Consider the following 117,098-nt stretch of genomic DNA (forward strand, 5'->3'; position numbering starts at 1 on the left):
GTTAGCTAGTTTCAGTTTATTGCTAGACTTCAGTTACAGTTAAAAATCAATGCAGCTGCTTCCCAACATGCATGGTGATTGAATCATGTAGTGGTTCAATTTTGTCAACATTTCAAAATAATTCTGAAAACACACTTTTGATTCACTGTCAGTAATAAAACATTTCTTACATGTGACTTACTTTAATAAAGAAGAGCAAATTCCAGATTAAGAAGTCCTTTGATTGATGAATCTGACTAATACACAGCATGGTGCTGTTGCAAAAGGTGGCCCATCACTACAACCTAATAAAAAGGACTAAAAACCCTCAGCAAAAACACAACAAACACGCAAACAACAGTACATCAACTGTTTTCAGTTCGGTTTTCTCTTCCATCACTGTGTTTAACATGAGAATATCAACATGTAAGAAAATTGCTGCACTGAATGGTAAGGTATTCTCCTTAACAGGAGTTTGGTCTGATGGAATGAGCTCAGTGCAATAAATTTCACTGAACACATTCTTCACCAAAAGCCAGATGCAGAAGACAGGGTAAAGGGAAAGCAACAGAGCGAGGCATTTAATGCACAGCAGAACCAAAGCCATAAGGCTTAGTAGATGCTGCCCACTTAAATCTTTACATTCTTCCTTCACTTTAGCTCACCAAACACGACAGTCCCCATAGGCGAGTAATGAATAATCATTAGCAAAAGGTCCACAAATTATTGATGTAAAATAAGCAATGATTCTTTTTTTTGTTTCGCAATTTATTGCCATTAACAAGTAACTTGCAATCCAATAAATGTCAGCATGGCTTTCAGTTAATTAAAGGGAAAGATATTATACAGTAATGCAGGGTGGCGTTTATATCTCGATTTCCACAGACTGCAATTTACTGCTGAGCCTTTATTTGAAGGGACCCACAAATAATGGCTATTAAGCCGTCAGGGGATGGACAGGGGATCACATTAATGAAATTAGATAAGGTGGAATGGTGATCTACACAGCCTGGACTCTGGAGACACACACAGGCACACAAAACCACTCAGACATGTGTGCACACTGCACACAGGCATGACATATTAGGAGTGCATGCTGTTTAGTTTCCTATTTCCACCTCTTTTTACTTCCCCCGACCTGTTTGGCTTGTGTTTTCATTTTATTCTTTCTTGCCTTCACCTCCTCTGCACTTTGTCCAAGCACCAGCCGGAGCCCAGTTAGGTGTTCAACATGAGGACCTGTCAGCTCATCAGGGAAAGTTTCCCTGTTTGTCCTGAGCACTGTAGGCAGCCAGTCAGTCCATCAACCCCGCCATCAACACTGCCAACACACACACGCACAGACATTGACACACGTGTCCACATCTCCCCCACTAACAGGGAGGTGTCACTCGGGGAGGCAGCTGCAGTCGCTGGTATGACGGTTCTCCTCAAATCAGAGACCCTCGTCCCTGTCAACAGCAACCTGGCCCTGAGGCTACCCCTGTCACACAGCGTACACCCCCCTGAACACACACACACACACACACACACACACACACACACACACACACACACACACACACACACACACACACACACACACACACACACACACACACACACACACACACACACACACACACACACCAACATGAGGGAGGAAGGAGAGGAGATGGAGGAGGAGGTAGCTGTGTTCTATCTGGAGAGCTGAATTCCACTGGATTAGGGGAGCAGGGTGATGGAGAAGGGAGGAAGAGAGAGAGAGAGGAAAAAGGGGAGGAGGGAAGGATAAAGGGAGGGGTGAGGGATGAGTGTTTTAGTTAGAACAGCAGTCCTGATTTCCTTCTTGACAGAGAGGCCCAATTATTAGCTGTGACAGTTTAGGGAAATTGGGCGTGAGTGTGATGGGACAGATAGGAGCTCAACAGATAGGGGAACTGATAATTGTTCGACAGATGCCCAAGTCAGGTAGAAATCCAACTGCTGGATTCAACTCACACAACTTTCATATGTAAAAATACAAAAAAAGAATATTTCTAGAATCACCAGTAAGACATTATGTGAAACACTCACCATAGATAACTAACTCCACCCCCCAAAAATCTTAACATTTCCTTTTTTTCTGGCTTTGTCCTCATCCTCTCATTCTTTCGCTCTCTCTCTTTGTGTGTGCATGTGTGTATATGAATGACTTGGTCTGTATTTGTGCTGACAGCAAACATAAGAGGCCCTCTGTGCAATCGGACAAGGTGCCGATATCTCAGTCATGTGACAGTGACTTCCTGTCTGTATGTCAGACAGCAACTGAAGGCTTGTCAATACAAGCTCGTGCTCACATCCTTTCCCATCTCCTCAAACACAAACTCACACGGCCTGTGGAGAACTGTGAAAACCTCTTTCTTCTTTTGTCTCTTCCCACACTACAGGTCAAGTTTAACCAGTGGGGAGGAAAAGTTGGTGAAAACTTTAGACTATGACAATTACTATTTCTATACACATAAACTATAATCATTTGTTGATAATACTATGAACATCTGAGGAGCTGAGGTCAGAAGTTGAATTCGTTTTTGCATGAGATTGGTTTAATTTCAGTGTGAGAGATTATCATCCTTGTAAATACTGTAGCATTATCTATTTGCTTTAATAAAAATAAATTAATTTTTATGGAGGTTTAATAGGACACAACAGTCTTACATGTATCCCATCTAGAATCCCTCCAGTTCCTCATCCAGTTTTGCCTTTTGGCTCTGTAGTTTGCTAAACTCAGAGAGAAAGAGTCTACAGCTATTTCAAAGGACAACACTGCCCTCCTATGGCTGAATGATGCAATTAAAATATCACATCCATGCTGGCTGTCCTGTAAGCACCTAAATGGCTTGAGGATCACGGATGTCATCCAAAAAAGTGCTAAATGCAACTCATGATCTGCTATAAATGTGCAAATATTCTGTACAAGTTTCTATTAATCAATGTAGAAAGAGAAATTATCAGTTGCCCATTTAATGCCACACACACTCTTGCACACAAGCATAGATGTTGAGCAGTAATCCAGCTAAATCTCTGTCTTTCCCTGCAGCATCAAATATGCTTGTTTGGACTGATAGATGCCCGTTGCTGTGACTGCAACCCATTCAGTTTCTGCTTAACGTTTGTCATTGATCGCAGCCAAGCCCCCATTGGCAGGTCTAATTCATTTACGAACTTGTCATTCCACATCATTGATTAAGTTGTCCTTCATCCCAGCTTTAATTATATACAAAGATAAAAGATTTTCTCATTAATGTGTTTAATCTAATGAAAGGCCTTGTGCTACAGCAGGGGCTGGTTCAGAGGTCCAGACTATTGACCTTGGAGGGCACAGCCAGCGGATGAATGTTTTTAATTAGACAGAGCAAAAGGCTTTGGGAGGGAGAGCCTTAACTTGTTTGTTAGGCTACAGGGCAGGGACAGGTTGGCACAGAGCAGTTTAATAGATCCCAGCAGGTCACTGTCTCTCACCTCTATTGACTACAGCTCGAGACCTATCACCGTTTACTGCACTGCAAAAAATATCTGTCCGAAAAAGATATTTCATTTAGTCAGTTTTTTGCATGATAATCATCCATTGATATTTTTTTCATTCTGTTCTTACTCATGGTGTTTAGAGTGTAACACCTTCACTGGAAAATAAAGCTGTATTACAAATTTGTGGAATAGTTTCATTCGATTTGGATTTAATGATTTTTCCTTACAAAACTTTGAATATCTTGTTAAGATTAAATTTTAATTCACACTGGAGCAATATTGAGAATTTAAGGCTGGTTCAGTTTTACTACTCAGATTAATGGATATTTTATGTTTGTATTCACTGCCCTTCAAGCTGGTTTACATTTCCATGGTGGACAGTTAATTGTGGGAGGAAAAACAATATGTTGTTGATGTTGAGAGAGAGACAAACGTTAAATGCTCTTAAAACAGTTCACTTCACAGCACAATATATTTGTAGTTGTTACTACTGGAGACATTAAAACAAATGGTTGTTTCATGAAGGATTTAGTGTGAGTCAAGAAAAGCAAACGAGCTTTTTTACTTTCCCTAAGCCAACGTAACTCTGTTTAATTTGATCTATTCAGCAACAGTCAACTTCTGGGGCACATTCAGTATATTGCCAGTTACAGTATGTTGTAGAGACTGATATCAAGTTATCATATTGTTATATATTTATCATTTTATAAAGCATTTTATCATCTAAAAGATGTAGCAGACTGTGTATATCAGATGAACAGGCACTATGGCTTCACACACACAAGTAGCTGGAGTCATACTAGCAGAATATTAGTGATATTAGAGGTAGGGATATACTGTGTGAAATAAATTAAAAAGAAAACATTTTACAATTAAACCTGTTAATGCAGAATAGTTCTATCAATAAAACCGCAAAATACTTATATCATAGAGGGAGATATTGCATCCCTGCCAGTTCCAATGCCGACCTGTGAGCTTTAGTAATCACTTTAAAGATCTAATCTTTGAAGGACCATCGGCTTTTATACATGAAACACTGAGTGCAACTTCTAAAAACAGGACTGAGAGGTGTCATGAGTTTGAGGCTGAGCAGATGCAGATTACAGCCTACACCACTAGAGGACAGTACTGCTTCAGATCAGCCATTGTGGAAATAGTGTGTTAACAGTTCTGTACTGTCTGCATTTGGTGCAGTTCGCAGATACAAATCAAAATTTTCACACAGCAACTTGTAAAAGAGCAATTAGAAACTGACAGAACAGAACAAGTCAGCCTTTTTTGCGACTGGTGTTATTTTATCTTGATATACAAAATTTGATAAACTGACAAATTTGGCTCAATCATAAAATTGTACTATAAATGCAGCTTTGAAACACATCAACTAGATTGCCTTGATAAAATTATTTTTCTTTTCTGTTAGAGACCTGACCAGCATCTTAATTTATGTTGCTTTCACTTTATTAAATTTAATCTCTGATTAAACAAATGAAAGGATTTCATATAAAGACCATCCATTTCACTCTTACCAAATCAATGTATGACTGTCTTTATTGGCACTTCGGCAGGAGCAGGACATTAGTATCAGCATACTCTCCTTCATCTGAAATGATGTACTTTTATGGATGACACTTGAGTCCTTTCAGATCATCTGGAGCAAAATATTAAAAGGAAAGTGAAAATGTGATGCAAGCAAAATAAATTTATAATAAAATAGTTTACCCATAAAATGGTTGCAACGATATATGCGCAAAATCTTAATTTACAAGGCAGCACACAAAAATTGGCCACTCTGGCAAATACTTCACAACGTCATCGCCACAATTATCACCACATTGTCAAACCAACACAAAGACAAAAGGCTTAATAATAACACTTTGGAGCAGCTGCCTCCTCACTTCATCTGATTCTACACTTGTGTTCCCTAGCTAAATCAAAGACAGTAACAGATCCATACATTTTTCTGTTCTAGCGTATGATGCTGTCTCATATCAGTCTCATTTCTCCTTGATGTGCTGTCCACAGAGCACAATGAGCTCGATTTTAAAAATCAAGTCAATTCTTTCCTTAATAAAAGGAGAAGATGGCAGTGATAAAAATGGTAAAACTACTAGTTTCCTCTCTGAGCTACATTTCACTAGATTAAACTCTCACACTTTACAGAGGAATCGAGATCCAATCTGCAGTGCATTAATAGAGTATATTGTTTCACTGCAACTGTAAGAGATTGTGTCTCTTTCTGCCACAGTTCTCTGCATAATCAAGCTTTGAACCATGAAAATCAAACTGTTCCAAATATACAAGACGAAATGTGGCCATTGTTATTCTCGCTCCATCGATTACGAGTGGAGCTACTCACTGTATGTCACAAAGACTCATGGTCACATGTTTACATCCATTATCCATCTGTTCACAGTTCGCGCTCATTCGGCTGAACTCAGTATGTAACCATTAGTAGTCCATTTTAGCATCAGACATATGATTCACTGTAAACATCCATTCTGATCCACCACCACTTTCCACTAGGTGGCATTATGCATTCACCAGGAAGTCCTTCTGTTTCATTCATACATTGATTCAGCCAGGCCTGTCTGCTTGAAGGTCTCTGCCACATGTCTGGAGTGCTGCATCTTAGCCGACAGCGCCTCGAGAATATCATTCTGGTCCACAGCAGTGGCTGTTCGGTAAATAAACGTCCCCATTGACTCCAGACCACGCATACCTAGATTTACCCCACAACCTGGAGGATGAGGAGGAAAGGAAAGGAAACATATGCATCATAGAGATATGAGACAGATGTCTGTCCCGGTAATGCACAACACATTTTTATGATAAGAAGTACTGCTCCTCATTGTGCAGACAAATACTAAACTGTAACCTTGAAGTCATAGTTATGGCGTAAATGAAAACAGCACAGCGCTGCATAAATAAACACTGAGCAACATGGAGACAAAAGCAGATAAGCGTCGGCTGAAAGGCCATTGAGTGCAGTAATGAGTCACACACCCATCAACACACACACACAGTGCAAGCATAAAAAAACGATTTATACTCTCCTTGAATCTCTTTTCTTTGCATCTTGCTCTTTCACTGGGTTTCATCCATTCAAAGGGCTCTCTTCTCCTGCAACTGTCTCACCTTCAGCTACTTATTGTACTATAGCAATATGTGCTGCTTATAGCACATATTGGAATATTCTACTGTGTTTTTCGGCAGATATCCCCTTCTATTTTCAGCAATGCAGTAACTGGTATTTTACTGACGTGTACCTGTGTCAAAGTTGAGGACACGCGCTGCCTCGCCCTCCACAGTGACCGCCACATTGTCCCCTTCAATGTAAGCAGCACTGATGCGTCTGTGTGACAACTGAATCTCAAAGAGACGACGGCTGCACTGCATGTGGTGGAGCGTCACATCATTGAGACGAGGCTCTATGTCCGTCTTATAGGCATTAAAGGACTGGTGGAAAATGTTCTTCATGATCTGGGAGACAAAACAGAGACAGTTACAAGATATTTGTCTTAGTTTACAGCATCATTTAAAGGTCACTTGACCATAACATCATTTTGCCATTCATTGACAAAATGATGCACATAACTACAAACCAATCAACTGTCATTAGTCTGCAACTACTGTGATTAATTATTTTCAAGCAAATTACAAATAATAATATACAAATATTACAAATGTCTCTGGTTCCAGCTTCTCATGTGACAATTTTCTGCTTTCCTTTGTCATATATGATATTAAATTGCACCAAGGCATCTTCCAACCACGTAATTTGAAGATGTCATTCTGGGCTCTGGGAAGCTGTGGTTGTTGTTTTCTTGTTTTTTGTTCTATTTTTTGACTTTTCTTACATGAAAAAGTTATCAAATACTCAAGTAAATAATCAGTGGATTAATCAACAATGAAAAATAATCGTGAACTACGGTGCTAATTTGACCTTTGTCTAGCAATAGTGTACTAAAGTAACATGCGTTGTTGCATGCATTCTTCTTCCATACCAAAGGAATTATATATAATATATTTTACGATCTTGGATGACTCATGAAAGAACATCATTTTATGTTGATGCATGAACACTGAAGATGAAAATGTGCCCACTGATTGCAGCATGCCTCCTCATTGTTCCTACAATAATTGTGGGTATTGAGTGACAAGCCTCTCTCTGGCTCTATCGCTCGGTCTCTCTGCTCTGCTCTTCTTCGACCTATACTTGCACAGTCATCTGTTACCAAGTAACAGTGCATCTGAATGGCCACCCACATAGCAACAAGCGTTCCAAGGATGGTCTTGCTATGTACCTGTGTGTACTACACTACGCGCTGTGGCTACAGGCTATGCATGATCAGAGCAGTACTTGACATGAAAACCTAGAGAGTTTAAATAAGACACCAACTGCCCAATGGCTGTAAGTGCACCCACAGCCTGTTGTTGAGCACAGGAAGAAAAAATGCTGCCCTCCATTTGTTCACTGATGTGTAACAGCAGGGTACAGATGGCCTCTACACACACACACACACACACACTCACTGGTAAGGTCTACTTCTTCCTCCCTCCCCTTCCCCCATTTCTTCAGCTCCCTTTGGCTCAAACACACTTATACTGTAGTAGGTCCACAGACTTGAACACTCACACATGTACACACAACCACATACAGACACTAATGGACTCCCACAATATTGCAGTCAAAGGCCATTTGCTGAATGAAAGGTGAGGAATAAGTAGGTTGGCAAGGCAATGCTGCACTGTGGCAGCTTGCATTAACATGGAAATACAGCTACATATCGTTCACACCTTAAGGCCTTATCCACAATAGCAAGCAACGAAAAGAAGTTCTAAAAAAAGATTTTATTAAAATGGGACAAGAGTCTCACAGAGGAGTTGGCTGTGTGCCTGAGGAAGCGAACCATCTTGGTGTCAGAGGTGGGGCAGACGAGGGCCATGTAGCGGTTTCTGAAGGTGCCATAGATCTTCAAGTGGAAGCCAGGTTTGGTGGTTGGGTTTCTGTGCTCTCGGAGGGCCTCAACTCCGTAAGCAGACAGGTCAAAATAGAGGCTGTGGGCACGGATCTCAGGAGTGGGTACCTGCAGTTAAGGGAGACAGGGAAGGATAGGGGAGAGAGACATAAGAGACACAAGATCAAATCATTTCAGAGCTGATAAAATATGACCAGCAATGAGATTAGTGTCATTTTTGATATAATCCTTTAGACGTTAGCAATACATCTTCTTATTATATCTAATTCATAACATACATGCATCCTATGCTCTGTGTGTGGTGAAAAACCATAGAACATTACCTAAACACCATATCTGCCTGTGGGGATGTTGTCACTTGAGTGGAGATTAAGAATGGCTTGATTTTTATACAGTGGTTCAATCTGGCACTAACTCCCCATTTTCCCTCAAGCCAGAATTGATCAATTTTCTTTTCAGTGACATAAACCAGCCAAGTGGGATGAAACAGCATTTAGTGCAGCCGAGGGAGATAGCGAGGAAACAGAGCAGCTACTGGGAGAGGATGGAAGGGACGGTAGGGCTGACCAGGTCATATGCTGGGAGGTAAATTCAATCACTACAGGAAACAGCCAGGGAGAAAAGGGGGCAATAAAAAAAGGCAGCCACACAGCCACTAAAGAGAATGTGATATGAATGGTTATGGTGACATAAAATAGCAAGGGAGAGCTTGTGTTCAGTATTAGTCAGATATTAGCCTGGAAGCTTTTCACCTTGACCTGTTTATTTGTTTCTCCAAAATAATCGTCCCTGTAGTACAGATTGTCACCACATATAATCCTAAGAGCAACCTTTAATCTACACAAGTCATTCTATGTGAATCATACAATTATCAGTGACGACCAATGTCTGGTGTTCTGCTTCCGTTCAGGATGGGGAGCAGACTACTGCTGTAAGTATCATTTGTCTGCACGTTGAATGTCTCCACCTCAGTGGACCAGCAGGGATGTGATGTGATGTTTGTTTGTTAGTCTGTCTGAGCAATGCTTCTGCCTCAATAAGTGCCCAAAGGCGGTTGGCTGTCTGTGCTGCACCACATTCCAACTATTACACATTCCTTGGCTCATTTTATGCTTTTGTCTTAATCTGAAGCTTATATAATATTACACAGTCAAAGAAAGAATGAATCAAATTATTTTCAGGGGCATTTTTAGAAGTCATTACTCTGTAGAAGTATTCCATTTATCTAGCATGTCTTAAATGGGTCTCTCGTTAACATCACTCAGTCATCATCCAAGTAACCATCTGCCTATATAATGGCAAGTGACCTTTGCCACACTATGTGAAAAACATTGCATCTGATGTTATGATATCTTGGTTCATATTCACTTGGCAGGGAAGAGATTATGAGTCTGTCCAGGGGGACGTAATGAATCGAAAGCTTTATCATGGCCATCACCTGCCTCCAACAGAAGAGCAGCTGCTCTTATCTGATTCGATGAGTAAGTCAAAATATTGCCAGTGTTGATGCCAACAAGATCCAACAGTCTGCTGAAATCTGGCTGTTTATATGAGAGTCAGATATTGTGTTCAGCTGCTGTTGGCAGGTCCATATTACTGTTTGCTCAAATCAGCTTTATGGGGTCAAATAAAGTCACCTTCACTGCAATATCCTGGTTCTACTCTCTTCACTCTTTATACAAACAGCAAGCAGTCGGTTATTACCTCAGTGTGCACATGAGTGAATGTATTTATTAGTGTTCATATAGGTTCATACGTGTGTCTACAGATCTTGTGTGTGTATGCACTGACCTGTCTCTGGTCTAGTCTCTCTATGGTGGCATTTGCTCCATAGGCATGGCAGGACTCCACAGTGTAATCAGAACTGATGCCCAGCACTGAACAGGAGTCGCCACACGACCCATCAGCCACGACAATCACACTTGGCCAGTCATTGTGTGGGATGCGGCGCAAGTACTCCTCTGTGAACTAAAGCAAGAAAGAGAAAAACAAAAAACAAGGGTTTTTTTCTAGGATATCATAGTTTTGTGTAGAGCTAATTTGCATAGTGTCACAATGAAAAGAGGTCACCCTATTAACAGAGGGAGAAAGTAACAACACATTAACTGTGCTGAAGCAGAACTCAGTAAACACTGATTTTCCATCTCACTGGAGTTGTGGGTGTAGTTTGAAGTATTTTGTAAAATCAGGGTTTACTTGAAAAACACTTAAGAAGCTCACACAATCTGCATGATTATGCTACATTCAGTGTTTTTATGCAAACATATGCAGGCCAGTTAGACCACCTCTACTTAAAGGATTATTTGATTGTCAAAATAATTTTCAATTCATTTTCTATCAACTAACTGATTAATTGTTTCACTTTAGATCCTCAATATTTAAATGATATATGAGTTCAATATAAGCAGTTTTAGTTTTTATTTTATTTTAAATAAACCTTACTGCTAATACTTCTAGAGTTTGTTAGTTTTGCGTTTTTACAACTTTCACATAATCAAAGGATTTGATTTATTTTTCTACCTCTGCCTATTAATCTGAGAGACAGGTGGGTTGTATTGTAATATAACCATACAAGCCATTAAAATGGACTCCAGAGGCTGTACTTGTCTTGGCAACAGTGCATCTCTCAGAGTGATTTATTATTGTGCCAGTGTATGCATCGCTGCCCCTCAGTAAAACACCAGGTACTTGCCTGCACGGAGGACGAGCAAGAGCTTGACAAAGTGAGTTGGGGAAAGACTGACAGGCCAAAAGGAAGACTACAGGGACCTTACATTGTCCATAATGTCTCAGTGCCTGAGTTTGACCCATTTAGACTGCAGAGAACAGGTGATTTCAAAGACCCCCTTTGCATTCTCTGACCTTTGAAGCACTGACAAGCTAGGATAGTAAAAAAAGAAAAAAGAAAAGAAACAAGTCATAAAACACAGTGTCCTGTCTAATCAAGAGGAAATGGACAACTTGGCACTGACTCTAAAATGAAAATGAAAGTTCGACGTGACCAAAGACCCTCTTGACCTTGTCTTCCATCTTACAAAGTTTGGTGAGTCACTGAATAGCAGAGAGGGCAGCTGCAGTGAACAGGAATGACACTGGAGCTGAGGAGGAAAGAAAAGCTGCTGGCCGAAGAGTAGCAACACACAAGAGTACAACTAAGACAGTCTGTGTTTAGTCACAATATCCACAGTGACACTCTGAGTCAACCTTAATGGAGCAGTAATCAAAAACATCTAGGTTTGGTTTCTGGCCATGACACAACTAAACATTTAGTCATTGTTTTTATGTTAGTAGAGGAGTGGGGTGTTCTGATGTTATTGTTCTCATGGTGTGGGTGTCCACAGTGAGGGATATACAAATAAACTTTACTGTTTTAATAAAACAGGGATAACCTTTGTTATTCTATCATTATTCTTAGATCAAAATTAGTCCTATATCTGATGTTGCAATCTAAAACCAAGTGCCAGAACACAGTGTAACATTTCATTTAATATGCATTTGGCTCGGCGATACCCTTAAGAAATCTCTTGCTGGAAGTCGTAATTCAATTCTTTTGAATCCAAATAGAATTACATTTTGAAATCCATATTATTTTGACACTATAATTCTGTCTTTTTCTTTCCACGTGGCCTAAAAACTGTAGCGACAATTTTCCTCAGGCTTGAGGTGAGCTTACATAACAGGTTATTTTAACTGATGAGCCCACTTTCACTCTGTTATTATACAGTGTTGTCTGAGGAGAAGCTTTGGGAGAATTGTAGAATAGTACATCTGCAGTATGTATGTTGTAAATGAGAACATAGATCTATAGACAGTCAAATGTTAAATGGATTACTCCTGAAGTATAAATTGAAAAATAACACTTACAATATGACAAAAATATGTTGTCTGTGTTTCAGGGTGCTTTAAAGGCAAAGTGTTGTGCGCCACACATACACATACACACACACACACACACACACACACACACACACACACACACACACACACACACACACACACACACACACACACACACACAATCAAAAGGCTCTTTTTAAATGTCAGAAAAGGAAGGCGTGGTTTACAGTCTCAGTCAGCAGCCTTGTTCAGGTTCACTCAAGACCCTGAGGAGACTGGGGCTTCTGACTGGACACAGGAACAGATGTCTCTGTCACCATCACTGCTGATATCTATCAGGCCCCTGTTGGAGTGGAGAGGCACACCAGCCTTTTTTCTTTGACTGCTGTAACTTAGGATCAGGTTTTGACAGATTATGGCACAGTCATTACAAGATGAGGTAGTGTGAGTCTCTTCTCTCTACAAAGTCAGCACACATTATTTCCACATCAGTTGCATCATCTATGTATTATTGATACCATTGCATAAGAGAAATTTTAATTTAAAGAGGAAATTTAAGTTGTATAACATTGTATTTTTAGCCTGGTTGTGACAATAGAGCAGGAGTGTTACTTTTTTTAATATGAAGCCCTACCTATCCATTACTGTAGACTGTTTAAAAAAATTGAGGTGCTAGTATAACATGTTACATGCAGACCATTTGATAATTCAAAATGCTTTGCCAAACTGTGAGTTGAAATCAGAGGTTGTACCTTGGTTCCCAGCTGCACCTTGACATCCACCTTCTGTTTCTTCTGCTCCAGGATGCTCAGCAGGTACTCCTGAAACACACCTATCCTGGTGAAGAAATGCTCGTTGTGCCAGCAGCCCTCCATGTTATCAAAGTCCACCCCGAGTCCCAGCAGAAACTTCACACTGCGGGGATCCAGGGCGATCTGCTGGGGCCGGCAGAGCAGGGCAGTCCGGTACCTCTCATCCAGCACGGTCAGTTTCAGCACCTTCCCGGAGCGGACAGCGACCAGAGCCGCCGTCAGCCCCACGGGTCCCGAACCCACGATGAGCACTGAGATTTTGGCCCGCCACTGCCTGATCCCGTCCAGGCTCACTTTCACCACCACATACACGGCCACCGCCACCAAAGTGCTCAGAGCAGTGTCATAGGCAAGTGCGCGGTACTTTTCCTCCGCGTTGTCCCCGATGCCGCCAACTCCAGCATTTTCTGCCTGCAGCCCGTCCATACCTCGATCTGAAATTATACTGTAATCTGAGCCAAACGATGTTTGCCAGCAGCTGTATTCTCCCTTATCAATCAGCCGAACGTCCCCTCATCGTCTGTGCGGGCACTACAAGAGAGCAGCAGGATTTACATCCACGAAAACATACACAGACACAAACACAGCGAGACCAGCTGCGACTTGCCACATGCGTCCTCTCTGCTCCCTCCGCTGCAAGTTGAGTTGTTGCAGCACCCTGGACACACACTCTCTCTCTCTCTCTCTCTCTCTCTCTCTCTCTCTCTCTCTCTCTCTCTCTCTCATTCTCTCTCTCTCTCTCTCTCTCTCTAGCCTGAAGTGGGCTAAGGTGTGCCCAAAGAGAGCGTCTGCGCAAAATGAGCAGTTTAACACGTTATCAGCAGTCTATGCTTAGAGGTTATACGACTATACGATTTAAGTCGTGTTTCTGGAAGTGCCAGGACTTCAGAAAACTATAGGCGTAGGCATGCGACTCTAAATCCAATAGATGCTTAACAGCGAACTGCAGGGGCTGGACAGTGTGCTTTGGTTTTACTCTGAGAAACTATCGATTTACTGTTGCTAAAACAAGAGAGGTCGATCCTTTCTCTCCCTCCCCCTCTCTCTGCCTCTCTTTCTCGCTGACTTTCTCTCCCATACTATGCCAGAAGCACAGCAAACTACTGTATAAATCCCACAGGACTGATTCTTTCCCAGCAACAATGTCCCGTTCGGGATGGGAAGCAGAAGCTGACAAATCTGACTGAATAATGGAAGTTAACAGAGTCACTCTAAAGTTGCTGTCAAAAGATTAAGAATAAAGCCAGAGGACAGGAGAAGCTGGTTAATGTTTCCGCAAATCACATCTGCTTGTAGGAAGCTTCCCATTAATCTCTCCTTCATCCCTCTGTGCCACGCACTTCAGCTTCAGTTGAGTGTATCTATTATAGGACGATTTCCTTTTCCTTTTCCTTCCCGCTCATCTGCTCTCTGAAAAAAAAGGAAGCAATGGCCATGAAGACACTTCACCATGGTGATGGCTCCTCAGCGGACAAGGCCAATTTAAATGAAAAGATGACACACACACACACACACACACACGTTTATAACTTATTTCTGCTCTGTGCTGGACATGTGACCTCTCCTACCCACAACTCCCCTTCACATAAACCTCACAAAGCAATAACGAATAGAGGAGCTGAATAAATGAATGAATATTGTGTTACCTATGAACAGAATTTGGTGTCACACTCTCTCATCGCAATTCCCCGTCATTTGCCTCCTCTCTGCTGCCACTCCTGAACGACCCCAATGCATCACATTCATTTATGCCATTCAGCATTTTAACTAGTGCTCCGACCTTTAAGGCCCAATTGAGACCTGCTACTAAAATGAAGGTGGCGATGACATCAGTTTACCTGGGTGACTCCTGATACATGCCAGAGCCTTCACAGGAGACCTTGACAGGAAGGTTCATGTGGCGTATTTGTCTCTGCGTCTATGACTATGAAAGAGAAGTGAATCAATCTACAAAATCCATTTAAATAGCCAAGGATCCAGAGGGAAAGTGAGGAGAGAAAGACAAACACACACACACAGAGAAAGAGAAAGAGAAGGGGGCGGGGGGCATATTGGTGTGATACACTGCCTCCACCGGTAATTGGTTTCCACCTCTGCTCAGGTGCCTGGCAACGATCAGACTGTCCAGCGAGTCCAGGTGAAAAGAGAAATGAAGCTCTAATTACAGTTAAGACCGGCGAGCTGGCAAGCAACCGCAGACAAGGCATTTTCATGGAAATGAATGGAGAGCGGTCACCTGGAAACGAAAATGATGAGCTGAAATATTCCATAATGGTGCACCCTGATCACTTTATGGAACTAAACTGTTGCCTTTATCTCAATGCAGAATGAGAATGAAAAGCACGGCTTCTCCTGCACGCATCTATAGCCTGCTTAAATAATGTTTCTATATGTTAATGGGTAAAATCTTACCTTGAGATTATTTGAAGAATATCTCACCTACCTCGAGTGCTTCCTGACAGGATGTACAGTGAAACAATACACTAGAAAACAATTAAGCATCTAAGCAACACTTCTGCTTTGATTTCCACATTAGCGTGCTAATATATGCAGTTACACCGGGGCTACAGAGATAATCCTTCCACGAAGCCTCGGGATTTGAATGCGTTAATGACACTGAGTGGATCCCTCACACGTCCCGCTCTGACACAATCCTACACCCGAACAAAAGGAGCATAGAAAGCAGGTTTTCATCAGCTTGCCCACATCTTACAGCGAGTAATGGGGCTGCGCATAGATCTCAGGTCATTAGAGAGAGAGAAAAAAAAGTTAGGCCCCCACATAATGAATACAAACCCTCATTGTCGGGGAGTTCAGGCGGTGTTAAACCAGCATATCCACACACCGGGTCACTGCCAAGAGACTGGGATGAGGCCACATATTTGTTTGCAGTCTTTACAACATCATTTGAATGGTTTGGACAAGCTGAAGTGAAATGAAGAGGACAATCAAGAGATGGAGATAGTGGCTTAACATGAATCAGAGTATTGTATTCTGAAATTGAACAGAAGAACTCACAGAGGGTAGAGAGTGTCCCAGAAGCACATCAGTTACTCTGACACAAAATATATCAACATTAGGAACAAGAAGTCCAACATGTGGCATTCCAGCAGACGGTACATTCTGAAAACAGGGGAGATGTACAGTAATATTTGTAACCACAAAAAACTGCAGCGTATCCAAAATGCAATGCGTTCATAGCCCCGTTTTCTTCCCAGCAAGCCATTTCTCCATTTACTCACCCTAAATACCCTTCCTGCACAATTTCTCCACCACTTGTTCAGAGCCAGACATGTCGTCCCAGCTGCCCACTGTGTCAGCATGTGTTTTGGAGTGATCAGTCTGACATCTGCCTCCCACAATGCGTTTCTCCTGCCCTGTTCCAGCAAACACTGAGGTACTGATGGTTTCATTCATTCATTCATACAATTCCTCTTCCAAAACAAGCACCTGAGAAACTGTAATGATCTCAAAGTGAATCTTGTAGTTTCATTGTATTTAGAAATATAATTTAGCTTCTTCTAAATGTCTGAAATGTCTACTTAAAAAATAAACTTCCTTTCAGTTGGACATACCACATACAAACTGATCAGGGAGGTAGCAGAACTCACATAAACGCCCACATATTTTAACTCACAAGGAAGTCTCTTATTTTAGAATGAACTGCAAATACCTCAGACCATGATTTCAAGGCCTTGGCTAAGCAAACATCACTGCTGTCAGTGACATAACAGATTAAACTGGACAAAAGCCAAAATATTTAGCTCACTACAACTCAGGGACAGACAGAGAAACACTTCCACGGGTGGACAAATGTAATGACTTCTGATCAGGATCGGTTCAAACGTTTCTGAACTATGAGACTGGCTAAAGAGAACCACCCTCTGTACTGTGGGCTACATGTGGGCGGTGAAAGTACTGGAAAATCCAGTACGAGTTCACGGTATTTGCTCTGCCAACTGTCAACCTGTCCAGCTGAGCCCCAAGTAGTGACGTCTTCAAAGCTGAGAGACTGAAACTGTGGTGACGTGAGTTCAGGCAGCCGAGAACACACTATGACCACAGGGAACAGATCAGATCACCATGGTTACTCAGAGTAGTAAGGTCAGTGTATGACGCTGGATGTTACCAGTCTTAGCAAACTACTGGAGGGTTTCCATCAGCAATCAGTTAAAAATCTAGTTGTTTTTTGAATTGCCATCCAGTAGATTGCATAATAGCACAGTGACTCCTTAACTGGCTATTTTCATCTGACTAGTGTGTTCTTAATGAATTCTTAAGCCACACAGTGGGCAGTCACTGCTGAATGGCTAATAGTGCCGTCTAGCTGCAAGGGACAAGAGAGCAAATCTTTTCAATAACTATGGAACAAAGTTTATCTTGAAAGCAAACATTAACTTCTTGTGCAGCATACAAAATTAACAACTGTCAGGATTGTTGCTGGTATAATAAAACAACACTTTATTTTCTCAATGAGATTGTACAGAGATATTGATTGGTTTCATGGTCTGCTGAAAACTCAAATATGCACACAAAACTGACTCTGCATTGTATATAGCATGCCTAAGAAGTGTTACTAACTGAATCTCAAGTGTAATAAAACTTACACTACTGTATCTTCCTTTGGCAAATGGCACATTGCTTGCCACATAAAATAAATCTTTGAAAAACTGGTCAAAAGGAATATCATTTTACAGTCCAGAGTATGAGCAGTAAATAAAATTAAACCCTTTTTTTTTTAATATTCCTGCAGTGATGGTTTTGACTCCATCCATAAGCACACATATTCTCAGGAGGACTGACGACTTGCAACAATTAATGGCATGATAGGTGCATCAGCTTTCCCAGTAGTTCACAAGCCTAGTAAGACTGAAGGGATGTTGAGTGTCATTCAGCTAAATCTGAGATAGTTTCCTTACATTTACAAGTTAGAATAACTCCGACTGTATACAACAGGTCTTACCCCAATGCTGTTTAAATTGGAAATGAATGTGTACTTAAAGGCCTCTGGTACACAAGATTTTGAGAAATTTATGCCACAACCACAATTCAGTCAGATCAGAACCCATGACTGAGCTGCTGTGAAAAATTCCCATTGTGGATAGTAATACAATGGACCTGACAGCCTTGGCATAGGCTAAAGCAAAATTATAAGTTAAAGAGCATTGTACTCCACACACTTTGATGGATCAGTCGGGAAGTGTTTCTGACAAATAGTCATTAGCCTCTTCAGTCCCTGTAGTAAGAAAAATAAAAACAAGGTAAAGTAAATGCAGCTGTCATTGAAAAGTCTAAAAATGGTCAACTATATCCTACTATTAGGAGAATTCATCTTACAGACCGGGATGGGATGATGTAATTATTATGCCAATTCATCAAATGTTGCTTAACTGTTGCTGGCAGAAATGGAAGCAGTCACAAACATGAATTCATTTCCTAAATTGCCTAGCAACACATCTAACTACTTTTAGACCTTAGGCCTTTTTCTGAACATATTAACATATGTTAATCCTTGTGTTTGTCATGATTACAGTGTTTCAGGAGATATATTTATGTGCAAAAGGATATTTAAAGAATCTGTTGGCTACTGTATATGACCACCCACTAACCTTCATCCTGGTTCAATAACCTCAGTAGTTTGTTTAAAATACATTCATTAACATACTAGAAATGCTAATATATGCAGGTATGGTTATGGTGACCCTTGTACAATGAAAAGAATGCAGCAGAATTTCCATTCCTCACAAAATTTACTGTAATTAGGGTACGCCATAGGGATTGTCCTTCATGAATCCCCCTCATACAATTATGTTACAGTATGTGCATCTGTGAGGAGCCAATGAGCATCTGACTTCTGATTTAATTAACAGAACCCTTCCATGGAAAGCAAAGCACATGTTTAAGGTACTGCATTTCACTTAGGTAAGGAGTTATTATTATCTGTAATGCATAATTCACAGTACCCTCAACACAGCCTTTAATAAGCTTAAACTATGACGCTTTGGAACTGAGCAAGGTGCACTCATTACATTTTGTAAGTCTAATACTTCTCCTTGCACAACGTAAACACATAAATGTGGAACAATGTTCACTGATCATTACACATCAGTGTGAGGATCCTGCAGTGGTTATTAGACTGTACTTGACCTTAGAAGGGTTGATGAGAGTTAGAGTACTGAAAACAAATCCCAAGCTAATAAGGATTTAGATGCCATTTGTAGTGAATAATGTAAGTGTCTCACCTGAATGTATTTTCTCTGCGTCTCATCGTTGAGAACGTGCGCCACGTGTTTGGAGAAAATCTTTTCTCGCCCAGTACGGGCATGGATACCCACCATGGTCACACCGATAGGCCAGGGAGCATTTCCAATGGCCATCTGCAGATAGGCATCATTTGCCTAGAAAAAAAAAAGAAGCAAATTTGTTAAAACATGTAGAAGTAGATTTGTAACAATAAAGGGGCTCCGGTGATCAAAAACACTGGATCTTGACGAACCTTGACATATTCTCTCTCCAACATGAACTTAATGATGTCAGTGATAGACTCTTTGATGTCAGCTGGCAAGCTCTGAAACAGAAAACAGAGAAATTAAAACTATTAGAAAAGAAACATTCCCACCACAAAAAACATCTCACAGCTTATTTTACTCTCCACAAATGTTACCTTCTTTCTGAGCTTTCTGAAGAGGGGTCTGAGGTAAGACTCAGTCTGCGAGTGTGTTGCACTGGCCAGCTTGCCCTGAACACTGCGCTTCACGTGGTCCTCTCGGCTGTTCAGATCCTTGGCCCAAACACCAAGAAGAAACTAGAACATAACGGGAAACGTGGATATTAAGAAAATGTTCCAACAGTGACAGACATTACACAGATTTTGATTATTTGTTCTGGTAGTGCTAAAATACATCAAAAAAGGTCCCATCATCAAAATAACTGACTAATGTAATACTTCTTCATCAATTTAACAACAATTGATTTATTTAACAACAATACAAATCTATACTACAAACGAATGGAGAACAACAACAGAAAGAGCAGCCATAGTAGTGATGCAAATATTTTTAACCCAACAGCTCCCTCTAGACCAAAGGTAGAGCATGAATTTCTCTTCTTACCCTCAAACATTTGTGAATAACATCCTGGTCTCCATCATCATCTCCTGTTCCCAGAGTTTTACCGAGAGCCTGGAGGAGAGTTTCAGTATTAGAGGCAAAATTGACCATAACCTGACAACCCCTGTAAAGGGACACATAACATGACCAACTAATAAAAAACAGTTATGGGCCTTAGTCTGTGATACAGAGCACAAAACACAAATTGCTCATAGCTCAATTGACTGAAACAATTAAACTATTATATAAACTATTAAACGACTGGGGACATATTCATCTCCCCTGGCACAGTACACTGTGAAACGTACCTCTAGTTCTTCTATAGTTGTGTTTTCTTCATGTACTTTTAGGTCGTGCTGTGTGTCCACTTCTCCTGACTCTGTTCCTCCAACAATTTCATTCAGGTACTGCTGATCAATCTTGTCCATGGCTGCTTTCAGGTCATTCCTCAAGCCCTAGACGCAAAGGCAACAGCAAATATTATTACCAAAAATTTACAAGAGTGAATCAGTGTTCTGCTGATTTTGATGATTCTGTATGGTGACAGCTTATAGAAAAGCTTAAGATGAGTGTGTCGAAGACCTGCTATTGAAAAGATGTTAATGGTAGTAATATGGAAATTCCAAAAGTAGAGGCTTCAGTGTGAATTTCTCTCCAGTTCGGGAAACTGGTTCCACTTACAGACAGGCACAGTCCTACCTTGTTTACTTCTGGGGTCTGAATCTCAATTTTCCTGAGTCTCTGGAAGGCTTCATAGTCGGACTCTCCAAACAATCGGATTGGTTCCCCCCGTTCTCTAAGCCGTCGAATTACCTACATAAACACAGCAAAAGACATATGTAACACATACTGTGGGAACAGAAAATTCTCAGAGAGAAGTGTTAATATTACATATTGACTCACCTCCTGTCGTGACAGTGTCATTGGCAGCTTTTCCTCTGTTAGTTCCAGTTCTAACACTGGATTAGCTGAGGTGGAAGGCTCATCTTCCTCTTTCTTATTGATCTTCAGGGCAATGTGGAGGAAACAGAGATACTGAAGTTACTGGAGGGATGCAGAGGTAATATGAAGGTCCAGAATTTTATAGTATGAAAAGATTTTTCTGAGCCCATGCAAATGAAGCTAATACCCCTGGGATATGTATGAAAAGCACCTGCAATGTCTTCATGAGATGATACCTCAGGACTGAAAAGGATGTGTATCACTGTGATAAACTGAACATACATTTACACCCATATCTTGCCTGTAGTTCTGCCATAAAGAAATGTCACACAATAACTTACCAGTAAAAGCAGGAATACTGAATATTACATTAATCTAACCTTCATTTAGGGGAATCTGAGTGCTGGATGCAGCACCTAAAGCCTAAACACAAGCAAAACATATTCAGTCTTTTTTTTTTTTTGCAACAAAGAAACCAAAGTATGCCACCAGATCATGCTTTCATAGACACATGCATTCTGGCGCTCTTAGATTGTGGTTAAAGCAGCACAATCTAAAAGAACAAACAGAAACTGATGACAAAAAGCCTTCCAAACAAACAATGGCCCTGGCTCAAATAAACACAGTACACTGCATGTGTGCAAAGAGCATAGCTTAATAAGTCTGACATTTATGTCTTGCACAAAGTAGAACAGAAATACAATTTTCCATAGAGCAGCTGTTACAAGGCAGTGCAAACTAGTGACACAAAACCAGGGAAAACTCATAGTTTATCTAAATATTAAAGCTGCTGTCACAGATTATGTAAAAAATAAGACACGCAGTTTGACAACAGAATATATATATTTTTTTAAATTCAGTTCAGTATTCCATGCTGAAATCCACACCATGGCTGTGTCCCACTCTGGCTTTGTGGCTTCCTTTCCTTGTTCCCTTGCTTTCTGTCAAGTGACTGTTGCTTAGTTTGTAAACAGTTTATAACACATACTCAGTGCAGCATATAGACTAGTTGTCATAGTGGTTAAAGCATAAATATCAACAATGGTGGAGCATTGGAAGCATGAGGTGGCTCAGCAAATTTATATAAAGCAAATGAATCTGAATAAATTCATACTTTCAAATGCTTTTGTGTAACCCTGAAAACAATTATTTTATGATGAAATAAAAAATAACAATTTCGATGAATAACATTTATTTTCAAAACTACCCAGAGTACACCAAATTTATCAAGCACAGTAAGCAGAGACCTAGTCAAAATTTCCATTATCTGTAGACCTGATATCAAATTAGTGTTTACACATTGAGTGAGTTGTAAAAGTGAGTTCTCAGCAACTTGCACCAAAAAACCCAGCCCTCATGGGGTTATTTCTAACAACCCGTACTGGAAAATAAAGTTGTCTCCACCATGTTATTTCTGCTTTCATCATCACTGGCTTTACTGAGTGAACTTTCAAAAAGGATGCCAAGGAAGCAGAAGCTTTTGGGACACAGTGTGTTTTATCCTTTTATCATGCATCCTGTCAGCTACTTTCACTGTGCAATCCCATACCTGGCTCTCAGGAGTCTCTCTCTGAACCTACAGATGCAGGCAGCAGAGGCAGGTTGGGGAAAAACAGCACAGTAAACACAGATACAAACACTAATGTATACCTGAGCATCAATGCCTGACCTTACTTTGTTTCCAGGCAAAAGGTTTAATAGCAGCATCAGCCTGTCATACTAAATATGGAATAAAACTGGTCTGAAGAAAGGACTTAGATCTGTCTGTGTGAGATAGTGAGAGACACAGAGTGGTCTTGACATCAACCTTATATCCACATCTTCTGAAGTAGTCTTCTTGTTCCTTGCGTGCAAGATCAGCCCTTTTGAAGAATTTTTTTGAGTCCTGGGAACAGAAAGATAATTAGTTTGAATTATACCTCAAATTAATCTTCAGTGCAGTGAAAATATCATAGTAGTGGTAAAGTCTGGAGTAGCATGATGCAGTAATTGTTTCCTTCCTTTTCTATGACTTTGTAGATACATCTTTAACACAAAATGGCAATTAATTTTTTAGTAAACTAACTGAACTAAACAAAGCAGTATCTCACAATTTAACAATTTTAAACTTTTTTGAATGTGGGCATAATTTTAGAGGTGTTAATTAAAGAGAGAGCTACTAAGGAAATCTACAAGATACCATTATATGTTTCACAGTGAAATTCAATGAAGACGATGACTAAAAGAGTGGCATGGTATATTTGAAACAGGAGTAAGTCTGATGTTTTCTGTGACACTGGATCAGAAGAACAACGAAACAGACATCATCTATCCACAAGCCTAACTCAATATATCCACCACACTGATTATATTATTAATAACGTTAGCGTTCTAATTGGATGTGTGGCATATATGGTTTTGGGGGGGGGTTAATCCAAGTGTTCCTGTAGCAGATAGCTGAAACAGCTAAGTTAACGTTACCAGTAAATATTATCAGCCTACATGGCGATAATGTGCTAAGTGCTACGTTACGTGTTTGCTAACTCGCTTTTGTTTAACATAAATACAAACATACTTCTATGTTTGACACATTAATGTTAGTTATATCTTTTATTGTCCGTGAGTTCATTACCGTCCCCACGCATTTGTAGAAACATGTTAATAAAATCGTTCATTCTGGTAAGGCAGCGTTTTCTGAACTAAGTTAACGCTAGTCAACATTAGCAACAGGGCTACCAAGCTAACAAAACAAGCAACTTAATCGGCAACTCACGTCAACAAGATCTTTTTCTTCGAGGAGTTTCCTCTTCCTTGCGATTTCGGCTTTAAGTATATCCATTTCAGAACTGTAATGTTCGTCGTAATTCGTTTATTTCAACAATTAATCACTCGTGTAGACGGTTGCAGCTACTCCACCGCGTCAGCTAACAAACCGGAAGTTAATCTAAAACAGTTCGCGTACTAGATTTCAGTATAAGAGTCCTTCTTGAGCTTTATTGTTTCATAATAAAAATAAATAACCGAATAATTAAAAGAGGTAACAGGACCTTGTTGTTTTCTTGGAGACTTCAAAAAAGTCCACATCAAAGCTCATAATTTCAGGACCAAGCACTCTGATATAGTCAAACCACAAAAGTCAAAGTCAATGTCTGCTTTATTGTCAATTCTGCCATATGTACAACACATACAGAGGATTGAAATTGCGTTACTCTCAAAGCCATGGTGCAACAAAAATATACACTTCTGACATTAACAGCAAGTGCAGAAAACTAACAGCGATATTGTTTGTGTTATTCTATGGATAGTCTAAGTGTCTTTACTGCTGTAATACACCAAAAAATAAAAATATTATTTAGGCCTTCAAACAGGATTTTAATCAGCAGTGAACTTATGACAGCTAGGGTACTGAACAACACAATGAGCAGTTATAAACTCCTATCAATATTATGTCTGGCTATGTGGAAAAAACGAAAAATGTTTTACCAAAGTTAGACATTCTTGTGATGGGTTTTCCGTGGAAGAAAATGTGATGGTGCCCTGTAAAGTACCCCCACAAGCAAGAAAGCATGATAAAGTGGGTTGCCATTGTAATGGAGTGAGCTGGATGTTCTGTATGGGTGCCCTTCAAGTGAAAAAAATGGACCACGTGTCATTTAGGGTGCCCATAAGTCTGAGATACTGAAGTGCAGAACAGAGTGTCCTTTTTAATGAAAAAACACAATTAAGTGCCCCACACACACGAGAAGGTATTAAGCCATGACGAGTCACCTTTCAATGAACAAATAAACGTGACAAAAAGCCCTATGGGATGCACTGTATCTGAGAAAATCATTGTGAAGTGCCCTTCCAATGAAGAACATGAGATTCTGTACCCTCTAAGACTCCATTATGATGGAGTTAACTGGCCATTGTGGTAGAAATGAATGTATCCTTTTTGTGGGTTGACTGTAAAGAAAATAAAGCACCTTTAAAAACGTTTTCTATTTGTTTTATCTGAAATAATTCCATTCACTTTTTTTTTGGTACAATTCTACTTAATAGTTTGCTCAGCCATACTCCCTTGAGACTGGTCTGTTCTGCGTCAGTCCGGCAACTCACGTCAACAAGATCTTTTTTCATGTTAATAGATTTTCAGGCAGGTCAATGTTCCACTTCTTTTCATGCCATACCATTTATTTAATATCCCAGATTTCTCATGTTTCACTTACTGCATATATGTAACTCTAGTGTGGGCTTATTATCATAATCTACTGAACAATTTGCCTTTTCCAATTCACAGCTCCATCTGCAAGCTGGCAGTTTTTATATTTAACAGATGATCTTGATGGTAGAAAATATGTAATGAGCATTTTATTATTCCATGAACAGGGCTATTACTGATTTGAACTTTTGAAAATTGTTGGTTTAAGAATAAAGGAAATGATGAGAAAAGGTGACAAACGTAACTGACTAGCACTTAAGACTCAGTACTACCTACTATTTTCTGCCACTGACTCCTCAGTGACTTTATGGTTCAGTGACTTTAGGTCATGATTGGAGGGAGGACAAATCCACCCTGTGATGTGCTACATACCAGATAGATATGGATACCCACTACATATCTTAAGAAAGTGGATTTATTCCATCTCAACCTTATCTGCTATCACAGACAGTATTTTGTTCTAACAAATGAAACATGAACAGAACAACAGGGCAGCCAACTTATCAAGGAGTTTCAGTCATCTGCTTCTCCCCTCAGTCAAACATTAGATGTGTAAACGTGTGGTCAGTGATTTTTTTTTTTTAAGTTATAAAATAAGTGGCTCTGACATCAATAAAGACACTAATTAAAGTTTCTTTGTTTGCAGGCTGGTCTCATTACTGCTGTTGTTCAAATGCCAGTCCATTGTCTGGACACCACAGTGGCAAATGTCTGACTCGACCTTTTAGATGAGAACGTACCATCAGGTGGCGCAAAGGGATATGTGACGATTTTTAATATTAAAGTCATTAATTTATTTACATGGCGCAAGGGAAGAACCAGCATCATTCTGGGAGCGGGAACACATCATACAAAATCTGCCGATGACAGGATCTGTATAGCGCAGCCTGAGGAGAAATTTAACTGATTAATAAGGCAGACGGACAGTGATTCCGCTGAGTGTATCCTAGTCACTGATTTCGTCTTTCTGAAGAGCGATTTTCGACTGCACGACTTACTGAATAATCCTCCTGAAAGATGGAGTTTGGGGAAAGGAAGAGGAGAAGGAAGTCACAGAGCTTTAAACTGGTCACGGATGAAGGTAGGCTGCTGAATGAATGCAAGACCTTGCAAGACGCGCGTCTGTGTCTGGGTGTTTGTCTGGCGCTGTGTGCCAGCAGAGACGACTCTGTAAACAAAAGCGATGGCCACGACTATGCCCATAGTCTGTGCTTCGATTTTAACCAACAGCTAACACTAATTATTCAAGACTTAGACGTAAAAAAAAAAAGCCTTCCTGGAAACCGGACTCAACAGAGCTCACTCTCATAATTTTTTTAAGAATGAATTAAGTCAGCAAATAGTTCAAAAATCTGAAAATATGTTGCGCATTCTGGACATACAGCATGCAGCTTAAATAGCTCACTTTTGCTGAAGCTGTGAGCTCCAGGCCACCTCTCTTGACTACACTACTTCATACCACCTACAGGTGGTGGTTTCTGCATGGGATGGGGACAGTCCCTCTCAGCTGGCACAAGCTTGATCATAAAAAATGCAAAAGGCCGAAACACCATTGTTGCAACCATCTATCAAACAGGCTTTACTGTGAGATAAAGCCTTTTAAAAATTATTCTTAAACTACAATTTTATGACAAAATCTTGCTGTTTTACATGCAGATTATGACCCTGCATATATGATGAATTCCAGCTGTAAAGATGTCAATGGAGAGCCTAAGGATGCTGCTGTGCCTGATGGTATGTGCCACTGTGAGGATTCATTTCTGATATAACATAGTCGATCTCTCTAATTCCACTAACAGCCTTCTCTCTCAAAGTAGTTTGGCTGGGGGACGAGGGCATGGAGATCAAGAGACAAATCACAGGAATGATGAGGCTTCTGAGTGATAAGACCAGCAGGGTATATCAGCGTGTGGGGACAGAGCAGGACAGCTTAACAAAGGAGCCCCAGGATAGACGTCTGGCTTGGGTACATCAGCCTGTACCTTTGTCTCTTGCCTCAGAGGACCACCAGAGCAACAGCTGGAACTCTGCAGGGGACCCAGGGCCTTCACCTTCATCCATATCCACCCCCATCCCCAACGGTCCAGGCTGTGGCCAATACAGCACCCGCTCCAAAGCCATGAGGATCCTCAACAACACGAAGGATTTAGTCAAAGTGAAAGAGGCTAACGGTAGAGCACTCAAGCATGTGTGAAGAGGAGATGAAAAAACATTTTCATAGAGAGAAGGTTATGTCTAGTGATGAACACCAAACAAGTATCTTATTATTGAGGTATTTGTGTGTAAGGCAGACACTTCGCTGTGTTCTTGGCAAGTTTATCTATAAAAGACAAACACATATACACACATATACAGTGCACACTTTATTGTCAGAGATATGGCACGAAAGCGCATTGTGCCCGTATGAGTACGCACGTTTTAAAGAGCAGTTGCTAACCAAAGTACCACTGTCTTTCCAGCAGATGTAGTGCCTCCTGCTGTGCCAGAAAATCCGTGCTGTATGTGTAACTGTAAGGGGACCTTGCAGGCTATTTTGCAGGAACTGCGTGCCATGAGGAGGCTAATGCAGACTCAAAAAGGTCAGTGGATGAACACAAATACTCACACACTGTGAGAGTGAGACAGAAAGAGAAAGAGAGAGAGAGACCGAGAGAAACTATAACGTGTTACTGTCTTTTTTTCTAGCGTCCTTGGAAAGGCAGGAACAGACTGCATCACCATGCCAACCTCGTCTTGGTCCAGGACCTGCTCCTCATCGCAGGCCCCGCAAGAGGAGGCCAATTTATAAAGTGGCACCACTGACTGTGTCTAGTTCTAGAAGAGCTGGTCTTACCCCTCTGGAGGCATCTCCACTTATAGTTGCACCTGCTGAATCTGGAAAGAGGGAGGAATCTGAGAAAGAGCAAGACTCATCCACAGCCAACAGTCATTCCGTCTCCTCTGAGGTTTCTGTGCTGCCATCTCAGAACAATCCAGTAACTGTCAGCAACACTCACAGCCCTCTCCTGAACCAATTAAGGGAACCTCAGTCATTAGAGGTAATCTGCATGTTAGTGCACATGAATGTATATAATGGTTATGTTTGTGATTATAAGATTTGAGTGCGTTACACTCCCTCCCACAGAAACAGTACTGAATTTGAACTCGATCTTTCTTTTGAATTGATTCTCAAAACCGTTTTAAATGTATTTAAATGTATGTATTTACTATATTCACCCTGAGAAGAAATCAGTTTTTTTTTCTATTTGATCTCAGCCTAACATGCATCTTAAAAATCATAGAAATTACAAGTGGATTTACCCGTGGTTAATGCTTTTCCAAAGTTTTATGAATAAACAGAAATAAAATATTTTCTATTTCTATAATAAAACATTTTTTTTTTTATCTCTTTAACATGTAACTCAATTTAAGCAATTTAAAATCCATTGGCATCATTGTATATGTCAAGAACCATTGTCAAGTTGCATGGCTTTTTGCTAAGCAGAACCTTCGTGTCCCTAGACTTCTTGGACTCTCAAGTCATAGTTTCGGAAAAGTATGAGGAAATAAAAGCTTTGCATTATCATCCTCATGCTTTATCTTGCAATGACAGCTGCAACAATATTAGAATTTAGCATGATACGTTAAAATTCATACCATGTGTTATTTGGTTCCTTTTCAGTCTGAGGTGCGTCTTGCAGAGGATTATGACGTATTTATCTCAAAGGCTCAGCTAGACTCCATTCTTGTCAACTATACGCGCTCTGGGAGCCTGCTGTTCCGGAAGCTGGTGCGCATCCACAATTTCTAAGAGCCAGTTCTTTGGCCCTTTGATTATGGTTAACATTACTGTCATGTTGCATCACTATACACTTGCATTTTATCTAAAACAATCATTTCTAACAGTTCTCTTTAATCATAAGTTCACTAAAGGCTCAGAAATGCTTTACCACGGCGCTATTGTATGTCTAGGTCTGTGCCTTCTTTGACGATGCTACCCTGGCTAACTCCTTGCCAAATGGTAAAAGAAAGAGAGGACTGAATGATAACCGTAAGGGCTTGGACCAGAACATTGTGGGTGCCATTAAAGGTAAGAGATACAAATGATTTAATCAGTTTTTTTGTTGCAGGGCACAAAAATCATGAAAAAAGTAATTTGAGCAAACATTAATAAAGTTGTGTGAACTGTATCCAGTGTTTACAGAGAAATACTGCATTGAGCACAGAATAGAGAAGCTGCCTGGACCACGAGACTGGGTTCAGATCCTTCAAGATCAGATCAAACTTGCAAGGAGGAGGCTGAAAAGAGGTACTGTAGTGCTATACTGTATATTTATATTTCACCTGGTATTCTTTTTGTAGTGTTTTAATCTTGTTTTATTGTGCAAAGGGTTTTGTGAGCATGAGCAAATTAAGTTACTGTGTTATTGTTATCAAGTATTAAGTTTACTAATTTAAGTCAGTTGCAAAGTTTACCAGTCAAAAAGGTCTTCTGTGAATGTGTCAGGTAAATCGTCTTGTTCCTTTGGCTCTACAGATGCTGCAGAAGCAGAAGAAGTCTTAAATGGACCTTCAACAAGTAGGAAACACATCCAGGAGCACACACACACACACACTATCCTACCCATTTATTTAGTCGTCTACTTTTATCTTTCTGTGTCTGCACCTTTCTCCTCACATCAGTGCTCAGTCTTACACCAGCCCCCCTCTGAGCCCACAGTGCCTTTACCTCTCTCCACTTTGCTGTCACAACACACACACACTAACTGGTGCTGCTGGCTTGCTTATTGGCTCATATGTCTTTGTCACGCTGTCGCTGTGACATTTGACATTCTCATGCAGCTTCCCAAAATGTCAGCTAATTATCTTCACACCATGCACCATATCCCCTCTTTCACCTCTCTATTTCACCTTCGATGTCAGAAGAGCATTTCTTTCTGCTGTCTCAGTTTTTCTTTCAAGGAAGACCTGCACAAAATCCCTCAAATGTGTGAATACAGTTGTCTTTACATTCACATACAAATGCATTAAAGCTTTATTGGTAGTGTTATTGTTAATATTTTCTTCCTTCCTTTATAGGCTGCGACTATAACAAGCCTGCTAGCGTGGAAGGGACAATGGTGAACATGACTGGTTGATTCAAGGGCTCCCACCATGGCCTTACAGCAGATTTGTTGATTGTTTTCATTACTTCTCTGACTTGATGCCTTTAGCCACTTTAGAGATTTCCTTTGCAGCTGTTAACTGCTATGTGTTATGGATGTGAAAGGAAAAAACAACAAGACCAAATGAGAAAGAAGCCCTCTTAATGATATCCTCTCTCACTGTCTCTCTCTCACATACACACGCACACAGGTATACACTCTCCACTTTTTGTGGTCCTTAAGACTTTTCATTTGACACATTAAACCACGTGGATCTGGGATTTTGTGCCAGCAGACAATGAACTATACAGTGGTCAAGAAACATTGGATCATTTTCATGTTCAAAAGTGTTTACATTACAGGCGACAGCTTTAAAAGCACACTTGCCTAGTTCTCATATGTCATTACTAGGAGTCACAAGCCTAAAACAAGACAAAGTACTGTAACAGTATAGCATTCATATATTTTGCACAAATTACATTTTACGGGAAGTTGCCCATTGTGGATTGTGCCTTTTAAGTGACCAGTACTTCAACGGGTGTAATGTGCAGTGCAGCATCAGCCTCAATTCCAGACATCGAAAAGTAAATATTTGATGTATTTTTTGGCCAATTTTGTCAATTACAAATAGGCTGAGAGGCTACATCCAGCTGAAAAAAATATATATATATATATATATAAATAAATATATACAGTACTCCATGAATAATGTTTCTTTTCATAATTAGATTCTTTAGGTTATGCATATCAGTGTTATTGTTGTTAATATTGTGATGGAATTGATGGAAATACAGTACTTTTTGTTTCATTTCTGTTAACAGTGTACATGAAATGAATAGTTGTTTCCATCATTAAATATGGTTTCTCGATATCTGTATTTTTGTTGTTTTTGCACAATCGACAGAATAAGCAACGACATGAGAAATGAGACAAATAGAAGCGACATATTGCTGAATTCCTGCCTGAAGAGGCCTAAGTAATAATAAATGATATTATTCTAATGTAACACAGCGGATGTAACAGAATATTTGCTGCAATAGTAACACAATTATTATCAGAAGATAAGCTCACAAATGCAAGTTTATAAACGTAAGCGTTTGTTGAACAGATACAGTTTGAACCAGGCAGTGTTGTGTTGGTTGTTGTAGGTGCAATTGGAGGGAAAACAGTAAATTAAAGGTACACTCCATTGTAGAGATTTTGTTGCCAGACTTCACAGCTCGTTAAAGGGGATGTCGAAGCCGCCACTGTGCAGGCAGAGGACCCTTTGAGATCCGATGAAGTTCCTTTTTGTATTGTGAACCAAATATTTTTTTAATTAAGTTAAAGTATGGCTGGATATGTATTCTCACTTAAATATTGTTAATTATATGTGATAAGTCAAAGATTTCGGTCGTCCAGTCCCGAGTTAGAAGCGAAACATGTCTTCATTTTCGTCAGGCGTTGTCAGACGACGCCCGATTCTTGCCCCAGTGCATTGTGGTGCGGTCCCCGCTCTTCTGTCGGGATCCACCGCTAACGTGAAGCTGGTAAGGATAAACTGGTCAGAGCAATTAAAGGGGAAATGTTACAAGAATATAACTCCGCTTTGGTCCTAAAATCGCATCTAGGGCAATTGTAAACACTTCTATTGCACCATATCAGTACAAACTTTGCACAAGTTGCACGTTCAGTGTTGTTTTATTGGTACTAACTCTGATGTTGCACACATCGCATGGCGAGGGACAGGAAAGGGTTAATTTTTTCCGCCGCCGACATTTTTGTTCGGCGCTCTACGGCAACTTTTTAACTTACATGTGCAACGAACTGGCGCTGTGTTTCACAACTACCCATCACATTTAGGCGGTAGCCTGCACAGTGTGGGTTTTTACATGAATTACAGCCTCGCCGGCTCGGACGCCCTCCGCTCTTTGTTGCACAGAGCTGCTTATGCTCATCACCTCATGCATGGATCAGCGTTTGCTAGCGAGAGCTAGCGCCGAGACGAGAACTGCATTTTCAGCAAAACAGACGAACGTGAAAGATGTAGCTGTCACTGTCAGCATATATGTCTCAAAGCATAGCGCCCAGTAGTTTACAGCGTAGTGTCCGTTACACCGAACGGACACGTTTGCTTCTGGGCAGCTCTAATATTGTCAGCCAGTGCCTAAGGGTTGAATGAACTTGGCAGCATTTTGTCTCTTGAACACTCCCACAGTGTACTAACCGAGGCCCCCTTAGCAACCCACAGTAGTTCAAACAACAAACCGGGGTTATAAGTAACCAATAACTTTACTGGCTTCTCTGTCAGGTGGCCAAGTGTTTCCCACTGGCATGTTAGCGCGGGTCATTCATTTGTTATTTCTGTTGATCTTACACATATGAGATTAAATCACCACGCGTTAACCTATTGTGAGGTTTATGTTGTCAGTGGTGAGTGTGTGTGCCACAGAGAGATGTTTAATTTTAAAAAAGTCTTGGATGAGGTGCTATACAGTTTATAATAATTTGTAACTTTACAGTCTAGTAACACCAACCTTTTGTTGTCTCGCTAAAGCGACATAATTTAATAAACCTTGTGCCTGGAAAAGAAAACGGACTTGGCCAGATACAGTTCCAGTCTTAATTTCTTCAGTCTAATTTTTTTTCACCTGAAGCACATGTACATGTTTATAATCTAACTCCAATACAGAAGCTCTGCAGCTTTTGGCATAATTTCTTGGGTTGTGTTGCTCTGGCAAGGAATAACTAATATTTTGTCTACAAAATATTGTTTGTTACTATTATTTAGCGTTGACTCAGCTCTGTGGTCATTTCTGTCACTTGGGGAAAAAAAACAATGACAAGACCTAAACATTAGTCAGTTAATGGATCAGAAAATGAATTTGCTACTATTTTGTTAATTGACTAAATGTTTAAAAAAATTCTTCTTTTCCGTTACTCTGTTGTGAGGATTTGCTGCTGCTTTTCTCTGTTTTATATTATTGTAAACTTGAATATTTTTAAATATTGGCCAGAAAAAACAAGAAACATTCAAAGGTGCTACCAAGGCCTGTTGTAAACTTATGAACTGACATAATTCATTCTGTTTTGACATTTTAGAGTAAGCAGTTCATTGAAAATAATTGTTGGTGTCAGTCCTAAAGATGAGAACAGAGTTAAATCAACAGGTCTGACATAGTCTTAAAATATTGATATTATAAACTACACAAACTCCGGACTCATTGCAGTGCCGTTGCGTCAGATCGTACTGATGTTCGAGCTAATTTGCCCTTTGAGTCATGATTCATTTGAGGTGATGCAGAAAAGAGCACAACTAGTGAATAACCTCAGATGGCATTGCAGTACGGGGAATTAATTTATTTTTTGATTATTGTAATTTAAAGTTTGTGCACTTAATACGATTTTCTTTCAGCCCTCTGTGACGTCCAGACTGTGTTTCTAATCACCAGTTTAATTTTTTCCTGTCCTGGTTTATTAATGTGATCCTAGTGGTGAGGGCCCAGTGTTTCTTCAGACATGTCCGTGAGGGAGTCCTTTAACCCCGAAAGCTATGAGCTGGACAAGAACTTCAGGCTCACACGCTTTGCTGAGCTCAAGGGCACAGGCTGCAAGGTTGGCTCTCTTATTGAAATTTGCCTTGGATACGTTCTGGTCTTTGTACAAATTAATTAAGCGTTTTGCTTGAGAAGGAATATGGTGAACAAAAAAAAGATGTCCGAAAATGGTGGTTATTTTCTCTGGTCACAGGTGCCCCAAGATGTGTTACAGAAGCTGCTAGAAACCCTACAGGAGAACCACTATCAAGAGGATGAACAGTTCCTGGGGGCAGTTATGCCTCGGTTAGGTAATTATGATCTTCATATAGCACTATAATAACAAATACCTTAAATGGTTAATAGTAATGATGCTTAATCAAACAACAGTATCTGTTCTAAGCACAACTGGAAAAAAATGATAAAATGCAAAATATACTGTATAGTATAGTAAATTATTGAAAACGAGTGAAATATGGTGATAAAGAAAGATCCTAATGTGACACTCCTCAGGGTGTGACAAGAATTCTTCTTTGTGGTTGAAACCAGTTTTGTGGTAGCATTGAAAACATAGTTGCCTGATGTCGAACTCTGAAAGCATGCGACCCCTCCCACGCCTGTGAGGTCATGCTGTATTATACACAAGCTCCAGATAACCTCGGTGCTGACTCCAATTTAGGCAAGGGTGAATGGTGAAAAGAAGTACATCAGGATAGAAAACATTTCATTGCTTTAAATGTATTGAATAGAAGTTGACCCTCAGTTCAGAAATCGACAGGCCAGCAGATTACACCAGATGAAAGTGATGTGATGCCATCGTTTCATTCTACATTAAAGCCAAGCAAAGTCTGCACAACTTACATCCGTCTGACTGTTTATTTTATTGGATTATCTTATAATATATTTATTAAATTAATATTATTACAAATTACTCATTATTTTAGCTTTCTATTTATTTTATTGTTAAGACTTACTTTACATACTAGGCACAGTATCACAATATACATCAGTAACCTTTACAAAATATCAAAAGAGTGCTCTTTTACTTTTAAAGGCATTGGTATGGATACCTGTGTGATACCCCTCAGACATGGAGGCCTTTCTTTGGTCCAGACTACAGATTACATCTACCCCATTGTGGATGACCCCTACATGATGGTATGAATTTCATCTTCTATGGGCTTTACTCTGTGCACTAATGTGGTCCTGTTAATTACACATCCATAGACAAATGAAAGGATGTTACTGTTGTAATTCTTTGCTGATGCATTATTGGGTTTGATGTAGACCTGCTTTACACACCAAACCCTTCATGTGCATGTGCTTTTTTGTTTTGTTTTTGTTGTAGGGACGAATTGCTTGTGCCAATGTCCTAAGTGACCTGTACGCCATGGGTGTGACAGAGTGTGACAACATGTTGATGCTTTTGGGAGTCAGCAACAAAATGTCAGAGAAGGTAAGAGACATGTGAGACTGTTGGATTGTGTGTCTGACAAAAAATCTGCAAAGAAAACAAACCAAATAAAACTCATAATGATTTCTGAGAATCAGAGTACTATATAGTAATATTATTAATATATTTCATTGTGCTCTTTGTTTCTGTTCTGACTTTCCTGTGTCTTTACAGGAGAGAGACAAAGTCATGCCACTGATCATCCAGGGATTCAAGGATGCATCAGAGGAGGCAGGCACGTCTGTAACAGGAGGACAGACGGTTCTCAACCCCTGGGTGGTGATGGGAGGGGTTGCTACAACCGTCTGCCAGCCCAACGAATTTATCATGTAGGAAAGAGTTTCTACTACACAGTTCCTTAATTATGCTGCTTGAGCCACGAACAACTGCTTAAGAATAGTGTATAATTTTGTTGCAAAGCAACTAATCATGATGATGGACATTTCTTAGGCCAGACAATGCAGTGCCAGGAGACGTGTTGGTGTTGACCAAACCACTTGGAACGCAAGTGGCCGTTGCAGTACACCAGTGGTTAGATATTGTAAGTCTGCCTGTTCACTCATGAATAATTATGTCTGGATGCTTGTTTTTAAGGAGAACTGCTAATCCCACAGGCTGTATCTATTTTCCTTTTTTTTCCAGCCTGAGAAGTGGAACAAGATCAAACTGGTGGTAACCCAGGAAGATGTAGAGCTGGCCTACCATGAAGCCATGATGAACATGGCTCGGCTCAACAGGACAGGTAAAGCGGCTGTGAATGTGTCCACATAATGATTTGCTGTCATAACTGTCTGGCACAGTGTTTTTGAACTTTTGGTTATTGTCATTATTTTGAAGTTGATTGTAACCATATCAGCTGCTAAGCAGAGAAGCTTATCTTCTGCTAATAATGTCACACCTAATGCAAAACAACAGCACATGTAACTTTTAAATGCTAAGGTTTATGTATGACAGAAGTTGCATACTAGAGCTTCATGTTAACAACACACTTTTGTCACCTCAAACAAAAAACTTGGACCTGATTTTTTCAGGGTTGCAGGTTTTAGTTCACTGCATACACATTTGGTTTCTAGTAAGTGTTTTATATTGCTTTTTTTGCATTAGATTGTTCTTTTTGTTAATTTGTAAAAAGAACTTAATTACAATGAATACTTGAATTACAATGTCTGTCATCATAATGGTTCTTTGTTTGTTTTCAAGATTGTACATTTGGCCCATAATGAGTTACAGTCTTTGTGAGCGTCAACACAAACAGAATAATCTGTATTTGTTCATAGCACTGACTAATCTTCAGTCATGAAAAGAGAGTTGTGTGTATCCCTAATCAAAACAATGAATCCTCCAGATTCCTTTCCAAGTCTCTCTTTCTGTCTTCCCTTGTAGCGGCTGGTCTCATGCACACCTTCAATGCCCACGCAGCCACAGACATCACAGGGTTTGGCATCCTTGGACACGCTCAGACGTTGGCACGACAACAGCGAAGTGAAGTGTCATTTGTCATCCACAACCTCCCGGTGCTCGCCAAGATGGCTGCCGTGTCCAAAGCCTGTGGGAACATGTTTGGTCTCATGCACGGCACCTGCCCTGAAACATCAGGTGTGTGTATTCATGGTTGTTTTCTTTTGATTTAATGTACCTCACTGTTCTGTCTATTCTAAGTTATGGATAACTTACAGTACATATCAACATTTTAGAGTGAGCCTCACTAAATTTTTTTTATAAGATGAGAAAATACACAGCACAGGAAAACAAAAGTAAAATGCTGTTTCACTGGCCGGGGCCCATAACTACAAAGATACCTTTTGATCTATGTTCTCATCGCTGATTATGAGAACGTTTCAGAATTTCTGCAAATTCTGCTCCTTAAAAATAATGTTGTATGATAGCTAACCTGTATAAGTGATTTGGTTTGACAGAAAGGTACCAGTGAGTATCGTCTGTGTAACAATGCAAAGAAAAAAACACTAAAACTACTAATGATATGTCCCAGTGGAAACATGCAAGCAAAATAACAAAAGAGCCCTGAGGGACGCTAAAGGAAAAAGGAGCCCAAAAAGACATAAATCCCTACAGAGACTGAATAAAGATGCCATCAAACACCTGAGCCTATCAACAACAACACTGTGACCAGCATCAGTATCAAAGGCAACATGAGGCAGCATCGCTACACATTAATAATCACCATGTAAGGCCCTTTTAACTGACCACATCTCCTCTCATTTATAGGAGGCCTGCTTATCTGTCTGCCCCGGGAGCAGGCTGCCCGCTTCTGTGCCGAGATCAAATCCCCAAAATACGGAGAGGGCCACCAAGCATGGATCATTGGGATTGTAGAGAAAGGAAACCGCACTGCTCGCATCATTGACAAACCTCGGATCATAGAGGTGGCGCCACAAGCTGCCACGCAGAATGTCAACCCAACTCCTGGTGCGACTTCTTAATCCTCCTTTGCTGAAACATAGACCGGAACCCAAAAGCTCTGCTGAGTGATTTTAGACACATAAACTACAAAACCATCCTAGAGTGTTGAAATATATACACAAAATAGTATGTATACAGAAAAGACTGGGTTGGCGTGTATCTACATGAAAAACAGCCCCACACAGTGGCCCGGGGAGCATGTCACCACCCAGTGGACTCAACCTGCAGTATCCCCATGATAAAAATCTTAAAATCCATATGCCTTTTGTGTCTGTTGTATTCTGTTATGTTAAATGTGCTTGACTGGCAGGCAGCTTCTGGTAAGAGAGTGATGAAGACAATAATCTGATACTGTTGATTCATTTTGAATCTTAGGAGGTCTGGAGTCTGTTGCCTCTTTTAAAATTGCTCTCATCAAGGACCGTGTGATGGTGTTTTTGTTTGTCCGTTCACTTTGTACAGTTATAAAAGCCTAGTTTTAGTTCATTGCTGTAACTGATGCCTTGAAAGAAACCGAGTGTGACCAGAATGGTTTGTTTTTTATTACTTTGTTTTTTTGTATTGTCCCCACGTAAACTAATAAATATTCAAATAGTAGATGGTTTGTTCTCGCTGTTTGGGAGCTTTGGCCATGTGAATGAACTGAATCAAATGTGACATTATAGAACTTACTGCAGATTGACTTTTTTTTAAAACATAAACAGCCGATGCTGCTCTGTTGTGCATTCTGAAGTCAGAGATGAATCATGGTTTAAAGTCTTAGATGAAATGAAATCTGCACAACCCTCAGATGAGTCTTCTGCTGTCTGCTTTCCTAATATCAGAATCAGAATTGAGCAACTGTATAAAAGGAAAAAAAAAGTTTGTCAGTCAACAAGTGCTCTAAACCGTGAGCTTGTTTCTTGATGCCTTTCTTCAGGATCTGGTGCATTTCATTTTGCTCCCTCAATGTTGCCAGAAGCTGTGCTTAGAGAAATCTGACTTGCGGTAATGAAGATCTTTGTTTATCCTAATAGCTGGGATGAATCTGGAAGGCCTCTGTAAATGCTCATACCGATATCAGGAACCGGACATAACCTTCACCTCACCTCTTCTAATAAACTTGTCTTATAATAGTTTGTTTTAGTGTCTGTTTTTACAATTGTTGAAATGTGCAAAGAATGGAATAAATACTTACCAGGAAATTTACCAGTACAATGAATGATTGTCTAATGACTCGTACATCTACTGTTTATTAATTGCACAGAAGCCAGGGCTGGTAGTTGTATGTAATGTGTTTGTACTGTATTTTATTTTTAATCAAAACTGACAAACACCCTAAAATGAACAGAAGACTCATAATTGCTGGCATATAACAAAGGATTTAGAACTAAAACAGTGCTGAAGTCTTTACGTAGTTATATTTACAAGTTTTACAAGCACAAATCACAGACCACACATAAGATCTATTACATGACATTAAATTAATGTAGTCTGTGGCATAGACATGAACAAAAACATTTCAAAGACCCCAAGATTACAGCTTTCCCTCAGCACCAAACAGCTTTGAAAGTAATAACATAAATATAAATAAATTAGAGGAGTAACGACTATTCCTTTTGTCTGACTGAGTGAAATGAATGTCTCCTATAATGTGACCCACGAGGAAAGAAAAAAGATTGAAAGTGCAACCTGTCACCAGAACTTTGTTTGTTGATATGAATGAAGCATGTTAAAGACTCACAAGTTGTATGTCAGCCAAATCCATCAAAGGATCCCACAGAGTCCCTTATATGTGCTTTTTCCCATTTTCCAGCCGCACATGATTTTCATGCCCCACCATCTTCTTATCATTATCAGGCTTGAAAAGTCCTTGGATATCAAGCATGGCCTTCTGAATGTGCTGACCAAACCGGTATGAGTCCTGCAGATCACGCAGAGTGCATAATGAGTGAGAGTGAAAGAGTATTGACTTCCGAAAGGTTACCTAAACAGTATACAGATGGATCAATTATGTGTAGTGCTCTCATTTTGTGCTCTTACTGTGTCGGGGCTGGAGAACTTGCTGGAGATGTGGAATGTGATGAGATTTTCCCCAACAATGATATAAGAAACGCCATAACCATCATCAGCCACCTGGGGGTACACAAGAGATGCTATTATTTTACTTCCAGATCAGGACGGCAAGGCATAACATTATCAGTGTGTTAACAAACAACTTTAAAATAATACAGTTCAACTCACTGGACCAAATCCACCACCAGCACCCACATATTTGGGGAACTTGTTGATGTCAACTAAATTGAGCTGCTGCTGTGGAGTCTGGCTGGTAGACAACTTCCAGGGCTCTGAAAGCACCTAGATGCAAAGATATTGAATGTTGTGTGGAAAATTGCTTCTTAGAGAGGAGAAAGGTTGTGATGGGTAGGTTAATAGAGAGACTATGAATCAGAAATCGAGTTAAATGAATCTCTAACCTTCTTAAGAAACGGAGAGTCAACACCAAGGTATTTGGACACTATGTAGAGACAGAAGAGGTGACGGTCAATCCCAGAGCCAGTCATGGCCAAACGATACATGTTCTGATGCTTATCTGCTGCCTTCCGAAATAGGGCAAGTCTCTGGGCATTCTGATCACAAAAACAACAAGCAAACACACAATCAAATCAAAATGTACTTATTTCTGTTAACATGAGTGTCAGTTTAACCTAGAACATCAGGGAGTTCAAAGTACTGGGCACTGACACACTGAAATACAATGTCTCTAGGTCTTGGTGACCAAGTCCTAAGCAGCATAATGTGACCTCTTACAGTGTGACCTCTCACAATGTGACCCGTCCTAGTTACACCACAGTATGCCACTGATTTTGAATTTGTGAGCCTCATAGAACACAGTTGACACCTGATATGTCCAAAGTCTAATTATTTTTGCAAAGACCTGGAGTTATATGCCCCAGTAAATGGTTTTATTGTCCACAGCTCTGTTGGACTCACTACTACAAATGAATTTTGAGCAACTAAACATTGTCCAAACCCACAAAACTTTATGTAATGAAGCTTTTCTGTTGCATTATTCTGATTTATTTTTAGTGCTTCTGTGTGCTTCAGTGTTCTGCTTACTGTTACACCTGCGTCTTCCATGGCTCTGACAAATGCAACAGCCTCAGAAGTGCAGGAGCGTACCGTCTCCGTCCGACCGTCCCTGAACATACGAGTCATTGACGACTCATATGTCAGACAAAACTCTCCTTGGTCCTAAAAAGCAGATGGATTAACATGCTTTGATGATGACACACTTAAATGTTTGTGTTTTTTTAAATAGTGAGCAATAATGTCAGTAATGTGATTCCAGTCACAGGGCAGAGGATGATTGGAGTCCTACCCTGAACTGTGCCAACTGCAGGGCCAGCTGAATGAAGGCATCAGGGCTGGTCCTGCACTTCTTGATCAAGCCTTTCCCAAACTCAGCAAACAGACAACCATGAAAGTCCACATCATCAGCTATTTGCTTGGCTGACAGGTAGGAGGCCGCAATGACTTCTTGACACTACAGAGGGGAACATCAGTTTGTGATGTAAACATATCTATGTGCGTCAATGGCAATAAATGAGGCAAGGCTCTACTGTACCTCCTTTGGAATCTGCCACTGTAGTCGAGTCGGATGAGGCAGGCCCTTGTTCACATCCCCTTTACAGTGTCCCTCCTCTGTGTAGCCAAGATGGAAGCAATCTGTTGCAAGGACATACTACACAGACAGAATAGGACAGCTAAAAAAATCACTGCAAACTTTGATCTATTGCTTTAGCATACAATGTACACCTGTGCACTTTTCATACCTCCCACATGTGTCCTATAATTGGTGCATCAGCCCAAGAATGTTCAGTATTTAAACCCATTTTTCCATTTGGATAAGAGATCAAGGTGAAAGACTTGTCAAACCACCTGTGAGACAAGAAAGAACATTTTTAGGGAAACAAACCACTTAAAGTCAAGCCTGTACTGAGGCTGAGAATGGAGGCCTTCACTTCACTTCTCTCCTACCTGTCATAACATTTTCCATGCAGCAGGGACTTGGCATAACTATCGAGTGAATTGGTCCCGGCAGGGTCATAACCCTGTGGCTCATCATCCAGTGTCAGGAAGAAGGCAGCAGACTCAACGGCATCCAGTGATGCCTTGTTTACTCCCTGGCTGAAATATTTAACCCGAGCCCGAGCCCATGGAACTCTGGAAATGAGAGTGAGATAATTTAATCTAAGTATATCAAAGTGAGTGAGTATTTGTCCTGTGCATGTGTGTGTGCTTGTATATACCTGTTCCCTGCAGTCAAGGCAGCTAATTTGAGTTCTCCTGGCTGGGGTTCAGATGTATCATTGAGGATCCGTTGAAACTGTGTCTCAAGTTCACTGGGTAAGAGGTGGCGCCCTCCAGTGTACAGCCACACTTGGAAGTACCGGCCTTTGTGGTAGACCACCAGGTGCTTTCGGTCAGTCAGGTGCTGCACAATATCTGCGGGGATAGTCCAGCAAGCAAAGAAGGTCAGATGGATAACAACAGAGATTAAAGGTAGAATATAATTAGACGTACAATCACTAAGGAACCAGCACACACCTTTTGCTTTAACACATGAATCCTTTCTTTCAAGCTAGTTCCACTTCTGGCCACCTCTTAGTTACTGCTGTCAACGCAGGTATTTAGCTTTTAATGGCAAATGGAAAACGTGTGCTGTGACACCATTAATAGAGGTGCGGCCAAAACTTCAGCAGTTAAATTTCAACCCAGCACAGAAGAAACTGCCAGTCCTATGTGACTGAGCTTTGATTCATCCCTTAAACTGTGCAGACTGGAACAGTTGCTCACCTGTTTCAATGCCAGGGATGCGGGTAGTGTTAAACATCCTCTCCATCTGAGTGGAACACATAGGAACTGTCCCCAAAGCCCTCAGCTGAGAGGAAGAAAGACATAAAAACAGGCCTAAGTTTAAACCAATGGAGAAGGAAATGAAAAAGATTTAGAGGCCCACATGAAAAGGAGCACACTATTCTCCACCAAAGTTGGAAAAGCTGTAATTTTGCATGAGAGGCTTTTGCATGGTTGAGTGTTCATGCCAAGGCCAGAGAGAAAATAAGGGGAGAAAATGTAGTACGTCATAGTGTCATTACATGGTAGCAATGTCATGGCAAGCATTACCGGTGCATGTTCACCACGTTCCAGTTTGCGTCTGTACTGCAGCATGGCATGGACCACATTCCCCGCGCGTGCAGCCTGACGGTGTGTTGGCGTCACATACAAGAGGTCCTTCACATAAATAAATGCACCACATGGACAAACCAGACACACATGGGGTCAACAAAAATAAAGACACAAAGCAGAGTACAAAGCAGAAAGTTGAAGTTTTGAAAATTCTAAGAATTTTTGTTTGTTCAGTAGGTTTACTTTTAAAAAACAGAAACTCACCTTTACAGGATAATTCCTGTCTTGTTATAATTTAAAAAGAAACAATACTAACACACTCCACTGGTATAACTGATCTAATGACAGTCTGTCTTACCATTGTATAGAAGTTGCTGTTCACCATGATAGGACTCCTGCCCCTGAGGTAGATGTACTCTTCCCACCAGTCACTTACCTAGAGCAGATATGGATTATTATTGTATAACATTATCATTCAACTGAATTTGAATTCTAATGTTGTATCACCTCTTTAAAGTCTACTCACATAATTTGTTGCCCACCAGGATTTTAGGATTAAGTATCTCTGCAGCTGTGCTGCTTTCGAATCTTTAAAGTCATTGGCCAAAATCTCCATTTGGTTGTACTGGTCTCTGTCCAGCAGAGGACGAACTGACTCAAGGTACTGTGGGGTAAACATGGTGTGTGTTGTCAGGGCGAGGGAGCAGTGTTATGTAGAAACACAGCTGATATAACAAAGCAGCCAGGATAAAAAAAATTTCCCAGTATGTTCAGTCAAAGCAGGAAATGTTTGAAGAATTTCAGTAAATTAGCTGGTTAAAGTGTACAAGACCAGATGTTTTTTTTTTAATATATGAAAACCAGGCATATAGTTAAAATAATATAGTCTTTAGTGTACTTCCATGCCATGCACTTGGGCCACATTCACCTGTGTGTTTGTTTGTGTGCCTGTTTCTGTGTTTTTGTGTCATGGAAAGTTAATTATGTGTTATTACACACCCTGCGAATTGTATCATCCACACTAGGCACAGGGAGCCTGGGTAAAGAGGCTTGGAAACTGTACAGCAGCGGTCTGCGTCCAGAGAACATCTTCACCAAGCTCTGGTAACAAATGAACAACACCAAACATCATACACATACTGTATAACAGATGACCCTTTGTAACAGATTCTAGATTCTAAAGACTCAGAGTGTGTGACTGACAGAGGAACAAACGTACCAACCACACTTTGGTAGATGTGCTCATTTTTCCATGGGATTCAAAAATCCAGCCATGGTAGGAGAGCAGAGCTTTGAGAGTGTATCTCAAAAGGTAGATGAGGAACAGCCACAGTCCAGTGGCAAAGAGGATTGCACTCAGCACCGCTCGGGTCTGCACTGACATGTAGTCTCTGTTCAGAAAAGGCACCACACCAACCTTGTTATGTTATCAAACAGAAAAGATTATAAATGTAGATTTTAAACAGATGATAAACTGCATAGCTCAAAGAAGACGATGCTCCAGCAGAATACTTAAAAACTGAAACACAACAATGAATGACATGATTGAACTGGACTGGGGGGAAATTTCTGACCTTTGTGGAAGGTTATCTTTGATTGCGTCAATCATTCCTAGAGAGGGGTCAACGCGAATATACAGGGAACTCATCATGGCGATCACAACTATCAACCAGCTGGATGGACTCGCTGGATAGACTCCAGCCAATATGCCATTCTGTGAATGAAAAACAAGATTAAGTGTTGACACAGGATGGATCTTTGTGTCCAGTGGGTTAGGGTTATAGATTGTAAATACTACAATACAATCATTAGTGACTCCACATGTTTGAACACTGATACCCAGAGCTACATCTGGCTATACCTTGAATTGAATGGCCTTCTTCTTCCATGCTGTCACTCCAGACAGGTAAATGTTTTTGATGACCTCTTCACTCAATTTAAGGTCCACACCATCAGGGCGCACGGTGAACTGGAAGCCCACCGCCTGATGCGCCTCAGCCATCTCCGTGTATTACTAACATGGAAAGCAAAGGGAAACTATCAGGTTTCTGACTGGAATAATGTCTTGAATAATAGTATTTTTAAAAAAGAATAAAAAAATTAACCTTAAAGACTTTGTATTAACACATCTTTTGCTTGTATATAAGGTAACCAATATCACATTAATATTCCTGAATTTTAAAATCTTGATCACATAATAAGGTCCATTAAGTCATTTTAATGCCATCTATGCTTTAAAGATCATTGTATAATGTATTTTGTTTTGTTTCAACTCTGGATGTAAGTCCTTCCAAGATGTCAATGTCCACAATCCATGTCCTGTACTGTCTGAATATATTACAGGAAAGATAAAACACACCCAAATTTCAGAGGATTTAATCTCAGCATTGAGCTCACGTTTGATTGTCAGAATCCTTGGGTATTTCATTCACCATTATTATTCCATTTTTTGCCACTCAGCCTCCATAAAAACCTAATTGAGATTTTTTACATAAAGAGTAACAAAAAATTGGCCAACTTTGACAGATCTGGCTCACAGTTGTAAAATTATTTGAGGGAAAGTTGCACTGTTTGTCTGTAGTGTTTGCTCATGATGTGATAAGAAAGGCTAATGATATGGGTTTCAAAGATGTCAGCACGAAATATACAGTGCTTAACAAATTTATTAGACCACCTGTCATAAAAACGAGAAAACATAAATATTTTAGAAATCTTTCAAGAACTTGTTTAAAACTAAAAAAAAATGTTATTGTTATTTATTTGGAAAATAAGTAGAAACAACTAAATAGTCCTTTTTCACATATAATAACGGGGGAAAAAACGAAAAATCAAGCATGATATTCAACCACTAAAACTAATTTTTCTGATCAGGAATGCAAGTAAATCACGATAATTTGACACTTAATCAAGAAATGATTTACTAATTTTTCAGTTTTCTGGTAAAACAGTATATTTGAAAATTCATGGATAAAAATAATTATATTTTAGCATTAAAAATAGCTTATAGATACTGGTTTAGGGTTATAGATTGTAAATACTACAATACAATCATTAGTGACTCAACATGTTTGAACATGTGTATTAACCATTACAGAAATATATAAAAATGATTTTGGTAATTAATTTAGGGCAGCTGTGGCATAAACCTTACATTGGGTCGTGGTCTAATAAATTTGTTAAGCACTGTACATATATGTAAATACACTGCAAAGCTAGAGTGGTTCAGTCATTGTCTTTTAAATGCAGCGGCCTTGTGAAATTCTAAACAAACATATTTGGAGTTCACAAACCACTCCGTGTAATGGCCAGGGTGACATGTCTAGGATTTCTTTTTCCATGTCATATGACTGAACAGTCACCAAGTGGGACAAAGTTCAATGGCCAGATATAGCAGTGCACCGGCTGAGCATGTGCGCAGACCTCAGATGGGCATGAAAATATAAACACAGAGTACAGTCAACAGAAGAATGCTAAACCCTTTAGTATTACAGAATACTGAGAGAATCTATTAGACACGTTAAAGGCCAGAATGAATGTTACCATACAATATACTTTTTTAGGAATCCACTGAAAAGCTAAAATACATTTTTCAGCACTGTGTAATTGAACCTCCCCATCATGATTTTACATAAATGGCTCATGAAGTACAACACACTGAAACATGCCAATAATTTTCGCATTTTCACCCTGGCCTGTCATACACATACACATACACATATGCAATCAAAACATGGGGTTTACACCTATCAGTCAGATAACCCTTTGCAGCTAATATGACAACATGCATATGTCAATAAGAACAACAAATAAGAAGCAGGCACATATATTACCGTTGTCAGACCAGAGTCAGTATGATCCACTCAGGCAAAGAAAAGCTGTGACTTTGGTTTGTGCCAGTGAGGCAGTGAAATTCCTTTGTACACAGGCTTGGGAGCTCTGTGTGTGACTCCAGTGCCCTTGAAGTGGCTTTTCCTCAGGTAGTGAGATCAGAGCTTTCGTCTCCTGTGCTCTCCAGCCCTCCCTCCCTCCCTCTCTCCCCCTTCCCCCTTCCCCCTTCCCCAACGCCACACTCTCTCTCCCTCTCTCTCTTTCTCTCTCTCTCATCCGTGACATGCTTCTTTTTGTAATAAGACACCAAACACAGACAAGAGCCTAACCTCATGTGCCACGAGGTCTCTGCTGTGTAACTGAATCTGTTACAGTGCTGTTAGGATGTAACTGAGAGCAATGTGACATTTCCTTTTCACCTAGAGAGAATACAAGCACAACAAAATGATTATAAAATTATAATTATTTGATAAGAATGGCAGCACATTACTCTTTGTCTGGGGGGGTTAAATTATCAGCAGATTTATGCGTCATGACTTTGCTTTGATTAGAAGGTTAGAAAATGGGACCTAATGGTGTTTATCAAGAGAAGACGGAAAACAAAATATGCAGTCTCAATTGTGTGATGTTGTGTGACCAGTTGTGTGAGTTTATGCCAAACCATGCCAGACCACAACTTTTAAATCCAACAATACTGCAAGAAAGAAAGGAAGAAATGTATTTACTGTACAAAACAAACAAAAAAATAAACAAAGGTAAAGGGGGACGCCACACTCCAGGCTTGGCCTGGGTGTCATAATGCAGGATGAGCTCTATAGATCCTGTGTCATTGAGATTTTGAATCGCACAAATAAGCAAAAGCAGCAAAAACTTTATGCAAATAGAATGTACCTGTACACAAACACAAGTCAATTTTCTTGAAAAAAGGAAAAAAAAAGAACAGTCCAGAAAGCACAATTCCCACAAGAATAATCAATTAAAGCAATCATGATTTACAATGAAGTCAGGTTCTGAAGTTCTTTATACTCTTCAGTTATTTTTTCTCCCAGAGTTACTACAGCGCTCATGCTAACTGTGGACTGCCCTTAGAATCATATTTAAAACTAAAGGACAGAAATTTTAAACACAAGAGATAATCCCCCACCGATAATCCACCTAGGGAGTTTACCACCTTATGTTTGGAAAAGACTTAAGTACTATTACATTCTGCCACAAAAACAATCACAAAATACAGCACAGAAGCTAACTGTTGTCATGACTAGCCCCTAAAGGGGCTTTTTTTCTGAACCCTTTTTGTTATGTTTGGAACTCTTTTGTGGACCTTCTCAGAGTCTTGTTTAGTTTGTTAAGTTTTGTTTATAGTTCCTGTTTTATTTTGAAATCATGGCCCTTGTGTATCTTGTCTTGTTCTACTTCCTGTCTTTGTCTTTTTTCCCTCCATTTGTGATTGTCTGCCCCGCCCTAATTGGTTTTACCTGTTGCCCATTGCCCTGTGTATTTAAGTCTCATTGTTTTCCTGTTCTTGTTGGTTTGACTGTTTCCATGCCTGTGTCCATGCTTGAGTCTGCGCCATGTCAAGTCCCTGTGTTTGTTCATGTTCCTGTGTCTTGCGTTTTCCCCCTCATGGACTTACCTTGGTTTCTTTTGTTTCAAGCAAGGATTTTTGTATTTTTGTTGTTTAGTTTTGTTCCTTAGTGTTTTTCTCCCATGTGGATGATTTTTGGTTGTTTGAGTTTTGTTCCCTTGCCCTGGACTTTGGTTTATTAAAAGACTTTGAGTTCACTAATTCTGCCTGTCTTTGGGGGTTTTGCGTTTGGGTCCAAGTCCTTGCCTCCCTCCATGACAACTGTAACTATTAGAAGTGAAGATAAAAGATAGCTTCATAGCATGTGGAGACTGGTAGAGGAGGAAGGGCTCTGAGGGAAAGAGTTTGGAGATCTATCTTTGCAACAGTGTTGTGCTCTATACTTGGCATTAGGACCTCATCACCTGTAACTGTCCCCTGTCCTGCAAATGCCACTTTTTCAGTCCTGTGCACCTGGACAAAAAAAGGATAATGGACATTAATTAAAAATATTAGGCATTATGCCTTTAATAAATGATCTCAGTCTCTTGTTAGAGTCATACCTGTCCCCATTTCTGTGTCTGTACACAAAATGATGTCATAACATTCTCTGAGTTGTTTCCACCAATCACAAGCAGCCTGTCTGTGACACCCAGGAAGTAAAGAGTCGGGATGTCTGCATCTGCTCTGGTGAGGGTGGGAAGCAGTTCAGACCAGGAGTCTAAAGCACAGAGAAAATGCAGAATCACAGTATTTACAATCTATAACAGCACACACATTCTGGTCAAACCGAGCTGTGCTGCTCTGCCTTACTGTACCTTGCCTCGTGTTGTACTGCAGCAGCAGTTTCTCTCCAGTCCTCTGGATGCTTCCCAACACATAAAGACAGTGTCCAAGGCTAGTAGCAAGGGGCACGTCATGGGACAAGGACACAGTGAACTGGAAGTCTGTGAGTGGCAGTGAGGACACAAACCTAAGGCAGAGATTACATTCGGGCATCAGTACACTATGAAGGGTGCTTTTTCTGAAAGAGATACATTTCAATTAGAAAAGCATCCACGTAGCATGACATAAACCTGCCAGCTGGTTTACACTGACAAAGAAGACACAAACCTCCATGTGTCCTCCCATGGATCATAGCATTCTACAGCTGTATAGAGAGCTGTACTGGAGTCCGGAGTCACTAGGGAGTCCAAATACCAGCCTCCCACAGCGTAAATACAGCCTTCACAGGCCACTGCGCTGAAGTGTCTTCTGTGCTGTGGACGCAACATATGGTAACAGTTTTCATTAGTATTATGTAAATGACTGAGAAAGACAAAGCAAGAAATTCTCTGGAATAAGACAGATCAGCTTGATATAGAAGATTGTCTCACCTTAATCAGAGGAGCTGTGGAGACCCACGTATGAGAAAAGGGATTGTACCTAAAGGAAGCCATCTTGAACTCCCAGCCTCTCTTCACATGCTGCCGGTAGCCTCCTATGATGTACAGGTAGTTATACAGAACCACTGTAGTAAAACACCACTTATCGGCCCTGAAAGGTAGCTCTGTAACCGGATGCCAGTCTTCACTGTCGTCCGACCCTTTCAGGATGAAGATATGTCGGGCACGTTCTGTTTCTGGATCGTTCCAAGACGTTAGGTTCTCTTTCCTGAGGCTGCAGAGATGTCTGTGTCCTTGTATCCTCAGGTTGACAACTTCATCCTTCTCCTCATCCTCCAGACACCTGAGGTATGAATCAGTCTTAATGGCAAGAAAGAAACGTGGCAAAGCTGGTCCTCACAATAAGCCTTGATAACAGTCCAAAATTAGAACTGAACCAACTTGACCTATAAAATCATGTAATTATAGCATCAAGTGTTGCATACCTGGTGAGGTGTGACAGCTCCATCATATTTCTACTCAGGTAGGTGAACACTGTCATCTTCAGCTCTGTACAACAGATCTCCTGAGCCAGATTCAGGTAGGATAAACAATTATCTGGTCTGAGTTCATCTGCCAGGACTGACAGGCACTTTGAGAGGAAGGCCTCAGTCAGGAGATAGCTGCTGACCTCCAGAGTCAGAGAGAGAGGAAGCAAGAGGTGGTAGGTTGGATTGGGCGTGAATCGCAGCACTGTAGGGACAAGGATAAATAGCTGTGGAGATCTGAATCTCCATTTGCATACCTGGATGTGAGTGCCCAACTCCTCCCGAGGGACTTTAAACTTATTGTGGAAGGAGAACTCGAGCAGATTGTAGAAGACAGAGGAGGACACATGGTCCAGGTGGATGAGGCTCTCTGAGGTCTCTCTCATTTTGGACTGAGACAAGGCCCGGAAGTACTCACTGCACTCTGAAAGTCTTCCAAGGTCCACCTTAAAAATGAATCATTAAAGTCAGTTTTTTATGGCATGTGATTGGTTTTTGATTTACCTGTATGAATGGAAGAATTGCTCTTTGTTTTTTACTTACATGGAAAGCATGTGTACTGGTTTGAACTGTAACCATGGTTTCACCTCCATCCCCAAGGTGATATGTGCAGAGTGCCTCATTGGTTTTCCACTCTGCTGTGTCTTCTTGGCATGATTGCCGATCTGTGATATCTGGGGATGCTATCCAAGTATTGGCTAATGGAAAATCTCTCCAAAGTCTTTTAAGACCATATTTCAGCCACGTGCATATCCACTCAAACAGAATCATAAAACATTGCCTGAAAGGATTCATCTCACTGACAGAATGTTGTTTGGATCTAAGTTTAACCCATTCCAAACACTTTTAAAACTGTCTGTGCCAGATACCAGATTTGATTTATAAAACTCAAAAGGTCTAAAGATACTATGCAGTTCTCACACTAACACTGCTCTAATTACACATTCAGAATGGCAATGTCTATCCTCCATATAAGGTAAGGCAAACCCCCCGAAGAATTCAAAACAGCCACTGCACGATGGAAAAACAGAGGACAGAACAGTCAGTTTAGTCCATGTCCCACCAGCTCGTCTCCTTTTCCCTGTCTCAGCTCTCACAGTCATGTGCCCTTCAACAGCACAAACAGCAAAGCCACTGTAAGCAAAGATTTAAGACCACATGCCAACAGAAACAATACAATAAATAAAAGACTGGTAAAGTTAAAACTTCAGCTCCAGAATTCTTGTTTGTTCTGCAGCAGATCCAGTTGATTCGAAAGTATTCCTCAATCTTTGAGCAGCGTACTTCTTTCTGCTGGTCTATTCTTGGCACATGGAGGTGGGACAACAGTCAGACCTCTGGGATGAAACATGGCCTTCTTCACCCTGCTCTTGACGTCATCATGGGACACTCAAGTTACCTTGCAGTTAGATGGCAGCAATATGAGAGTAACTTCATGTTTCACAAAATGCATCAATACATCTGTTGAAATATAAAAGCACAGATACATAGTTCATGAAAAGAAAAAGAGGTAAAGGAACAGGTTCTAAGCACATGTTTATTAGCCTTTAAATTATATTATTAGTAGTGCAAATAGAACCAACATAATACAGAGAAGATTTCACAGAATGAAAATGTCTACAGTTAATGAGGCACAGTTAAGCTTTAGGTGTCTTTTCATGAGCAAATGGAAGCAGCTATGTGTAAAACAAAAAATATGGACACAGTAATTGATGGCAGTGTATTCAGACAAATCTGTAGTATACAGTATAAATAAATAAAAGAATCAAAGGGATTCAAACAAAGCTTCTAGAAAATGTCAAAACCCCAATGTGACTTTATCAACATAGATTTTAATTATTGTTAGCTCTAATGTAGGCAATCAGTAAAAGTTATTATTCTTGGCAAAGAAAACCAAACCAAAAAACTAAGAAAAAAACAAAACTCTGAATAATATGACTGACATCAACAAAGAACGATACATAGATGACCAGAGGTAATCCCGTCTGAATTAAATATGGGCAGAGAGTTAAACGTGCAGCAGAGATGTACAGTTAATAACAAACATCCAATTTTACAGACTTAAATGTATTAAATGTATTATAAGTTCTAATGGCGAGATTAACTATTTTACTAACTATTGTATTGACTACAGTGATACTGTATAAAATAGCCCTTGCGACAATTTGATGAATATAGGTAAGCTTTTAACTTCATATTCTGCAGTAAAACTGCCTGTGACAGACGAGACAGTTAACATTTGGAATAGCTGAGAGTGAAGTGGAAGGGAGTAAAGGGAGTGAGAATATTCAGTTTGCTTCTTCCCTCACAGGATGCCTTTACAGTCAGTCCTTATGAAACAGGTCTATACACCTGAATGCAGAATGATCATCAGAAGAAAGAAGAGAGGTAGAATGACTAAAAACACTAAACCAAAGAGTTATACAAAGGCTTTCCACACTGAACTCAACACTATTGGTTTAATATACCAAAATCACTATTACAGTAAGATTTACAGTCTGAAATGAAAAGACATGAATTCTCTGGTAACCAGGATTGTCCATCACTGACATGCTCAGAGAGCACAGCTAAAGAATTAACAATGTCAGTGTTAAAAAAATGGTCCAGAGAAGTGAAGTGCATCTAAAAATGGGTGATAAAATAAAATAACTGAACATCACATTGTCTGAGCCCCTTAAATGATAAACAACATTCAGTGCTATAGAGCTATATCTGCCCAAACAAAATTTCACACTATAGGGATAAGTATGTATAATGGATTGCCTGAAAGTCTAAACTGTGTGTGCAGTCTTAAAATGTAAATTTCTACCTTTCACAAGTCAATACTTGTCATAGGCAGAGCTGCATAGAGCTGGAGTTCCACTAACACATAGATGAAAAAAATCATCATAACAGAAACATGAGACAGGCTTGAACAATGATAAGGACAACAAAATGAGACAGTACATTCTGATGAACATGGTGGAATTCAGGAGAAGAGCTTTTTTTGCTTGAAGTAGGCATCAAAACGACACTGGGCATAGTCCTGCAAAACAATATTGCTTACAACAAGGCACGATAAACTGAAATCAAACATATCAAAAATAACAAAAAAACAAATCTCCTTACCATGTATCCAAACTCAATCTTGGATATCTTGGCTTGAATGATGGACCACAACCCCCAGAGGAAGTGAGACGCTAATGCATATCTACAAATGAAAACAAACAAACAATGTCAGGGCTCTTGTGATTCTGTTAGAAGTTTTAACTATACATATTCACCACTGATGTAAATTATTACACCATCAAACCTGTTTGCTTCTATTATCATGTCCTCTTCGATCTGTTTCTGGTCCACGGTAATATCAGAGTTCTGTTCTGTTTTGTTCCTCTGTTCTGCCAAATAATGCCTTATAAAATGAAGCTACAAAAAAAGAGGAAATATTATTTGTGACATGTTTCATGTACATTTTGTGATCACATTTCAATATTCCAGATTCACTTTAGTGTCCCACAATGTAGGAAATTTGACTCCATGCTGCAACCAAAGCAATCCACATACATACAGACAGGATAAAACAGCTACAGGGAGCAAGAACATATGTAAGAACCTAATAATCAAAACATACAGTGAAAAAGACAAAGGAAAATATACACTGGTGTAAAATAGATAACAACCTACACAGCAGAAAAAGCTACAACTGGAAAATTGTCAATCTTGTTTTCATACCAGTCCCATCCTAGTTTCATTTGCTGCCATTTAAAATTTGCATTCGTTTTTTAAATTTACTCAAACAACGACATTGTTGTTGTTGTAGGTTGCAAAGCACTGTGGGAAAAGTCAGTTAGCAGCTTGATTAGATTTCCAACATGAACTATAATGTGTGCCCTATAAAGCTCAAACTCGCACTAAGGAATGTTACCACTAGATGGCACTGTGAGGCCAACACACTTATCTTCTGTCATAGTGTGATTATTTGCCTGAGCTTCACAGGGAGAAAGAAATAGAAACATATTTAATAAACTGTGTCTCTAACTAGTATTCAAAAGAGAAATGCTGAAATTAGGAGTCTTGTTTTAATAGTTAAAATGACTGCTGCTGCATGTCTGAAAAGGTTGCAGAAAAACCTCTACACTATGTTTGTCTAATACATATAATGTCTCACTTTAAAGCCTGTCTTTCATCAAAAGCTATCTGTAACTCTTTATTTTAAGTGTCCTTATTTAGCAGTATATAAACATTTAGTAAATGGTTTGTTGTGTGAACTGATATTAGTGTTTATTAATTTATTTGTCAGCAACTATAATCCTTATGTGGGAGGATTACATTCACTCTCTCATACGTGGAGGTTGGCGTATATATAATGCAGTAAAACTGTGTTTTACTACAGAAATTATATAAAATGTCTTCATAGGTGAAGTTCTAATTACAACTGCTGACAAATACTGTAATTTAATATACTTTTATGAGCCTCTGTTAAGAGCAAGGATGGAGATAATGAAGCAAAGAAAAACAGACAGTCTTTACTGGGCTGTAAAATCTTCGACCTGACTGACCTGCTGCTCCCTGGTGGGGTAGTTCTCTGGTGTGGCTTTGTAGAAAGGCCACTGGTTGTAGGTGTAATCGTACATCCACTCACAGAAATGGTTCCCAAAGTCAAAACCCCTACATAAAAGAACAGATAGTATGTTTTATATTAATTCACAAAGACACAATATAAAACTAGAGCCCAAAAACACAAATTTCTAATCATAAGACATCAGTTCTGTTGTGTTGGTGTATAATTTGACTAAGAGTTCACACACTAAGTGTTCACACTCTACCTGTAATTGTAACTGCTGTATTCAAAGTCTATCAGCATGAGTTGTTCTGTTGAGGAGTGGTCCTTGTCTTCCAGTATGAGAATATTACCTGCAATAAAAAACACACTTATGAGTCTTATGAGTGTGTGTGTGTGTGTGTGTGTGTGTGTGTGAGGGGGTATTTGTGGAATATCAACTTCTTCAGCTACCACTATACTCCGGAGTCACATTTCTCCAAATAACCAAAAGTATGTGGACACATCTGCTGTGCTTTTATTCAGGGGTCTGGCCTCTTAGTTCTAATTCTGTTAAATTTTAAAGCCACTGCATTCAAAAACATTATATGCAACAACGTACCTCCAACTCAGCAGCAACAGTTTGATGAAAGGCTTTTCCTTTTTCACCATGTCAGAGTCTCAATGCACAAAACCAGGTCCATGAAGAATTGATTTTCCCAGTTTGGTGTGGTAGAACTTGACTGGCAGGTTGGTGAAACTGCTAACTAACCTAACATCTTTTAGCATTAGCGATCTTTCAAACATCGCTAATGCTCTTGCAGATTATATATATATATATATATATATATATATATATATATATATATATATATATATATATATATATATATATATATATATATGTGTGTGTGTGTGTGTGTCCACATACTTTTAGCCATGTCACGTAAGTTTAGCTTCAGGTGTTTCCTGTTCTGCGAGACACAGCTATTCATTAGAAACCTAAATCTGTGACTGCCACCTCATCACCTTCAAAGGCTCATTTTCACCAATAGCATGATGCATATGAATATGAGCTGTCCCTATTAATACACCCCAGCCTTCCTTTGACTTACATAATATATCGCCCTCCTACGAAATGTGACAGTACGGCCAGACAGGACAGCTGATAGGATAAATCAGACAAAATTAGAGATGTGACAGGATTTCAGAAGCTTTTACCTTCCTGGACGTCATTGTGGCAAAACACCACTGGCGATGGAGTCACTGCCAGCAATGCACTGTTGTGGAGACAAGGGTCAGATGAACAGAGTGGACGATGAAAGGAAAAGGGAGAGGAGAGATGAATGTGTCAGTGTTGCATATGCAAGCATTACTATAACTCAACTATGAAAAAAGAAAAGACATTCAGTTGAGAATAAAGGAAGTGGGTGAAGTCGTCCTAGACCACAGAAAGTACACTGAGGCAATGAGACACTGACATTTCACGTTATCTACAACTCTCACTATTTTACTGCTAGCAAATCAGGCCACGTTGCATAACATTAATTCCAGGTCCACCTTTGCTCTTGTACTCTCGCTGGTGGGCAGCATACATGCAACAAAACATGAGGTAAACATTCAAGAGTATCTCATCTAACTATCCATATTTTATTTTCATCTGTTCTGGATAGCAGGTATATACATAGGTTTTATAGGCAATATATACCAAGCCATTCAAAGCAAATATGTACCCAGCTGGACCACCAAATATGTTCCTTAGTGTATATGAATAGGAAAGCTCCAGAAGTGCTCATTCAACAAGTGACAAAAGAGGTGCTCAACTCTCTAGAAGGAGAATATGACTGAAATTTACAGGAGTGCCCGAAAGGGGAAAGGAAACTAAATATATATATATATATATGTGTGTGTGTGTGTGTGTATATGTATATGTATAAATATAAAATAAAATAAAACCCAAAATGTCACTCTGACTGGCTGACTTGCTTGGAGCCAACCTAAGAACACATTACCTTGCAGTCTTATATCTGACTAAGCAAAAGACATGTTATCAACTCAGATATGTTGGAGGACTTCAGATGATGGCAGCAGATAGCCAGGGTATTCCCATGCAGTGGAAACTACATCTTATGCCTGCTTCAGTGTGAGAGCTGTGTGTATCTAGAAGATTTAAAAAAAAAGTGTCCATAGACACTGGGCTGATTTGCTATTGGTTGCCGAGGTCACACTGTCAGGACGACTCAACAGTGAAGTCGTGGAGGCACTGGAACAAAGGTCAGCATTCTGACTAGAAACAGAAAGACAGCTCTGTCCTGTCTCTAAGATTAAATTCTTATGTCCAACAAATCTCTAACTAAAACTCTTACAGCCTTATTCATGTAACATACAGTCTTTTCACACTAAATCTATGTTACCACATTTTACTGTTAGTGTTAGCAAAATCACACATTTTATTGGTCAACTAATGTTATCTGTTGATGATAAGATAGTGTGCTTGTCTAAATGTTTGTACTTTTCATCACTAGTTAAAATTTTACTATTGCAAACCCAGCTGTATCCTTAACCTCAACAAAAAAAGACTCTTAAAAAATAGAAATTAAGCTGTTTATGCCCCAAAATGTAAGTTTTATGCCGAAAGCTGACATTTTGTTTTTGGTGAATTCAGCAACACTAGTATATATGCCACAGAGACCACGAATGAAACAAGCCTTTAAGCTTTATTGTGACTCCTTAACAAGTTGGATAGATACAAATGAGTATGACCAAGCACATGTTAGAAGATAGTATAGAGATAGAGATTTTTTTAGAATCCACCTGTTGTCAGGAAGCTGCTACTTTCATCAGAGCTTCATCAGCACACAAGAGGATTCTGCACACACCCATGTAATCATTTAATTGCCTTCCAGTGTTCCTCGTGCCATCTCTGATATGATCATTTTATTCAAATATTCTTGAGATTTTTGGTGGTGGTCCCTGAACATGAGAAGATGAACAGACTAAACTGCCTAGATGGTGATTACATTGAGTAATATGAGATGCTGCTGACGAAACAACATCTAGTTGGCACTTGGCTTAAGAAGAAGTGATTGCATAATCGTCCTGCTACTTGCCTTCAAAGTAATTTTGAAAGTGACCGGAAAACTCTGGAGAAGGAGGGCCTTGCTTTGTCTCTCACTGACACTGGTGGGTACTGGAAGGAGGGGAGAGGGGATACTAGAGGTTGCATCCTACCATTTCCCTTAACCCTGCCTACTATAACTTTAAGACTTTTTTATACAACTTACGTATGAAGTTACTCCATGCAATATACAGTATTAGGCCTTTTGAAGCCTGTGCAAGAACTCACCGGAGGCTCTCCAGCTCAGCAGGCAGATCCAACTTCATAAGCTTCTTGTACTTCTTCAAATGTGCCTCCCGTACAAAATTAAGCTTCATCACTTGATCCATGTATCTAATGAAAAAAAAAACAGTGCATATAATTATGAAAAAACCCCAGAAAGTCCTAGTAGTAGATAGAGAGTGTTATCAAGGTGTCCTTACCTGTCAATGGTCCCAAACAGCCACTTAGGCTCTTTATTAAAGGGCATAATCATGTTATGGAAACGCGCCAACTTGGTGGCAATCTCAGCTGAGACGGCAGGATCTGAAAGTTGATGTGTGCACATGCGGGTATTCTAGGAAAACAGAGAGACACGAAAATGATTATTTCTGTAAATGCTTCCTCAACATTACAAACTAAGTCAAGTAACAACAGTAGGACTTTTAAAATCCTACAAATTTGATGGCATTTACATACACAACTAAAGAGCATTGCTCAATATGAATGCATGTCTGAAGAGAATTTATTTTTTGTAATTAAAGCACAATTATTGTTTTCAATAGAACCTACATATTAGAATTTGACCCTGAATGCTAAATGCTTTACAACAAACTCAATACACAATAACAATTTTAATCTAACAAAAGTCAAGGATATGTACCACTTTGTTTCCACACATTAAAGATACTTTTGCACTTTGGCTTAGAATGACAGCAGTGTGAAACAAAAGAGACACAAAGCGTGTGTGCGTGTGTGTGCACTTAGGTGTGCATCATACCGGAAGGTACTGTTCTAAGCGTCCCTCTGGGAAGATGCCGTAAAGTTTTGGCCCTAGAGTCCGCTCTGCCAGGATGGCAAACATCACGCTCTCCAGCACCAGAGAGTCCACTCCCTGTGACAGAGATACACAGAAAGACAGACAGTCAGACACAATATCATGGTGCTTTTAGTTTTTATCACACTCCCAAGTGAAGAACAATGATGTTGCTACAGAAGACCGACTACAGTTTTTCCCCATGATTATCAAATATGTGCAGCCACACACATTGATGGAAAAGATTTTGTTCCTTGAGGACCCCTACTAAACAGACCAACCTGTAAGATGGCACCATAGACTCTGAGGAGCACCTGGCGAGGTTCTTCTCCCACACAGTGCACATGTTCAGGCAAACAACACAGGTACAGCAGATTACTCAGTCCACCACTGCAAAACAAAAACACCGGTGTTATCACATCAATGAAAGTTAACATGACCCCACAGAATCCTGTCATAAGGATTAGTCAAAACAAAACATCAGTAGATTGTGCTTAGAATGCATTTATTTTGTGTTCTTCCTCTTGGGCCAAGCCATCTGCCAGAGTATCCTGGCAAAGTCAACTTTAAACAGGTTTAACACAACACCACATGTGTCAACACACATTTACATGCTTGGATGGTTAAATTGAGGGCTCCTTAGAGAAAGAATTTTTAATCCCACAGTATTAGAGGGATACATAATGGATATAAAATACGCCAAACAAAATATGACGTAGCATTTTAATAACAGCGACAATAAAATAACACAGTGGCTTCCAACCTGGGGATCAAAACAATCCAGTCACCAGATAACTCTGTTACACAAAAGTAGATAATTTTCTATTTTAGCTTTTGTTGATTGTGAAAAGCAAGATACATGTATCTCTTTATGACTCTAAACGTCCTTCAATTTAAACAATCCCAGAGAGAAAAAACAGCATATGGTTGAACTGCACGCAGCTCATGTCCACACTCAGGCCATATGCTGTCATGATCACAAGCTGCGATTACTTTCTTTTAAGTGATCCCAAGCCAAAAGGGAAGGAAACCACTGTCTTAGGAGATCAAACAAAAAGAATGACAGTGAGCCAAGTGAATGATGGCCACACAAGTGTGGTCCCTACAAGACATAACTCTATCCCTCTTTCATTTTTTCACCGCCATTGTTTACCTTACGATGCTGATTTGAAAGTCATCCTCTTGGATAGTCTTCCACGACCCTGACAGAAAGTCCCGGCACCAAGCGAACGCCCTGACCCTGGTGTCCCGGTCGACTTCCTCGGTTCTCCCATCCCGAAAAGACTCTGCCTCCGAGTCATCATCAAAGTTGGCCCCAGACAGAGGACTTGGGGTCCTCAAGTTTCTCTCGTTCACGACAAGCGTGCTTCCCAATCGTTTCTTCTCTAAGGGAGGACCCGTGTTTTCTGTTGTGACAGTAGGAATGTTGCTGAACAGCCCCGGCCCTGGCTTGCCATCTCCGCCCAAGCTCTCCTTGTCGCAGCCGCTGAAGCTGGTTACATTTCCACTCGATTGCATCGTGAGTTTCCGGGCGAAGAGTAACGGAAGACCGCTGTGAAATGTCGGTCTGAGACGGCGGGACGGACTTGCTGACGAACGCAGTTCGCCGGTAAAGCTACTTAACCGGAAGAGCTGAACATATCTGAATGGTCTGAATGGCATGGGCGGCGGTTATTAGCAACCATTAAAGTAGTAGATGACCGTTCGTTTCCTCGCGCACACAGCGTCAGCGATGATTTGGACTGAGCACAAGTGGCGTTTTCAACATCCAATCACAATGCGAGTCAGCCTTCACTGTCCAAACTCATTGGTCTTTTGGGGGGTGTTACTTTATACGTCAGCTTCCAGTGAGCTGAGGGTTTCTGGGAAGTGAAGTGTTAGTTTTGGGACGTGACGGTTGTGAGAACCTAGAGTCAGTTGACGGTTTATTTGGTACGCCCAACTAAGACTATTGAAGTCAAATGAAACAGTCCTGGAGTAAATCCTTCATTCAGGACGGTTATAACGTTCAGTCTGTGTTGAAATTGTTTGTTGAGGTGTTGATTCAACTGGATGATCATTTTGGAGGATCCATTGTGTGGTGCTGTTGAATCGTGCCATGCATTACAATCATTCTCGTGGATTTTTAAGCCAAGATGAAGTACGTTGATTTTTTTAAAAACTGTATTAGTATGTGGTAGGATCTTAACCAACAGTACACTGTCTGTTTGGTATCTAGCCTATTCAACCTTTAAGGATTCCCAAAGGGTGTAAAGAAATGCAAGCTCAAAGTGAAACGCACAGAATACCATTGGATACAACTTATAAAAGCCATATTTTGGTATTCAAAATAATCAAATTCCTCAAATGTGTTACAGTATGGACAAATAGGGCTACGCAAGTTTTATTTATTTATTTAGAGATTTAAATTAGTAAGAGATTTAAATGGACAGCTTTTGGACAGCCACTAAATTGTCTGTTTATTTCACTTCCCTCATACTACTGTGAGAACATACAACAATATCTGATCTGATCTTCTGGAGCTAAATTACTAAATGTTGAGATATAGTATATTTCACATTGACACATAGCTTTTAGGCTGTGAGATGTAAATAATGTTTCTGAATGACATTTTATGAGATCAGACAACACATGCAGCAACTTGAAATTTTATTTGAAACTGGTCACTTTTCAGTGAGCATTGTGAAAAATTTCTGTCTGGATGTTGTTAATAAAAACTCCGCCTTGGGTCAATGATGACAATCTCCTGACTGCTGACTATAGTGGCCTCAGCTCTGTAGCCTTTCTGGACAGAAGCAGCAATGTCTCTCCCTGTGCACAAAACATGGCAGTGGTCAGTTGCTGTCAGACTTGAGGTTAAGTCAGACACAAGATGATGCCAGATCTCATTTACTCTTTTGGAGGAGATATGTTCAGTTAAGAGCTTTTTCTAATTGTCACAGGAGAAAAATATGGGAAACAGACTTCGTACAAACACCATACTAGGTGTATATATATTTATATATCATCATCGAAGTGAATACTATTTTACTTACTCTTTCTGAAGCACCTAGGTTCACAGTTATTTCCAAGAGAGGGTTGGCACACAGCTGCATCACAGTGGATGTACACCTGGGGGAAAACAAGTGTATTGTTTGCAAGTTTGCAACTATGTAGATAAAGTGATCTTAAATAGAAGTTGGATCCAAACCTTTTCCTTGAGAGGAGTCATAACCTCTGAATCTGCAGCCACTCCCTTGCCAGGATAGGCAGCACCAGAAGATACAAATGTGAACATCTTGAAAACAAAACGCCTGTGGTGGGTTGGGAACAAGAGTCCTGATGAGGCACCCACTGGCACTAGGGTGGTCAGGTAACGGTCATCACGGTAGGGGCAGCTATGACAAGAGCAGAGGTGGTGGAAGAAGGCCTGAGTATACCATCAAATATGTATTATCAATAAACCAGACCAACACTGATTCTTACCCATCAATCAGCAAGTCCCATTGAGGAAGACTGTGAGGGTAGGGGTCAGAAGTTGCCCAGCATCTTCCAAGAGTCAAGACAAGGTTGGGATCAGTCCTCTCTAGTATTCGGACCTCAACGTACACAGGATCCCTGAGCACCTTTGTGACGGGGTAGTCGGCATCAGTGTAAAAGGAGCTGTAGGCCACATCCTCTGCTCAAACAGAAAGATTGGGTGGTGACGCAGTCACTGGCAAATGAGGCTAACTACACAAAATATTTCCTTCACACTAACCTTCCACACAACCCTTGACAGTACATTGTCCATTGGCCAGCCTGAGCTCCACACGCAGGGGTCCAGGAGCTGCAACTGGCGGTGGTGGAGGAACCAGACCAACCTCAATGACCAGAGCCTCAACTGAGGTGCCAATATATCTACACTGGACGAGTAGCCTAAGACAAGAAACAAAATGTATGTCAGAAAATCTTCTGAGCGAAGTTTGGCTTGTAAAATATCACAATGAACTAGCCCTAACCCACTGTATAGAATTCAGTGCGAGTTCACTTCTTGATACCAAGGAATAATCTGAGTACTGTAAGCCTTACCCTACATGTAGTAGTCTGTTATGTTGTGACTACTCAGTGTTACAGAAAGAAAAATACATACTCATAGCTGCTGTCCCTGGTAATGATTCCAAAGGGTCCAATTGCGACTTCATATGAGGAGGACATCCTGTTCTCATAGATTAAAACACCAGGCTCCTCCTACAATAAGTTGGCAGCATTTCAGTCTTTATAACTACCTGACAAAAATCAATATAAATCAAATCAAAGAGTCAAAAGAGTCCCAATCCTTACCATTACAACAGTGCCGCAGGCAGTGACAGGGAACTGGTAGATGGCAAAAGCTGAAGTAGTATCAACAGGACTGCAATTTGGATCATTTCCAAGGAAAGAAATTGTCTCCAGGTCAATGTTGGGTAGGGTGGCATCTCTGGCCACCACCACGATGAACTGAGCGTCCTTGGTGCACTGGAGAGTCACTGAGAACAACCAGTTACAAAGCAAATAGTAGTGCTCATGCTATACTCTTTTAACACATTTAAGTTCACCATAAGTGTCAGAGTGGTCTATCTATTAAGTTCTGTGAAGAAGAGAGAAATACTTACCAGATTTGCCATAATAGCACATGCGTCCATCAAAGCAGCAGTTTATAGCCTCACATTCTGAAGCAGAGATGTCGGCAGCACCACACTTAATCTTGTAGTGCTCAGCCACTTCACAAGTGTGAAATACTTCTGTTGGCTGCTTGGGCTGGTAGGGCTGCTTGGGCTGCTGGGGCTGCTGGGGTTGTTGAGGGACCCTTTTGGGTAGAACCTGTGGCTTCTGAGGCTTTGGTGCTGGGTATTTCGGAGTCTGGGGCTGCTGGGGCTGCTTAAAATATTGAGCATCAGCCAGACAGCCAAGCAGGGCCATTGCCAGAAGACAACAAGAAGTCAGCTTCATTGCCATGGCTTCACAGCACAGAGTGATTTGTGAAGAACACCAGATGCTGTGAAAAACTTGGTGCAAATATGCTGGTTTTTATAAGGTATGGGTAATGCTGACTTGTTGATATCTCATATCCTATTTGCTGCCTGCATCTGTCAATCAAATGCTCCAGTCAATGGGTGGTGGAGCAATGAAGAGATTAGAGATAATGCCAAAAGCAAAAAACAAAAAAACAAAAACAAACAAAAAACCCCAACTCCTGTAACTAACTGTACACATGATAGAAAACATACTATTTTATATACATGAATATTTATTGGAATATTAATTGGTGTCTACACCATGCTTGCCACAGAGAACCCAGTGATTGTTATTGATCCTGAATGACTGAAATTCCACCTTGTTTGAACAATTCCAAAATAAATCTGTATGACATGCCCTTAGCTGGACACAACATTTGTGCAAAGGTTGTGACCAAATATTGTTTGCTTGGAAAAAAAAACACCTCCTCTTATCTCCAAGTGCAGTTTTCATTGCTAAATATTTTGAACACAATAAAGCCCATCCTACTTCTTGTAAAATAGAAATTCAACTGACAAGCATCCATCTTCAACTCAGTTTGGACTTTCAAATACCATCATTGTGACAACAGATGCAACTCAGACTGAAATTATCCTTAATGTAGATCAGACTAGTAATGATTTTACAGATATTTTTAATCTTTTACTTCCTGCAAAATATACTTTATACTTCTGGATATGGCCGCCTGGTTAGCTCCGTTGGTAGAGCACAAGACTCAGTCTCTCGGGGTTGTGGGTTTGAGCCCCACTCCGGACAGCACGTAGGACCTTGCTGCATTGTGGACTGGGGGGCAGTCACCCCCGTGACCTGGGCCCAGACCCAGATAAGCAGCAGATGATGACATGACATGACTTCTGGATATCTAAAACTATGAGTTCAGTCAAAATGAAATTATAGATATCTTGATCTAGAGTCATGATTAGAGGCAAAACTAAGAAGGAAAAATATAAAGTTTGTTTTTCAGAAATGCTTAAAGATGACATGAACGTCTGGAGTATACTGGAAACACAGGATTGTAAAAGTTGAATGACTAGCTATCTGTCATTACATTTTTTTTAAATCTACAAATTTTATCAAATCATAATTACAGCACGATAGAACAACAGATGTTTCCTGAAACAGTTTACTTTTGATAAAATTCCTTTTGAGATGCATGTACAGAACATATGTAATATTCAAAATTGGTAAACTACTGAAAAAAATTCCAAGACCTTTTCTGGGGAAAAAAAAGTGAGAGCTGCATACAAGAAGCTTAATGTTGACGTTGAAGATTCAGGTTGGTCTGACATAGCAGTCACTGAGAAAACAGATGTTTCTACATCTGTTTTTCATGCTCTTGTAGAAAAAAAAATTAGGGCAATTACAAACATGTTTTGTCTTCAGTTTTGAAAGGAATTTGGCTGAGTAATAACTCTCAATAAATTCAAAATATCAATTGTTTAGTTTTGACAAATCATGTACTGAATGTAGAATTGCATTTTGACGAATGACATATTGGTTTTAGGCATCCAAAAATATAATTGAAATATATTTAATCATTAGTCATTAGAAATGTCATTAGTCAATATTGGAACTATGCAGAACCTGAACTAATTTGGAAATATCTTTAATTTGACTCATCAGTAGTCACTTAACCTAATGGAGATGTCTAAGATAATTGTTTTTTTAAACAATGAGAGCTTCATATGCTACATTCTCATGTCAAGATGTTGTAGTGTAGTCACCATTGTCAGCTGCTCAAATACAGACCAATATAGGTTAAGGTGTCCTCTTTTGACTATAACCTTTTTTCCCCAAACTATGCCCTCTGTGCTTACATTTTGTGAATCTGTTTTAAATCCTAAAGTTAACTGAGATGAATGAGTGATGGAATAGTTTTGATTTCATGTTATTTTGTTGAAAAAAGAAAGAAAACATGAGCGAGAACAGCGAAGAAAATAAATAACACATGGATGCTGAATATTGTCACTGATCTATATCGTGAGGGATGAAGGATTATGAGGTCTTCCCCTCAGAACTATGTCACGGGTTGAAAAGATTTTAGTGGTCATTTGGGATTTAAAGGTTGAGATTATATTAATATAAATCAAACTTAAGATAACAGTCAAATAAAGTTAAATAACATAATAAAGATAACTGAAAATATGAGGGAACAACAGAAGACTGTTATGCAGAGGAGACGATGAAGCCCTAAAAGTGGAATCAAATTTTTTGGCGAGATAGGAATGAGGTAATAAAGGTTGGAGTAAAGAAAAAGTTCTTAGAGCACTTTTAGCCAGAGTAAGAAGAAAATGTATATTAAAGGAAAGAATTTATGGAGGCAGACAACGTCAAACATCAGCTGGTTTTGAGGCTACAGTATCATCATCAGGGCAAAATTGGTCAATGCTTTAAAACAATAAAAAGTATGCTCAACTAGTCTTTTCAGTTTTCTCTATGATCTGCCGGAGAGTGCCTGAAGAATGTTTTTTTCTTTTCTGTGTGACTGTTTTTGGCTCTTCAAAAGCAGTTCCTTGAGGTCCCCTGGACTTAGTGCAGGTGAAACTGACTGAACACTTTGCCTCTGTATCCTGTGTTTGGTGAGTGATCTCAGCTCATACTGACTGGAGCCAAATTGATTTGGAGTCCTTTCCAAAATGTACTTTGGCAAAACACAGAGTTTAACTTGTCATGTTCAGGGCAGGTAGACCTAACCCACGGTCAGTGTAACTTTTTGCAGCCACTGTTTTCTGGGTTCATGGTCTCCAACTATTTATACATCTATTTTCACTTGCTTAAAGAAAAATGAATAGCAACCTTCAATTTACCAGTTTGATTCTATGACATATTTCATGTGGTAGATTTTGGTAGATGATGGGACATGTATGCTTTTGTGTTTAAAAGTCTATTTTCACATACTGCTTATATTCTCTTGGAACAGTCCCTTTTTATGCATTAAAAGCTTTATTAATCTCAACCCAGCTGAGGATGCCTCACCAGAGCTGTAGGCATCATGCTGTCATAGGTTTTGCTCAAGAGATGCACTCATTTCATTGGCTAAGTTTCTGTTCTTTAGGTCTGATGGGGAGGGGCCAGCAGTAGGGGAGGGCTGTAATGGAATTGAACAGGTTCACTGTGTTATAAAAGTAGCTGCACATTTCCACCTTCCCTACAGCACCTAGTGAGCAGATCACTCGTTGTTGTGAAGCCATGGTGATGAAGGGTAGTGCTGTGTGCCTTGTGGCACTGGCCTTGCTTGGCAGCTTATGTGATGCTCAGTGGGGAGAAGCTGTTCACAAGCCCTCAAAACCTCAATACCCGAAGCCAGCACCACCTGTGAGACAGGAGCCCAGCAAACAGTTGCCTCAAGAGCCCCAACAGTCAAAGCAGGCATTTGAGAAACCTCTCACGTGGACATACCCTGAGGACCCCAAGCCTGAGCCCCAGCCTGAGGTGCCTTTTGAGCTGAGGCATCCTGTTCCTGCTGCAACTGTTGCTGTTGAGTGCAGAGAGAAGGATGCTCATGTGGAAGTCAAGAAGGACTTGTTTGGAATTGGTCAGTTCATCAATCCTGCTGACCTTACCCTGGGAGCCTGCGGCGCTATTGCAGAGGACACTGCTGCTCAAGTTTTGATTTTTGAAGCTGAACTTCATGATTGTGGCAGCACATTAGCAGTAAGCGCAATGAAAATAATTCACTGTAATGAATGTTAATTAAAACTTATTGAGAGAATATGTTCATGTATGCTGATATTTGTTTGTACTAATGATTATTTCTTTGCTAGATGACAGAAGATGCTCTCATCTACACCTTCACTCTGAACTATAATCCCCAACCTCTGGGTGGTGCTCCTGTGGTGAGGACTAGCAAAGCTGCTGTAATTGTCGAATGCCACTACCCAAGGTATGTAGACTGTCAGTAAAAGGTGTGGATGAATGAACAAACAAATAAAATAACAGTCTTAAACTGATATCTAGATACTAATGCAATCAAGTAACTATGGACGATGGATTACGTTCGTTTCCTGCAGCCTAAGAATGTTTAATCATTTAGGAAGCACAATGTGAGCAGCCTTCCTCTTGACCCACTCTGGATCCCATTCTCTGCGGTAAAGGTGGCAGAGGAGTTCTTGTACTTCACCTTGAAACTCATGACTGGTGAGTCTGTATATTTCTACTTTTGTTGTTTGTTCTACTGTGATTGAAAATATCTGTTCTTCACATGGCATTATTTCATTGCACAGATGACTGGCAATATGAGAGGCCAAGCTACCAGTATTTCCTGGGAGACATCATCAATATTGAGGCTATCGTCAAGCAGTACTTCCACGTACCCCTCCGTGTTTATGTGGACAACTGTGTAGCTACTCTTTCACCTGAAGTGTCCTCCAGCCCGAGATATGCTTTCATTGAGAACCATGGGTGAGGTAGTTTGATGAGTTAGCTGAAGTTGTTCTGTAGAGTGAGAACGGATTATCACAAACATCTCTAAAGTCGTTTTGTTTGCTTTTCTTGCATGCAGGTGTTTGGTTGATGCCAGGATCACAGGCTCTGCCTCAAAGTTTATGCCTCGCAGTGCAGAGAACAAGCTTCAGTTCCAGTTGGAGGCCTTCAGGTTCCAGGGTGCTGACAGTGGACTGGTATCACCAAGACTAAGATAATTTTTTAAATAATTTCTTTTATACATCAATTACAGCAAAGCTGCATCTAACAACAACTCCTTCTGTGTTATTCAAACAGCTCTACATTACCTGCCACTTGAAAGCAACATCTGCTGCCTATGCCATCGATAGTGAACATAGAGCTTGTTCTTACATCAGTGGGTGAGTCTGTGAGTGTGCATATATGTTAGTGAAAAAGTGCAATTAGAGAATTGATACGGTATTTATTTCTTACATCTCCTTTTCTTTCTAGTTGGAAGGAGGCCAGTGGCGCTGATGCAGCTTGTGGCTCATGTGAGTCTGGTGGATTCAGCTCCTCTAGCACTTCAACTGGTGTAATTGCGGCTGCTGCATCAACTTCTTCCTGGGGAACTGCTGGTGGATCAGCCACTCTGTCTACTCCTGGAAGGAAAATTCGTGATGTGACACAAACTGAAAGTATGTTATACGAAAAAATTATTGTCTGAAGTATTTTACATCACATAAAGAAAACTGAACAGTCAAAATTTTACAGCATGTTATCAGAGTTGATGTTATGTTATCACTACCACACTGCATGCTTGCCTGTGCTGTAAGACGGCCACAGTGATACTGTAACACCCGTCTTCTGTTTTTCTTTCTCAGTTTTCGAATGGGAAGGTCATGTCACCCTGGGTCCCATCCCCATAGAAGAGAAGTTGATTGCTTAACTCAGTTCCCTGCCATGGCAATGGACATCAAAATAAACATTCTCATTGGTTCATATCCTTCTCTAGGTATTGTTCCTGCTTCTTGTTAATAGTTCATTCAAAACAGTGAAGGAAAGCCAAATTTACTCCACTAAATGTAACCAAAATTTGACACGTCAAAAACAAAATAAAAGTGTGAGAAAACAGAAGCCCCTCAGATGCAAAGTGTTTCGTGTTTTACATTGCCCTCCACATAATGATAAATGTTACGTATGAACCACATCTGCCCACTTCAACGACTGTAAATCCTTCCATGCAATGGAAATTAAAACGCAATTGTGTTAAAAGCTTGTGTTATTCACTGAGAGGGATCATCACAGAAAAAGAAAAACTTTTTTTTTTATCTTATTCTGCACACTGTAAAATAAATAACTAGAGGGACAAAATGGGCCATATTTTCCTATTTGTAAATATCATAATATTAACCAGCAAATGAATATAAAAGAAAACCATTTAGTATCTCTTAAGACCCTACATTTACACTGTTTAATATAGCCCATACTCCATCAGTCTCACCATACTCATAACACCATACATTTTCAATTCACGGAGTCTCAGACCAAATGTGAATTCAAATTGGCTTTACCCTCCATTTCGTGACTGTTGAATAACTCGGTGAACCCCGTTATTCAGTGAATGAAGGTCTAACATCATGACACAATGCAAAGCCTGGTCATGTTTTGATCCAGTGACTGTGTATTTCCCGCCCCCCTGTGGCACAAATGGTCAGCTACAGCTTAGCGAGGTGCACAGCTTCAGCACCAGAGGCAGTGAACAGCTCCACACTGCGCCTGCGCATTACAGCATCACACTTCTTGAAGTCGGTGTGATTTACTAATCGATTATTCATTAACAATCTGTGGTCCAGTGGTAAATAGAGAGAAAACTTCAGCCTCTGATCATCTTAAAGCAATGCCAGTCCCGATACAAAAACATACCTACATTTTCATGTACTTTTCTATTAAAGATAAGGTGTCTTCTGGGGGGAAATGGTTGGCTATAATATCAATATGGCATACTATGTATATTTGCTGTGTAACTATAGGTTATTGTGATGATTCCTCTTACAGTATGTATACTGCACACTGGTCCATACTGCTTGATATTAATACCACATGTGCACAGTTAAACTAACACAGCAGTCTTTTTTTTTTTTTTTTTTTTTACCCCATCCGCATAAAAGATTTTCTTCCAGCATTTCATTTGCTCACCAGTTCTTCCTTTATATCTTTGCTATTGTATTTTTTATTCTGTCTGCCTTTGCGCTCTGTGTATTGATCTTCTCCTGGGTCAGTTTCCTGTGCTCTTTTACTGTCAGCACTTTGTTTTTGTCTCTTTGCCTTTGTATGTTGTATGTTTTTGCCTGCTCTGTTATTTTTATGGACCTCAGGCTCAAGATGACTGACACAAGCAAGATGCTAATGGGGACCAAATAACCAAAATCCAATCCATGTTTCATGGATTTGAATAAGATTGAAACGCACGTCTTTTCCGGGGAACCCCTGGATCCCCTCCCAGAGGAGGAGGATCTGGTACTCCCCCGAACCTTACCATATCTTTTGTTCTGCCTGTAAATTCCACAGTCAGCGTCATGTCATCGCGAAACACTTAACGAACACTGTTTTTCTACGCTGCTGTTTACGAGCCCGCAGGCTTCGGCTCTGCCTGCGTCCACTCAGGACAGCCTGCTCATACGGTAGCGGCACTGACGTTATATCGTCTCTGCTCCACACACCCCCTCCTCCTCTGTCTCTGCCTGTCTCCGCACTGCCGGCCCCTCTCCGCTGTGTGTCACAGGCAGCATCACAGCAGCAGACATTTGGCGAGCACGCAAACACGCGAACTGCGGTCGCACACTGCGCGGTTATGCTTCGTGTGGACGTATCGGGGGAACACGGGATTGTACTTTAATTTCCGCGTTGTTGTGATCTGTTTCCGAAGAGCGTTTCAGGCTTGACACCCCCACCCCCTCTCTTTCCTACCCTGCGTGTGTGGATGGTTGACTGCAGATTTGATGGTGCTGAGCAGGCTCGTCTGATTGAAGGCTTGCGGCCAGGGGGGCATCTGTGGGGCCGCAGAAAAGGAAACCTCTGTCCACGGCTGCGTCCGTCCTCTGACCTGTGATTGTGAATGGACTGCGCTTCCTCCGTGATTTTCTGCAGTCGCTCTGAGTCATTTGTGGAAGAAGATGGCGGACAGGGCTGAGATGTTTTCCCTATCCACTTTCCATTCCCTCTCTCCCCCTGGCTGCAGGTAAGAGCTTACACGTATAGCGACAGTGGAGGGATGATGAGGGGGGGCGATGTGCACGGTTGATGACAGGAGAAAAGGACACTAAAGACGAGTAACGTACCCATCAGTTTTGTTTTGATGACTGCAGTGAAACGCACATTCTGAGCCTGGGTAGTAATAGATATTTTGACTAACCTGCCAGGCCTGCTGCTGCCTCCCTGCGCGCCTATAGACCTGCAGCTGAACAGTGCTGCCTGTTTGTGTTTTGGAGCTAATGCGCTTGATGAAGACAACAGTTTGTTTGTTTTTTATCGTAAGACAGCTGTAATATTCTTGTCTGAAAAGTGTGAAGAAGGGTAAATGGTGAAATAGATGGCAGATGATTGATCTTTAGCTGTCGCGACAGCCACCCGCTTTGCGCATTCTCTGTATGAGGCCCACGCCCTGTTGAGTCCAACCTAGGCAAGGGCATGTTGCTGAACAATGATTTACGGAAGTCCTACTGATATCGATGTTGTTCCAAACGCCTCTAATGTGACCTCTGCGACACGCAATATGATAAATCTGCCGGCGTTTTCCTCTTGCCCAAGAACAATTGTGAGTGGGATTCTACTGGCAGTTACCAGAGATCAATAACTTGTGCAGAGTCAGTGATGGAGCCACAGTATTCTCTCTAAGGTTGTTACTGTTGTAGGTTAGAAGACATGACATGGGGTTATTTTAGTTCAGTGTGTTTTTTTTGGATGAAAATAAGGGTTGGCAAGATGTGGAATATTGCAACACTTTGATGTGGTTTGACTGAATTTGTGAGGAGGCTGCTGCAATATTCAGATCTGTTTTTGCTCGGAGGTATAGTTTAGGAATAAATTGTGGAAAAATGACAGATTTAATTGTATTTCTACTTTCATGTGATTGCCACATGCAATAATCTCATGCCCACTGTTCCCACTAACGGGCCTCCCTCTCTGCTACCATATGCAGAAGAACAAATCCTATATAAGGCTATTTGACAACAAAAAGAATTATTTGTAATTGTCTTGCTATCTTATATTATTTTACAACTATATACACTAACCTTAACTCACCCACACAGAGTGGTAGGAAGAAGAAAAATGAGGTAATGGATAGTGGAGGCTCTCTGCTCTAATGTATATAATACAATAGCAGTTCATTGTCCCTGTGTCTGCTTCCACATGTCCTGTGTCCTACAGAGTGCAATCACATTAGCGAGTCAGCTCCCAGTGGATTTTATATACACAACATGCACTCATGCAGGATTTAGTTACATACTGTAGCTTCATCTCATGAGCGGATCATATCAGATCAATAGGCCAGATTTTTTTTTTCCTTTGCATGACTACCAATGACCTTAGTTCAGAGCACAGAGACAAGCTGTGGCCATCACGCCAAATTTTGAATTTAGACAAACAGCCTGAGCAAGCTAATCTTAATTGTAACAGAGGAATAATTGGTACAGGTCTTTCTTTATGCACTCTTTTGTCCTGCTCATGCATTGTTCCATTGACTCTGAAAGTACTTAAAGTCTTTTCAGTTAACTTCTCTACTGAAAACCAAGCCAGTGTTACAGACCACTGAAGAAATGTGAAGAATCGCTCTAGACTGTGCCACTCCATTGTGTGAATGGGGTGGAGTGAGATCAGCTTCACCCATTTGTATTCAGTTAGATTGGTGCTTTCAGAAGTACACAAGCAGTTTGTGTTTATTTTGGGTCAGCTATGGATTTTTTAGACAATGAAATACCAGTAAATCAGATTGGTGGAATATTAGTTTGTGGAGCATATGAAAGAACAAAAAAATGTGTTTTCTGTCAAGCTGCACACAATTGTTCATTTGATTGTGTGTGCCCATGTTTTTCTTACTGTGTTTGTGTGTGTTTGTGTGTTTTCTGACTCTCTCTCCTCATGTCTTTTGTGTGCAACTGTTTCATGGATGAAACCACCGGTTTTTGTGGTGGTGCGGTGTAGTAATCTGCCTTACATAACCTTAACACTGTTTCCAATGGGCAACATAATCCCTAAGAAAGCCTGTCTTTTTTCCCCATGAGCACCAGAAATTTATGACAGATTATAATTTCTCCTGCACTGAGGGAGCAGTCTCTCCACTGGAAATACAAATTTAAAATGACACATACCGTATGACTCTGTACAGAGAAAATACAGTTCACAAAGCATTTAATAGATGTATAACATTTCTCTTCTGTTGGTAAGAGGAAATGTGAATATATTTCTTCCATCTTAAATGAAGTGGCACTTCACTTTTTCCATTAAGCCGTCAGCTTACAGAAATATGTATGTAGAAATGAACTCCATTCAGATATCCTATGTTTTTTTCAGCATGCAAAATTCCTGCTGTGGTTTACTGAAATCTAAAACAAAAATACTGGCATGTTGAAATGTGGGGCTCATGGAGTACCAACAACCCATACTTTAGAATTCATTGATTAAATTTTGTGAAAGGATTTGTTTGCACTATTTTTAGTAGATTTGCTGAGGCAGCAGTCTTAATGCAATCTTTTATTTTATACTCATAAACAGAGAATTATGAAGTTACTCATAATTCTTGTCACATACAGTTGAGGAAAGCCAAACCTAAATGGATACTAGTAGAGGTAGAATTATTAGTCAGTTGATCAGTTAGTAAACCAACAATCACATAGATAATTGATTAGTTATTCAAGTTACTTTTTTGGCAAAAGTAGCAAAACATGCTGGTTCCAGTTTCTGGAATGTGAGTACTTTCGGGGGATAATTTCCAGTATGCGTCCTCTGATTCCCCCGCCCCCCAAAAACATCTCTCTCCCTGTGAATTTCATATATTCAGCAGCTGATGTTCCACTTTTGCCCTCCAAATCTTTGAAGGCGGTTGGAGAAGGCAGAGGGAAAGAGGTGGGTGGTGGTGGGTATGGTTTCCATTGGGTAAGAGGCTTAAATTAAATACAGATTCATTTTAGCTTAAGCATTTCGTCGCTGCCCCCCCGCTATCATCCTATCTCTCTCATGGTGTTTTTGTATTTCCACTCTGTCACTCTGTGTACAACCACCACTTCAGTCTTTTGACAGTCAGTCTTCACAGTGGCTGCTGATACAGCTTTGTTTGTCCATTTAACCATAATTAAACAAGTCATATTTAGTCAGTCCATGAGATTTGTTTTCCATCAATATGATGCCAGTGAATGTTTCCCGTCTATCAGCAACATTCACTTTACATCTGATGACTTCATTAATCCAAATCCAGCCAAATGATAAAATCATCCTCTCCGAGCAAACCGATGCATCATCGACGCCTTTAGTTCAGAAATGGCGTGATCTTCAGGTTTGGATCTGACAAAGACAACAGAGAGTGCTTCATTAGGTTAAATGCATGACTCATACATGTGTGTGCCTGGGTGTGTTTGTGTGTGGGTGTGTGTACATTACTGGAGACTGACGGTGGGTGAAAAGCCTGGGAAATTGATCCTGTTAATGAGTCAGTGGCAACCACATCGAATGTCCTTGTCTTTTAAAGATGATGATGTCACCGTGAAGCAGGTGCCCATGGTTAACAGGCAGCTTAAATACAGCGGAGCACCATTGCTGGTTGCCCTTTGTATCTGTATCTATTTTCATATTGTTGTTAGAGTGTCTGACCCTTTTTGTCTCATTTCATTTTGTGACTATGGACATCTGCTAATCTGCTATTTATACATACATATGCAGTTTTCTAGGCATTTGCTTTATAGTCCTTTGGTGCGATTGGGGTCATTTTAAGAAGTAGCTTTTTAGTATCTGGAGACTGAGACTGCTGTATGAACTTGACCTTGTGAACTTGTAACAGAATAATTTTTTAACAAATGTGGGAGGGAGAGGTTGTTTGACTCTAAGAGTGGCAGGGAGAAAATGAAAAGAAAGAGTTGGACCTGAATACGAGTAGAGATGGAAGCGAAATCCTTGCTGGTGGCAGTAAATCTGGGTGTACCATAGCAGCAACATGACTAGCATCAGTGAATGGTAATTTTGTGCGGACTTGTTTTCTTGTGATAAAATTCTCATTTTGCTCAGGATGTCAGAATTCAGAATAGATGGGGACTGATGTGATGCAGGACCTGCACAATCTCAGAGAGTGGTGTCATTATGTTTCTCTCTTCAGTTCTAAAGTCTAAAGCTTCAAATCCTAATTATTAAGAATGATCACTTCCACAGGTGGACTGGATGCAAGGGATGGTGTCAGATAATCAGCAAGCAGTACACAATATGGTGTGACAGGCACTGCATGCTCACTTGAATGCTGTCTAAACACCAAGCAGGAACATGGACATGTAGTGTCACCACTGCAGTAGTGTCTGCATCTCACAATCTGATATAGACTGAGATCAAAATAATAAAGGACATGCAGCATCTACAGCAAGAGGAAATAAGAAATGAGGAAAATGTGTGTTTATGTGCAGCCGGGGTCAGTCTTTAAGGAGAGGATAGAGCGTTTCTCCGGACTGGGCTTTTCACTGACACACATTTCTTAGGTATTGCAGTTTAGGGGAAATGGGGCCACACAGTGTTGTGACTTGCATTGCAGAGCTACAGAAGAACTCCAACACTGAGCAGATAAGCATACAAACAAAATGGAGTACATCAGAATAGGAAACAATGGAGGATACCAGAAAATGGACAAGGCAATACGAAATTCACACATTTCACTGTGAACAGTTTTCATTGACACTATTGTACTTTCTAACCAAGAGATGATCGTGGGTAGACATTGTGACAGTGTGTTCTGTGGTATTATCCAGAGTGACAGGGACATTGTATTTGGGTGAAGTGACTCTTTAAATTTGCTATTCTATGTGTTAGCGAATCTTAAACACATCCATTTTGGGGACATTAGTATTATTAGTTTAAAAATGAGACCATCACAAACAACATTAGAAGCCTCATAGACGTGTGTACTCTGCATTTTATATAGAGTGGCAGTAGGTCGGATTTCACAGGAAATCTTTTGCATTGCTTCTTGTCACCATGAAAATTTGTTTTGTGCAATGAAACAAAGACTTTTATTTCTCTGGTGCACTTTTTGAAATCAACATTTCCACTTGCCTAGGTACAGTATTCACCTCTTCCTCCTTCCTTGTCCACCTCATCTCTTTTGATGACCTAACTGTCTCCTGCATCCTTCAGTTTTTCTAACCCTTCATCCAAAAACCAGACACGGGGACTTTGTTCCATTTGTGTGGTGGTGACAAGCTGCCGTGGATACAGCGGCACCGCTGTGGTGTTTTTCCATTGTGAATCACACTCCCACACACACTTATACTTACAAACAGAGATTCCCTAAAGACCTGGATGGGCGAGGAGCTCATTAGTGACCTCCCTTCTCCAGGTTTGGTTAAGACAGGCTCTTTGTCTTTATCCATGTGGAAAGGTTTTTAGTCACACCCACAGACCATGGCCAGGTTGGGAGACTAGTGTCATTTTGCCTACATGATTTATTGTTTCACAGTATCTGGCACCAGCTGTCACATTGCAATGACACCAGTGGCAACTCAAGTCTAGCATGGAGCACTGCAAAACCATTTTAACGCATGGCTGAAAACAAAAACTGGAAAGTTTGCTTCTGCATTGCGAGACTAAGAGAAAATCTTTCTTGTGTATCTGATAACTTTAGCAGGATCATTTATCCTGACTGAATTACATTGTACTCAGTGGTTTTGCATGTAATTGAGCAGCCAATGACCAATCGTAAGTGCTCTTCTAAGAGTGCCTTGCAACTGTTGATATAACATGAGGCAATGCAAAGTGATTTATTATGGCATTTGTCAGATTCTGTGGTACATGTCTTTATATGTCCTAGGATTGAATGGCATTTAAACCTGCTGCTAGTTGTAGGAAGCAATTGGACACATACACACACTCACACATACAGGCCCATGGTTAACTTTAAAGAGGGAAAACCCCTTTGATGTCCCTCAGTCCAGAACCTGTGCTGTTCCAATAATGAGGGCTCATTTAGAAAGATGAAACATAAAAACACTTGCAGCAAGTATTTTCAGCTTTATTCTGCTTGGGAATGATACAGTTTCATGGACACATCTAATGTTTTTTCTTTTTTGAATATACAGTTCCACATACAGTATGTTGGTCAAGATCCATATACATCAGTCTGAAGATCTAAAAGACTTCTATGGCAATATTTTGAACTGTAAATTTACGTTGACAAGTACATCAATTTAAACCTCTATTGTCCAAACTAGTTGTTTAATCCCAAAGCAGGTTTTTGAGATGAACCAAAGTCTCAGGATCTTAGCAGTGTTTGAGTGGACACAAACTTAATCATTATTATCTGATTAGGTTTATGCTCAGGTTAGGTTACACTGATGACACTTAGGCAGCAGTAGCAAAGCCAACACGGTTGTAAGAGCGGTCATAGACAGAGTAGTACTCTCTGAGGAACACGTCTCCGAAGATCCACAAAGGCTCGCCATCACGAGAGGGCAGATAGGTGGGGCTGATGCCCACTGAGCATTGGTATCCATTCTGGTTTTGTTTTAGGTGGAGAATGGAAATTTGCATATCAGTGCATATACATCCACAATTTAAAAAAAAAATGGCATGTGAATAAAGGGTATGTGAACCCACACAGATATATGCTTATGCTAAGCATTTATGTAGTAACGTACCTGCATGATGTAAGCAGAAGGAGGCAGAGGGAAGGTAACACCACTGATGACAAAGCTAAGAGTTGGCAAGTTGTTGACCTGGCCACAGTCCACCACGTACTGGAGAGACAAGAAAGAGACACTGTTTGAGAGGTTTGACTTTACAGGTATGATTTGTGACCTTGACCTCCACCACATTATAACGCCTTTTAACTGGTGCAGCTCATGGACAGAGGAAAAAATGAGGAATAGTAATTATACTATATAATTAAAATTCTCTCTGATTGCGTCAGCTTTGTGTGTGTAAGAGTGTTTGTCTGCTTTTCTGTCAGTCCATTTGTCATACCGCTCCATACTGGTTCTGCTGGGCTCCAATGGACTGCATAATGCTACCCATCAACTGGCTTGGGGCTGTCAGCATGGAGGTTCCGGTGTCCACAATGGCCTGGCAGCCCTGAGAGCACCAGCCGGTCTCCTGACCGTTGACCTGGAATCTGTAGAGTGCAAGACATGCCAAATGTTTTTTGTTTTTTTTCTTGCATTCATAACAGGACCCAAAATTATTCAGTGACAATCAGATGATTGTTTGACATTTCAGGATGATAATGTGTTGCAAAGCACAGACCCTTGAACGCCAATCTGCCAGTAGGTCTCGGAGGTGACAGGAGTCCAGTAGATCTGGCCCTGGTACAGGTTGTTGTCCACTCCTCCGAAAGAGAGAACACTGCCCTGCTGTCCTCCCCTAAACCAGACAACCAAAACTTAGCTGCAAGCTCTCCATGTTGAGAAAATTTGTTTAGTTCCAATAGTGAGGATGTACTACAGTAAGGTCAACTGAATACATTTTACTTGTGTCAGTTTTACCTAGACAGGTAGAAAGCAAATATGTTGGCGTTTAGCAGGTTTTGAGCCATCATGTTGTCCATGACAGGGGTCTCTCCTCCAGCTGAGATAGAGGGGTAGGACAGGCCAAGGATGCCGTCAAACTGGGCCACCACAAAGTTCTGACCAGGCTCGTTTGTGCTCAGACCAACCTCCTGGTTGGTGATCACAATCCCGCCAACCTAGGGGTACAAAACCAACCAGTATGATGTGTAAGCTATGCAAATCATATACTGGAGGATGGCTATTGACAGCAACATCAGTGAATGAATGGGTTCTACTGCCGTAACAAATGGTTAAAATCACTCTTTTAATTTTAGATCATTGTAATATTAAGACTGCATTCAGTGCCTTCTATAAAGAAAATCCTTTTTTTTTTTTTTTGCTGTTAGGCAACACATATTGGGGTGATAATGAAAATGCCTGCTTTCTGGTAATACCCCGTCTCAGTACCCGAGAATGAAAAAGATGGTAACCACTCAAATACTAGCATTGTGTTCAACTGATGCACTTGGTTTTCTTGAGGTGGGTTTGACTCACATTGACAGTGTCATATCCAAAGACTCCGTACAGGCTTCCAGCTCCATAGGGAAGGTAGAAGGACTGGTCCTTGGCAACAAAGGTGGAGGACTGCTGGGGGTTGAACTTTGTGTGTGTGTCTGCAAATAGTATAGATCTGGATTATCTCTGCAGCCATTTCCACAAACATGGCCTGCTGCCTTGCAGAGCCTTTTGACATACCCATAATTTACTTGATTATAGAAATCATGAGCTGAATTTTAACTAATGCGGTCACTTTTGCTTCCCAAAGACCACAAATGCAAAGTGGCATGCCCGTTACAGAAAAAATCTAAATCCCATGCGTGTACAATGTGTAATCTCTTGGGAACAAGCTGAATGCTCAGCCTATATCAGCTTTAAGTCATCTGGAGAAGTTCTTCACATGCAAATATGCTCTGAGGATAGAGACAGATGAGGGATTTGTGTTGTATAAAGCCTGTTGGTCTGTACTCACTGCAGGCCTGAGTGTTACAGTAGATGGAGTCTACCCACAGGTTGGCAGAGCCAGTGTCAAACAGCACCTCGAAGGACTGGGGGGGTGTTCCAATACTGATGGCTCCATAGTAGGTGGTCTGGGCGACACATTGGTGGGAGCAAAATTATAAAAAGTACAAAACCATCAGTCAATTAATGCATTCATCAAAATGTTGTGTACAGGAAATAAAAGTGGTGTTAACCCAGTTTTTCTTACATCAGCATAGTTGTTGATGTACATGTTGGCAGAGCCATACTCATTGCCCTGGTACTTGAGAGCTGGATCCTGGTAAGGCACCTCGATCCCCTTCTCTCTCAGGGCCTCGCGCATAGACTTGTGCTTCCGCAGGGGGATCCTGAGGAAGGAGGAAGCCAAAACATTCCCTTTCAGTAATTTAGAAATGAACCATAAAATTAGAATTGTTTCGTGCTCGAATTAAGAAATTAGAACAATAGAATAAGAAGAAATACAGATAGAAGAAACACAGAGAGATTTGTTTCCTTACTTGACCATCCCCTCTGCGAGCACCACACAGACCAGAACAGCAACAAGGCACTTCATGATCCCTCCTGTATATTCAGCTCTCCTGAATGGATACAACTCAGCCTGGGTCTGAACAGGCTTTATATACACCTGTTTGGTCCCATATCAGCCAGACTGTTATCAAAATTTCAGTCATATCAGTTCAGACAGGGTGACCCTTAAAGCCTTTTTCTTTGAAGCTACATATTTAATTTCTACGCTATACAAACACAGCCAAAAACCTCCTAAATAAATATTATAAAACAATGATACACTAAGATGTTATTCAGTTGGGTATAACCAATGAAATAATTTAGTGGTGATGATGAATAACCAATCTGGTTATTTAAATTTGGCGATTAAAATTTTAATTAATATATATGATTATTTAAGTGCCTTAGATAAATATTGCTAAATGAAATCAGCAAAATACACAGAAATCAGTTGAATTTTTCAGTTCAGAAGTATGATGTGTCCATCATGCTTCTTTGTCTTTTAAGAAATTGATGCTATGACATTGATTTGAAGAGGATTGTGGATTATAAATTCATTTTTACAACTTGTAACTACAACTTTATGTTGCTTTTCCTGAGATTGTTTGCATGCAACCCCCCCCCCCCCCCCCCCCCCCCCCCCGTAAGATCCCAGTTTAGTACAATTTTATCTGATTAGATATAAATATCGACAGCAAGGTCAACCTTAATAGTTTGTAACAGACTGTAATTTTCCACAAATGGAAAATGAATGTGTTATATCTAGGCCTCAGTATCAGCAGCACTTTAACCACACAATTTTATCAAAACTTTTCGTGCTGTTTCACTTATCATAACTTTTATTATCATAGCTTTTTTTTCCCCTCGGACAAAATAAAGATTGGATATTTTCATTCCTTGTTTTTTAAAATATCATACGATACATAAATTTGATTTTTCTCATTGATTGATTTTACTCTTTGTGCTTTGACTGAACTATAGTTATAAAAGTCTAACAGCCGCAGAAGTACAATTTGCATAACTTTAAACACCACTTTTTTTTTACCTTCTATTATCTCCTTCATTTTCCCAGTGTGTTCTGTCAGCAGCACCTTGTTGTACATTAAATCAGACCAGTGGCGTGGGGACACTCTGATTACTATGACTTTTTCCATCACCTCCTTTGTTTCACTTTTAGATGCATCAGCACATCCTCATTTGCTCCGTGGGACCAATGACATTGTGTAGACAGGACCCCTATATGAATGTGTGATGTAAGCTTACATCCCTACGTAATATGTGGAGTGTCCTTTTCTTAGTAGGAAAGCTGCAATGCAGCATTTCCTTCGACACATTTCAAGCCAACTTCTGTGGAACTGAGAGCCTGCTGAAAGTAATGGGGCAAAGATGAGATAGAGTCCAATCAAGAAAACTTGCAATGCCATGGCTCATTACAGAGACATATACACTTCCCTGCTGTAGTCTGCTGGTGCTGTAAATGGAAGTTGAGAAACTCTGGTGCAAGAGGCAATACCTCGCTTCCAACTCTGTTTATAACATCCACAGCTCATGCATATATACGTCAAAATTCTGCTAAATTAATTTGAAATATTGTCATTTCATTTCAGTTTTCTGTGTGTTGCTGTTTTTATTCACTACCACTGACATGTGTCACACCTTGTTAGTGTGGATTGCTATAAGGGAAGGGAAGACGGAGGATGTGGGTGTTTGCGTGGCTTCCTCTGTCCAGTATATGAGACTGAGACCTAGATAGAACGTGACAGGCCGTGAGTTAGAGCAGGTTTCCCTTAGAACAGAGCTCAGTGTGTGGGCATAAATCAATAAGAAATTCCCCTCTGAAGCGTTGACTGATGAAACAGGCACATTGCAGATATCAGTGTTCTTTTTCACGACATGTGGTGAATAAACCGTCTCTCATGTATTTCCAGGCCAGCCCACGACATCAGCCTGGAGGAGTTTGATGATGAAGATCTCTCAGAAATTACAGATGACTGTGGGATTGGACTCAACTATGATTCTGATCCATATGAGAAGGTGAGGCTCTCTGCTTTCATGCTGATCTATTTATTGATATTTTACCCATTTGTTTCTTTGTGTCTCCAGCATGTAAACACGCAAACTTACAGTATGAATTGCGTCATGTCTGCATTCATATAAAGTTGTACATGTAAAACAGAGAAAGTCTTTCACTGTTGGCAAACTGCTTTTTTTATGACTTACATTAGCTAAATTATGTATAATCTTCTATTTGCTAAATATTATGTGTGACAATGTAATGTGACAATTTAAAGTATCACAGTCGATTTATAATAACTTGAAAGTGGAAAAATGGCAGCAAGCCCGATCACAAGAAAAATATGAAAATGAGAAAGAAAGATGGCGTCTGACCTGGTCTGTATAAAAATTTAGCATTGAAAACTGCTTATTTGACAACTACTTATTTGCATATTGCTATCTTATGTAAGCACCTCTGTAGCTTGGGATTTTTATCTACAGGCTACCTAGCTTATCAGCATTGCAGTCTTTACAGTAACAACCATAAGCCTCTGGTATAAATAAAATAATACCAGAGACAAGATGAGAAACATGGATGGCTGTGTTTAACTGGAAGACTCTCCTGAAGCACTCTCCGTGTACTCTGATCATCACACAGATCATCATCAAACATCACACATACTGGATCTAAGCAAACAGCACACATTCACCAAACTTCTCGGCACATAATAGAAATTCTGAGCAGCACTTCCCCACCCTGGCATCCTATTCAAGTGACTGTGTTATGAAGTATATGCAAGTAATTGAGTCATCATCCCACATGTCTGACCTGCTTAGACCTTAATCACAGTTTCTAAGAACTATTGTCTCATACATTCCCCCCTTTCTCTCCCTCTCTCTCTCTCTCTGTCTCCCTGTCTCTCTCCATCCTGTTGGATGTAAATGTTTTATGCTGGTGGCGTGGAGCCACAGCTGCAGCAGAGGGTGGGTGACCCAGTGCAGTTTGCTGCTATGCAGAGACAACCTCCTTCCCTCCCTCTGTCTTCCCCTCCCTCCCTCCCTCCCTCCCATATGTCTTCCCTCTCCCTGCTATGCAGAGTGTTGCTCGGAGACAGAGCACAGATTCCCTCCTCCCTCGTTCTCCACTACTTCTCCACTCCCTACCCCCTTAAAGATTTCCTTCCCTGACTTTCTCCCTCTCGCTTTTGCTCTTCTCTGCCGAGGTGATTTAGCTCGGGGATGGCTGGTTCTGAGGGTTAAGCTCTCGGCATAAATCTGTGCTAGATATTTGGCTTCCTCCACTTTAATCCACCAACAAAACACATTATGGATAGCTAGAAAAAGCCTGTGTGTAACAAAGCGGTTTTTGCGTAGCATGTGAGAAGACCTCCAGAGAGAGAGAGACTTTAAAGAGTGGATTTTTTTTTTAACTCATGCCAGAGAGGTCATACAGTAGTAAACCATGCATCAGTGCCCTCTTTCTCCTCTCAGCCTCCCACATGCAGTCACACACAAACACATCAGACTCACATCTGCGGAGGCCCTGACTGCTCACTTCACAAAGAGGAAAGCACAAGGCAGAGAGAGTGTCGGTCCTTGTTACATTACATCATTGCCCAGAGGAGGTAATCTTGCTGACATGGGATGGATAGGACACACACCCAGTTGCCCTCTTGGTGTGTGTGTGCATGTTTAAATAACACAGAATGAAAGAGAATTTCATGTGGAGGGCATTTCACGTGGTATTTGATTTTGCCTGCATCAGAAGGGTATGTGACACTTTGTCAGCTCATCAGCAGCAGCAGCAGTCCCTCCCTCGTGCACTGCACTCTGCTGATGAAGAGAGAGGCTTTTGGTTTTTATGTCAGTATGATTCGGTCATATTGGGCAGCATGTCTTTGATGTTTTGGAGGAACAGCCAATCTAAACAGTGAGATTATCCTCCAGCCCCAATCCCCAGCTCTGATTAATTCCAATTCGTTATGGGGTTCAGGTCTTAATCTGCAAAACCCTTTAGATCAGAACTTAGCCTTTGTGACAGCAGGACACACATACATGTGAACAAAAAAACAAATAGACACACACGATGCCTTACAGCAGCTTATTCTGTCATCTGAAGCTGAAGGCAGGCAATTAAAGATCGTTCATATGGGGTTGTTATCAAAGGCTGATTTTCAATCTCTGGGGAAATAGTCTCATTTCTGGCTAAATGCCACAACACTTTAGCAGTTCTGGCTCAGGCTGTCCTTTCCTACTATCTGTAGTGTTGCTGGGGATGAGGTTTGACAATGCGTTTTCACTTGTGTGGTTTTTTTCCCCCTGACCTTTAATTTTTTTTTAACCCTGCGTATAAACATAACAAACAGAGAAACCACAGCAGAGGGAGTCCCTCCCTTTTTTGACTCTGGAGCTTTCCTCTGAGTCTCATACATGCACACCCTGCTGCGTCTGCCTCGTCTTGCCTCTGATTTTTTCGCTTCCCATCTCTCTAATATCCATCTCTGTCGCTCCAGAGCTCTGACTGAATACCATGAGCACATGCATAATTCAGTATGTGAGAGGGCAGTGGTGTCTGTCTCAGCCGTGGCATTACTCTGAGTTTAAAATGTGGAAATTTACAGAAACACTGATAGATGGAGGCCATCACTCTCTGGGTGGTCTCCATTAATGGGAGACTAATCGACATCTGTCGTACAGTCCAGCCTAAAGCTAACCCGCATTCCAAGCTATACTTGGTAAATGAGTCTTAAGTGGGAACACATGCACCCACACAGAGATACAATTTGTACTATCATTGTACAAACAAAATATAGAGATATTTTGCAGTGGTGGTGATTATGTACTCTAGGCACATAGTTGCTTCCCTATCTCATGTACATTTATGAATCAGGATTTGACCTAAATGCAAGAAATCCACATGTTGTAACTTGTAAAAATCATTCTCTTCTTTTTATTTTTGAGCTGTACTGCAAGTGAAATCTCCAAAATCACTACTACTAATGGGTTTGCAGGTACATATGCAACCCAATGATGAACCACTGAATGTGTAACTTTGAATTTATGCTCTGAACAGTCTACATCCAAATAAAAAATAACCCATCTGAACAACTAACTGCATTCACGGTCAGTCAACAGTTGTATATTAGTCGATGCTTCCACCATCTCTTTTGTTTTCTGTTGACCAGCTGCCTGTAATATCTTAAAACACCACTTAATTCTCAGCTTCCACCTCTCCTCTTCGAGATTTATGAGTCCCTGGCGTCCTCTCCATTCCAAAAGCTGCCCTCAGTTTCTCTCATCTGTCCAGTGCTGCTTCTGTCATGTGGTCTGCTCATTAAGCAAGATGGCCCTGCAGTTCAGCCCGAAGCCTTTGCTCTTGCCACTGCTGATGGCAGTGCTGCATAGCAGAGCTGCCACCTCACGGTCTTCTGATGTGCAGCCGCAGCGCAGTCAGTAGGTATAGGATTAGCCATGCTGAAAAAGCCTGCAGTCTGCTAATTAGAGATCAAAAAGCTGCTCTGCCTTCATCTTTTTGTGTTACAATAATGTCTCTTTGCTAACTGATCAGACTGCAGAGACACTGCCCTACTGAGCTGAGCAGAAATGACTGTATAAATGAACTGTTTAGAAGACACATAAGTAATACATGAGAGTGTTTACAACTACAGATCAGTACAGTTTGGGTATGAATGTGTATGATATAGGGAATACCATTTTACCTTTAGATTTATTTAATCTACATTTAATACATTTGTGCTCTCTAATGCGTGTGTAAGAGGGTTAAATTCATTCGCAATGCCTTCACTGCCAGCATGAGAGCTCGCTTGCATAAGTCTGCTGGGTGACAGAGGAGGGACAGTCAGAGGGCTGGCTGGAATGTCCTTGGGAACCAGAGACCATGGGGATCGATTCTCGCCAACACAGTACTCTTATTTATAGTTCTCTCTCTTTCTTTAAGCCTGCTTGCCTGTCTGTCAGTTGGCCTTGCTAAAGGATGTCTCCTGACAGTGTAGATTATTCTCCCAGGCAGATGTGGCATTTTCACAACCTCGCTGATGGATCTCTGGATTTTTACACTGTCATAGAGTTATAGGTCACATATCCCCAGTGATGGATTATAGTGGGTTATTGTGGGGAAACAGAACTGCGAATCTTGACAGCAGGTTGTGAACTGAGAGTGCGTGCATAGATACAAATAATGATCTATTACACCAGTGCACATTTTTTTCAAAGCTAAATGACAGTAAAAATATGTTAATTAGTTATAAGTTTGCATATTCATGCATTCTCTCTGGGTATTGAGTGTTGATTTCTGTTGCTGTGGCATAAAATGGATGCACCAGGCGTCAGCAGAATTGCGTGTGGTGGATGGGCGAGCTTTGATTCGTCCATTAAAAAGACTGCACTGAGAAGGCAGAGAAACTGCAGCGCTGTTCAAACTGCAAACCAGATAAATCAATCCTGGTGTTTGCGTTGTCAAACTAGACTGGCACTCAGTAGAGAGGGCGTACGTCCGCGAAGGCCGAACAATCCCACACGTCTGTCTAGCTCTCATAATAGAAAAATAAAAGGAAAAAGGAAGAAGTCTGATAACATAAATGGTTTATTTTTCATAAAACATAGTAAGTACAACTCCATGTGTTATGCGGATTCAGCATTTTCTTCCACCAGATCCAGATTATTGTCAGGATCTGCACCAAATTCACAGATGTCACCATAATGAATATGTCTGAGATGCAATATGGCTCAATACTTTTTGCATAGTCCTGCTGACAAATGAGCAAACAAACCAACAAACAGACACATGTGAAAATAGGTGACAGGTGACATAACTTCCTTGATGGAGGTGGCAAATTCAAATTAGGGAAGAGATGAAAAGAAAAAATAAACCACAGATGTTTGTGGTGGTGACTGTACAGTTCATCTAAGAAAATTATGATGTAGCAGCTTTTATCAGTATGAGCACAAGCAATACTCAACACTTCAGGTTCATCAGGGAGAGATGATGCTGGTGTGATGTCACTTATAGTCTACTTCTAGTAGAGCCCCTGCAGGGATGAATGTAAGTGAGGGACCTTCAGTACTCTTGGGGTAATTGTAACAAACAATTCCACATCATAGCTAAATGAGCCATTGTGCCTTGTAACAGACTGTGAAAAAGCTGAATTTAGTTCCTTTTCCTCCATATTTAGCAAACAGCGTGTGAGGTGTATATCAATAATCTACTGTACTTAATAGACTTCGCATCAACATACTTTTTATCGGGCAAACATAAAGGCTACACAGCAACACACACATGCTTAGGTGTGGTCTATTAAACCTCAAAATCATTTAGTGCGCCACTTTCCGGTAAACCATCTGAAACCTGAGAGATGTCGGATTGATCCACTCTCATTTGATTGCCCCTCCTAAATTCTTTTCATCTTTGTTCTTCACACACACACACACGCACTATCCCTCCCCCCTTTCTTCTCCTTTCCTTCTCTGAACAGCCCATCCTCAAGACAACTTCATGATCCTACTCTCTGCAGGACTTTTGCTGGGTCACTTTGCATTTAGTGCCTTAATTGTTCCCACCTTTCACCTTTTCACAGCAGGTAATGCTGCTGATGCTAAACGCTGCACTTAGCTTCTCTGTCAAATGCATTCATGGGTTCACACACACACAAGATCTGAGGATGCATGAAGAACATACCAGCAAAGTGTACTGTGGCTGTTAACGTCCCACTTCAGTGCTTTGTGTGTATATGTGTGTGTTTGTCTGTATTTTACAAATGCCCTCTGTGTAATCAAAGAACCTGCATGCTGACCCTCTGTGCTGTCCTAGTTCTTTTCATCTCTCAGGCTTGTTCTTGGCAAAAAAAAAAAGGAAAAATTAGTAGTATGCAGTGGATTTAAGGTAGCAGCTATTTTTTTCTTTGTGTCTGCTCATTACATAATTGTTTCCCCTCTGCCGTCAGAACAGAAGATGGTTTAATTAGTGTCTATCATATTAAATATGTGTATAAAACAGTTATAGTAATAATAATTCTTTACTTTATCCCATGTCTCCATTTCTGACTCCGGCTCTCTGTTTGTTTTCTGGGGTCAGGATTCCCTCATTCTGGAGAAGAACGACATGCACCACCCAGTCTGCTCCTTCCAGGATGACTTCCAAGAGTTTGAGATGATTGACGATGAAGATGAGGATGACGAAGAGGAAGAGGAGGAGGATGAAGAGGTTGACCCTGATGGGCCACCATCCCCCTCTGCCTCCCCTCCTCTCTCCCCTACTCTTGGTACTCTAAAGAGCAGACCCACCACGCTGAACCTCACCACTGCTGTGTCACAGGTGAGCAGACTGAAGTTCTGGTCCTAAACACACACTGAACACTGACTGTGCATAGTGTTTAGTCTTCCTAATAGTTATGTACAAGCTTGTTAAATGTCTTCCTCTCTCTTGTTATTAGGATTCTCTGAACAATAACAGCAGCCTGTCCCCAAAGAAGGGAAGCTGGCAGGACTCCTTACGTAACCCTGCCTCACAGGGTGAGTACATGATTAGCTGTTTATAATAACTGTGTGATATGTTTTCATTTGTATTTGTATTCATTCATCTGTCCTCTGCACATTATATCTCACACAAGACTGTGCCAGTTCCTATTATGGTAAAATGATAAAAGTCATTTATTCTTGTTCTAGTATTCAAACATTTACAGTAAAACAACAGGATTAATTACATTTATCTGAACAACTCTCAACTGACTCTTGATGACAACTCCTGATTGTATTTACCCCTGGATCCTGATCCAACTCCTTTACTATTGAGTACCAACATCAAAGTTTATTTGGAATATAATAACCTGTTGAATGTTTATAAAATTGCCCAGTAGTAATTGTCCCATCGGCTGTTTATTGTTGCATTCAAGCTTAATTATTAGAAATTATCATTTACAATATCTACGCTCCTTCCAGGTCGTCTGTCTCCAACCCACTCATGTCTGGAGGATGGTAGCCATGTGACAGGCCAGTGCCCAGCATCTCCAGTTTCCCAGGCACCAGGGTCTCAGAGCAAAGGTACTCCACCAAAACAGACAGGGGAGGGTGGGAACCCCCAGTCCCCTCACAGGCCCCTCCTCTGCGACATGGAGGGCAACAGGCGGGAGAGGCCCGAATACGGTAACAAGAAGGCCAGCCCAGCAAGCTTAGAGCTCATTCCATTAACATCAGTGTTGTGTTGTGAAATGAAGTGATGTGATGTGATTTTGATATAAAGGTTCAGCAAAACATTGTCATATCGATTTTTAGAAACCAATTTGCACCAGGAAGTCAAATTAGTGTCTTACTAATAAAGAAGACTTTGCTGAACTTGTTCATCCTTCATCTCCACCTTGTATCTCTCTTCATTCATTATTCTTAATTCTCTCTCTCTATCTTTGCTCTTTGATTATCCAAGTTGCTCTGGACTCCACAAGTGCTCTGACCTGTGTCCTTTCTCATTTTGCATTCTCTGTATAATCTACTTCATAATCCTCTACATTGTCCTCTATTTTCATTGTCTTATGCCATTTCTTGTTTCTCTGCACCTTTTTTGTCTTTGCAGGCTCATTTGGTCAACATAAGTCCCACCCATGCTCTGGTGATGTCACTGAGCCCAAAGCTGACCCTTCAATGCAGACAACCAGAGTACCCTCTGTAGACGAGCACTCCCAGTGTTCAGACACAGAGGTGGACCATGACCTCAACAGTGACCACAATCACAAACATTCAAACCGGCGTGCCACTGACACGTACACAATCACCAGCGAGTCAGGAATGGAGCCAGAGAATGACCCGGACCCAGATGGAACCAGCCGCTGCTTGTCATCCACTGCGCCCATGGGAGCCACCGATGGTGCCGACACACCCTTGTCTGATGAGGAGCTGGAGAAGGACTTTGAAGTGGAGTTCATGTGTAAGGAGACGTATGACATGGTGTGTAAGGAGAATCAGTCATCATATATTGAATTCCCCTCAATTGAACCCTCTGAGCCCGCCTCCTTCTCCAGCTATGTGTCCTCCAGCCGCTCAGATGGTCTCGACCAGTCCAACACTTCAGATGCTGCAACACATTCTGCCATAGAGGCAGCAGCGAATGACTCCACCTCTCCATCCTCAGATCCAGGGATAGCAGATATGAACCAGCGGGGTTACATAACTTCAGACCAAGACAAGGACCTCAGCTCTCCGGGCTCTGACTCTGATATTGAAGGGGAGCTAGAGGCAGCATTTGCTTGTGGAGGTCACGTAGTCTCCAACATGATCTCCTCTATCTCAGAGACAGAGCTGGACCTCACCAGTGATGACAGCAGCAGTGGACGCTCATCTCATCTCACAAACTCCATTGAGGAGGCCAGCTCACCTACATCAGACCAGGAGCTGGACCCAGATACTGAATTAGAGCAGGACAGTGGCATCGTTGGACTGAAAGCGTCTCTACTTCTGGGCCAGCCTGATCCAATCAAAGAGGGCTCTCCTCTACCATCCCCGTCCCCTCTACCCTCACCCACTATTGCTACGCCATCCCCTGTTGACTCACCCATCTTACCCCCTGAGACATACGATGATGGTCAAGCTTTGATGGGGCTGCAGAATGTGGATGATGAGCTATCCTGCGAGCACCAGGCTGACCCAGATGAGACTCTGCCGCCAGCCCAACGCTGTGAGGACAGTCTGTCCCGACAGATGGTGCTCCAGATAGAACCAGACCACAGCCTAGAGAGTTTCAAACGCTCCTTCTACCTGCCAGTGGGACCTAGGCTAATGCCAAGTGCAGATGAATACGATGGAACAAGTGAGGGAGACTCAGAATCAGAAAGTGAAGACGACCTGAGTGAGAACTCAGACTCACCATGGCTGCTCAGCAACTTGGTCAACAGGATGATCTCAGAGGGCTCATACCCAATCAGCTGTCCAGAGGAGTGCTTCAAGAGGAAGGTGTCTGTGTCTGACACCATCTCACCATCCTCAGACATTGGAGAGGGAGATGGTTTCAATGATGAGGACCAAGAGAAGAAGGCAGGGATGGAAGGATCAGAAGAAAAGGAGGGTGAAGGGAAAAGAATGGAACGGATGGAGCCAGGAGAAGGAAGGAATGTGCAGTCTTCAAAAGAAGGAGCAGTAATAAGTTCCTGTCTCTATATGAACAACCCTACAGGTGACACCATAACCCCCCTGATTTTGGAGCGCTGTGCAAATAACGGGAGGGGAACCACAGATTTTAACTCCTTGTACACTACTAAAGACACTGAGAAGAATTTCTCTGACAAACCATCGAAGAATGGCAGAAGACAGGAGGAAGAGGAAGAGCCCAATAATGACTTGATGATGCTTCAGGGAAGGAAGGATCTGGACTCACCAAGCCTCAGCGAGAGTGTGGTCAGTGACAAGGACGAAGGTCGGGAGACAGAGCCCAGGCCAACGAGCCGTTCATCGGCCTCTCTTGAGCGTATCACAGAGGTCAAACACAGCCTGACGCTGGACATCCCCACCGCCCAGACCAACCGCTGCTTCAGCCTTACCTACTCCACAGACAATGACGATGAGGAGGACGATGGAGACTCTTACTCATTCATGGGTAGCTTGAGGAAACAGTCCTACAGGGGTAGTAACTTGGAGCTTGACAGTTCACCGCCCATTGATTCCAGTGTGCAAGACCATTCCTTGTCTGACCATGACCTCCCACTGTGTGACAAAGATCTAAGGCAGCCAAATGAAGATGATGGGCTGGCCTATGACTCCATGAAGTACACGCTAGTGGTGGATGAAAATACCACTCTGGAACTAGTTAGTCTCAGAAGGTATGTTGTGGCAAACTAAGAATATAAGGTAACACCCATCTGTGTTTAAACTGAGCAGTGAAAAGGGAATATTATTTGCATCATCCTTCCAGCATGAAGACAGAAACATAGCATCGTTATGTAACTGTAAAACTAGTTAATAGAGATAATATTGCATAACGTGAATAGTTCTCATATTTTTTTCAAAGTAATTATGACCTACTTTACCTACTTGTTTTTGTATGCCTTCTATGAGTTAGGTAGTTCTCTACCCTCAAAGAGATTTGAAGTTTACAAATCTTGTTTTACAGGTGCACCTCTGTTCTGAGTGATGACAGTGAACTTTCCACCCTATGTGATGAGGAGCCTTTGGGAACAAGTGAGGTGAACTATGGTCGAGATGAGGAGGAGGTGAGGCCAGAACTTCTCAGCTCTTCTGAGGACTCCTCCCCTGAAGCTGACCTCCCATTCTCCAAAAAGTTCCTCAACGTGTTTGTCAACAGCACCTCCCGCTCCTCCAGTAAGTCACACACAAAGCTATTCTATTGAACATTTTGGGGAATATTCTTATTTTTATTTTTATTGCTCAGATGAGAAGATTGTTACCATTCATAAATCTGTCTGCTAAGTATGAAACTACAGCCAGGAGACTGTTGGCTTAGCTTAGCATTAAGAATGGAAGCAGGGGGAAACAGCTAGCTGGGCTTCGTCCAAAGGCTAAATGTACTATCAGCAGCTCTAAATCTTACTAATCAATATTTTATCATTTTTTATATATTATTTTGTTTATTCTGAAAATTGTATTTCCCAAAATGTCAAACTCTGTTAATTAAAGCCAATGGACGTTATTTACCCTACATATTTTAGCCCAGCAGCATTATTGCTAAAATTATCCCTTCATGGTCCTTAGGATGACTATATTGTATTAGGGTTTAACTCATTACAGTCAGCATGATGCATTAACATGTGTTCCAAATTTGGCAGGGAGCCCACGCAAGACCTATGGGAGGGCTTTACTTCCCAGTACACCCATCATCAATCAATGCTCTCACTTCAAGATTTATATCTCTAATGAAGGGTGATTTGCATAATGAAAGGCTCATTACAAAGGCTTACATTGCCATATCTTTTTTTGACAAATCCAATTAGCTTTCATTTAGACTTCCTTTCAGAAAGTTTATATGAGAAATGTTCCCTCAACAAATAGCAGATGAGAGATTTAAAAAAAAAAAAAAAAGAATTACATGTATTTTAATTTGGACATTTAGCTTTCAGGTTCATTTTTAAAAAGTACTTTTCAAGGCGTTAGGACAGTCTAACTGGTGTCTGTTTTCCCTGTAGGCACAGAATCCTTTGGACTTTTCTCCTGTACCATCAATGGAGAGGAGAAGGACCAGACACACAGAGCAGTCTACAGGTAAGAGCCACTTACAGTACACTTTGCCATTTTTTAACAATGGGACCACAGTGGGAGCTTTGTGAATAACAGCAAAAGCAGCTAAAAGAAAAAATAGAGAAAAAAACATTTTGTTTTTGTTGACTGTAGAAACAGTATGGTGGAACAAATTGTGAATGTCATTAGCTCCAAATTTCCAATTACCATTTTGTATCTGGGGGAAAAAAAATCCTTGTTTGAATAAACAAAACAACATTTCTTCAAGGTATCATGGTTTTCAGCATGCTGTCGAGGTCATGCAGCAATAGTGAATCACTAATGATGTTTGGGAGGAGGCTAAATGTCCAAGCTGCAGCTGGGCTCGAGAGCTGCAGGGTGGCCAGTAATAATCAGATCAACCACCACCTGTGTTTGTATGAGGGCATGAGCTTTACCACAGTCCTCTTTCCGTAATCATGTCTCCACAGTAAGAGCCCTTTGTCCCCCTCCCTCCACCCACCCCACCATCTTTCTGTGTCAGCTGTTTCTTCACTCCTCTCTCTCTGCTCCTCACTGGGAGTTACATCAAACCCAAACAGATGCTTCCTGATCAAATGAACTTCAGTCTATAGGATGTTCAGCTGCAAGGATACCATGTATTCCCACCCTCTCTGCTGCCCTCTGCAGGTTCATTCCTAGACATGCAGATGAGCTGGAGCTGGATGTGGATGATCCTTTGTATGTGGAGGAAGAAGAGGATGACTACTGGTACAGAGGCTATAACATGCGGACAGGGGAGAGGGGAATTTTCCCAGCCTTTTATGCTCATGAGGTCATAGGCCAAACTAAAGAGTTGTTGGGTGAGTGGAGACATACACCCAATGTCTTTTCACCTATAACTCATCATGAACGTCAGAAGAATCACATGCTCCGTATGTATGTCCACACTATGTCCTTTAGGAATGAAAAGAAATCCAGCATGGATTGAGACTTTCAACGTTCAGTTTTTGGGCTCTGTTGAGGTTCCTTATCACCAAGGCAACGGTATTCTCTGTGCTGCCATGCAGAAGGTAAGCAAAGTGGAAAACAGCAAAACACACGCATAATTGCAAAAAAACATATTCACATAAAGATTGCATCCCTCAAACCATGTTTACTTTAACACAAACGTTTTCTGCCGCTAAGATTGCGATATCAAGGAAACGGACGGTACACGTGCGACCTCCCTCTCTGTGTGAGTTGGAGATCAGCTTGCAAGGAGTGAAACTGATCATGAGCCTGGAGGATGAATATGATACCCTCGATGAGGTATGAACAAATGAATGAATCAACCATTCCTTTAGAATACCACAATATTGGATTAATGCTGTATGGATGATTTATCACAACTTGTTGAAATATTGTTGAATAAACCATCAGTATGTCTCCTCTGTAAATGAGGCAGTTACAAAATTTGAGCAGTCAAACATTATATGAATCCTGATACTGATACCGGCAGGTTAGGTTTCACAAACAATTCAAATCTACACAATTATCTTAAGACTGTGAATGCAAACTTTGATAAAGCTAGAATACAGAGGGTGTGTGTTATATGGATTGTGAAATTTGGGATATAAGTAAAATCTACTTGATGTAACCCGACTTGACTGTAGCTAATCTTAATCTCTCTCCTTGCATCTCTCTCTCCATCTTTAGTATGACAGATGTAGTCACTTCTTTCAGATGAAGAACATCTCATTCTGTGGATGCCATCCGAGAAACAACTGGTAAAAAAAAATGAAAAAAAAAGAGAGCCAATTTTCTACCCCGATGTTACCAGTGTACAGTTCAACATCTGGTTGCATCATATTGTTTTTCTCCCCTCTGCAGCTACTTTGGCTTCATCACTAAGCACCCCATGCTGAACAGATTTGCTTGCCACGTGTTTGTTTCCCAGGAGTCCATGCGACCTGTAGCAGAGTGTGTCGGGTGAGTGCAAATTATTGTATCAGTGACTTTATATCAAGCATATACCATGGGACAGTAATAACTTTACATCTTTTTTATTCTATGAGCCATGTCTGCCTTGACATATTTAATCCTCTTGAACTGTTAAGCATATTTTTTAATTGCCAAGATGCTGAAAATGCTAACAGCCTTGAGAGATTGGGAATGACGCTAACTATTAAGCTGTATATCAAAGTGTTCTTTGATGTAATTTAATCTCAAAGTCCTAGATTAATTGAACATCTTTACTATAAATCATTCTCATCTGTAGTAAGCAGTAAGCAGTTATCCAGGGTTTTTTTCACCCTTGCGCTTTATGTGTGTGCATGTGTGTGAGGTTGGATGTGAATAATTAAAGATGCAGACAGTTCACTGTCTCTGGATGGAGTGAGGGCACACAGCATCAGTTTCTCATCCTGCTCTGTCTGTGGTACAGACCCAGTGACAAGGGCAGAACTTCACAATTCACATTTACTTTCTTGTGATTCAGCGAGACTGGTTCTGTATTTTTCCTAGTGTTACGTTATTCAACACTGTTTTTGTCTGTTTTACACAAGACATTTCTTAGGAAACGAAGCATGACTGTAAAATGTGTCACTACAAGGATTCCTCTGGAAGGCTGTCTTCTAATAACTGTTATTCTGATCTTTAGTCATGCTCTCATCTGTCTGTCTTGTCTGCAGACGAGCCTTCCAAGAGTACTACCAGGAACATCTGGAGTACGCCTGCCCCACTGAGGACATCTACCTAGAGTAAGAGGTGTTGCCATGACGACCGCCTTCTTCCTCGACAGATTGTGTATGATCATCAAGTTTGCCACCAGAGGGCACTGTCCGTGGGGGTCTTCTCTCCATTGTAAAATACTCTTCTGTGTCCCACTAAAACTGGGATCTTCATTTCTACAGTATGCTAGGCATTTGACTGATTTCATTCATCTCTCTCTCTGTTTATTCCCATCACCACGATGGATCGATTGCCTGTTTCTTTTGTCTTTTTCTATGATATACAACTAAGACGCTGAGCACCTCTTTATTTAAAGGTTCCTCTTTTGAAATGAAAACAATATACCTACTACTGCTGTTTCACTTTTCAATGCATGGCTAGTAGGGTTAATGCACACAGACACACCAAGAAATACACATATCCAAGTGAATGGCAAGCAGCTCAACAATCAGCACGGGAGTGGTGTAGAATCAAGAGGTTGGCATTTAATTACCTGTAAATATGTATTTGTTCAATACTGACAAACTGCTAATTTGATTTCTACTGATAGTGACATTGGAGCAAAGTAGAGAGAGTACAGTGAACTGTCCTTGGTCTGAGCTTACCCCGTATTGCGTACAAGACTTAGTGTGTGTTGTAAATACATGTATAGAAAGTAGACATACAGGCGCCTCATCCACACTAATTAAGAAACACTCACAGTTGAGACTGATTGGGGGGACTTTGTTCTTAGTTTTGTTGTGGGCATTAATGACTCACTCTGACAAGAGTAACTGCAGGTGTGTGAGATTTTAGAAAAGTTGTAATGACTTGGAATGAACTTTGAATGTCATTAGCCCTGCAGATATTTCATTCAGTGTGAATCAGGTGCATTATCTGTCAGCACATTTGGATGATAGGACAGAACCATTTTACTTTTGTCCAGTCCTCAAAAATGCACTGTTTGCTGACCTTCACCATGGGGAGCTTTCATAAGAAAATCACTCAGATGTTAAACTGTGGACCACTGTATGCTTTGCAATGATTGATGTGACTTTCAGATCAAAGAAAGCAAAGGCCCTCTGAAAAGCCATATTCTCACACCTCTGACTGTTTAACTCTGGTTTTCAGCGACGTCATAGTCTCTGTTTTCTTTTGATTTGGCAGTTTCAGCAAGATAAAAGTAATGACTAGATTGACCTGTGACCATGTGTCACTAATGCTGTATGGCTGCGTGCCTACTGTGCAGTGAGAGCATCCTGCTAATTCTTGGTGTCACAGTGGAATCAAACCTTTAATAAAGCATTAAAAAGTAGGTTGTATAGTTATGTAAATGGTGAGACTTTGATCTTGTTTTTTTAACAGTGATGGATAGAAAGGATGGCCACATGTTCCCATATTTATTTAACCCTTTTAATCTGGTCAAGGGTTAAGGCATTCACGATACACAATAACCTACTCTGGGGTTGTTGTAGCATATCATAGCTTACTTTCTAGCACCTTACATAGGGGAGGGGGTATATTTAAAAAAATGATGCAGTCACTACAGTCAACTGTTACCTGAAATGTCAGGCGTTGACGTTTACCACTCTCTACCATTCACGTCGTTCTTTCAGACTCGATTTTGCATCTTGTTCTGCTGCTTTCAGTCACAGTCCACTAGACACCTCAGATCTGCAGGATTTCAGTGTTAAAAATTCACTGAACGCTGATATGGCAGGAGGGAGGTAGGGTGTTATCTACATATGTATCGCTGTCAGTTAGATCATGTATATACAATAGCGAATCTAAGATAGTGCTGTGTCCTTTATGTTGAGTATGTTACTGAAATGAATATGTACATTAATTAAAAAGAAATTAAAAAAAGATCACAACCAGACAAAAACCCCTGAATGAAAAGAAAAAGACGTAAATATCTGTGATCTGCAATAATTTTATTTCAGTGTCTTATGTTAATGCATAAGGTGTTATCTCAGTATCTGTCACACAGGTGGCTTTTGAGTTCCTACCAACACCATAACTCTCTACAAACAGGCTTCAGCAGCACATTTAGGGCACATTTGTGAAATGTGACATCATTAGTGTGTGACACACCCACCAGACTACCGACCAATCTGCTGTTAGAGCTGAATAGTGACTGAGTCAGCTGCCACTGGAAAACTATTATTGCGTCTTGCCGGTTATAGTAATCGCCTTTGAGCTCCAACAGTGTGACCCATCTCTGATCTGTATCTATTTGCTTCTGATTATGTTTTTCTTTCTTGTTACAGCCTAGTTAAAATCCTTCTTTCCACACAGCTACACAAAAACAACCTCTGAGGATGATCTAGTCCCGTATAGCCGCTGAGACATACATTAACAGTTAAACCAAACTTTTGACTTTATTACATTAACAAGATTCTTCTCTGTATACCTAGAGCAAACAGTATGTGACAGAACAAACATATCCTATCTTGTATCTTTAAAAACAAGAACTTGTAAAATTCAAGGGAAAAACAAAGAAAAAAATGACAAAAAAAACACTCTGCCTTGTCATGGATTTGGTCTTATGAATAAAATATATGCTTGATGTCCAAATCCTTTATTGTTGTCTTTATTCACATCTACTCTTGACTGTGTGACTGAAAATATTTTCACATCAAAATCCAAGATTTAAGTCATTCAAGAATTTTATAATAATAAAGAATTTTGAAGTGGAAAGTACATAAAGAATTGATTATTAAAACATGTATTCAAGTCAGGAAATATATACAGTACATAGTTAGTTCTAAACATAATCAATATTAAAATCAAGGAAGTAATCTCCTCACTGAGGAAACAGATTATTTGCAATATTTCTTTTCAGTATTAACAGTACTGAAAGCTTAACACAAGGAAGTAGTGATGCATAATTACAAAATGAGCATCACTTCTGATTTCATTGAGTAAATTTAGGGTAAAAGCAGTGCAGTACCTGAAACCCTCCCCACATTGCCTGCATTAACAGTTGTGAAAATTTGTCTCCATCAACACTGGCAGCACCTGGGCTTGGGGCTGCACTGGGGATTGCAGCAAGGCTCCAGGTTGGGGTCTTCTCCTTTTGATATCTGGCTCTCACCAAATACCATGGAGGCTTCAAACTGCCCCTTGACTTTCTTGATGTTCTCCAGCACGGCTTGGAGATCAGGTCTTCCCACCAGAGAGAGAGGATAGTTCTCAGAGGGGTCAGACTCCAGGTCAAAAAGCAGCGGGGGGTTGTGGGCCTTGAGAACTGCGAATACGGGGCAGTCATGGTCTGGGGTAGTGCCGCTGTGGGTAGCACCTGATACACAAACACGAACAACCAGGAGTCAAAAACCACCTCAATTCTGACTCTGTGATTATGTTTCAACTTGGCTTTTCAACAAACTGTGTACATGGAGTGTACCGTACCTCGTGTGTAAAAGTGGGCCTTGTACTTCCCCAGCCTGAGAGCAAACAGACTGTACATTTCATTAGGATCTGTGGGGTAGAACATCATCGTCTCCCTTTTACTCTGCAAAACAAGGATTAAAGATAAAGAAAGAATACATCTTGTTTTTTCACAATATTTCAATATCTGCGGAGTGTAAGGTATGATGCCACTACCTTTCCCTGGTTGACAAGGATTTCTGTCATGTCGACCCCATCCAGCATCACCTGGGGCAGTTTGGCTCCTGCCAGATTTGTGATGGTGGGGAGGATATCTAGAGTGCTGGCCATCTCATGAGTCACACCTAAAGCGATGCATACACAAAAAGAGGCCGCAGAAGAAATCGCTAAAAATTCACATGTAAATGGGTTTCAATGCATTTCATTATGGCATCATACTAAAATGAAAGGAAACCAGTTGATGTATGGAAGGCATCAAATCTGAAAAAAAATATATAACTGAAACATGCAAAAACACCAATGTGATGTTTGAAAATGAAAACTGATATTAGCACAGCTTTAACACTAAATGTATACAATCTGCCAGCTAAGGTGTCCTGACCTGGCCTGATGGTCCCTGGCCAGTAGGCAATGGCCGGCTCTCTCATGCCCCCCTCATATGTGGTGCCTTTCCCACATTTCAGAGGGCCAGCGTTACCGCCACGGGACATACGCATCAGTTCAGGTCTACACACACACAGACAGGAATAATGCACCATATGATAAAAAACCGTAAAAGCAATTTCTCAAGACCAAGGCCATAAATCTAACATAAAACAGGACAAAGATATCATGCAACTTGACCTTTGAGCAGAGAATAAACATGCTACTACACAACAGCTATTGGTTGTGGAGAAAGATTAAAATGTCAGTAATACATTCAGAAAGTATGAAAATAATGACAGACACGGGCCTTAGATTCATTTGCATTTAAAAACAAGCAAAACAACCCAACCCATTATCTGAAGTGAAGAAAACCAGTGTGTTGTTGATCACTCCTGTCTTCTCCAGGGTTGTAAGTAGGTTTCCTATAGTGTTGTCAAATTCCAACAGAGCATCTCCGAATGGGCCCCTTAAAGATCGCCCAGCTGCCCCTGGACCTGCATACTGAGGGTAGTGGGTGTGCTGTAGGAGGAAGCAGAAGAAGGGGTCAATTATTGTAGTATTTACTGTCTCACTGCACTGAGTTACTATAATCTGTCAACAGGGAATTGAAAACATTGTGGGTTTTCTTGCTTTGAAAACCTTTGAAAATTCCTCATTTTGAAAACACATTTTTAGTCTTAACGGACCAGGACAAAGCTCTGATTCTACACTGGTTTTAAGTGTTGTTTTGCTTGCCTGAGCAGGACTCCTTCTCACAATATATTTGTTGCTTACATGGGAGGGATAGTAGAGGAAGAAAGGTTGTTCTTTCTTGACAGATGTGATGATGAAATTGGTTGCAAAGTCACTATAAGCCCTTTCCAGGTCCAGGAAGTTGACTGGCTGCTGCTTGATGACATCATTGTGCATTAGCGGGACTGTTACAGTGCCAACATCACACAATCCGAAGCATTTAACGTCTGGAGGGAAACAAGTCAGGTTCCGACAGGGGCCCTGGGAAAAGAGCAGGCAAGAAGAACGATTATTAAAGCTGATATTACAGACAAATATCATCACAGATTACATTTAAAAACTTTTAAAACTCAATCACACTGACCATGTCATGGGAGTAGGGGATCCCCAGGTACTCATCAAAGCCCTGCCTGGTTGGAAGAAACATTCCATTGGCCCCAAATCCTAGATGCCACTTCCCTATAGCAGCAGTGGCATAACCCAGAGGCTTCAAGACCTCAGCGATGGTGGTCTCATTCAGAGGAAGACCGCCAACAGAGCCTGGGTACAACACTCCTGGGTAGATGCCTGAGCGGGTCTGATAGCGTCCCGTCAACAATGATGCCCTGAAAAGTCATTGTTACCAAACAAGGCTGTCATTTCAGAGAAATAGGAGGGACTGGAAAGTGTATAACGTGTAGAGAAGTTTGTGTTTTTATATTAAGGAAAACCATGAAACTGCTCAGTTTTGTTTTGAGCAACGCAAGTATTGCTGATTGCTGAAAACTGATTCCATCTTCGGTCACTGGGTTCAAATCAGTTCAACAATGCAGTGTTGAGGTTTATGAGGTAATGTGATATTTCCTGTTTTGGTTGCAGATCTAGCAACAGAAAAATCCAACATGATCCATTTTTAGTTCCTCCCTCAAGTTGTTGTGGTTCATGTATAAAGTAGAATGTTATAATGTGGTGATAAACTGCCACATTGTCAGACACTATTATTATTATTTCTGCTGTGCTGGTATCAAATTGCGACACCATCTGATTTTTTTTTATTAAAAATGTTTGTTTTTTTCTCTTTTTCAGGGCCATGCAGACACACACCTACCTAATGAACTAGACTGGATTTTCAGTGTCTGTTAATCAGCTCTGAGTTTATATTAACTACTTTATCTTTGTCTCCTGTTATATAACATTCCAATTAAGGCTCAAAGTCTTGCTGATATATATTTACATAAATAAATAATTAACAATTACTGAAGTATTAATATTTTCTATGGAGAAGAGTCCAAATCATAAGGGACTATTAATTCACACATTATACTACTGCAAATTTCAACACACACATTTATATTTATCAGTCTTCTCTTACATAAATGATTAAGGGGTTTAACCAGTTGCTTTAAGGCATAGTTAACGCTCACATCTATAATTTTAAGGGTTCAAGCCTATACTTAGTAGTTTTAAAGGATCTTAGAGTTATAAAATATGTGCTGATTTGTTTCTCCAGTCGTTTTAAGGCCTGATTCTTCCTCTAACACACGGACATTGGATCATATCAGTCGATATGTGTGTTTTACAGACGGTACCTGGACGGGCTGCAGACGGGGCTGGTGCAGTAGAAATCTGTAAACCGAAGTCCCCCCGCAGCCAGGCGGTCGAGGTTTGGGGTGAGTGAACTGGGATGTCCATAACAGCCCAAATCCCCGAAACCCAAATCATCCGCGAAAAGCAGGACGAAGTTCGGCGGCGAAGCCACGCAGGTGCAAAACAGGCAGAGGCTGAAGAAGAGGAGGCAGGTGTAGGCCATCCTGTGTCGTCTCACATATCAATGAGGACCAGGAGCCGCCAGGTCCATAAAGAGGAACCAAAACAAAACGTCACATGCTCGCTCGCGGAAACTGTCGCGTAAAGTTGACGTCACGAACGACCAGGAAATGTAGTCTCACTTCTTATTTTGGACCACACAATGCAGGTAAACTGATTTATTGTTCAGAGTAGGACTACGTGGTTTCGTTTTTATCCACTCAAACTAACCACAAAATGGCTGATCATTGTATAAACCTGTTTTGTCTGTTAGAAATATAAAGCAACACAATGTTTCAAACGTCAGGCTCAATCCTATGATTTAGGTCTGAGTATTTTTTTACACATCCCAAAACAAACTGTGACAGAAAAACACATAAAGGCTTCTTATGGAAGATATTGTAAAGCACATTTGGTGTTTTGTCAGTTCTTTGATATTTATTCTCATGACAATGAATTTACTCCTTTTTATACAGTCCCTGTGTTTATGTTAGAACTCACAACTGCAGATTTTTGCACAGTTAAAAAAAAAAAAAAGTGTACAGTGGGCTTTTTGGCGCATATCCAGGGACCAGTCCCTGCCTACTGTGGCAGGACAGAGACTGTCTATAATGTCCTGTGCTGTTTTTGCACCCTGCACATGTGATGTGTTATCTGCCCCTTGACTGAACTTGTTAGTCTGAGGGCCTGCGGCTGAGTTCCTGTCCTTGGTGGTAACCTTGGCTTCTGCCACTGATTCGACCTGACACATGGTCAATTACACAAACAAGAGAATCTCTGGTGCAGTACTGCAGGAGCCACCAGTTTGAGAAGAAATGGACGTCACAGCTGATTTTGTGATGTACAGTCCAGTACTGGGCCCTTTTATTTATTTATTCTCAGAGCCATGCTTCAGTCAGGTGGACCGAGAAAGAAAAGGAAGGTGCTGACTGAATTTAAATAAGCTGGCATTGTGTGTGTCTGTGAGAGAGAGATAGAGAGATAAAATAAGCACATGAGTACTTAGAAAGCCACACACAAATGTAATTTTAATCACCAGGACATGGATGATTCCCAGGTGATTATATGCAAAGTAATGCTGACACCTGAAACAGATTCACAGAGGAGTGGCCTGCTGTTGGAATTCAGATAATAGCTGTTTTTCTTTGGTCCTGATGAATCAAGCAAAACATCCCCTGTGTATTTTCACCACAGTGTGAGTGCGTCTGTGTGTGTATGTACTTATGGCTGTCATGTAGCTTGCGTGCTGTCCAGCACTGCTGTTTAGCCTCAGGGAAGCATTGCTGTGGCTGTGGCTGATAGATAGTTTTGATTTACTATTCACTTTCACTTCTCTCTACAGGACTGACCTACATTCAGCAGCTACTGTGAGTGTGTGTGTGTGAGAGAGAGAGAGAGAGAGAGAAAGGAAAAGAGAAAAAAAGACATATAATTGAGATAAAGGATATAAAGAGGCAGATGCTCCACAAATACAGATGAAATTTTATAAGCTGTTTTTTTTCTGTTGTTTTGCTTCTCCAACTTGTATTTTTTTTTCATGCTGTAGGAATAGCACACTCACCCAGCCATCCATGGATGATTGTAGTCATGATTGTAATCAGCATTAGTTCTGCACGTACTTGATGTGTGTGCACACCTGTGTGTGCATAGCTGTGTTTATGATCAAGTTGTTGTTTTGTGTTGGTATTCAGCCAACGGTGTGACCCCCTGGAAGAAAGAGAAGATTCCCTGCCTCTAGTAATACCTTTTAATATTTAACCCAGTGAACTGAAGAGAAGAGAGCACACGCACACAACACACACTTAGACACAAATATGCATAGGCACACATAAAAGACAAATATGAAGCTGTTGCATGCAGGAAAGCCAAAGATAGGAGAGAGCTTTTGTCTATCTCACTGCAGGAGCTCCCTTCATCTGATCGTCTGAAACCCTGAGCTCAGGAAACATCTCTGCAGGGAACAACGTGGCGCTACATGACAGGTGTTGATTTTAAATTTACAACCACAAAGTTTTCAAGGCGTCATGCTCAGTTCAGGTAAATGATGAATCAATCATCAGTACAGTAGCTTGTGTTTGAATGTCTCGGAGCAGCCATAATTAGGAGCATGATAATGACCATTTAGGTTTTGCCACAACTAATGACTCATGGGGGTGTTTGCCAAACAGCCCATCTAATGGGTAAGCATGTGTCATGCAGAGGAATGAGGAGACCTGCTGTGGATAAATGACAGTATGTGTGTCACAAAGCTCTGCCTGCACTATGATTCAGTAAAAGATGACTGCTCTGACCTTTTACTGTGAGTAAATGAAAACGGTTGTCAGTGACAAACAGAGCAGAGCAAGTAGCTTGAAGTAGCTGAGGCTTAAAAAAAAGGTCCTAACCCTTGCCTGCATGTGTGTGTGTGTTTGTGTTCATATGTCTGCAAAACATCACTTGCCATGCTGTGTTGTCTGTTGCTCAGGAAAGTGTTGCTGCATTTGTTTGGGATTGAAATTTGGGCATCTTTATATAAGATGGATTGTCCTGCCAGAAAAACTCATCTGATTTAACGTCCCATGACAGAGTGTGTGTGTGTGTGTTTGTGTGAGTGTGAATCATGGGCAGCTTTTTGCTTGGAACATCTGCTTTCACAGCATATGGGAAAGGTGTACGTTTCTCCCTGTGTGCGTTTATGTTTGTGCACTTACAAGCGTGTGCATGTGCCTGTAATGCGATTGCTTCAGGCAGATGGAGGGAGAGGTGGTACAAAACAACCCTGCAGAGATGATGGAGATAATGAATCCCACCATCCACTCTCATCCCTCAGGACAGAAACAAGGAGAGAGGGACACCAGCCTCACACCTGTGGGGAGAGTTTCTCTCCCCACCTCTTCATCTAGCTCTCCTCACCTCCTTCTCTTCGACTTAAAAATTAGATACCATGCTCACAGTTTTCAGCACAGGCTATTAGTTTTTATTTGGCTTCACAAGATGAACAGTAGGTAATAATTGGGATGTGAGCCAACAGTGAACACACAGCAACAATTTTTTTTCCTGTCTTCTTCTTGCTGTTTGTCCTTTCACACGATATTAACAGTCAGAACCTGTGAGTTAAACTGTGAAGAATAATGCTGCAGTGTTTGAGGACCACTAGTCAGTATAAATCAACTCCAGAAAATGCTGGTCAGCTGTTTTAACACTAGTGGGCGCCACTTGATCACAGTATCAGTGTCTGAGTAAGATTTCTACCATTAGTTCCACAGACCATCTCTTTTAAATCTGATCTCTCAGGCTGTGCTACACAATACTTTGAGCAGTAATGGGGCCATTGAGTGTTGATATGTATCTCAGCACATGTGAAATTGCAGATTAGCTTTCTGACATTTCCCGGTTGGATAAACCTTTTCTTTCATGTCTTCATATAGTTGCCTCCCGCCTGCCTCCACAGCTCTGCCTCTTCCTGCCATTTCTCTCAGTGAAAAAAATCTCATCTTATACTTTCTCACCTTTGCAAATTGCTTAAGAGGAGAACTATAGAGATGCAGCGTGAAAGAGAAAACAGAGAAAACAAGAGCTAGATAGATGGATAGATAGATAGATAGATAGATAGAAGTAAGGTGTGAGGATGAATCAGTGGGTAATTCCGAACAGAACAGCTCTTAATACTTTGATTTAACTCTGCTCTGACAGCAGAACGTCTCTAAATAAGCGAGCCGGCTATTATCTTGTCGTCATGCAAATGCATTTTGAGCAGCATACACCACAACATCTTTGAAGTTGGTCCTGAGAGAAGATATAGTGATGAATAAGGGCAAATTGAAAATAACACCTAAAGTGTTCCATATCCTGTGGTTTTCATTATTGACTTCACAGACAAACTGCACTTCATCATGATAAATAACAGTTATTACACATGGTTTCAGCACAGTATTAGAAAAGCATACAAAAACACAGCCTAATTTAGCTGTAGTGGCAAGATAACATTCAAGATGCTATGAAGATAGTCGGGGGTATTTGCTAAAGGCAGCTGTGTGAGCCCATTTTGAAACAACGTCCTGTATGACTTGGGATCAACCAGTCCTTTCGATGATGAAAAGTCATTGTTATTCCGGATTGTGAGTTGAGGGAGCAGTGATAGAAAACATCTTGGCACAACGGAGGCTGGAACAGAGCACAGAATTATGCAATGAAATCTAACAGGCCTCTGTGGAGCAACATGAGCTGAAGAACTCATAAATGTTTGAGGACCTGCCGGGGTAATATGCACTTTTGTCGACATTCACGGCTCACGCACTGGAGCTCTCATTGTACTAAACATAGAGCAAAAGTTCTCTGCATCTACACAACACCTATGCACAAAATACTGAGGAGATGTTACTGTCACAATGAATGGTAATGTCATTTTTGTCTTTGCTCCACTACCACACACACACACACACACACACACACAAACACACACACACACAGAATACACAATGGCGGTCAGATGTAAACAGCACCTGCAACACCTCCTGTGATCCAGTTGGTGTGTCCCTGTGCAGTTCCTGCTTTCTTATGATGGACTGCGGGTGGTAGGCATGACCTTCCCTTGCAGCCATTTCCTCCACAAATGCCTGGAAATATTAGAACAGAAAGGCAGTCTGAGTGGCCCTCATGCCCGCTGCCATCCTCCAACTACCCTCCGGCTGTCATCTGCTGCCACACTGCAAAGCTGCTTCCACAAGTGATTTATTCTTTTTCAGGCTCACTCCTGCATCACCCCTGCTCTCATCATGCAGACAGACGGGCCTGAGAGATACACATAGATGACACCGAGGGGAACAGGCCTCCACACGGTAAGTTGACGTACTGTGTACTCAAGATGGAGTTTCTACTGCAGTTATTGGGATATGAGATAACTGGTGTGTGCTAAGAACCAAGCCAAAAATATTTAGATTAGTGTTATGTGAGATACACTCCAAAAATGTGGACGGATGTTGAGATTGAGTCTCAGCTCCTCCATCTACTGTTCCGCTCACCTTGAGATGTGCCTCAGCCCAGCGTGTCCTCAGGGACAGAAAACTCTCTGCTTTGATTGTAAACAGCTCTGTCTGAATTTATAAACATCTGCCATGCGTGTATAATCACAAGGACCAGTTCCTCACGTCTAAATTTCCATATTCATGTAAATGCTACTGTCGAAAGTAAATGGTAATTTCTTTCATTTTCCTATTTGAATTTTGCATTGTCATCATTTGTAATTGGAACAGATATAGCCAACCCACTAAGCTGCACCGTACTCCTCCCCCATCTTCTTGTGATTGATTAAGAAGAGTAACACAGAGCAATGTTTGGATTTAATAAAATCTGGCTTACAGTACTCAGGTTGACAATTTCTTTTCCTGTAGTTATCATGCCACCGAAATTGGCAATAGAGAAGCTTTTATTTAAGGCGCACATTCATATCACTGTGGAAAACCATATTTAAATCTGTTCACATATGAGATTTATTATTCATCAGACAGAACAAACTGATGTCAAACACTGATAAATGCAAACAGAATATATTTCACAGTAGAAGATGTAAACAGTATTGTTGGCCCTTCATCAGCAGTTTCAGTGCTTTAGTGAGTTATTTTGCCATTTGGGAGTTTATCTTGATCAACTGTTGGTAGACGCAGCTTGCTCTTCAGCTCGTCCTGGGCACTGAGCAGATCTGACAAAGGCAAGAGCAGATAATATGCATACAAATGAAAAAGGTAAGAGTCTTCAAACATCAGTCATTTTGCATATGTAAATCGCAGGATGCAGAAACATCTTACTGTCATTTTTTACAATATACTTTAGTATTTTAACGCCCATTATTTTGCATATTCAAGCAGTGCATAAACAATAAACATGAAATTGCTTATTTCTTGCTTAAGTGGAGACTTGTAAGTGTTTATTCATGTACTTGCCAAGTGATATTATGATATGATTTCACACACGTATATTGTGTAATAAAACCTTTATTAACTGTTTATACACATACGAACCATTCGCAGGGTGTGATTCTAAGAATTCATATTTCCAATCAACCATTATTTGTTTATACACCAGTTACGCTTCTCTGGAGTTATAGTTGTGAAGAAGTACATAGATAAACACATAAAAAATGCCCTAATCTCTGCTTTCAGATACATTATTGAGTGTTAGCAACCATTTATTCATTGCTTATATACTGCTTATAAATGCAAAGTAAGGGGGTTAAAATGAAGTGCTACCATTTTGTTTCTCAGCTGCATAATGAGGCTCAGTGTCTCTGTGCTGACTTCAACTACAGTGGAGTACAGTATCACTCATCATCCTTGTTACCACTTCCAGTGCCAGATTGCTTTAATCTCATGGAATTCATTTGGCGAGGAAGCAGTAGGAAGGGCTGTAAAAGAATTAAAAGCATAGCCATATGAAGTGTCTAATTACACTTTTGACTCTGATGTAGCATGGCAAGCTATTAGCCACGTCAGTCTGAGGTGTAACTCTTCACAGAGCTGAATCTCACTCTCCATCAGATGGGTATTTAAGCTATCACACTGCATATCAGCTCCCATACAACAGTGTTCCTGGGGTTGGCCTCTGAGCAGATCTAGATCCTTGAATCAATTACCCCTTCAATGCCCACCCAACCCAGATCCCATTTCTCTGTGTCACGCTCGATAAAAGCTATTCCCTGTCTTTCTACACTGTCTGTCTCTCAGCGCTGAAGCTGCTCCTCATTTGTCTCCTAGAACTTTAAAACGCTGGCTATTTCACATTTTTGTGAAGTGACTCAGAGCGCCAGCTGGAGTATGGAGACAACTCCTGCAGCTGTGAATGTCACATAGTTTAAAATTTGACTTTCCTTGCCATCGCATTCACAAACTGAGCTCACCTTCTTTCTCTCTGAAGAAAAAGATCAGTTGATGAATAAAAGAAATTCACAAGATAGTGGCACCAAAATGACGTTTTCATGCTTCACTCACTGTTAACCTGATCACACTGAATTTGATTTGAGACGCTGCTGACTCATATCTCTTCAGCACTTTATCACTAAGAAGCTAAGCAGGTGCAATTGGGGTTAAAATACTAACAGAGTGTCACAAAGTGTGACACCTTGATGTTTCATCCCACAATGCTCATGATCTAGCAAAATCAAACTTCATTGCTAGGCTGCCATAAATGTTCACTCAACGACTCATAACCCCTTATCACAGTGAGTCTAAAAATATCCTTTAAGCACTTTTCTGCATTTGACATCAATTGTCCTTTATTCATATACAAAAGCCCTGTTTGTTTAAATAAACTGATGCTCAACAATCTCAAACGAAAAAAAAAAAAGATCAATGGCTGTCATCACTGAGACAACTGTAGCCTAACACTCATCTTCCTGTCTGTTGGGTGAAAAGGCTAGAGCCATGTTTTCCTTGACAAAAATTGTGCATCTACTTTGCTGACAACAAAGTCTTACGTGGTCCCCGGTGAAACAGATAGGTATGTACATCAAATCCTCACTGTCAAAAACATAAAATTGTCAAACAAAATAAAATTGTTAACAAAAGGAAACAGTTGCACATGGGGATAAAGTCATGATGGCATAAAACACACACACAAAAGAAAAACTTATTCAAAGAGGTCCACTGAGAATGGAGAGGGAAGTGCTGCGTTATTTTAAAGTGGATTAAGCAAAGGCAAAGCAGAAGTAATAACAGAAATAAAAACTTACATGGGATTTATTAGTAATAATTGAAGGACACATTATACTAGTGCTTGAATTAGTTCAACATTTCCTATATTTTTCACAGGTGAGGGAGAGAATAATATATAGCTGCGAGTATGTAAAAACATTCATTTTTATGCTGGCTGTGTATTGACATCCCACCAGCTGTTCTCTTTTTGCCGCCTTCTGTCTGTATGGACAGCACTTGACACTGATCAGCTGAAATCAGCTGCGGCTTTCCTTGAAGGTGACCCTCATCAGATTTAGTCAGCATTGTTCCATTTCACCATGAATATGTAAATTGTCTTTTCTGGCTCCATTTGAGATGAGATCAATTTGAATTGACTCGCAGACTGTTAAATACCCCAAAATCTCATTGACATGAGTGACAGCCACTGCCCTTCTCAGGTGGGAGAGTGAGAGGAATATTAGTGTGTGTGTGGGTGTGTGTGAGTAAAATATAACGGTACTGATAAAGATGTCACGCCACAGCTTAAGAGTGGTAATTATCAGAAGTAAATCCTTATCCCCTTAATTCAGGTCTGGTAAATTGCCAACCAGAGTAACAGAATTTTGCTGACTTTCAATGCGGAAAAAAAAAATACTGGGTGCAGATATTTACTGCACAGTTGAGATAAACAATGGCTGGATTCCTCTCAGGCACACACACACACAGAGCATTCCTCAATTATTAATGCGGGTGTAGATTACCTCTGCAGAGAGGGAGAGTTTACACACAGGTAAAAAGCGATCTGTTTCACTCTATCTGCCCCATTTCCTATTCCTGCTTTCATCCCCATCAGGCCCCCTCAGCCATATCATCCCCTTTAACTCCCCAACATGCACATGCACACACAGACACACAGTGATACTAATGATTGGCCAGTTGCTGAAAGGCTTGCCTCCTTCCTTTTCTCACAGAGGAGGTATTCAGTCCACCCCACCCGCCTTCCCCCCAGCCCCCCAACCCTGCCTCTGTCTGGTCTGGCTAAGATCGCCTCAGCGTGACTCAGTTAAGTCTGTTCATCTGTTTCAATGGCCAGGTATTGTTTCACTAGCCAGGATCCTCTTACCATGGACAACAAAGAAAGGCCGCTATACCCTCCTTACACACACACACACACACACACACACACACACACACACACACACAGGCACTCACACACACATGTGCACACATGCAGAGGAACAGATAGAACAGAGTGTTTGGGTGGACAGCCTGAGAGAAGCAGTCACATTTCTCCCAGGCGTTTGCCTAGAAAGCTGAAAGGGAAACAAGTTTTCTTCTAGACTTTCAGAGGAGCAGATACTGTGTCTTCCTTCATCGTGGTTGGAGGTTCCTGGTTTTTCATGACAGAATCATTCTGTACTTTTGTTCTTGTGTGTACTTCTTAAGTAAATTTGTCGCTGGGACTCAGCAGTGCTTTCTCCTCCTGCTGTTTTGGATCCATCTGTTCAGGTAGGACAGAGCAAAAGCTGAATGAATGAGTATTATAGTTATTTAATTATAATTGTTAGAGCAGACTGACTAGCTCTGTTATTAGCAATATATAACTGGATACTATAACTAATAACTGTATTTTATATTTCCACTAAATGTTCACTGATTGAACAATTTAGTTCCTTTGCACTCCCAACCAGCTGAGATGGGGAAATCTCCTTTTGAATTTCATCTCTGAAGGACTGTTATATTTTTTCACTAGTTCCAAAGTTTTTTTTGAAGATTTCCTTTTTAGTTTTTTAGAGATCTTTAGATGAGTCAAAAACTGTAGTGGGCCTGCAAAGCACTGATAAATTTTACAGTACGTGAAATAGAAATAGAAATAAACTTAATCTGACACTTACATTTCATTCACGTTTACATCTTAGGCAATAGTGACAGATAATGTTATTCAGAAGCTCGAAACAATAGGTGAGCACACTCGAAGTCCTGAAGCATTTCTAAAGCTCGCACAAACAAGGACTGAAAATGCCAGTAGAAAAATGTCAAGAGTGCAGGGTACATGTACACATTCTCATAAGTCTGCAATATTCAAGTTACTTCAATAAAGAAAGCAGTGCAATAATAAAATAGCACTAGGTAATAACACCAGAAGAAAACATACGTTCCCCCATGAAGAACTGCAATATCCAAGTGTCACTATTAAATCAAGGACACCAAAAGAAACAGTTTGAGGAACAGAACGAGAGCTGAGGTTTATTCTGTTCAAGTCCCAGTCTGGAGGAAGGAGAAGAGATAAGAAAGCTAAAGGGGAGGAAGGAGTGCATCTCTGTGACTTCCCCTCCATAAATTTCCCAAGATGCTCTGTGAACTTGAACTTGGAGTCTTGCTAGCACAAGCTTTAGAATCTTTAATAAGGGCCTATGACTGCAGCTAACTTCCCATGCTAAATTTGATATTACCTTTAATAACTCTGGGACAAAAAAACACCTTATGTTAAAAATACATCTTAGGTTAATAGATTTAATGAGAATTTCACGAGCTTTCCATTCCAAAAAATGTTCCTCCGTGTTGTACAGAATGTCTCATGACTTCATGAGACTTGCTCATTATAAAGCCTCAGTTGGTAAAAGTGTACATGTGATAGAAAAGTGAGCGGGTCCTCTCTGCGTCCTCTCCTGATGGCCTCGACATGGTCTGTGCCTTTTTTCTCCTTTCATCACCACTGCCCTCAGGGCTCCTCCTCACCCTCCTCAACTCTTCCATCTGTTTCAATTAGCCGGAGTGCAGGGTGGAGCACAGAGGTCGATCACCCGCGCACAGAGCTGCAGGTGCACCTACAGTAGAGCACGCAGCTGACGAACAGGAGTCATTCTATGCCTGTTAGGGGGCACACTGTCACAGGTGAGAGTGTGAGGCTGTCATTGCTGTAAGGGAGCAGCCAAGAGTATTTGTGGGATGCTGGAACCACTTGGGCACATGGCGACAGGCAGTTAGTGATAATCAGAGCATGAGAGACACAGACGCAAGCATACAAATACACATGCATTATCGACCCACCCTCACCTCACCTCGCCTACTTATCTCTTCAGCCCTTACCCAACTCCCTCTCACACATATTGGACATCTCTCCTGCATCATTTTCTGCCGTGCATGTTTGTGCTTCTCTTCACCATGGATTAATAGTGGATATGTCTTCCTGAGCTTTATTCTGCTGTTCACTACTGCCGAGCACAGCGATAAGAGCTACCGGGGAACATTACATTACTTTTACACACTATCTTTGTGGTGAGTGTGTCTCACATCTTCTTGTTCTGTATGTTTATACATGTTCTGTATGTGTTTATACATTGCATTTGTTTCATTTGAAAAACAATTACATTTGGTGCTATTGTGTCCCCTGGTGTAGAGCAGTGAAATTCTCTGAGTAGCCAAAGATGTGTGTATACAGTGTATGTAATGCACTGATTGATATTGCAAAAGGTACACAGCAGTGTGACTAATTAACTACTATGGTATTTTAAAGAGGTGACCATAGCTTCCAGAGAGATGTAAGATGCCACCTTTGGTGCTCCCAATGACTTATTGCAGGAGTAAAAAAAAAAAAAAAAAAAAAAAAAATTACTTACTTTTCAATGTAAGCATTTTTTTGTTTGTTTACCAGTACTTAGTTCTTAAACTCTATAAATTCAGAAATTGCATCTCAAGAGACAAAAACTGACATAAATCTTGACAAACAGGGGAGCTTCAAGCAATCAAAATGCTAACCAGAGGTAGACTGTGTACGTATTGTGTTATATAGTCTTTGGTCATACCAATGTGTTTGTCTCAAACCTTCAGAATTGCTCTTTTGACCACTTTTTTTCAACATTGTCCTGCTACCATTTTTATAAAATGGCTGTGCGAATGTGTTAGCAAACAGCTGCTTCTTTCCATCCAGCACACATGGAGCAATATTTGCATTCATTTGGTGTTTTTGGCCACCTGATGAAAGTAAGTTGAACATTCACTCTGTGCTCTGTTTTTGTTTCCACAAATCTCTGAGGAACAGATGAGCTCAACACTTGTCTATGTTCACCACACAGTCGCTAACTTTCTGTGACCGTTTTGGTGTTGGGTATGGAGAGCAGAGGGCAGGGCTCCCAAGTTTTGAATGTAGACAAGAGTGACCCCCCCTTTACGTCACGTGATAACAATGCTTTTTTTTCATTGGTTGTTGCAAATAAGCTGCAAGATGCTAAAATGTTCTATTGAGCTATTAAGTTTGATAATAATTCTCTGTGGGGGGGGTTTCACCACGAACAACCCCTTTCACATTACATGTAGTAATTTCATGCACTGTTAATACCAAAATATTGATAAGAGCATCTTTAACTAACAGAAGTGTACTAATCTTCAAGACACTTACCTCCTCTTTCCACTTATGATGGTTTGAAAGTTAAACCAAAAAGTTTCAAACTGCTATAATGCCTCTTCTCAAACACAAACATATTCTCCTCAGTGGAGAACACTTTCATCCTAATGTATACCACTGAAAAATGGTTCTATTATTTCAGAAATAGGCCTATTTACCCTCTTGCTTGGAATTTGACAAGAAGATTGATCTCTGTATACTAAAAATGAAGTTACAGCCAAGAGATGGTTAGCTGAGCTCATCATAAAGACTGGAAACAGGAGGAAACAGGTAGTCCGGTTCATCCAAAAAAGGAATCTGAAAGCTTTTCATTTCTTTGTTTATTTGCACTGCACTTCTTTGCAGCCAGTGAAAACTGAGTTAGCCACTAGCAACTGGTCAACCACAGGATCTGATTTGGCTCTTCACTCCTTGCTTGAAAGAGATGGCCTTTCTTTCTACGGGGCACAGTCATGAGGCTTTCAAGCTCTGAAGTTCAGAGAATTCTTAACATTTATATTTTATACTTAGTCTTTTGAGCTGTTGAAAGCTGAATTGGCCTCACTTTCAGAAATTTATCAAATTCAAATTTTAGCTCTAAGCACTTTTATAATTGTGCATACAGGTCCAGATGTCTCCCAGTCTGTGGTCCTGTTCCTGCACAGGAACAAGCGACTGAGTCGTTTCAGACCTGAATCCATCTCTCTGTTCTCAGCAAAAGGCTCCCAGGCTGCTGGCAATGTAGCCATGAAGGTGATCAAAAGCCTTTAAATCTGTACATCTGCGTGCCTTGAAAATATTGCTGTTCAGTGTTCCAGCCCTCTACCAACAAAGGGCTCTCTTTGACCCACATGCTCCGCCACTGAAATAAAACAGAAGACCTCTACATTTGTGACTGGCCTAATGAATGGCAACCAGGTCAGCCAATGGCACAACAGTATCAAGGGCCTCAAGGGATGAGTGATAGAGGATGTGATACAAGCAGAACAGAGGCAGATGCTCTTTTGACTCCCTGTCAGACACAGGGAGAGATGCTAATGACATTCTCCCTCAAGCACTGAGGAGATATAGAGAGAGAAACACTAATGACTCTCTATTTCTCTGGTCACTAGCAAACCTGCAGACAGCTTGTTAGATCTCACAGCAGAGTAACAAGATGTGATTCAGAATGTTTTGCGGCAAGCACACAGAGAAAATGTCCGGCAATTAAAAGCGTATGTGCAATTAACAAGGGTCCATGATAGCGGCCTGAAAAAGTTGTACAGGGATGTCCCCAATGTGAGTGCTTTCCCTTAAACACCTGGGAACCTTGTATCTATTTTCTGTCAATAGCTTTACCCTAATCCATACCATTTTGCTTTCTTGTTGTGAGCTAAAGAAGAAGATCAATATCACTCTTATGCTAAATATGAAGCTACATCCTGGAGAGGGTAACCTTAACATAGCATAAAGACTGAAAACAGGGGGAAACAGCCTGACTCTGTCCAAACTTAACCAAATCCACCAACCAGCATCAACACGTAACGTTTGTTCACAAAAACCAAAGTGTAAAAGCCGCAAGTTGTGATTTTGGGGTTTTGTGCCAGACAGCAGGTATTTCCTTGATTCTCGGCTGGTTACCTGGAAACCTGTTTCCTGGCCTTAAGCTAACCGAACCGTATCCTGACTGTAACATGAGAGTGGTATCAATCTTCTCATCTAATACTCAGAAGAAACTCACAAGAAAGCAAAAGCACATATTTTCCAAAATACCAAACTATTTCCTTTAAGTCAAATTACGAAGGGAAGATTCATTGCACTGTGTTCTGTATTCTGCAGCTGTGTATCTCAACAAAGGAGGTTGTGTTTCCAGCTTTTGCTACCTCCAAGACTAATATCTGTCATTGTTAATGGTGGAAGGCAGAGTAATTGGCTATATTACAGTCTCTTCCTCTGAGAATCCTTCCATGATTAAGAAAATTATCTTGCCCTAGAGATTGATACAGATACACAGATACACATG

The 117,098-nt window shown here is 40.7% G+C and overlaps 12 protein-coding genes across 16 annotated transcripts; 4 read left to right on the plus strand and 8 right to left on the minus strand.

The window, feature by feature from the left end:
* Positions 1–4,044: 4,044 nt before the first annotated feature.
* si:dkey-234i14.6 lies at positions 4,045–17,237 on the minus strand. 3 transcript variants are annotated; one of them, XM_041037402.1, is made up of 9 exons: positions 16,336–17,237; positions 16,112–16,216; positions 15,890–16,018; positions 13,034–13,624; positions 10,236–10,412; positions 8,343–8,552; positions 6,732–6,945; positions 6,034–6,202; positions 4,045–5,113 (listed from the first exon to the last, which is right to left on the minus strand). In XM_041037402.1, the coding sequence occupies exons 4-9, from the start codon at positions 13,517–13,519 to the stop codon at positions 5,110–5,112; spliced, it is 1,260 nt and encodes a 419-aa protein (XP_040893336.1). In that variant the 5' UTR covers positions 13,520–13,624; positions 15,890–16,018; positions 16,112–16,216; positions 16,336–17,237; the 3' UTR covers positions 4,045–5,109. The 3 variants fall into 3 exon arrangements, with proteins under 3 accessions (XP_040893336.1, XP_040893334.1, XP_040893335.1); XM_041037400.1 differs by having other exon boundaries at positions 4,045–6,202; XM_041037401.1 differs by lacking the exons at positions 15,890–16,018; positions 16,112–16,216; positions 16,336–17,237 and having other exon boundaries at positions 4,045–6,202; positions 13,034–13,837.
* A 271-nt stretch (positions 17,238–17,508) lies between these two features.
* On the minus strand, positions 17,509–24,056 carry prpf18 (PRP18 pre-mRNA processing factor 18 homolog (yeast)). The gene is made up of 10 exons (XM_041039102.1): positions 23,897–24,056; positions 22,952–23,029; positions 21,106–21,207; positions 20,902–21,015; positions 20,511–20,657; positions 20,206–20,274; positions 19,758–19,898; positions 19,590–19,661; positions 19,336–19,491; positions 17,509–18,329 (listed from the first exon to the last, which is right to left on the minus strand). The coding sequence occupies exons 1-10, from the start codon at positions 23,960–23,962 to the stop codon at positions 18,249–18,251; spliced, it is 1,026 nt and encodes a 341-aa protein (XP_040895036.1). The 5' UTR covers positions 23,963–24,056; the 3' UTR covers positions 17,509–18,248.
* Positions 24,057–26,341: 2,285 nt separating this feature from the next.
* On the plus strand, positions 26,342–30,441 carry bend7 (BEN domain containing 7). Its single transcript, XM_041038836.1, has 10 exons — positions 26,342–26,405; positions 26,981–27,058; positions 27,139–27,495; positions 27,784–27,903; positions 28,010–28,362; positions 28,986–29,093; positions 29,276–29,393; positions 29,499–29,612; positions 29,841–29,882; positions 30,383–30,441. The coding sequence occupies exons 1-10, from the start codon at positions 26,342–26,344 to the stop codon at positions 30,439–30,441; spliced, it is 1,413 nt and encodes a 470-aa protein (XP_040894770.1).
* Positions 30,442–31,938: 1,497 nt separating this feature from the next.
* On the plus strand, positions 31,939–38,951 carry sephs1 (selenophosphate synthetase 1). 2 transcript variants are annotated; one of them, XM_041037771.1, is made up of 10 exons: positions 31,939–31,976; positions 33,919–34,041; positions 34,177–34,273; positions 35,017–35,120; positions 35,311–35,418; positions 35,590–35,744; positions 35,866–35,956; positions 36,058–36,157; positions 36,799–37,011; positions 37,642–38,951. In XM_041037771.1, the coding sequence occupies exons 2-10, from the start codon at positions 33,946–33,948 to the stop codon at positions 37,854–37,856; spliced, it is 1,179 nt and encodes a 392-aa protein (XP_040893705.1). In that variant the 5' UTR covers positions 31,939–31,976; positions 33,919–33,945; the 3' UTR covers positions 37,857–38,951. The 2 variants fall into 2 exon arrangements, with proteins under 2 accessions (XP_040893705.1, XP_040893704.1); XM_041037770.1 differs by lacking the exon at positions 31,939–31,976 and having other exon boundaries at positions 32,099–34,041.
* Positions 38,952–39,090: 139 nt separating this feature from the next.
* On the minus strand, positions 39,091–47,000 carry cpt1b (carnitine palmitoyltransferase 1B (muscle)). The gene is made up of 19 exons (XM_041037769.1): positions 46,839–47,000; positions 44,870–45,022; positions 44,583–44,722; positions 44,228–44,399; positions 44,008–44,109; positions 43,535–43,672; positions 43,367–43,444; positions 43,006–43,113; positions 42,676–42,760; positions 42,129–42,324; positions 41,857–42,042; positions 41,652–41,757; positions 41,444–41,560; positions 41,198–41,362; positions 40,936–41,070; positions 40,293–40,445; positions 40,060–40,173; positions 39,859–39,951; positions 39,091–39,739 (listed from the first exon to the last, which is right to left on the minus strand). The coding sequence occupies exons 2-19, from the start codon at positions 45,008–45,010 to the stop codon at positions 39,605–39,607; spliced, it is 2,364 nt and encodes a 787-aa protein (XP_040893703.1). The 5' UTR covers positions 45,011–45,022; positions 46,839–47,000; the 3' UTR covers positions 39,091–39,604.
* Positions 47,001–47,089: 89 nt separating this feature from the next.
* On the minus strand, positions 47,090–51,610 carry LOC121182236 (actin-binding protein IPP). Of its 2 annotated transcripts, XM_041038634.1 has the most exons (9): positions 50,856–51,610; positions 50,570–50,758; positions 50,271–50,455; positions 49,777–50,128; positions 49,514–49,659; positions 49,219–49,373; positions 48,964–49,121; positions 48,826–48,874; positions 47,090–47,255 (listed from the first exon to the last, which is right to left on the minus strand). In XM_041038634.1, exons 1-9 carry the CDS (start codon positions 51,105–51,107, stop codon positions 47,167–47,169), a joined length of 1,575 nt encoding a protein of 524 aa, XP_040894568.1. In that variant the 5' UTR covers positions 51,108–51,610; the 3' UTR covers positions 47,090–47,166. The 2 variants fall into 2 exon arrangements, with proteins under 2 accessions (XP_040894568.1, XP_040894567.1); XM_041038633.1 differs by lacking the exon at positions 47,090–47,255 and having other exon boundaries at positions 48,273–48,874.
* Positions 51,611–52,124: 514 nt separating this feature from the next.
* Positions 52,125–60,693, minus strand: chkb (choline kinase beta). The gene is made up of 11 exons (XM_041038953.1): positions 60,118–60,693; positions 59,246–59,354; positions 58,929–59,042; positions 58,372–58,505; positions 58,178–58,282; positions 56,053–56,111; positions 55,118–55,205; positions 54,851–54,959; positions 53,605–53,717; positions 53,421–53,502; positions 52,125–53,337 (listed from the first exon to the last, which is right to left on the minus strand). The coding sequence occupies exons 1-11, from the start codon at positions 60,624–60,626 to the stop codon at positions 53,281–53,283; spliced, it is 1,479 nt and encodes a 492-aa protein (XP_040894887.1). The 5' UTR covers positions 60,627–60,693; the 3' UTR covers positions 52,125–53,280.
* Positions 60,694–61,991: 1,298 nt separating this feature from the next.
* On the minus strand, positions 61,992–63,920 carry LOC121181967 (zona pellucida sperm-binding protein 4-like). The gene is made up of 7 exons (XM_041038211.1): positions 63,578–63,920; positions 63,267–63,451; positions 63,076–63,173; positions 62,704–62,861; positions 62,430–62,622; positions 62,155–62,341; positions 61,992–62,075 (listed from the first exon to the last, which is right to left on the minus strand). Exons 1-7 carry the CDS (start codon positions 63,918–63,920, stop codon positions 61,992–61,994), a joined length of 1,248 nt encoding a protein of 415 aa, XP_040894145.1.
* A 3,249-nt stretch (positions 63,921–67,169) lies between these two features.
* Positions 67,170–69,346, plus strand: LOC121182025 (zona pellucida sperm-binding protein 3-like). Its single transcript, XM_041038302.1, has 8 exons — positions 67,170–67,634; positions 67,745–67,863; positions 68,014–68,117; positions 68,204–68,381; positions 68,482–68,599; positions 68,700–68,782; positions 68,874–69,058; positions 69,245–69,346. Exons 1-8 carry the CDS (start codon positions 67,170–67,172, stop codon positions 69,307–69,309), a joined length of 1,317 nt encoding a protein of 438 aa, XP_040894236.1. The 3' UTR covers positions 69,310–69,346.
* A 2,190-nt stretch (positions 69,347–71,536) lies between these two features.
* Positions 71,537–97,327, plus strand: mapk8ip2 (mitogen-activated protein kinase 8 interacting protein 2). The gene is made up of 14 exons (XM_041038796.1): positions 71,537–71,601; positions 82,588–82,693; positions 88,746–88,985; positions 89,104–89,182; positions 89,609–89,812; positions 90,237–92,472; positions 92,763–92,971; positions 93,793–93,868; positions 94,514–94,686; positions 94,787–94,896; positions 95,012–95,134; positions 95,522–95,592; positions 95,696–95,794; positions 96,496–97,327. The coding sequence occupies exons 1-14, from the start codon at positions 71,537–71,539 to the stop codon at positions 96,566–96,568; spliced, it is 3,864 nt and encodes a 1,287-aa protein (XP_040894730.1). The 3' UTR covers positions 96,569–97,327.
* On the minus strand, positions 77,952–80,705 carry LOC121182347 (gastricsin-like). The gene is made up of 9 exons (XM_041038798.1): positions 80,650–80,705; positions 80,361–80,499; positions 80,124–80,241; positions 79,649–79,767; positions 79,091–79,290; positions 78,852–78,968; positions 78,573–78,720; positions 78,248–78,346; positions 77,952–78,104 (listed from the first exon to the last, which is right to left on the minus strand). Exons 1-9 carry the CDS (start codon positions 80,703–80,705, stop codon positions 77,952–77,954), a joined length of 1,149 nt encoding a protein of 382 aa, XP_040894732.1.
* A 1,712-nt stretch (positions 97,328–99,039) lies between the features above and the next one.
* arsa (arylsulfatase A) lies at positions 99,040–103,130 on the minus strand. Its single transcript, XM_041038797.1, has 8 exons — positions 102,850–103,130; positions 101,646–101,886; positions 101,324–101,542; positions 100,899–101,068; positions 100,506–100,630; positions 100,121–100,248; positions 99,926–100,028; positions 99,040–99,815 (listed from the first exon to the last, which is right to left on the minus strand). Exons 1-8 carry the CDS (start codon positions 103,068–103,070, stop codon positions 99,520–99,522), a joined length of 1,503 nt encoding a protein of 500 aa, XP_040894731.1. The 5' UTR covers positions 103,071–103,130; the 3' UTR covers positions 99,040–99,519.
* Positions 103,131–117,098: the final 13,968 nt, after the last annotated feature.

Source organism: Toxotes jaculatrix, chromosome 5, assembly GCF_017976425.1.
Source record: "Toxotes jaculatrix isolate fToxJac2 chromosome 5, fToxJac2.pri, whole genome shotgun sequence".
NCBI classification, from domain to species: domain Eukaryota; kingdom Metazoa; phylum Chordata; class Actinopteri; family Toxotidae; genus Toxotes; species Toxotes jaculatrix.

Coding starts and splice junctions, on each gene's coding strand:
- si:dkey-234i14.6 (XM_041037400.1), bottom strand. CDS start 13,519: ATGGACGGGCTGCAGGCAGAAAATGCTGGAGTTGGCGGCATCGGGGAC. Junction 10,413..13,033: donor AGGTGCAGCTGGGAACCAAG/GTACAACCTCTG, acceptor TTCTTGCTTTAG/TTCACAGAGGAGTACTTGCG. Junction 6,946..8,342: donor GGCACACAGCCAACTCCTCT/GTGAGACTCTTG, acceptor TTTGTCTCCCAG/ATCATGAAGAACATTTTCCA.
- prpf18 (XM_041039102.1), bottom strand. CDS start 23,962: ATGGATATACTTAAAGCCGAAATCGCAAGGAAGAGGAAACTCCTCGAA. Junction 20,275..20,510: donor CAACTATAGAAGAACTAGAG/GTACGTTTCACA, acceptor ACTCTCCTCCAG/GCTCTCGGTAAAACTCTGGG. Junction 19,492..19,589: donor TGGAGAGAGAATATGTCAAG/GTTCGTCAAGAT, acceptor TTTTTTTTCTAG/GCAAATGATGCCTATCTGCA.
- bend7 (XM_041038836.1), top strand. CDS start 26,342: ATGGAGTTTGGGGAAAGGAAGAGGAGAAGGAAGTCACAGAGCTTTAAA. Junction 27,904..28,009: donor GCTAATGCAGACTCAAAAAG/GTCAGTGGATGA, acceptor CTTTTTTTCTAG/CGTCCTTGGAAAGGCAGGAA. Junction 28,363..28,985: donor GGGAACCTCAGTCATTAGAG/GTAATCTGCATG, acceptor GTTCCTTTTCAG/TCTGAGGTGCGTCTTGCAGA.
- sephs1 (XM_041037771.1), top strand. CDS start 33,946: ATGTCCGTGAGGGAGTCCTTTAACCCCGAAAGCTATGAGCTGGACAAG. Junction 34,274..35,016: donor GGCAGTTATGCCTCGGTTAG/GTAATTATGATC, acceptor TTACTTTTAAAG/GCATTGGTATGGATACCTGT. Junction 36,158..36,798: donor GGCTCGGCTCAACAGGACAG/GTAAAGCGGCTG, acceptor CTTCCCTTGTAG/CGGCTGGTCTCATGCACACC.
- cpt1b (XM_041037769.1), bottom strand. CDS start 45,010: ATGGCTGAGGCGCATCAGGCGGTGGGCTTCCAGTTCACCGTGCGCCCT. Junction 44,110..44,227: donor CATCTACCAAAGTGTGGTTG/GTACGTTTGTTC, acceptor ATTTGTTACCAG/AGCTTGGTGAAGATGTTCTC. Junction 43,114..43,366: donor ACAGCAACTTCTATACAATG/GTAAGACAGACT, acceptor ATTTATGTGAAG/GACCTCTTGTATGTGACGCC.
- LOC121182236 (XM_041038633.1), bottom strand. CDS start 51,107: ATGAATCCTTTCAGGCAATGTTTTATGATTCTGTTTGAGTGGATATGC. Junction 50,129..50,270: donor GAGCTGTCACACCTCACCAG/GTATGCAACACT, acceptor TTCATACCTCAG/GTGTCTGGAGGATGAGGAGA. Junction 49,122..49,218: donor GCAGTACAACACGAGGCAAG/GTACAGTAAGGC, acceptor TCTGTGCTTTAG/ACTCCTGGTCTGAACTGCTT.
- chkb (XM_041038953.1), bottom strand. CDS start 60,626: ATGCCATTCAGACCATTCAGATATGTTCAGCTCTTCCGGTTAAGTAGC. Junction 58,506..58,928: donor GCTTAGAACAGTACCTTCCG/GTATGATGCACA, acceptor CTGTTTTCCTAG/AATACCCGCATGTGCACACA. Junction 53,338..53,420: donor AGATTGAGTTTGGATACATG/GTAAGGAGATTT, acceptor ATTGTTTTGCAG/GACTATGCCCAGTGTCGTTT.
- LOC121181967 (XM_041038211.1), bottom strand. CDS start 63,920: ATGGCAATGAAGCTGACTTCTTGTTGTCTTCTGGCAATGGCCCTGCTT. Junction 63,452..63,577: donor GTGCTATTATGGCAAATCTG/GTAAGTATTTCT, acceptor GGTTGTTCTCAG/TGACTCTCCAGTGCACCAAG. Junction 62,342..62,429: donor TGGGACTTGCTGATTGATGG/GTAAGAATCAGT, acceptor CTCTTGTCATAG/CTGCCCCTACCGTGATGACC.
- LOC121182025 (XM_041038302.1), top strand. CDS start 67,170: ATGGTGATGAAGGGTAGTGCTGTGTGCCTTGTGGCACTGGCCTTGCTT. Junction 67,864..68,013: donor GTCGAATGCCACTACCCAAG/GTATGTAGACTG, acceptor TTAATCATTTAG/GAAGCACAATGTGAGCAGCC. Junction 69,059..69,244: donor TGATGTGACACAAACTGAAA/GTATGTTATACG, acceptor TTTCTTTCTCAG/TTTTCGAATGGGAAGGTCAT.
- mapk8ip2 (XM_041038796.1), top strand. CDS start 71,537: ATGGCGGACAGGGCTGAGATGTTTTCCCTATCCACTTTCCATTCCCTC. Junction 88,986..89,103: donor TCACCACTGCTGTGTCACAG/GTGAGCAGACTG, acceptor TCTTGTTATTAG/GATTCTCTGAACAATAACAG. Junction 89,813..90,236: donor GCGGGAGAGGCCCGAATACG/GTAACAAGAAGG, acceptor TTGTCTTTGCAG/GCTCATTTGGTCAACATAAG.
- LOC121182347 (XM_041038798.1), bottom strand. CDS start 80,705: ATGAAGTGCCTTGTTGCTGTTCTGGTCTGTGTGGTGCTCGCAGAGGGG. Junction 79,768..80,123: donor CTGTAACACTCAGGCCTGCA/GTGAGTACAGAC, acceptor TACTATTTGCAG/ACACACACACAAAGTTCAAC. Junction 78,969..79,090: donor TTTGCTTTCTACCTGTCTAG/GTAAAACTGACA, acceptor TGTCTGGTTTAG/GGGAGGACAGCAGGGCAGTG.
- arsa (XM_041038797.1), bottom strand. CDS start 103,070: ATGGCCTACACCTGCCTCCTCTTCTTCAGCCTCTGCCTGTTTTGCACC. Junction 101,069..101,323: donor TCCTCTACTATCCCTCCCAT/GTAAGCAACAAA, acceptor TTCCTCCTACAG/CACACCCACTACCCTCAGTA. Junction 99,816..99,925: donor GGCCCACTTTTACACACGAG/GTACGGTACACT, acceptor TTTGTGTATCAG/GTGCTACCCACAGCGGCACT.